This window comes from Pithys albifrons, chromosome 10 (assembly GCF_047495875.1).
Source record: "Pithys albifrons albifrons isolate INPA30051 chromosome 10, PitAlb_v1, whole genome shotgun sequence".
In the NCBI taxonomy this organism is placed as follows: domain Eukaryota; kingdom Metazoa; phylum Chordata; class Aves; order Passeriformes; family Thamnophilidae; genus Pithys; species Pithys albifrons.
The window spans coordinates 24532364-24643276 of record NC_092467.1 but is presented as its reverse complement, the minus strand read 5'-3'; the positions used below and the strand labels follow the sequence as shown (position 1 = coordinate 24643276).

At 46.9% G+C, this 110913-nt stretch overlaps 7 protein-coding genes and 2 long non-coding RNA genes across 13 annotated transcripts; 4 read left to right on the top strand and 5 right to left on the bottom strand.

Moving 5' to 3' along the window:
* Positions 1 to 10865: 10865 nt before the first annotated feature.
* LOC139676309 (uncharacterized) lies at positions 10866 to 15262 on the bottom strand. 2 transcript variants are annotated; one of them, XR_011698636.1, is made up of 3 exons: positions 15114 to 15262; positions 11504 to 13826; positions 10866 to 11388 (listed from the first exon to the last, which is right to left on the bottom strand). It is a non-coding gene; the product is annotated as an uncharacterized lncRNA (long non-coding RNA). The 2 variants fall into 2 exon arrangements; XR_011698635.1 differs by having other exon boundaries at positions 10866 to 12922; positions 13055 to 13826.
* LOC139676308 (fatty-acid amide hydrolase 1-like) lies at positions 14488 to 23201 on the top strand. Its single transcript, XM_071565130.1, has 15 exons — positions 14488 to 14772; positions 15862 to 15975; positions 16691 to 16834; positions 17158 to 17291; positions 18268 to 18474; positions 18849 to 18889; positions 19432 to 19556; positions 19741 to 19866; positions 20130 to 20227; positions 20646 to 20745; positions 21046 to 21086; positions 21592 to 21631; positions 22187 to 22295; positions 22629 to 22774; positions 22862 to 23201. The coding sequence occupies exons 1-15, from the start codon at positions 14602 to 14604 to the stop codon at positions 22988 to 22990; spliced, it is 1725 nt and encodes a 574-aa protein (XP_071421231.1). The 5' UTR covers positions 14488 to 14601; the 3' UTR covers positions 22991 to 23201.
* A 2581-nt stretch (positions 23202 to 25782) lies between these two features.
* LOC139676488 (vitamin D3 hydroxylase-associated protein) lies at positions 25783 to 37278 on the top strand. Of its 2 annotated transcripts, XM_071565512.1 has the most exons (15): positions 25783 to 26133; positions 27120 to 27233; positions 27565 to 27708; positions 28047 to 28180; positions 28495 to 28701; positions 29213 to 29253; positions 29822 to 29946; positions 30180 to 30305; positions 30997 to 31094; positions 31577 to 31676; positions 32208 to 32251; positions 32855 to 32894; positions 35021 to 35129; positions 36011 to 36156; positions 36427 to 37278. In XM_071565512.1, the coding sequence occupies exons 1-15, from the start codon at positions 25924 to 25926 to the stop codon at positions 36553 to 36555; spliced, it is 1767 nt and encodes a 588-aa protein (XP_071421613.1). In that variant the 5' UTR covers positions 25783 to 25923; the 3' UTR covers positions 36556 to 37278. The 2 variants fall into 2 exon arrangements, with proteins under 2 accessions (XP_071421613.1, XP_071421615.1); XM_071565514.1 differs by lacking the exon at positions 28495 to 28701.
* A 1843-nt stretch (positions 37279 to 39121) lies between these two features.
* On the bottom strand, positions 39122 to 43740 carry LOC139676188 (uncharacterized). The gene is made up of 3 exons (XR_011698613.1): positions 43647 to 43740; positions 40868 to 42977; positions 39122 to 40696 (listed from the first exon to the last, which is right to left on the bottom strand). It is a non-coding gene; the product is annotated as an uncharacterized lncRNA (long non-coding RNA).
* On the top strand, positions 42426 to 53409 carry LOC139676186 (vitamin D3 hydroxylase-associated protein-like). The gene is made up of 15 exons (XM_071564901.1): positions 42426 to 42781; positions 44135 to 44248; positions 44585 to 44728; positions 45994 to 46127; positions 46495 to 46701; positions 47152 to 47192; positions 47420 to 47544; positions 48673 to 48798; positions 49592 to 49689; positions 49861 to 49960; positions 50062 to 50105; positions 50579 to 50618; positions 51068 to 51176; positions 51423 to 51568; positions 52240 to 53409. Exons 1-15 carry the CDS (start codon positions 42572 to 42574, stop codon positions 52363 to 52365), a joined length of 1764 nt encoding a protein of 587 aa, XP_071421002.1. The 5' UTR covers positions 42426 to 42571; the 3' UTR covers positions 52366 to 53409.
* On the bottom strand, positions 53322 to 57007 carry NSUN4 (NOP2/Sun RNA methyltransferase 4). The gene is made up of 6 exons (XM_071564902.1): positions 56888 to 57007; positions 55747 to 56174; positions 55443 to 55606; positions 55132 to 55286; positions 54509 to 54633; positions 53322 to 53748 (listed from the first exon to the last, which is right to left on the bottom strand). The coding sequence occupies exons 1-6, from the start codon at positions 57005 to 57007 to the stop codon at positions 53475 to 53477; spliced, it is 1266 nt and encodes a 421-aa protein (XP_071421003.1). The 3' UTR covers positions 53322 to 53474.
* Positions 57008 to 58033: 1026 nt separating this feature from the next.
* Positions 58034 to 59304, bottom strand: UQCRH (ubiquinol-cytochrome c reductase hinge protein). Its single transcript, XM_071565880.1, has 4 exons — positions 59217 to 59304; positions 59113 to 59133; positions 58760 to 58921; positions 58034 to 58288 (listed from the first exon to the last, which is right to left on the bottom strand). Exons 1-4 carry the CDS (start codon positions 59238 to 59240, stop codon positions 58256 to 58258), a joined length of 240 nt encoding a protein of 79 aa, XP_071421981.1. The 5' UTR covers positions 59241 to 59304; the 3' UTR covers positions 58034 to 58255.
* A 22-nt stretch (positions 59305 to 59326) lies between these two features.
* Positions 59327 to 68116, top strand: LRRC41 (leucine rich repeat containing 41). Its single transcript, XM_071565875.1, has 10 exons — positions 59327 to 59678; positions 59758 to 59844; positions 60340 to 60410; positions 61180 to 62299; positions 62693 to 62938; positions 63833 to 63997; positions 64273 to 64371; positions 64859 to 64981; positions 65858 to 65933; positions 67162 to 68116. The coding sequence occupies exons 1-10, from the start codon at positions 59543 to 59545 to the stop codon at positions 67394 to 67396; spliced, it is 2358 nt and encodes a 785-aa protein (XP_071421976.1). The 5' UTR covers positions 59327 to 59542; the 3' UTR covers positions 67397 to 68116.
* On the bottom strand, positions 67610 to 86718 carry RAD54L (RAD54 like). Of its 3 annotated transcripts, XM_071565878.1 has the most exons (18): positions 86594 to 86718; positions 86374 to 86460; positions 85226 to 85345; positions 84445 to 84505; positions 82757 to 82892; positions 81907 to 81976; positions 79547 to 79835; positions 78976 to 79100; positions 77045 to 77195; positions 75279 to 75405; positions 73120 to 73194; positions 72568 to 72698; positions 72350 to 72460; positions 72083 to 72206; positions 71697 to 71775; positions 71412 to 71591; positions 70071 to 70234; positions 67610 to 68998 (listed from the first exon to the last, which is right to left on the bottom strand). In XM_071565878.1, the coding sequence occupies exons 1-18, from the start codon at positions 86594 to 86596 to the stop codon at positions 68797 to 68799; spliced, it is 2235 nt and encodes a 744-aa protein (XP_071421979.1). In that variant the 5' UTR covers positions 86597 to 86718; the 3' UTR covers positions 67610 to 68796. The 3 variants fall into 3 exon arrangements, with proteins under 3 accessions (XP_071421979.1, XP_071421977.1, XP_071421980.1); XM_071565876.1 differs by lacking the exon at positions 86594 to 86718 and having other exon boundaries at positions 86374 to 86551; XM_071565879.1 differs by lacking the exons at positions 81907 to 81976; positions 82757 to 82892; positions 84445 to 84505; ... (1 more) ...; positions 86374 to 86460; positions 86594 to 86718 and adding an exon at positions 80342 to 80991 and having other exon boundaries at positions 67612 to 68998.
* Positions 86719 to 110913: the final 24195 nt, after the last annotated feature.

Below are 110913 nucleotides of genomic sequence, written 5' to 3'. Positions count from 1 at the left end.
GATTAAGAAGGATGAGCTCCTACCAACCCCAAGTTCACATGCTGTCCAGCATGACCAAGGTGACATATGGACCAGACATCCTCCAAAGATCCCTCCAAACCCAAACTACTGCTGTAAACACTGTGATTCAAGAGGAACTGACTTACAACAAGGTAAAGAAAAATTGGGTCATTAAAGGGAGTGCAGAAAATTGAAAGAGCTAAGTTACCACCAGCATTGCAAAAACATCCCCTTATTAATTCTCCTGGGATCACCATCTTTCCTGCTGACCCTAGTTCATAGATATGTTCACACTAATTCCATCGGCACTATTCTTCCCAGCCCTTTTTTTTAGCAGCTGTGAAACTTGAGCAAACACAGCCATGATTAGCTGGACCTGGCTCTGGCAAAAGCCTTGCTCCAGAGAGGAGGTGGGTCCTCACATGCTCTTCAGTTACCTAATGTTTAAAAAGCCTTTTTATTATGAAAACAAGCTGTTGCAAGATGAGCACTCTGAGACTGTGTAGCAGCTTCCAGGAGGTAAAAATCTGATCAGTTAAAAAAGAATAGAGAGACCTAAAAATAGAGCTCTCACCTCCCACTCTAAAGGATTACCTTTCAGTTAATTTTCATTAACTTTCAGGAGAACCTTGACCTTGAGTAAGTCAAAGATGCCTGTCTTGCGGCTGCTGTCTCTGCTGCACTCTTACAAGTGATTTGGAGAAAGAGCTTCATATTCTTGGTTCTGGTTTTTCTCTTTGTCAAAGGAGCCTGATTATCCTTGAATGTTCATTGATGCTCTAGTTTCACAGGTGATTAGATTTACCCCAAATAATACTCTAGGACCCAGCTGGATTAAGAAGGATCATCACCTGTTATCAGGGTATGAGCTATGGTGGAGATCTTTCAGCTCTTTTCTCTTGCAATTGTATGTCAAAACTTGGTTTATTTGATGCAGAAAACCTTTGAACATAGCACACTGATGAAGAGGTTCACACAATAGTTATTTTGCTTTCTTTTAATGCATTTTGTAGTTTTGGCATCTAACCTGTGCAGAAAAAGCAAGGAGGGGGAGGGAGGAGACACATTCCAAATTTCCATCACATTCAAAAAGAAATAAAAGTCACAAAAGAGTTCAATTTTCAACCTACACAACTGCTGCCACAGATTTTTGGTGTAACTGCCTGATTAAAGCCATACAACACCCATGACATACTTTTACAACCATGGACAACCCTGATAGAGGCCATAGGATGCATCTTCTCTCCACTCATCTCTGGTCAAACCTGAGATGGAAAAATGAGTCTAGTTTAGAGAGTCAGTTCAAGAAAAATGTGCATTAGCTGGAGAGAGTACTGAGGAAAACAATGATAATAACTGGAAAACAGCATTCATAGAGAGAAATTAAGACTATTGACATTGTTTAACCTGGAGAAAGAGAGCAAAGGGAGTTACAGATACATGTGTGCTGAAGTGCAGGAACTAGTCCTTTCACTATGTCCTCAAAAGACAGGGCAAGACCCATGCTTAGAAATACAATCTTCGGATTTTGCTGATCAGATTGTATCTAGGGCTTTCTGCCCTTTTAACACTTCCTAGGTCTCATCTCTTTGGGATACTCTCTCACATAGTTTGATATGTTGGAAATAGTTATTTACTTCTCATACTTTGTGTGGCCTGAGGACTCATCTACTGCTAGATTGGTCCCCAAACCTCTGTTTCAGATTCATAAGCTAGTCTGCCACTCTGCACATCACAAGCCAAAAGTCTTTGGTGAATTGACTCCCCCTTGAAACAGGGAATCCATCCTCTGGTCTACAGTCTTCTAACAAGGAAGTACCCCTCAGCCTCACCTTCAGCAAATAATTACTGTGGTTAATTACCCTCACAGCCCATGTTAATCTCACTATGTGATCCTGTCTCATCCTAAGGCTCATACCTCCTTCTTGGGTTGCTTGAGATTTCACCCCTGATTGCTGATGGCATCTATGGTCCTGATGGTTATGAAAAGTTCAGTGAGATCAGTTGCACAGGGAGGCTTAAGTGTTTCCAAGACCATAATGAAAATTCTTTTCTGTAGAAGCTGTGACCCAGACATGTAACCCAACCCTCAGTGGGAGACTTCTGGTTTCATAGGAGACAAAGCCAAGCACACTAAAAAAAATTGTCATTCTTTTGGAGAATGAGAATTTATCATTCAGGTGCAAAGTGCTCCATCAGCCTTCACACATTGGTTTACTTAAGGATATTTTTCTTGGGATTTATTTTAAATCAACAGAATGGGTTTGGGATCACTTTCTGTCTGCCTTTCCTGGACAACAGGACAACCAAAATGTTGAGCAGTTTTCAGCATCCAAGACTCCTTTATTGTATCACCTCAAAAATGTTTATTTGGACTTGAGGACCACCTTGTTGATGATGTGGAAAATGGAATGACTACACACCACTCACCTAGATAATGCTTCTAGCCAGAGAAAACAACGGGGGAAACTCACCCTGTCCACAGAGATGGGGTATCCAGCCACCTCAGCCATTAACTCCATATGCTGTTTGTCTGATGGCAACTGCATTCACCAAAGTCTGCTCTGTATGTCCATGCCTAGCTTGATGTCAGGCTGTATGAGCACCGAACCAAAACTTCCATCACATGGAAAAAAGATATCTGGGTATTCACTATTACTTGATTTCACTCATGACAATGTTAGCTCTGATTCACATTTAAGTAGAAAAATATTCCCACAAAATCTATGCCTAATGGAAAAAGAGTTCACAGAAATCCTCATCTCCATCTCAATGGGTTGCCAGCATTTTAACAGAGAGCAGGAGAAAGAGTAAAGGGGCATGGTGGTGCTGTCCCTATACTGATACCACAGCTTTGTGTTTTAGAGTCCCAATTCACTTATTTCCCTTGAATTTGCCTAGTGACCGCTCTACTTTACCGCTCTTCAAGGTGGGGCAAGCAAGAACATGTCCATATTCAAAGCACTGTAGAAATGCATTACAAATTTGGGCTTTCCCTGTGTCCAGTACACGAGATGTTTTTGCATGTCCAGGCTTAGGACTGATCCTGTGTGTTCATATTCCGTATGTTCAGGCTGAGCACTGCTTCCATGGCCAGATGAGTTCCAGATCCTACCATATTTCTGCTCCCCTTTCCCAGGGAAAACAGTAAAGAGAAGAGTTGTAGGAGCAGGATTTGCAGGCTGCAAAGCACCCACGTGCCACACAATGTGATCACAGCCCCAAGGAAGTCCTCATGCCGAGGAGGCTCTCGCTCTTTCTCCATGCCAGATCATTGCAAAATCCACTTCTGGGAGGATTCTGCTTCTCATTTATTTCTCCTGGGTCTGTCCATGCTTTCCCCCATTAGCTTTGCCAAATTTGAGCTCATTCTGAAAACAGTTCCAATTAAATGGCTTTTCAATCAGATTGATCACAAGTGTTCTTGCCAGAAGTGAGGCACGTCCATGAAATCAGGAATTTCCTGCAGGACAGATACTTTCATTTAAAAAAAAAATTGGATTTTTTCTTGGAAAATGATCAGTTCAAAAACTATTTGGCCTTGTAGCCAACATTTTTCCTTTTATTTCTTCCAGAATTTGAAGTGTATTCTCCCCCTCCCCCTAAAATTTTGTTCTCAACAAAATATTTCATGGATAAAAAGCAAACCAAAAGTACTCTGTCCTGGCTCAGAGTTCAAACAGGCGGGAATTTTCACACAGCCCAGACCTGGGGCTTGGAAATACTTTGGCTTCTTGACAAAACCCGTTTAGTAAAGTAGCTCAGAGTGCCCATGTTTGTCCAAGGCACACCTCCAACTGGTTTAACACTGAGGAGGCAAACACAGTTTGAATAATTTCTAACATAGGTCTTCTGAGGCTTTCCTTTCCAGTAAATATTTATTTTTGTTAGCAGCAACTATGCAAGAGACATACTTTTGGTGTTGGCTCTTTTCCTCTTTCTCAGAACCAAGTCATGATTTTATGTGCATCATGTTTTTTATCCTCGTTCCACACTCACCGGTCCAGAGGATTGCTGTGATTTATTCGAGCAACAAGGGCGCACCCAGTGGTTATTCACCAGACCAGACTGATACAATTGATGCAAGACAGAAGAGCCAGCCTGTGCTTCCCCTGCTCCTGATGCCAAGAGATAAGATGAGGAAGCCTGATAGCCTGGCTCTGGAAGCGAGCAAATGAGCAACCCTAAATACCTTCCTAGAACTAGTGACCATAAGTCCTTGGCGGTGACTGGTCCTTGTGGGATAATGCCAGGAATAGGCATATTAAGCACATGAATGTCAAGTCCTAATTCATCGCTCTAATGTTGTACAGTAGCAGGACTGTACCCCCCTGCTGTGGTGTAATTTCACGCTGAGGAGTCTGATGGGGCTTCCTGCAGACTGATCCTTTATGGATCAGAAAACTCACTTTCTCTTTGTGTTAGAGGGTCTGGAGATTATTTTATTAACCACCTCCTTGCCAGCACAGATTAAACACCATGCTCTGCCTCTTCTGAGAACTCCTTTTGTGCTGTTTTCCCCTTCTGTGGGTTCACATTGCAGAGGTGAAGATCATTAAACACCCAAGCCTCTAACAGTAGGTTTCATACTTGCGTGAGCAGATAGGCTATTTTTCATTTTCTTGGCTCAGTTGTGACTCTGACTTGGCTTGAACCCTAAATCAGTTTAAGGAGCTTGGTGCCACATTAAGGCTCCTCTATCTCCTTTTCAGGTTCTTTTCTCCTCCCCTTTTCCCAGAAGAAGCAATGTTTAAACAACTTTGGAGTCATGCCCTGCAGGTACCACCTGCCTTCAGAGCAGGTAGTTTAACTGCAGGAATGGCTCCGCCTCGAGTGCTACATTCTGTTGGACCTGGACAGCTGGAGGAATGGCTTCTTCTCTTCCACCATCTCAGTCCACCACACTGCCACCCCTGCACTGACTTCACAACATCTCCAGGTCATGCCATGGGGACAGCAAGATGTGACAGTGACCAGTTAGGATGTTCTTGTGGCCTCTAAAGGTGTCAGGCATTGCACACAGGTCAGGAAAGGCTGCAGGAGGGAAGGGAGAACCGCATATATTCTCAGACACTCCTCCAGATGGGGGCTTTTCCAACCTGAGGATACAAAAGCCTTCTACTTTACCAACACTAGACCATAGTTGCCTCCCCGAATGATGCCAGAGGGCCACCCTGTAGCCACATCCCAGTGTGTAACAGGGTATGATAGTTTATAATCTCATTTTCTGGGCTGGCTGCCCTTCTGGTGCCACTTATGCTCCATGTAAATCATCTGGAGTCTGATTTCTTTGGCTCACAGGGCTGTTCTTTCCTTGTTTGCTTCTAACAGGCTCTTGGCTGAGCAGGGACCTTGTCGTTGAAGAAAATACCAGGATAGCCCGACCAAAAAAACCTTTGTTTCAGTCTTGATTGGACATAATGCTGCAGCCAGGGCCAGGTTCCCAGTCCAGCAGATTGGGAGTGTCTCCAGCACCCTCACATCTCCTGTTCAATGCATATCACTTCCCAAAACATCAGTACCATTTATTGAACTAGGGTTATCCTATTCCTTTATTGCTTCACCTGATGCACTTTAAGGCATTCAATACAGCCCTCAGTGGCTTTCAGTTATTTTTAGGATATTGCTCCTATCTGCTTGTGCTGTGTCAAGCTACAGACCTGGTGGCAAGTGTTGCCACCACCAACAGCTGTTTTCAGCTAATGAAAAATAACTTGCTTTTTATCTGCAGAAAATGGCATCGCCTCAGTCTTAACACGGCAAATTACTTAGTGGCTCTCCAAGCATCAAATAGTCCTTCCCTGTCTATAGGACTGTGTAAATCTCTTTTCAGTTGTTACGTTGCTGCATTGCTGAGCACCCCAACTTGAAAAGCAGAGCCACGAATTACAGCCATAGCTGTGTCATCTCCTTCTAGGCAGGGAGCCAGAGTTCCACTTGTTTGCAGAGGAGGGAAAGCCACTGATCTTGTCTGAGCAGCTTGTATGTAGCCACAGCACCTGTAGAATAGCCCAAAGCAGGGTACCAGCCTGCAGCTACCTCACCTTCTGCTATGACCAGTGCCCTGGTGGCATGGTCAGAAAAAAGCAATTTGTCAAAGGGAAATTGCTAAGTCAGGGGCTGGTTTTAAGAACTTGATCATTAATAGAGTGGTTGGGTTTTCTTTTCTAATGCAGGGGAATAGAGAAGGTTTTGTTGTTTTAATTGTAATATACTTCTTGTTCTTATTTTGTTTTCCCATAAAGGAAGAAATAAACCCATCAGCTCTACCCCAGCTTCCCTTTACAACAATAGAAATGGACAGCAGTGAGAAACATCTTCTCAAATTCTTCAGAAGGAACTGAACTCTTCTTTTTATTTGCAAACAACCTACTTAGGAAACACCTTTGCAGAAATGTGTTACTTGAACCCTTTATTTTTGCTTATAACAGAGGAAGGTGTTTGAGGCTATGTGGGTCCTGAGATCCCACTGGGTGGGAAGCAGCTGGCAGTTACAAGGAAGGGTCTCCAGCCACAGTAGCAGAGCTGAACCCATCACTAGCAGTGACTGCTGCAGGTCACAGCTGAAGCAAGGCAGAAGGCAGCCCCCGAAGGACATGTCAGAGTGACCCAGTGTATGCAGAGCTGCTCTCTTGCTGTAGGTCTGGTGCAAAAGCCATGGGAGAGCTTTCGCCTTTGTGCATGGCAGGAGCAGAGCTGCAGATCCCTATGCTGCTACTGCCCACGCAGCTGTGGGCAGAGCTAAGGGGACAAACAGGGATGCAGCATCCCTGTGGCACAGAGCAGGGAGTGCCTTCATCCTGCCAAGGGGAAGATTTTCAGACTGAATAAATGTAAAGCCCTCTATTCTGCCTGGCACAGTGGGTTTCCCTGAGACTCAGTCCATGCCTTACCGAAGAACCTTTTCCAATCCATGAGCCATCAGATTCCAGAGCAGAAGGGAAGACTGTTTGTTTAGACCTATGTGGGTTAGGCAGCTCAGACTTTATTCTTGCACTTTGATAGGTTTCTAAATGAAAATCCAGTAATATTTTAAGCAGAACGAGTTCCCATGAAAGTAATTTCTAAATCGCCTGGCTCATCCTACCTGTCGGCTGGATTCTCCATCCCCGCTGGCCTAAGCCCGGTGTAACATCACTGGTCCCAGTGCTGTTACTCCGGGAGCCGAGTCCGGCCCTGCCACAAAGAGCATCACTGCTGCCTGCCTTTAATGAACATGTAAATAGACGGGAGGCTTCGGAGCAGAGTAACCCTGCAGTCAGGAAGTTCTCCAAAGCAGCTCAGGAGAAATAATACTTTATTCCTGGTGGTGCAAAGAACTGATAGGGACTGGCTAAGAAGGGTTCATGCAAATGCTCCTGAATTAAGCTCCAGCTGAAGTTAGAAAGGAAAGATGATAAACACACCCGGCTTTAAAACTGCAAAATATGCTTTGCAGGCATGAAACTGGAGGAGTAACAAAACTATCTGACATCACATTAAACAGTAAAGCATTTTTTATTCTCAGGGATGCAGTTACCTAAACCAGAGTCCCATTAAAGAGTCCTGACTATTATTTACATTTCTAAATCTTAAAACCATTAACAAAAGCCACTTAATTCAATTACTTTCGCTGAGCACCAATGTTATTACATTATTGTCACGAAGCCGAGTTTTGGCTCTGGGTTTCTCTTTTTTTTCTTTCTTTAAATTCATTCTGCTTTTCTCCACGCTGAGTGCCTTCCCCCACCTCCCTGTCCTCCTCTCCCCTGATGTCATTGTGTAGAACTAATGGGGTAAACTGAAATGGTATCTGTCCTCATTGACAGGTTTATGAGAATTTAATAAAGCGTGGCGCGGATAAAATGAGATATTACAAGGCCACACAAAGCTGATTGACTTCTCCACGTCAGCATTTTCATTTGGTTATTTATTTATTTATTTTCAGCATGGGGGTGATCTCACCAGTCCTTGGGTGGTGCTGGCCCAGGAGATATGAGAGGGGAAGGGAAGATGTGGGCCATGGGAGGGACCAACCTATTGATTGATCTGTCTGCTGTGAGCACAGGCCATGATGCTTTGTGGCTTTCCAATCATTCTAGGAAGTTGACATGACAGGAGTCAGCAAGGACCTCCCTGCCACTGTGTGTGCATGTCCCTGCCCCCTGAACCTCCACAGTACCGGGGTGAACTCGCCAACAACAGCTTGGCACAGCTGGGGATCCCCACTTCTCCATCAGAAGGGCATCAGAACCAGGGACCAGCTGCTGGTTGTACAAGACATTGCAGAGACACTAGGCATGGACAGAGCAGGGGGTGCATCAGTGTTTGGCATTGTGTGTCCCTACAGAGGTGGCATCTGTGGTGATGCTAAAATGGACTCCCATGGATGACCTGAGGACCCATCTCAGACCACAGGGATGTTTACACTGATCAACACAGACCAACTACAATCTGCAATAAGGCCCAGGAGGTCATCAAAAAGGTGCCACCAACCAGATCCCCCAAGGCATGGTCCTGCTCTGTGCCTCAGTTTCCCCTCCTGCCTGATGCCCATCCTGTTTGTGGAAATGTAAATTGCAGGTAACCCAGCAGCCTGAACAGACTAAAGCTTCCCCCTGGGAAAATCAACGTGTATATCTAAAGTGTGTTAGCTTTCATCCCATGAGAAACAGGGAAAGCTGGAAATCTGGGCTATGCAGTAACTGGCTGGCTGTCTCCCTCTCCTGGCCTCTTCAGAAAGCAGGGATCTCAGGGAAACAGGGAAAGGGAAAAGGAGAGAAAGGGATGGGAGGCAAAGGAAGAGAGAGGAGGGAGGGGAAAGGGAAGGAGAAGGGGAAGGGGAAGAGGAAGGGGAAGGGGAAACGCAGTGTTTGTTTACTTTTTTCTTCCAGGGAAGGGAAATCACAATGCCAGTGGCCAAGGAGGTTTGAATTCAGCCAAGTCACACTCAGAGATGCATAAGGGCTCAGGACCCTGCTATGACTCAGGTCCCCATTTAAATCTTGACCCCACTCTATGGAATAACATCACTTCAGGGAAAAACTGTCAGGATTAAACTTGTCCCTGTTGGCCTCAACAAATAATATGAACTGTTTCCCTGCAATGTGCTTTCAGAGAGGGAGGAGATGCCCTTGCTCATTCAATTCATTCCAATGTCAAGAACTGGAAGAAGCTGCCCAGGGAAGCGGGTGAGTCACAAAACCTGGATGTATTTAAAAGATGTGTAGGTGTGGCACTCTGGGACATGGTTTAGTGGTGCACCTGGCAGTGCTGGGTGAAGGCTTGGAATCAGTGACAGAGAGGTGCTTTTCAACCCAAATGATTCCATGATTCTACTCGAAAGCACAGGCAGCCTGCCAGACCTGAGGCAGAGTCCTGGTCATGACAACAAACCCTAGCAGCAGGGAGAGCTGCAGGTCTCTCGAGCACTGACAGTTTGCAGGATCAAGTCCTGCTGGGATGTCTTCCTTACCAAAAACAATCTGGCTCATGTGGACCAACAGCAGAACTCCCAGCACTTTGTAACAGCACTTAAACCCACCTGAAATCAAAGCACTGCTCCCCACAAGAGGTCCTGTTGTCCCATCACTCAAGGGCCTGAAAAGGACCTTCTGCTTTGTGCAACATTCCTTCTAAGTTCAGAGCACACAGCGCAGGTTTTAGGATGTAAAAACCTCCAAGCAGGAGATTCCTGAAAGGATAGCAGCTCAATTCTGCTCTCTGGTGGCTACACCCGAAAGGCCAAACGCACCCAGCAGCACTTGTCTCCTCGGTGCAGCAAGGAATGTTTATCTGGTGTTCCCCCTGGGCTAGAAAGGCTCTTTGCTCTTTCTTTATCGATTTAGCTCAAGGTTCAGCTCAAAGACAAAGGAGATGGAGATCACAGAAGGTTTGAGATTCCCTGCTTGAGCAGAGTGTGGGTCTATCACTGGTCCATCACTTTAGGGACCGATGGGCTTCATGAAGGGGCTGCAAGCAACTACCCTCCCTTTAAAAGTCCCTCCAAATCCTTTGTATTAGGGCAAGCACAGAGTGCTCACAATCCCTGCAACAGCCTTTCCTGCAATGCCCCAGTCTTTAAACAATGCCCCCAGTATCATGGGTCCCTTGAAGGGCCACAAGGTATGGAGCAAGCTGGGTAGAATTTCTTCCACATTTTGTCACCCCATCCCTACCAAGATGTACCCATGCTCGCAGCCCCACTGATGTAGCAGCACAACGAGCTCTCCCAAAGCCCTCAGCATGAGCAGATGTGCCTTAGGGACACCACTTCTACCATTTCCACCACCATCAGTCTCCCAGCACTGGGCACTGACTGCCTGCAACTCCAGGATTGATTTTCTCAGTTCACCACACCCTGGAGCAGCATCCTACAAAGACTGGACTCATCTCTTGATATTCTGAGGGGTGTTTAATCTTCTTCCTACTGGCTTCACCTTGTAAGGTTTTTAAAACAGAGATGGCCCCTGTTCTTGTCTGTGTAATGCACAATGAAGAAAAAGAAGGGGCAAAACTTGTCCCCCTGTTCACAAGCTTTGCTGCCCTGGGTCTGTTTGCCCCCTACCTGAGCACCAGACCTACTTGGTGTGTAAGTGTATGTAAATCTGTGGCAGCACCCACAACAGCCCCCACCTCCTGCTCTCTTCCTCTGAGCAGACAGAGTAATTACAGTGCAGCAGTGCCAGCACGAGGCATTTCTGCTGATGAATGCACTCAATCTAAGCACAGTTTTATGTATCATTAATTCCTTTAGCGCTCAAAAAAATAACTTTTTTGATGGCAGATAATACTGTAATCACTCACAATTGCCAATAAAATTATCTTCATTCAGCTGTGTAAAACAACTACATGAGTAACTTTACTCACTTAAAATTTCTTTTAAATTTATTTATTTATTTTTTAATGTAAAACTCTTTGGATTCAGATTGCATTAACACAGGCACTATGATAAGTAAGTCCGCAGTCCTTCATTTATATAGAAAGGAGGTTTTCAGAGGCTGAAACTAGTCACTTAAGGTGTCCTAAGCAATCTTAGGGATCACCCAAAAAGTCCCTTCCACTCTAGGGACCCCACTGCCACGATATCTTCAGCTTTTTCTTACTCTCCATCAAGCTACCATGCCTCAGCTGTGAGTACATAAGGAGCAAGAGAGCTTGTGCCAATGCAAGCCACATGTACAAGTCATGATCCTCTTCTACGTCAGCTGCTCCTCCACTGTGCTGCTGGAGAAAACACATGAGCATTCCCCAATCTGCTTCCAGACAGAGTCCACAAAGCTGGCACAAACCATGTGTTCAAACTGATTGCGGTAACTCAGACACTCCAGCTTGAAGTAGATTTGGGAGCAACCAGCCCTCCCACTGACAGACCTCTGTAGCACAGGCAATGAGGAGTACAAGCATCTCCTACAGGCAGAAGTGATTGCAAAGTGATCAATGGAAGTGTCACAGAGTGAACAACTTGGTTGAAACATGCATTATTCTTGCAGGGACAAAAGGAATCACTTCCATGTGACAGTACCTCTTGGCCAAGCTGCTGGACAACCTTCTTGCAAGGGTTAAACTCCAGCTCTGAGAGGAGTTGCTTCACCTTTTTGCAAATCCTGTAGACTAATCCCACTTGAGAGTCAGTAACATACAAGGAGAGGAGAAATGAAGCAAGAAGGACTGTGGGCTGTTGTAAATGTAGCCTGGATCTTCTTCCAGAGGGCTAAAACCTGGGAAATGTGAGACTGTCAGCTGGTGGCAGGAGCAGGTTGTTAACCTCTGGGAAACAGTCCAAAACAATAGGGTGAAATGGAAGAACAGAAGAGTAAAATTCCTGGGTGAACTGAACAATTTCTGATTTCCTCTTTGGAAATAAGGGAAGTAAATGAAAATAGCTATGGGAGGCCAATAGGAGATATTGCTTCCCTTTAGCACATGGATAAACTGTGGATGTCCCTGCTGCAGGATGCTGTGAGTGCCAGAATCGTATTGCATCACACAAGAAATATGAGTGAGCACACAGCTATTAGTTAGAGTGACTAATGGCTAACCTCTGGCTTGAGAAGCCACAGCATTCTGAACACCAGGAGCCAGTGCTAAAGAAAACACCACTGTGTTTGCCATGCTCTTGGCACTGCTCTGGTGTCAGGTGAACAGGAACTAGCTGGTCCTTCAGCCTGAGCCGGTCTGTCTGATCATGTGTGATTTGTCACAGATAGAAGAAGATGACACCTTTCTGCCCCTCCTTTGGTAACTGCATGTTTATAGCATCTCTGGGGTGTGGTAGCACCCACCCAGTCACAGCTCTGTGCACACAGGAAAGTGTGTGGGCAATGGGTAAAGAGGCCTTCATCCTTTCATCTTCTCTTAGCCACATCCTCCAGCCCTGCCAGGCAGGGGTAGGATCAATCCTCAATTCCAGCACCCCAAGATTCAAGCCCCTTTTGCAGCAGCATATGGGCAGCCCTATGGACATAACTGCAGAAAAGTCCCACTTGCTTATCTGACACAAGAGTATCTCAAAGGTATATCAGGGTATCACTTTCCCCACAAGTCAGCAGTTGGCCCCAATCCCAGCCCATAGGGAGCAAGATCAGACCCATTTTACCTCTCCTAGACAGTCCCAGGCACATCCTTCTGGACAGGACATTCTCAGCCACCACCTGTGTACACTGGAGCCTCCCATCCTCTGTGTCATCCGTTGGCCCATCTCTGCTGGAAGCTGGGTCACAGCACAGACTTGCTGCATTTTTGGATTTTACATGCTCTCATTTAACCTCCTGGCGCTGGTCAGATCCAGCAGAGACCCAAGCTTTACCACTGTCCTGCCTGATACCTCAACCCCACTTACTCACCCCTACACACTTTCCCAGGAAAGAGGAGAAAGAGAATGTCCAGCAGCAGCTCCTAGCACAACACTCCGGTTTTGTTTTCTTCTCTTTCACAAACTGAACTGCAGAAGTTGAAAATTGTTCGTGCATAAAAGATTTTAAACAGGGTTTAAACAAGGGGGAAGAGGGTTGGAGAACTAATTTTTTCTTCCACAAGAACTAGTTTTAACTTCTGTTTCTCCAAAGTTCCCTACCTTTCTTGTTCTTATGTTAAAAGACCTCAGGTGTCCATGGCTTTACAGCCCTGTCTGGCACTGTGCTGCCACGAGGTGAAGTCAGTGCAGGTGAGGGTGAGATCCGTGCAGGAGCCTGAAGCCTCCAGGGTGTTAAAGAAGGAAACATGAGATAGGGATGACAGACAGCATCTGCTCTCACCAACCTTGAGCTGATTAACATGCTCCTGACACACTGCAAGGGCACCCCTACCAACTCAAACCCCCTCACAGTTTCTTGTGAGCAGTCTGCAAGCATGGGACAGCAGTGCCCTTGGGAGTTTGCATTACTGTGTAATCCTCTGAGTCCCACAGTCTGAAAAAGGGCTGGGGAAGGAAATAAAAAAAAAAAAAACAAAAACAAAAACAAAAAACAAAACCACCTGCAGGGAAAGCGCTGTTCTTGCATGTAACTTCCTTGACCCAGATAACAGGCAGCTGCTTATCCTGAGAACACAAAGCTGAAGGCCACAAGTTCATGGAGGGCAGAGTATTTCTAAGGCTCCCACACTCTTTAGCAAAGAGCCTCAGGACGTGGTGTATATACAGTGCAGCAGTTCTTTCCAAAGGAGTTGGGCACTGGCACAAGTGGCTCAAGTGCTGCCAGAGTAGCCCTGAAATCCTGAACACTGAAGTAAACAAAGCCATTGGCCTGAGCAATAATGCCAGGAAAATCGAGTCTGGGTGCATCTAACTCCATCACATTTTCCAGCTTAGCATCAGCCCAGGGGAGGCTCAGGCACAGCTCATCCTGCTGGAAGAGAAAGTGAGAAAACATCTCAGATCCTTACCAACAAGTTTTTCACAATCCTATGGGCAGTATTAAACTGGATAGCTTGAAATATTTGCTGATGAACTTTTGGGAGTGGTGAAGTTTTTTTAAGGACAGATCGCATGTGGGGCCGGTGACTAAAGCAATTATTTTGGACTTTCCCTCAAAACAAAGTGCAAGACCGCGGAAAGCAGAGATGCCATATTTCTTTGTTGGAAGCCTCGGCACTTAACAAAGCGCAGGCACACTTATGTTCTGCCAGTGACAAGTGAACTCCGACGGGCACCGCCTGGGACATTTATTGTTTTTTTTTCCCACGCAGTTGCTTTGCTCTAAGAAATGCAAAGGAGTCAGGTATCTTTGGGACTCCCCTGGCTGCTGCTTTGATGCTCTAAGCCAAGACTGCCCCCAGAGGAGCTGAAAAATTACGGGGAGATCAAAGCCTCCCTTAGGGAACGGAGAAACAAATAAACCTTATCAGACAGAGACCACCCAGCATAGGGAGGGGCGCGCTGTCTCCCAGGAACTTTTCCTGCTGCCGAACATCCTCTTCCCTGCCCTCGCTGCGCCCGCACAGCGACAAACTGATAAAATCCCTCTCCGGCGCGGAATCCTCCCCAGGTTTTGCCTCGCTCTTCGCCAGCGGCGGGCGGGTGCCCTTGGCCGGGCCGTGCGGGCGGCGCCGTGCGCGGGCGGAGGGGAGCGGTGCGGAGCGGGGTGTCCCCGCCGCGCTGGGCGTCCCCGCCGCAGCCCCGCCATGCGGGTCCCGCTGCCCGCCCTGCTCGGCGGCTCAGCCGCCGCTCTTCTGCTGCTACTGCTGCGATGGCGCCGGCGGCGGGGGCTCTGGAGGAAGGTGGCGGAGGCGCAGCAGCGGCAGGAGCGCAGCCTGGTGCAGATGGAGACGGCTGTGCAGCGCTTTCGGGAGCAGGTGGGTGCCGGGAGCCGCAATCTCACTCCACCCCCGGCGGATGGGCGAGCCGAGCCGCCCCTGCCCGGAGAGGGCTCCTCACCTGCGCGCTTTCCCCATCGCATACCCCGTGCCACCCTCCCTGAGAGGCGCGGCTGCTCCGACAGGGCTGGGCCGGCTGCCAGGCGGTATCCCGGCTCCTAATATGGACCCACAGGGATTTAGGGTTGTTATTTTCCATTTCTAAGTCAATGTGTGCATGTACCCCTCAGCATCGCAGCGATCGCCGCTGTCGTAGGGATAGGGGGTAAACGCCACCTGGGGCAGCGGGTGCAGCGAGGGATAATGGGATAACCGCTCACCGGCTGCGAGGAGAGGAAAATCTGTCTGAAAACCTCCCGGCACCTTCGCCGTGGTGGGAGGTTCAAGTTGGTTGAGGAAACAGCTGGAAAAGGCGAGATGTGTTATCAGCAGCGGCCAAAGTGCGGCTTCAGAGAGAGATGCGATCCTGTTAGGCAGCCCGGCCTTAGGCTGTAGCAGACTCATTTGGGTTCAGAGTCCAGCTTGAGGGGAGAGGTTCGATACGTTTTTCATGGTATTTAGTAGGTGGTGAGGAAATTTCTGTTGACCCAAAAATGATCTGACTGCTGTCAGCCAAAGGAGTTCCTGATTTTTGGCACTTCCCTGTAGAGTATCTTGGTGGTGCCAGGGTCCCCTTTCCTTGCTTGGTGTAAAAATGTCTTTATAACCATGACACCAACTCAAACTGTAATTTAGCAGAGAGATTGCACTAAGCTGTTCCCCTAGGCCTGGGTGTGACCTGTCTGAACAAGGCTGTAGGAAAGGCTTTATTTTAAACAGCACGTGCTTAATGAGACTGCTGTGGCTAGGAAGCAAGCCTGAGAAAGCCTGGACTAGTACTGGCCCTGCGGGTTTCACACGATGCTCGCTGGAGTCAGGTAGAGCAGGATGTGGTCTTGAGACAGATACTACATTTAGGTACTAAATTGCATATATTTTTTGGGTGGGTTACAAAGTGGACCAAGGAGAAAGGAAGAACCCACCAGCTGAAGTAGAAGTGTGACATTGCCTGTTCAACCTTTCCCGTAGAATCCATCCGTGAACGTGGTCTCCATCCTCTCTCTGCCTCTGCCAGAGCTCTCCAAGAAACTTCGTGATGGCTCCCTCCCTCTGGACCATGTCTTCTATGCCTATGTGGGCAAGGTGAGGAGCAAGGGTGGTGGGGCAACATCTCACCCACAGTGGGGCTGGCTTTTTTTCTGGAGAAGCCCAGCACAGTATTCAAACCTGGTTCAAATGCTGTTGAGCCATCACTGCTCACTGGTTAGTGAGCCCTTCTGTGCTCTTCTGTGAATGAGAAGAGAGCGGGCATCTGACTGCCATAGCTCTCAGCTTGGTTTGGAGCAAAAAGGAGCAGCAAACAGCATCTGGAGAGCCCATACCTTCCTAGGTGTGTCCACACCTTCCCTGGGCAGGTATAGCTGTAGGAAGTTGCAGGATGCTGCTGTTATCTCGTCTCCATCTCCAAATGGGTTGACAAATCTGAAAAAGTCAGTGTTTATGTTCATTCTCTACTTTTGCCATAATGTCCTGATCACCTCCTGGGTTCCCTCTTTGGATTATCATTTATGCCATGCCAGAAGCTCAGTCAAGAGAATAGTCCATGGTATTCATCTGGGCTAAGTGCCTCCCTTCATCATGCACCAGCTGGTGCTATGGCCCCACTGTGTCCAGAAATAATTTTGAAGTTTGGCATGAAAAGGTCTTGAGAAGGAGCCGAAAGGGCTGCCCTGATACTGACTGCTCAGATGGGGAGATGGAAAAGGGGAAAGAGGCAGGTGTCCTTTGCAGCACAGGAGGTCATTGTGCAGCACTGCAGGCTGGGTCTCACCTGTGGGCTTTGCCTGCTTTCCCCAAGGCTGTCCAAATCACCATAGAAACCAACTGTATCACAGAGTATCTGCAGGAAAGCGAGACCCAGCTACGGAAAATGAAGCTGACGGGGAAGCAAGGTTTGCTCTATGGGGTGCCAGTCAGCATCAAGGACTCCATTGACTGCCAGGTACTGCCAATGTGATTTTGCATGTATCCTGAGATCCCTGTGGTTTGAAGTGTAGTGGCAAGGGAAGGTTTGACCTCAGCATCTGGCTTGACTTTGTCATAGTGGATGTGGGATAGCCTACCCTGGCAGGTGAGGGGCTTTGCTGCCCATCTCCTCTGTGAGCCAACAGAGAAGGCTGGTCACATTTACTATCCATGCACTAAGCAGTGTGTGATGGCTGGGTTGTTGGAGGTGTGTGTTTGTGCTTAAATATATAGATAAAAATACTGGGGCAGGGGAAATTGCATGCCTCCATTTGGAAACCTTGTTTCCTGTGTTCCCAGGGTCATGATTCCACAATGGGTTTTATAAAATACCTCAATAAACCTGCAGCAGAGGACAGTGTGGTGGTGCAGGTGCTCAGGAGACAGGGGGCAATTCCATTTGTCAAAACCAATGTTCCCCAGTCGCTCATCAGGTAAGTGGGTGCTCCATTCCCTCATACTCACTTCCTCATCTCAAGGGAGAGTTTCTATCAAGTCTCATTCTCATTTTCCTCTTCTTTTTATATAACAGCACCTGGTCCCCATCCTTTGTGTCTGTAACTTTCACTTAAAAAACTAAACATATTTACACTAAGGATCAAAATTAATTCTAGTTCCAAATTAAATAAAGAAGCAAAAGAGGAGAAGGAGAGAAATCATCACCCTTCTTTCCTGTGCCGGGTGTTTTAAATCACTTTTCTTTTTTTCCTTTTTCTTTTTATTATATTAACCTCTAGGAGATGATCCTGTTAACTCTGCAGTACAAACATGTATTCAGGGAAGAGGAAACTAGTTAAGCTAATGACCTCAAATTACTCTGCCCCTAAACCTCCTCCTATGTCTGGCAAGACCAGTCTTGGTGTCGTTGATATGGAGTGAGCTCAGGTGTGCTCTGCTGGACAGTGTCCCTGCATCCTGCCAAGTGCGCTCTGGCAAAGCTCCTCTGTGGGTTACTGTTGCCCAAGTCCTAAGAAGAGCCTTCCTTAAGGTGATGTGGCAATGACTGCCCATGTTTCAAAAAAGCCAAGCAAACAGGTTGCCCCAGTGATTATCAGATTTTGCACCAGTTCCTGGGGAAGTTCAATGTCAAATATTGCAGCAGTTGGCATTTGGCCTGTTCTCAAGCAGGGGCTCAGCTTTGGGTGTCCTGTGGCACTCAGGACTGCCTGAACAAGGAGACTTTGCAGGGGGCTTAATGACTCTGAAATTAACTGTCTGGGTCCTGGGACCACCAGGAAAAGGCTGGTGGTCTTCATGGGAGCTTTAAGAAGCTCCCTCAGATTAAGTGATGTCAATGTAACAACTAGTGAATTACTTAATTGTCTTTTCAAGGTATTTTTGTAGTGACTGGGTTCCGCAGGAGCAGATACCTGCATTCCTCATTTGCAATCTCTCTCTCTCTCTCTCTAGCTATGACTGCAAGAACTTAATCTTTGGTCAGACGTGCAACCCTCTGCTCTACACCAAAACCCCTGGAGGCTCCTCTGGTGGAGAAGGGGCACTTGTAGGAGGTGGTGGGTCCATCTTGGGAATTGGGACAGATGTAGGAGGGAGCCTACGTTTTCCTGCTGCCTTCTGTGGGGTCTGTGCTCTCAAACCCACTGGTAACAGACTCAGGTACTGTGAGAAATGCAGCCATGTCTCTCAGTGGGACCCACCCTACCAACCTCTGTGCTGGGATGATATTACTCCTGCGAGCAAGGGGAGACTTTAGAGGAACTGGGAAGGGCTTGTTTAGCCCTCCTGCCTGGGTATTTTCTGGGTCGGTATGGAGGGAAGGATTGGTTCTCCCAGAATGGAGATGGGGAGACTTCTCCACCCGCATGCTAGAGGGGTGGTTCTTCCTAACTGATAGGACCTAAATCACTTGGGCATTCCTTCTGCCAAGCTTTGCATCTGCAATTTTGCTTAACACTTTATACTGTTCAAAGCCTTTCCCTTCAATGAAAACTACTCAGCTGCTGTATTGTGTGTGTCTCTTTTCTTTGCAGTAAAAGAGGAATAATGTCCGGAGTCGTTGGGCAGAAGGCAGGTAGGACTTGACGACTGTCCCCCAAGGAGAGCAGCAGGGCAGGGGAAAGAAGAACCCTTAGCTGATTATGGGGGACTTTCTCCAACACTTGTAGGGAAAAGCAGGTCCCCTTTTGGGACTGTGTCAGAGAACTACCCTCATACTGTGATTTCTGAGAAACTGAAATATGCATGAGCCAAGAAGAGCAGTTTGTCTAACACATAAACCACAACATAACCCTGTAACCCACAGGGAGGTGGGATTAACAGTCAAAGGGATGCTCAATGTTGTCCTTGTGTCACCATCGACAAAGCTTTTTGTTTATTTGTTTTGGGAATCACGAAATGGAGACCCCAGGGTGCATATTGTTGGATAACAACTTTGGGTCCATAATGATGGACCTGCTGCTGGAAAGATGCTTGCAGGCATCCCCAGCCCAGTTCTTTAAAAGGAAATGTTACCAGCACTAGACTTAGACAAAATTATTCCAAGAGGTCCTGCCTTTTCAGAACATTCCCTTGAAAGACCTCGAGACATGAAGACTCTCTTCTGGTCTGTTCCAGTGGCTGCAGCAGTGGGGCCAATGGCAAAAGACGTGGAGAGCCTGGCGCTGTGCCTGCGGGCGCTCTTGTGTGAAGACATGTTCAGCCTGGACAGCACAGTGCCACCCCTTCCCTTCAATGAAGAGGTACAGGACCTCAGAGGGGCCAGAGGTCTCTGGGAAGAGCTGCCATCATTCAGGCTGAAAATGCCTGACCCATGGGTGGGCACATGGGTGAGACAAGTGCTGCTTTCCAGACTTGCCCTGTGGCATGGATGTACTGCTGGCTCCCCTAGTATCCTTCCAGCTGGCACTCTCCCTTGCTCTGCAGGTGTATTCCAGCACACAGCCGCTCCGCATTGGGTACTATGAAACCGATTTCTTCACCATGCCAAGTCCTGCCATGCGACGTGCCGTGAGGGAGACAAAGCAGCTGTTGGAGGAGGCTGGCCACACGGTAAGAGCCTTGGGGCTGCTTGGACATCAAGGGGCCAAGCCCATCCTGTATCTTTTGATTCATCAGTTGTTGGTCAAAGCATTGTTTCCAGAGAAGGACTGATGAAGTGGGGAGGATGTGGTGACCTCAGATGCTGGAGGCTTCCCTGAGGGTTTGTCAGAAAATCCTCACCCCAGATCAGCCCATTTTAAGCTCTTGGTGGCTTCTCCCATGTAATTTCCTTGTGCCTGTGCTGCTGATACATTCCTCTGTTGTCCTTCCAGCTGGTGCCCTTCGAACTCACAAATGTGGACTACGTGATGTTTAACTTCTGTGTCAGGGGAATGTTTGCAGATGGAGGCACCTCCTTTGTCAAGAACTTGTAAGTATGGCCTGGAGTGGTTTGGTAGGATTGGTGCCCATCTATAAAAATCTTCCGTAGGGTCTGGCTAGCATATGGATACAGGTAGCAGATCTACTGAATGTAGGTAGTGGCCGATAAGCACTGGGATTTACTGGGGAGATTAACATCCAGCAATTCAGCTGAACTTTGGTTCTCTTTGGGATTGTTACCAGCAATTCAGCTGAACCTTGGTTCTCTTTGGAATTGTTACCAGCCTTGACAGATGAAAGGAGACTGAGAGCTGACATCCTGTAAATACTGTGAGAATCAGAGTTGCTCAGTGGAATAGAGCAAATCTCTTTGTCACTTAGATATGCTGAGGGGTTGGTCTTCAGAAGGCTGACCTACTGTGATTGCTTCCTACCACTGCCCAGCTAAACACTCCTTTCCCTTTCAGCAATGGGGAGGTGGAGAAAGTCGGCATGGGGCTGTTCTTCTGGTTGGCAAAGTCACCACACTGGCTGAAAACTCTCCTCTCCTGGATTGCCAAACCTTTCGTAAGGTCCATTTCTTTCTAGTGTAGACAGAATTAAGCAATATGTGGTGAATAACTTGTCTGCCATTGCAGTAAGGCTTTATCATAGTGAAGTCTCTAACATTGCTTCCTGGCTGTGCTCAGACACATCTCCAAACTGGAGTGATGCTATATCTGTTCTTCTCTGCCCACTTTGGGGAAAATCCACAAGTCCTGCCTGAACACTGAGTAAACAGCTTGTATTTGTGACTGAGCTGTCTCAGAGTACAGGGCTGGGATTCACATAAATTATTTTCCTCTTTTTTTACTTCCTTCTTCTCAGGTGCCTCGATTTTCAAGTATCGTAGGAAATCTGAGAGCAAAGTGAGTAAATACGAGCCTGAGCAAATGTGTGAAGATTTGGGTTTCTCTTTTGGGGAGCACTGTTTGCTACATTTGGGATACTGCCCCAGCTGCATGTGTCTGAGAGAGTGAAAGGCAGAAAACACAAAGGTGGGAGCAAACTGAGAGCAGTTCATGTCAATGCCATAACCCTGCTGGATTTGGGAAACTTCTAGTATTGCAATGGGAATGACAGCAGGGGCTCACAGCCTCTTACTTAGGACGTGGGTGAAGCATGTGGGAATGAAATACGGTGTTTGCTTCAGCAGTGGTTAATGCATTTATCATGCCATGAGATAGGGACCCCATGAGGCCGAAAAAAAAGGTGTATGCATAGGGAAGGAAGCTTGCTGTGTAATGTCAGTGTTGGGCAGTTAGTGATAAGAGAGGACTCAAATCATGTTGCAGAGAGGATGTGCCAAAGTCCTTTCTTCCCTTGGCTGCAGCGCCAGGGGCAGAGCTAACCTGTGTCCATTTGCTTTTTCAGCACAGTGGATGAAGTCTGGAGTCTTCATCATGAAATTGAGGTAAATATTTCAATTTGGGATTAGACAGTTTGTATTTGATTTCTCTTTGGGAAGAGGCAGATTCAGCACCTACCAAGGTTAGGAGATGATCAGGTCACTAGTGACGTAAGGTAGGAACATGATCTCACTTGGATATGCAAGTTCTCAGCACATTTAAAGATTTGGAAAACATTTAGACACGTTCATGATCCTGAATTAGACCTGTATTTTTTACCTCGACTCTTTGAAAACATAGCTCATCGGCTGCAGCAGATTGTCTTTGTTTCCATTCTTGTTTCCTCAAGACCCATGACCCTGTCCCAGGCCACCATATGCCCCTGCACTCAGTGTTTTCCCACCTTCAGTTTACCAGGGAGAGGCTGCTAGGTATGCTGGGCAGGCTGTTGGCCAGGCAGCAACAGGTTGCTGCACTTCAGCAGAATCAGGCCTGATGCAGCCTGTTGGCTGATCCCAGGGAAGGGCCAAGAGCCTGGCTGGACACCAAAGGAGAGCCTCACCCAACAGCTGTGGGATGGTACATCCACCCCACTGATCACCAGTGCATTTCCTCCTCAGGACTTTTGCCACCAGTTCATTGCCCAGTGGAAAAAGCTGAATCTGGATGTCATGCTTTGTCCCATGCTGGGCCCAGCTCTGCGCATCGGCTACCCTGGGAAACTCTCAGGTAGGACTGCCCAGGAGGCACCTTTGTCTCCAGCGTGCCCCTGCTGTGGCACTCTGCCAGTAGCCATGAGAAGTATTCTTCCTCTCCTCACATTCCCAAGGGGCTGGGCAGTGTTGGGAAGAGCTCATCTCTTGGGACAGCTGCAGCCCCAGCCCCTGGGGCACACCCAGGACAACCCCTCCCAGTGCATGTGGGAGCCAAGGGGCCAGTTTCCATCCCTCAGCCCATGAGTTCCTGGTGCAAGTGCCCGTTAGCTGGAAGCTTGCATACACAAAGGGGGGTGAAGGCTTTCCCTGGGGCAGGCTGGCACTGTGAGCTCCTTCTCTCCCCCAGTGGCTGTCAGCTATACCATGCTCTACAATGCCTTGGACTTCCCTGCTGGCGTGGTCCCTGTCACAGTGGTGACAGATGAGGATGAGGAGGAGCTGAAGGGCTACAAGGGCTACTATCAGGATTTGTGGGACCGGACCCTGGCAAAGGTGAGTGGTGCCAGGTTCCCCAGGGGCACGGGCACCCCAATCTCTTCCCCTGGACATCTTCATGCCTTCTCCCACTCTGTGTTACAGGCTTTTCATGGCAGTGTGGGGATGCCCGTGGCCGTGCAGTGTGTGGCCTTGCCATGGCAGGAGGAGCTGTGCCTCAGGTTCATGAAGGAGGTGGAGGCACTATCTCTGAAGAAGAACAGGTTCTTCTGAATCCCATCCACTCCCCCAGAGCAAGATCTCAGCTAACATCAGCATGGGTCATCCTTTAGTCTGACCCACAGGACTCATGTTCCCCTCAATGAGGGTACAATGATGACTGGGATTGCTGCTGGCTTTGGGGTGCAAGGGGAAAGTGAGGGAAGCTCTGCAGTGGTGGAGCTGTTCCAGTCATTGTCCTAATACAGTACTTTTTGTTATCTGAGTCTGTTATTTCAGGTCTGTGTTTGTGTGTGGGTTTGAGGTGAATTTTAATAGCCCTCTCAATATCCCCCAGGGAAACACAAGAACATGATCTGATTTTGACAGAGATGCTTAGACTCCTGTTTGGAGTGCTGTAGGAATGGGGATTTTCCCCTCTGTTCTCAGCTCCCTGAAGATGAAATCTGGTGTTTTCCCTAGCACAAAGCAGCAATCTGAAGTGAAAACACAGCCTGCATCCAGACTCTGGCAAGCAGGGAGGGAGCTGACCCACTCCCCACAGCACAGGGCTGCTGCACCCTGCATGCCATGAAATAGAAATCACAGAATGGTTTGGGTTGGAAGGGACCTTGGAGATCATCTTGTTCCACCACCCCTGCCATAAGCAGGGACAACTTCCACTAGACCAGGTTGTTCAGAACCCCATCCAGCCTGTCTTTGAACACTTCCAGGGATGAGGCAACCACAGGTTTGGGCACCCTCTTCCAGTCCCTCACCACCCACAAAGTAAAGAATCTCTTTATATCTTATCTAAATCCACCCCCTTTCAGTTTGAAGCCTTGTTGAGCATTGTGCCAGCTTCAGATGGATGGCAGACAGCCTACCTTGCACACCTTCTCTCACTTGGCCCATGTCAGGTTTTTCACCAGGGTTTTCCAACTGCTGGCAGCAACTGTCACCAGGATTTGGCAGGACCGTCTGCTCCCAGCAGATTTCCAAGACCGTTTCAGAAAGGAATGCCACACTGCAGAAGTGTTTGCCCGATGCCAGAATGTCAAAAGCGAATTGTAACAAAGCTCTGGCAGGATTAATGTTTGGGGTTTGAGTGTATTATTGTTTAAACCAGAGCTGTGCAAAAGCATGGAGTCCTTTTCAAGGGCTGGGAGAGTGTTTATCACAGACAAGGAAAAAGCAGCTCCTAGGACCCCCATTCTTTATCAGCAGGCTTTGAAAACAGCAGGGAGGGAGCTTCAGGCATTCCATGAATGCTATGTAAAGCCAAGCCCCAGAAGAGTCTGGGTGGGGTTTTTCACCAGTTACAGGTGCTTTCTGCCCACACAGAAAATGCTGGATGGGGTTATCTGTATTTTAAAATTCAAGCCTGGTGGAGCTTGTCCCAGGAAAGGCAGTGCCACCATACCCATGCTCCCAAAGAGCCAAGCACTGCATCACTGTTAGTTTAATTGCTGTCTCCCTGGCATGGAGGTGAGCAGGATGCAAGCGTCCAAACCATGGAGCCACCAGTGAAGCTGAACCTATGATTGCTCCTCACTAGAAGCCCTGAGTGAAGACCTCCAGTGAGCCACAACCATGGAACAGTGCAACAGGCAGGGCCAAAGATACTGGGTAGCTGTGGGGATTTAAGGCTGCCAAAAGGGCCAGCTGCATGCTGCTCCTGGCAGTCAGCAAGGAGAGGTTGATGCCATACACACTGAGTTTTAGTTCATTTTTTCTGCCTTCCCTGTCCAAAGAGGGACGATCCTACTCACCTTTCTAGTCAGCAAACAATTCCTCCTCAAGGTCTCACTTCTTGCCCAATCTCCTTCCCTGTGACAGGAATAATCCCACCAGATGTGTTTGTAACAGGCAAGAAGGTAACAGGAGGATAGCAGCACAGTCACTGGCTTCAGTCCCCAAAAAAGACCTCTCCATCAGAGAGCCATGGTTACCCCAGATGCAGTCCCTTCACAAGCTCCGCTATACTGCTGCCAGGAGCGGAGCCAGCAGCTGTCCAGGTATCTCTGGGTTGCCTTGCATCCTGGCAATGAGCTCTTGGAGGCATCCCCTGTTCCTTCCTTGTTGGCTTACAGATACCTGAGGATTGAGAGAAGCTTAATTTTTTTCATTCACTCCTTTCCACGTTAAGCTATGGGACAGTCCTGGTCAGGGAGAGCACCCATGGTGAGGGACAGCTGTGGGGCTGGTAAGACTATGTGGTGCAGCTACTTTGCATTCTGCTGGCTGGAGGATGGCTTGGAAACTGGGGAGCAGATAGGACTCTGGGTCCATCAGAGGGCATTTCCCAAAAGTGCTTGCCCTTCTGATCCAGGTTGCCAAAAGGCTTCTCAAAGGGGCTTGGCTTGAAAATTATATAGAGCAGTCTTACTCATTGAAGGCATCTTTAGATAGCTCTTTCCACACTGCATTTTCCTGAGTTGGTCTGTCCTGCTTGCACCTTCATTCCTTTGGTTCTTCTGAGCTCACACATCTTTCACAGGTGCAGTTTCACTCCCTACAGGGTACAAGCAGAGCTACATTTTTCCAGGCTCGAGGGGCTACAGGTGATGCTGCCTGAAGGATAGGGATGATGACTAAGCACCTCTAGTTAATGGACCTAAGTGTTAATTTACTATTAGATGTGGGTATAGCAGAATAGCCCCGACCTGAGCTTTGCAGGCATTCAGTTTTGTGTGTAGTCAGGTACGGCAGTAGCTTGGGGAGACAGTCTTGGGGTGCACCCTGGCCTTGGGGAAGCCCCCCCAAACTGTGTAAGCTGAGCACACTGCTTTGCAGCCTGACCCACAGCACTGCTCCAGCAGGCAGACCCTTTCAAAGTCCATGGCCTACAAAGTCCATTCCTGGACTTTGTTAAAGCAACTTTGTTTCAGAGCTGATCCTGCACAGCAGACTATCACAGAGTCTGTGTTCATCAGTCCTCTTGAGAGAAGGTGGGAGACCCAGGTGTCTATAGCTGGACCCAAACTGAAAGGACTGGGAGAGAAATCATGACCCAGGAGCGACTGTGGCAGGTCCTAGATCCATCATGGAGGGACCCTCGTGCCCTCTCAGCTCTGCTCTGCAGTTCAGCTGCAGCTGTCATGCTACTGAAATGGCTGGGACGTAGGCAGGTCCAGCAGAAGATGAATGAGGCAAGGAGGTCTCGGAATCTGGCCCTGGAGAGAATGGAGAAGGCAGCTCACAGGTTTAAGCAAGAGGTAAATGTGGGGAAGTGTGTATGGGGGGAAGGAATTACACTTTTAATAACCAAAGAAATGGGGGAGCTCTGATTAATCCTTCTTTGAATGGTGGTTAGGGCAAATGCATGTTTTTCAGCATCACCAATCCAATGTTAAGGGTCGTCACCCTCCATTGTCATGAAAAATGCTCCCATAACAGACAGTGTGAAGGAAGTATTTCTTAATACAGACCTGTTGAGGGAATTCTGAGTATGCAGGATGGATTGGAGCTTGGGACCTTCTCAATCAGATCACCACTGCAGACCTCCTTCTACCCTTTCTCCTCACCCATCCCTACTGCCAAGCCTTTCCTCTCCCATTCTCCTTCCCTCTGCCCCTCCATGGGGACCTGTCTGCCCCATCGTCCTCAAAGTACAAGGGGTTTCACATCCTTCCAATATCTGCACATCAGTAACAAAAAGCCATTTCCTCCTGCCCATGACCAGGTAAAGAGAAGCACCTGGATTTTAGGAGATCAAGTCCTTGGAACTGGGATTTATCCTAAAACCATAACAAATACCTACTGCTTTTCTTTTCTCGGAGAGGAGGTTGTGAACAGTCCACACACTTTTTTTCCCCCATGTTAATGATAAATTTTGTAAAACTTTAGCTGGTTGAAGTGCTATTCAGTGAGTTAGAAAAGGGGTGAAGGCCTGTAGGAGGGTAAATATAGACAGGTCAAACCACTCTTATTCGTTCATGCAACTCACCAGTCAAGGAGCAATTTTCTGCCTGTTTGGTTCTGGTTTTATGAACTAAGACTCAGCAAATTCCCTGTCAGCAAATTCCATGCTCCAGCACATGCAGTGCTCTGTGGGAGGTCTGCATTTCCACAGGGCATGTCTTCTAAAATTTTCTGTTCAAGGTGATTGCTAGGCAGATGTTAGAATTGGGTATTTGCAGCCTCAACACCAGCTATTTCTGTTGTTTTCTTCCCTCTGGACTGGATTTCCTACCCTTTGCAGAACTCAGGCACCCAGACTGCACATATCCTCTCACTGACAATGGTGGAGCTGGCAGAGAAGCTGAAGGAGGAGTCCCTATCCCCAGAAAGTGTCCTCTACTCCTACATGGACAAAGTGAGTGATACCTCCAGCATGGCAGAGATGCTGTGGGACTCTTCTACAGTGGGACTTTCAGACTAAAAATCAGCTCATTTGCTGAAAGAACCAGCAATGCTGGGGATTATAATTTCTCAGTACTGTAATGTCTGAAGCATGGCTTACGGGTAAATAGGACAAACATCAGGGCAGAAAATTATCCCAGAAACAAACGTCTAATTTTTATAGATAAGGTCTGAATAGTAAATGCTAAAGGTTTGAGACTGAATTTTCAGCTTGAAAACTCAGTATAAGTAATGTCTTCTTCCATCCATTCATCTGTCTTGCTGCTCTCCTCTGTTCTGGAGAGGCTTTGGAGGTGAATCGGGAAGTGAACTGTGTGACAGACTTCATTCATGGCTGCGAGGATCAGCTCCAGACTCTGAAGAAGCAGAAGAAGAAGGGACTGCTCTATGGCATTCCCATCAGCATCAAGGACCACATTAACTGCAAGGTATACCCTTAATTCCCCAGCCTCTTGGCTTGGGGCTGGAAACAGGCCAGGATGTCCCACCCTCATCAGGTTTGGCTGAGAGTTCCCTCAGAAAAGAATGTTCTGGATCAAATATTGTGGGACCAGAAAACCTGCCTTCTGATGAAAATCTTGTTTTCTGCAGAAATTTCTAACCTCCTGTGATCTAATTTTCCCTGGGATAGTCAGGTCCTGTTCTGCCTCTGAGAAGACTTAGGTGGGAACTTTGCCAGAGGAGGCATCATGACTTACATCTGTTATTGTCACAGTTATAAACAGCATTTCTTCTGTACTTAAAGAGCTTTGTTTCCCATTTTAAGGGCCATATCTCTTCAGGAGGGATGGTGAAGTTTCTGGGCCAAGTGAAGGAAGAAGACAGCGTCATTGTCCAGGTTCTAAAGCACCAGGGGGCAATCCCCTTTGTGAAAACCAACATCCCACAAACAATGATAAAGTAATTGCGTGTTTGCCTTCATAAAAATACTATAACATATGACTCTTGCTGTCACAGAGTGTGGGCAAGCTCCCACCCTTGTCCAAGCTAATCATGCACATTGAGTTAATTGCCTCCTTGTTTCAATCTGAAATTATTTCTCTTGTATTTGATGCCTCTTCTTAAATTCAGCTGTCCAAACAAATCTACCTCATGCTGATTCTACTTAGGGGAATTAATCCCATGCTTATACCTATACAGATGCTCTATGCCCTGTATTTATGGTTTGCAGAGGTAAAAGTGCCTCACTCACCTGCTGATCTTCTTCTCCCCAGCTATGACTGCAGTAACCTCATCTTTGGCCAGACACTGAACCCTCTAAACCACCTGAAGAGCCCCGGGGGCTCCTCGGGAGGGGAGGGAGCTCTGATTGCAGGGGGAGGCTCCATCCTGGGCATTGGCTCAGATGTAGCTGGCAGCATCCGCCTGCCCTCCAGCTTCTGTGGGCTGTGTGGGCTCAAACCTACAGGCAACAGGATCAGGTACATCCCAATTTCTGTCCTCTTCCTCCACCCACTGTGGAGACTGCAAGGTGTCCCCCACATTGCATAAAACTTCGCAGTAGTGTCCATGGTTTCTTCCAGGCTTAAGTTAGCAACTAACCTGCCCTCTTGCCAGCTAGGGCTAAAGGTTCTATTAATGACACAAGATGACTTCTAGCTGTTAACACAAGAAAGACTTACTCAATTTTTAATAGCCCTGGCCAAGAACAAATACTACAGGGTCACCTTCTTTTCAGATATTTTCCAGCCCCTGCTTTGATTGTAAGTTTTCTGTTTATCAGAGGTGGTTTTTCCATAGAAGAGGAATTAGATGCACCAGGGAAAGGTGATTATTAGGCCCTAGCAGCTTACAGATCCTGGAAGTTTTCCTAGCCTAGTTGCAGGGCCTTTTGCCTTACTAGGTGTTCACTGAGTGCAAATGGGAAGACTGCAGCTCAGTGTGGTGACCTGCCTTACAGCTGCTAATCTGCTTCTCCCATTATGTTCCCAGTAAACAGGGTGTTGTTTCTCCTCTCATAGGAATGCAATCAGGTAAGTCCATTGCAATGACATGTCACTACTGTCAAACCTTTGCTTCTTACATCTCCTGCTACTGAAATGCCAGCAAGGGTGCTCACTCAGCTCTCTCACGGCCAGTCAAGTGAGTGACTTACTGGAACTGCTATGTGTTATTAACTTTTTGCACCATTTGCTCTCTTCTGGATGGTGGCAGGTGTTAGCTGAATCTGAGCAGAAAGGAATCAATACCTGTCCAGGCAATGCAATGTGTAGCAGGAAAGGTGTGAGGTGCATGTCCAAAGGCCTGGGATATTTCACTGAACATGCCCCAGAAGACTCTGCCAGCTTCAGCTGCTGCTGGGCAGCATTGCTGTTGGCAAGGAAACTGCAGTCCTCCCTCCTTGTGCCTGCAGAAGCCTGGCACAAAAAGTCAGCCTGAGTAGGCTGCCTGTGCACTGAGACTGACAGATTATCCTTGCTGGACCTCCTTTCACATTACACTCATTCCCCATTCCTCTTCCCTGGCCTGACTGAAACTCTTCCCTGCTGCACCCTTAGCAGTAACTATGTGCCTGCTGTGACAGCAGATTTGTCCTTGCAGTGACAGCGATGCTGGGGCCGATGGCGAGGGATGTGGACAGCCTGGCCCTGTGCATGAGGGCGCTGCTCTGCGAGGAGATGTTCCAGCTGGACCCCACTGTGCCCCCTATCCCCTTTGATGAGGAGGTAATCCTATGTCTCTGGTTTTCCAGGAACAAAGTAAGGTCTCAGGAGATTCTATGTGGTTTTATGTCCCAAGGACCACTGATGCAGACCTGTGTTCTGGACAACACTGCTTTTCACTGACCTGTTTATTGTTTCTCCAACACAAAAGACCTCAGTTGGTGCCTCCCTGAGCCCTGGGAATGGTCCAGTCCTGCACATGTTATCTGTGTCACTAATGGCTCCTCTTCTGACAGGTTTACACCAGTTCAAAGCCTCTTCGCATTGGGTATTACGAAGGAGATGGTTACTTCCAGCCCTCACCCAGCATGAAACGAGCTGTCCAACAGACAAGAAAGCTCCTCCAGGATGCAGGGCATACGGTGGGTTTCCATGCCTGTGGTTGCTTGGAACTGTTACCTTGCTCCTTACAAAATCTGGATAAATCACTTTCCATTTCCACTTTTCCTTCCCATAAAAGAGGAGGGTAAATGCAACAGTTTGTTTGCCAAACTGAAGAGATCTTGCTTATATTTCTGGCCTAGCAGATATGATAATTTTTAACATATCTCCAAGTCACCCCAAGCACAGTTTTTTCCATCATGTTTGCTGTTCCCATAAATATTAAACTCATGGCAGTTTCCATGATCCCTCAGCTGCTAAACATAGTTTACAGATTTCTTGTGGGTAAGTGGAAAGTGGGGTGGAGCAGGACCCTCCCCCCCCGGGACTTCTTTTAGCCTAAATTATTCTGTAGTTCCACCAGTGGAGATTTCTATCTCATCTAAATTAATTTTAAAAATTTGGTGTTTTGAAGCCTCTAAGAATTCTCTAACATACGGAGGAGTGGAGCCTGTGCCAGGTCACAATAAATGTTTTTGCCTTGGAAAGGACAGCAGGCAGATACTGCTAACCCAGCTTTGAAAATGGGGTCTTGCTGTCCTACAGCAGCAAGAAGTGTCTAAGCTTCCCAGCACTTCCCACACACCTCACTGGTGAGGCAGGGAGGCTCACAGAGGGCTCTGTGAATCATTCATGTTTGCTTCCTCTTGAACAGGTATGGTTTTCTTGCAGCTTGTTCCCTTTGCACCACCCAAGATTGACTACATGGTAGATGAGCTGTTCACCAGAGGGATTTTCTCAGATGGTGCTGCTCACCTGGTGGACTGCTTGTGAGTAAAACCCCTGTTTTGGTATGGGCTGTGAGACTTGGCACTGTATAGTAAAGTCAGTGGCTGCATCCAGAGCGTTTTTATTCTTGTGAGTGCAAACTGAATAATGAACAATTTCTGGAAGGATGAATTTAGCATGAGCAACAGACAGTTCACATTCACAGATAACATGGTAGGTACCCACCCAGCCACCTGCCACTTCAGGGTGAAGCAGGCCCAGGCTTGTACATGGCACCACAACTGCAAAGCTCTCCAGAAGATTTACGGCACTGACGCCATAGGCAGTAAAGTACCAATTTATCTCTCACTTTTGCTGTGGGCATTGACACCTCATATCTATTGTTAAGTGTTTTTCATTGAAACAGGCAGATTTTGTCTTCTAGCAACTCCCTTCCAAGACAAACTCTGCGTTGGAAGCAGCACTGCTGTTGCTATAGTTCTAGCACAGATGACTTTTCCTTTTTCTCTCTCTGCCTTTCCAGCAAAGGAGACATTGTGGATCCCAACCTGCAATCCCAGTTCAATACTTACAGGCTTCCTGCTCTAATGAAAAGGATCTTGGCTGTCATTTTGAAACCCATAGTAAGTGTGTGGACTTGTCTCATCTATGTTATAGGAAATCAGCAAGGTGGGAAGGTATCCATGTGCAGGGAGGTAGGGGAGGTAGGCTGCACCCTCTGGGAGTGCTTTGCTGCTTCATGTTAAGTGTCTGATGGGCTTCCTAGTGAGATATACTTAACTCCTAAACCAGGCTGAACTTATCAAGTTTTGCATGGGGAGGTGGAGATATGATCCTTTCTCAGGAAACCTGTGAGCCCTACAGTTAATCCAGCAATCAACTCCAAGAGAATGGATATCACTATCAAGGATCTAAACAGCATTCTCACATCCAGAAGATGGTCTCTAGGACTAGCAGTGTGGTCTAGAGCATTATTTGTATGGTTTGTCATGATTAAACATATAAATTAATGTGGGAGTACAACCACTTCACTGGAAACCCTACCAGTTCTTCAGAGCCACTTCTACTAGGAGTAGGTGTGTTCCCAAAATGCAATCACATGGTATTCAGCATTGTTCTTGACTTACCACAACTTTTTCTCTTCTTTCCAAAAGTACCCACGAATTGCTCGGGATCTCAATGCTCTCTGTGGAGTGGGGTAAGAAACACCGAAGTAGCTCTAGAGAAAGGTGATGTACTTGGATGTGTCCACCATGCAGATAGATGCCAGCTTGCTGTGCAAAGCCCTGTCACAGGGCTGTGTGGCACAGACTGAGTATGTCCTGCCTCTGCAGCAGCTGGGCTCAGCACTGTGTCATCCAGGGCTATTCAGCCAGAGGTTATTTTAAGAGATTAAGGAGCCTTATTATGACAGAAGCACAGGGAGATATGGGAATCCACCATCAGGTGTATTCTGGTAGCCAGAGCATCATGCGCCGAGTTAATGCAGAGGTCTCTGTGTGCACATTCAGTATGGTGTGAGGCACCTGTGTCTCCAAATGAAGGAGAGATTCACCAAACTATGACCAAATGAATTTAGAAGAATGCCACGATTTTAGTCTACGTGTTCTGCCCTGCTTTAACATAAGGTCTTTTGATATACCTGTAAGCACATGTGAACCCAGCTGAATCAGCTGGATGATGCCATAATGTGTTCACAGAAGAGTCATGCAGTTTCCATAAAAATGGGCTGTCTGTGCATTTTCTTAATTTTTTTCGGTTGCCACAGTGACAAAGCTGATTAATTCTGCCACTTTTTCAGATCTGCCAAAAACCTCTGGGATCAGCATGGAGCAGTGGCGGTAATGTGACTTTTATTTCCTTTTTTCTTACTAAATATTATGAGAGATCTCTAAAGTTTATAAGCAATTGCTTCATGCTCAGTAGTGCATTTGGGGTTGAAAATGAATCATCATCCTTTGCTTTGCATTTTCTAAGCAAAAATAGTGTAAGAACAGCCACTAAAGATGAGAACTTCATTTTTTTCTTCTTTCTATCTCTCCTCTTGGTGCAAATTCTTTATTTTAGACATCAGGTGATACTGTCACAAGCTAAGGCCATGCTTGAGTGATCAAGCAGAGACATTAGAAGTCAAAAATTGTGGTTGTGAGCTCTGTGGCTTAGGTGTCTTTCTTACAATTCAAGGACAGGAAGCTTTACCCTGGACAGCTATGTCCAGTGCTGCCCACAAACCGATCAGGTTCTTCTTTTAAACTGTTTTATTTTTATGCTTGCACTTGATTTTATTGACTGGCTCCTCTCCTCTCTGCTCTGGTGGTTGGAAACCTTTATATTTCCCGTGCTCTTTATTCCCTTCCAGTTTATTTTATTTCTGTCCCTGAGTGTAAATACCACCTCTCCTCTCTGGTATTTTCCGCTGCCTCACTCCTATGTCTATTTATAGAGAGCATTTGTATCCTCTTTCAGCTGGTGTTTTGCAAGGCTGAAGAGGCTGAGCTGTTTTGGTGTCCTCTCTCAGGGCAGAATCTGTGTTTTCTGGGACACCCTCACAGTCCTCCCTGAGCCTGCACCACACAACCTCTATCAGTGCCAGTCTCTCTATGCATGAGCACACTGGTATAACAAATTAGAGGGCAGAGGGAAAAACTCCTACAAAGCTGCCTGGTCACTGAGCTGGTGGGAGTGTTTGAAAGGAAATGGGTTTGGGCGTTTTTTATGGTGAAACAGATTCCTCTCCCACACCCCAAAAAACTCACAGAAAACCAAACCCAACAAATACACATAAATCCCCCAAACAAACAAACCAACAACAAAAAAAATCCCTGCACCAAACAAAAAAAACAAACCTCCTCCACCAAAAAACACCCTCCCCCCCCAAAAAAAAAAAAAAACCAAAAGAAAACTCTTCAGAGGGTTTGATGGCTTGAAAGGTATTTTCTTTTATTTCAGTTCAGTGAAACAATATTCACATGTTTTCATCTACTGCAAACAAGAGCTGATTCAAAACTTTTGGCTAGTGACCAACTTTTCTCTCAGGAAAAAAAAAATCCAGGGTGCCTACACTAACAGTGTTTCCTGGAAACCCATCTCATTTATTGAACTTTAAACAGGAAGGATCTCAGACTGCAGGTGGAAATTGAGGTCAGATTGAAAAATAGCCCCAAGGCCAGGGCTTTTATGAGAGATGTGGAAGATTCTTGTACAGAAACCTTGGAGTGAGGCAGTTGTGCACAATAGGGACTGGACCATGGGACAGATGTCTGTATATAAACAGATTATGGCTGCAGAAACAACCATACTGTGGTCCCTCCATGTCTATTTGCTAAGACAAAGTGGAACAGCTCTTTGAGGATGGGTTCATTCATTGCATGGTATTCAGCAAAGCTGTAGTAAAGCAGACTACAAACCTAGATCTCTCTTGGATCTGCAGTACAATCCTGAAGCTGTGCTTCTTGCATTGTGGGGGGACATCCTGGGGCTTGCTAGCTCTCTCTTGCTGCTTCTTTTCTTTACCTGTGTCCTCATGCAGAATGAAAGAAGTTTTTGTGAAAATATTTTGGATTCATGTCTTCTAGATTCTTCTACCAAAACAACCAAAGCTTTTAGGAAATGTGACTTTTTAGTCAGCTAGATATAATTCTTCAAGCTGCTGTTGATCTCCATTCAATACAATTCAAAATCAAAAGTCTTCATGGGAAGGATTGGATTAATGCTTGAAGAAATCAAGTCTGAAATGCACACCTAGCATTAATGTCTAGATCTGGGCAGCACATGATATTCTGACAGGAAACCTAAAGGAGGAACAACAAAGTCCCTTGGCCCTTTCAAAGCACAGCACAGATTTTATTTTATTTTTTTTAGTTGTATCCAGGAAGGTTTTTTTCCCCTCCTTTTGCCATGTGTCAGCACTGATCTGCCACTGCTGTGCAACAGACAGTTTTGTCATCTGCTCTGTCTTTCCTTCCAGGTCTACCGCACTGAATTCATTGCCAAATGGAGGGAGCTAAGGCTGGATGTGATCCTTTGTCCTGCACTGGGACCAGCCTTTAACCATGGCTATGCTGGGAAGCTGTTTGGTAAATCTCCATCGAAGTATCTCTGGATACATCCCCAGTGGTGTTTGTGGGCAGAGCTGAAGCAAGATAGTTTGGTGTCTTGGACATTACCCAAACCACGTACAGTCTTTCCTCTGTGGAAGAAAGCAAAGGAGAGGTCTCTTCTGCATGGGTCTTCTCATACCCCCACCTCATCTGAGCTGCAGGTGTTTGGATTATTATGGGGCAGCAGTTAGTGGCACATCTGTCCCAATTATTCATCAGTGAGTTTCCCCTGCATTGTCTGTCCTGTAGAAAGCCCAAGAGATACTCTTGGAGCAGAGAGTGGTGGTAAGGAGTAGCTGTCAGAGTGTGGTAGACTTTGGTACAGGGCCAGACTCTTCGGAAGGCAGCTGTCCCACATTTCCCAAGACTTCACAAATAGCTGAAAGGCTCACTGTGAGTAACTTGTAGAAAAAGGCATTTTTTAATAGCTTCCAGCAAACAGTCAGTGTTCTCTATCTCTCTAGCAATGACCCTTTGGGATCCAAAATCCCCCAGATTTTGTTAACATAACCGGACATCAGGTATATCTTGAAAAAACAGCAGGAACTTTTCCCCAGAAAATGGGAGATATAGATGTATACTCTGAATCAGATCAAATACTCGTGTCTGTCCCTCCCAGAGCAGATCTGATCTCCACATGACTGACAGGTCAGGTGCAGATCTCTCTGATCTCAGCAGCCATGTGGCCCTCAAACCTCTCCATCAAAAGTTCCTTTGAGGCAGCATGTTTTCAGGGTCACTTCAGATCCAATACCTCCAGATTATAATTCCTGCAACCCAGATTATCATCTGAAAGTCATTGCTGGCCCAGCACACAAAATTTTGCCATTTTGCATGCTCTCTGTGATTTTTTCCAGCTGCGACCTCCTACACCAATTTATACAATGTGTTGAACTTCCCTGCTGGGGTGGTGCCGGTCAGCACGGTCACGAGAGCCGACGAAGAGGAACTGAAGCATTACCAAGGGCACTATAGAGACCCTTGGGATAAGAGGCTGAAAGAGGTAAGGGGAAGAAAAGCTTAAATCATAGCAGAAGGCTATAACTGGCACGGTGACCCCTCTGGGACATCTCCTGATTGAGAGTGGGAGCTTGTTCAGTAATGCAGTTTGCATTCACCACGTTACTACCCTGTGTGTGGTGCAGCAAGGCTGGTGTACATCAGCCTGACAGCTGTCCCCTTGCTTGTCTTCCTCTGCCTCCTCTTTCTATAAGGTCTTGTGCCTCCCCAGGTGCTCTGGTGCTCTGACTCAGCACTGTCCTTAACTTTGCAGGCTGTGGAAGGAGCTGTAGGGCTGCCAGTGGCTGTTCAGTGTGTGGCTCTGCCGTGGCAGGAGGAGCTGTGCCTTCGCTTCATGAAGGAGGTGGAGACCCTTTCCCGCAGCAGGAAGAGAAACATGTGATTTCTGGGAACCAGCCTTTACTGTGATGACTTTTCATTCCCTGCCCTCCACTCCAGCCACCTTCTATCTGATATAAATAGAGAGCGAACCTAAGGCTCTGAGCTAACGTTTCAATAAACTGGCACTAAATACTGTTTAAAAATAATTAGCAAAAATCTCACTCTTGTCTAAATTGTCCTTAATTGTTAAACTGAGTCAAGAAACAAAAGAAAGGAATGAGTGTTAATGCTGGATCAAAGGAATCCCATAACAATAGTAAAACAATATCTATTGTATTATGTGAGATCAAAGAGCTGCTTATTGCAATTTTTTACTGCCAACAGTGGGCAGAAGCAGATGTTTGTGGAAGAGTATAACCTAGTAAGTGCAGGATTCCCTCTCTGGCTGTGCCATTGTTTGGCTAAGAGACTTTTTGGCAAAGACTTGCAGTCAGTCCATTGGTTTAAATAGCTGCCAAAAGAGTTCTCCTTCCCAAACTTGTTGGTCCCCTTCCTGAACTCATTTATTCTCTTGATCTCCACATCGTCCAGCAGTTTAATTGTTCTGTGAGTAGTGGAAAGCTTAATATTCTTTGAAAAATCGTAACTGGTCTGTCTTCACTCCTGTTCCTCAACATTTCTTCCAGTTAAGCAATGGGGAAAGATGTGGATTTATTGCTTATAAACACTTCAGGAAAAACTGAGAAAGCATTTCTGTGGCTACACTTAGGCCATTCACACTGTTTGATGCTTCCAATAACACTGTGACAATTGTGTACTGTTTCTTGGCCCATCTTTCACTGTCAAGGTGGATGAAGAGGCTGGAGGGGAAGGTGGGAGTGATGCTGGAGATGCTTTGAATAAGCAAGTGCATGTTGAAACAAGGCATGTTCATTAGCGATGATCATTAGCAATGATTCCTTCTCCAAACCTTCTCCAAATACTGGAGGCAGTATTTTCCCAACAGGAGCAGAGAGCCTAGGGATGACACTGCCCTTGTTATTCATCTGCCTCCCTGGGGCAGTGCAGGGATGCTGCAGTCACCCAGCCACCTCCCAGAGCCACAAGGTCTGAGTCACACAGTGAGCATGACACAGTCACACAGCCTGACTCACCATCCTCTGATCCACATATGGAACTTCCATGGCCCAGCCCTGCTCCAAGGAGATGCCCTGACTCTGCAGAACTGCTGCTGGGACGAGCACCAGCCACAGAGCTCCTGCCAAATGACCATCATTGTCTCAGGCCAGGAGCAAAGGGGTTTGAGCAGTCCTCTCATAAGGAAGATGGGAGCTCAGCATTATACTGGTAACCTGCCCAGGTACTATCCCTGGATAGATCTGAGCCTGTACAGACCTTGTTTTTCAAGGAAAGCATAGTGTCCTTTGTTTGTCTCTTTCTCTGTATCTTTGCAAGGCTGAAAAAGTCCTATTTCTAAAAGGAATTTCCCTATGCATACTTGCACTCTGCATTCCAGCTGCTCCTTGTGGATGTCTCTAAAAGGGATTTACTGTTCCTCCCACTCTCCTGTCTCCTGCGTCTAGCCAGTCACTAGATCTCAGGATCCCCCAGCACTAGCTCTGGGGACCCAGCACACAAAGGGAAGTTCTCATTATGATCCAGCAGATAACTGAAGGAGAGTGCATGGATGCTCTCAGCCCTGGTCTCAGTTCTGCTAAAGCTCTCCTGGCACTGAAGTGGATGAGGTGGAGAAGACACATCCAGAAGAAGATGGACTAGTGTGGGGGAATCAAGATACAGACCTGATTTAGGAATCTGTTCAGGAATTTAAAGAGCAGGTAAATGCCTCAGAGAGCAGAGCACTTTCCTGAGTAAAACTCAGGGCCCTTCTCAAGGCAGGTGATCCATGATGTCAGTTGTCCTTGCTGCATAAATGTGGAGGGAAAATGGACAGTGTGATGCTGAGAGCAGTCTGGTGAGATCAGGCATTGAAACATAAGGAGAGGAAGGCCTGTAATAGGACATAACTTTAGGTTTTCAGGAGGGTTTTTCCTCCAGACCCCCTCCATCCTGGAGAAGGAATGTCAGCCCCTTCCCACACCCACCAGTGCAGTGTTGCTGTGTTTCCAACCCTTCTGCAGCTCCTTCATTGTGAGCTGCTGGCTCAGACTGTGCAGACCTTGCAGAACTACAGTGTGTGTTTGCAGAGTGCTTGTTCAGCTGCCTGGCACTGACCAAAGTCCAGACTTTGGTCTGTCTCAGAGAATTATGTACAAATGCTCTTGGGCCAAAAGGGCTTTGTTTTCACTAGTTTCTTTCATCTCCAGCACAATAGCCTGGCTGTGGTTATTGCTTCAATCATTTTTCCTCCCCCATTTTGATAAAAATTTGATTCTGCCCTCCTCAGCCCACATTTTATTCTATGGCCAGATAAATAACCAAGCAAGGTTGAGATTTTGAATCATCAATCAATCCAGCTTTTTAAAATTTGGTTTTACTTTATTTTGCAGGATTTTTTCTTTAGTTTGCATGTCACATTGTTGTATAGTCACATCAGGAGCAAATAAGACTCTAGAAAACTGATACCAGCAGAGTATAAGTTGTTAGCATGGGTCAGTTGTCCCCTTACAGTATCCAAAGAACACAGAACTCTTGGATGTAGCAGACAGTGACAGATGACATTAGGGACAGAAGGATCCCAGACATCACTTCAAATGAGTTTCAAGGTGGTAGTTGAAGTAGCAAAAAGCAAATGTTTGAAAAGGAGAAATTAAACACCTGGAAATAGCAAGGTTTACCCTTGAAACACAAAAAAATAACCCAAACCCCAAGAATTAGGATTAGTACATCTTTCACTCTGAAACAGCTGTTTGCTGCACAAATCCTTATCTTGCCAAGCACAGTCTCAATCTGGTTTCGGAGGGGTTTTTTTTTGTTCCTGGTACTGTTCTTCCCTTTTCACTCAAATCACTCAGCTTTCCCTCTGTCCTGCTTGATCATGTGAAAAGCCCAACTTCCTGCTGCAAGTTTTGCGCCCAAAACCTGGATCAGCTGGGAACATCCCAGTCCCTCACCATCAGGGTGCTGAAGTCTTTGCTTTCACTCAGTGAGCCAAGACACCAAACATGATGGTGGAAGAAACAGGAATGATCCTGGTCTTCTGGTGAAGAACTAAAGCTCTCTACAGCATCTTTGCTGATCATGTCTCTACCTTGCTGGAGAAATGGCAAGTGCAACCCACTTGGCTGTGGAAAGGCTCAAGGAAAATAGTACAATACCCACAAAAGTGGGGAAAATGTGGGACGGTTAGGTGAGAGAGCAGCCCCTGCTGTCAGAGGTGTGAGGGTTGGTACGGGAAGTCTCTCTTCCATCCTATTACAGTTTATTCAGGGAAAGCCAACAGGGGCCTGGCTGAGCAACATGGAAAAGCATTGATAGAGACAAACCCTTACCCTCACCTGATGTTCTTGGTTGTTGGAAAGGTGGATTAGGTAGTGGCAAGTTTCTTACCAGCTGTTATGTTCTGAGCGTCAGTAGAGTTGGACTGGACTTGAGGAAAGTCTTATGCTCCAAATAGATATTCCAGGCTGAAATGAGTCAGAAACTGGAAAGTTCTCAGAAAACATCTATTCAGCCCTTTGAGCCAACTGCAACAAGTTCTCCAGAGGGGACCGGCCCATTTCACTATGATTTCAGTATTTTGTGAAATGTCTAAAGTTCTTTCAGAGCAACATACTGAACATGCCTCATTTGTAAATCATTTTGAAAAAGAGCATCAGAGTGTTCAGTTACAAATATGTGAACACAAGATGCAGCTGTCAGGATTTATTCTTTGTAATTTTAATAAAAATGGAGTCAAAGCTGACTTAAAAATATTTATTACCAATTTAGAGGAAAGACAGTTTAGTTATAAAAAATTTCTGTCAAAACGCAGCCTGCTTAAGACCTGAAGATGTTGATGGACAGTGATGACAGTAAGTCAGTGCAGTTTTGCTCTTGCAAGCAAAGATAGTGCAGCTCTTGCTGGACACAGGAATGGACTGCCTGACTTTGTCTAACTGCCTTTTTTCTGGGATAGTCCAAAGTGAAAGAGATGTCGTGGGTGCCAAATGGAATCCCATCTCAGCTGCTACAGGGTGACTCTCCTTGTGCAAAGGGTTATGGCTTTCTTCTGAACTCCACTGGTGGGTTTGACCTAGAACCTGAATAAATTGAGTTTTCAGAAACAATATGAAGAAGGGAATGTTGACCTGCAAGTCAGGTATGTCTGTCTCCTCTTCTACAGACATGAGATTTGACTTGGGACATCCCATTTCTTCCTCGCTTTGTGTTCCCTTGGGTGTGTGGCCTTGTGGAGGCAGGAGGAGGCATACCTCTGGTTCACACAGGATGTGGAGATGCTCACACATTGATAGGAAAAGGGGTTTCCTCAGCAGCTTCCGGCCATCTGGTAATGTTGTGGCTGCTGCAAATCTGCCCTTTGAAATGCCAAGTCAGTCTGGACACAGCTGTCCCTGTCTCTGTTAAACATTTGCTAAGTGTCTAAAGGGCAGGATCAGAGGAGCACAGTTACCAATGCGCAAGTGGATGTGGGAGGCCAATGCCCTGACACTTCCCAGCTTGGGTGGAAAAACCCTCCCACATCTACTCAGCCCATCATAGAGGTTATGACGCTGTCCCATCGGCAAAGAGCCCAACTCTGTCTCAGGAAGCGCTTGCACAGATTTCTGGAGGCTGGAGAGGGCTGAGTATTGCCACATGGAGACCCTATTCACATGCACCTTCTGGAGGCACCTGCTGCAGCCAGCACCATGGAGCAGGAGCTGGAGGAGCTGCAGGCATGTCTCCATGCCGCAGCCCTCATAAAACCAGCAGTGCTATAGCTGTGGAGGCATTCTCCAAGGAAGATGCCACTGGAAGGGACATAAAAAAGGCCAGCTTAATTTGTTACCAACTGCTGTCAGCTCCCAACAGTTTCTTTGATGATGTCAAAACTGATTTTATTCAAAGTCCAGAAATTTCCCAAGAACTAGGATAAGAACATTCCTTACTGACATGAATTGAGACAGAAAACAACAGGGAACTCTTATAACTGCTAAAATGGACATGACAATGAAAAACTGAGCACTAGGGGACTATCTAGCCCTGAAGGGAGAGGCCTCTTTAGCTTCTTTTCCATATCCAGTTCCACACTTTGCTGGAACCTTGCAAAGTTTTGTAATGCACAATCCAGAGCTGCCCAAACACTTTTCCAAGGGGCAACCCGTAGGGAGGACCCACCATCCAAAACCAACAGAGAAGACTGCAGACAGAACATAGCTGATGTTGGCTGGGTTGTTGCCTTCAGTGTGGTTCTTGATGCTTGTAGTGACAGGCATCTGTACTGGAAAGATGTCAAACACCAGCTAATCCAATGTCTGGTGGAAATAGTTTGCTTCTGGTGTGCAAGCCTATGGGATTTTCTACTCCTAAAGCAATACCAGTGTGTTTTGTCATGGAGCAGAACAGCCTCTTCTCCTGGTGCATGCAGACATCACGGCAATACTGAGCACAGACCTCCTGCAGCAGCCTCTGGACACCATGGTAGCAGCATAAGGGATCTGGTGAGCTGAGGATACCCCACAGCTATGCATCCCCTCAGCATACCATTCCCTATTCCTGTGCAGGAAAGTCTTGTGAGTTAAAGCTGTTTTTCCCCCCCTCCCATTGTCCTCTCAGGCTACACAGGAAATAGGAGAGCGGCTGCTATTTCCTTGCTTCTTTTGTTCAGTTGATCCTACAGCCCTTCCTTCCCAGTGGAGAACTTCCCACAGTCCAGAAAACCCCTATAAACCCAACACCCCAAGGTTCACTGACTGAATGTCACCTTTTCCATTTCCTCGTTAATCATTCTCCACTGCACGCTCCACAGACAGCAGCTTTGCAGGGGTCAGCTTCAGACTGAACTATTTGAACTATCTGCTGACCCAAGGCAGTGGTGCTGGGAGGAGGGACAGGTCTGGGGAAGCAGGAAAGGTCTTCTGCTCCTGCCTTGCTTTTCTTTCTCACTCCATCCCTGGAGACCAGAAGGCCACATTATGATCCAGCAGCAGCTGAGACAGCTGCTGCCAGAGAGGAAAGTGGATACTTCTGCTGCCCTCACACTGCTTGGAGGGTCAGTGGCAGCTGTGGTGGTCTGGAAATGGCTGGGCAAGAAGATGATCCAGAAGAAAATGGAAGAGGCTCGAAGAACCCGAGATGAGGGTCTGAAGAAAATGGCAAAGGCTGTCCAACAATTCAGGGAGCAGGTAACCCATCCCTCTGCATGGTCTGAGTCCCATCAGGGTGTCTGCTGATGTTGTCCTTCAGCTCCTCCTTCCAGCTCATGTCCCCATAGCTTTTATAACAAGGAGATGTACCAGCAACCCTCAATAAGAGGAAAATCTGCCTTGGGAGAACGGGAGGTCACTGCTTTCCTCAGTCTGGATGAGATGTGGTGGGAGTCTACAGCCAGAGGGATGCAAATTACTCACTGGGAAGAGGTTTGGAACAACACAGATGATAAAGCACTGGACTTTCATTGATTCAAAACCCAGCTCTTTCAAAGTCTGGAAATGTCTCTTGCCGTGGTTAGAAGCAGCAGAGCTTTTGGCTCTTCTTAACTCTAAGTTTACATATGTGTCCATGCTCCTATATCTTTGTCCCTAAAATCTGGCTTCTGGATGGCTCTTGAAGAGTCTCCAAAAGAGCTTTCACCAGCATTCCTAGCAACTGGGACCTCCCAACCCATGAAGCTGCCCAGATAATGCCTGGTCTAACCTAACACTAATGAAGCATGGGGCACTTAGTGTCCCCTAGGAGCAACCAGGACATGACATGGGGATCAATGAGGCAGGCATCCAACCAGCATGGAAGTGGCCCTGAATTCCTGCTGCAACATTCATTTCTAAGCACCTTTCCCTTCTGCTCCATTCGCTTCTGAGTATGTACTGGATAAACCAACTCATGTTTACACAGGTAACATACCTGGAGATAAAGCATACCAACTACAAGTGATACATACCTCCACAAACTCTTTCCTTTAAAAAAATGGATATATGATTAAAAAAACATTTTAAAAGATGGTGGCACTGAGAACCGCCAGTCTTCTTTACCTGAGTAGACCTTACTCACCTGTGAATCCCTGATGACTTCTTTGATGTTTGCTGGGCTTGAGCTATTAGATGTTTGTCCTTAGCCTAGGCTGTCCTGCACTGCCTGTATCCATTCTGAGAGTTGAAGGGACAGCCTGAGACTTGTGTGCAAGGACTTTGGTACCTTCTGCCTCAGGTGGTGTTTGCTTAGCTAAGGTTACATCTTGGTCAGTAGGTAAGTCCCACAGTGCCAGGAGGAAGGCATTGCCATGTTCTTTGTTGTAGAGGACAGACGAAACTCTTCTACACCTTGAGAGAAAGCTGGGCTCCTGTGTTTGCATCCTGTTTGTGACATTCCAAACTATGGATGAAACATGTGGCAGCTCAAGGTCTGAATCTCCACATGCAGGATCTGCTTTTCCAGCAAGCTCTGTTGATAATGTTGGCAAAATTGAAGAGACACATCCCCTCTGAGCCAAAGGATAACAGGAGCTGCTGCCCTGGATACCGTTCATCTTTCCCTTGCAGGTCCCCAGTGTCCAGACAGATGCCATCCTTTCCCTGCCTCTGCTGGGACTCACTGAAAGACTTCGGGAAGGGTCTCTGTCCCCCAAGAATGTCCTCTACACCTACTTAGAGAAGGTAAGTGTCTGTTCACAGTGAGATGGACCAACCAAATCACTTACATTCTTCATGCCATGATGTGTGGGCTAGTGTCTGAGAAGATTTATTGGAGCTGGTGATGCTGGCAAGTCTTTAATATAACAGATGTAAAGAGAAAGTCATTCCCTGTCTCCTGGGTCAGATCCATCACTGGCCAGACCTTCAAGATGGCTTGAGCTGGGATGCTCTGGGGAGGGGTTTATCATTCATGCCAAGCCACTAGCCCTTGTTTTGTAGATTGAGGTAGCTACTGAATGCAGCTGTGTAACAATACTGTTCTTAATTAACACCTATTTCTCTGTGTGTCTAACAAAGGCTCTGGAAGTGAACCAACAGACAAATTGCTTGCGACATTTTATCACAGAGTGTGAGGAGCAGCTCCAGAAGATACAACAGCAAAAGGAGAAAGGGCTGCTGTATGGCATCCCCATCAGCATCAAGGATCACATCGGCCACAAGGTTTTTCCCTTTGTGCCTCTAAAGTGTCCCATCATTAGCTGGGCTGGGTGGTGAAGCGGTTGGGACATAGAGAATGGGAAAGGGGCCCAATCCCTCCCTGCTTGCACCAGAGGAAACCTGGCTACATCTGAGGCTGCGGTCCCACATCTCATTGCAGCTGCAACCATGGCAGTCAGAAACCTTGCTGTGGCTTAACCTCAGCAGGCACTCACTTGCTCGCCCTTCTCCCCAGATGGGATAGGGGAGAGAGAATAGTAAGGGTAAAAGTGAGAAAACTTGTGGATTGAGATGAAGACAGTTTGATAGGTAAAGCTGTGGATGCAAGCAAAGCAAAACAAGCAATGCATTCATTAGGTCCCATGTTCAGACTGGTGTTCAGCCATCCCCAGGAGTGCAGGGCTCCTTCACGCATTATGGTGACTGGGCAAGATCAATGCCATCACTCCAAACATCGCCCCTTCCTTCTTCTTCCACCAGATTTATATGCTGAGCCTGATGCCATATGATATGGAGTGTCCTTCTGGTTAGCTGGGGTCAGCTGACCGGGCTATGTCCCCTCCCACCTTCTTGTGAACCCCCAGCCCCCTCACTGGTGAGGCAGTACAAGAAGCAGAAAAGGCCTTGGCTCCATATAAGCACCAGCAATAGCTGCAACATCTCTGTGTTACCAACATTGTTTACAGAACAAACTCCAAAACACAACCCAGTACTGGCTACTGTGAAGAAAACAAACTGCCCCAGCCAAAACCAGCACAAACTTCCACCAGCAGAAAAAAACCCCAGGGGCGAATATACGTAAATGATTTATCCTCTGATACATGACACAGTACAGGCTGTGCTAAGGTTAAGGGCTCTAAGCCCAAAGCAAGCACCAAATACCAAGGCTAACTGAAAATGGCGCACAGTGCGTTTATCTGAGATGAACATTCCCTCCCAAATGGCCTCCACTGGTGGTTTTACTTGAACAGCAGAACACTGGGTTTGATCCTGATCTAGTGGACCCATGGAGCTGCATTTGGTTCAGGGCAGAGAAGGAGCATGGAAAAAAGCAAGGAGAGCTTCAGCGGAAGCTTTAACCCTATGAATGCTTGACACCCCTCTGCTAAGGTTGAAAGAAGAGGGAGTCCTTGGCCCTTCATACAAGGACTCGCAAGGGAGTGGGTTAGTATTAAACACACAACCCCTGAAGGGAACACCAGATCATCTTTCCCAAAGAGCAAAGGAACTCTGCTGACTATGTCTCTTGTCACTTCTCCTCTGTGCAGGGACACCTGTCAACCTGTGGGCTTGTGCAATACCTGGATACTGTGATGAAGGAGGACAGTGTCCTGGTCAAGGTTCTGAAGAGGCAAGGAGCCATCCCATTTGCAATGACCAATGTGCCACAATCCCTCTTCAGGTGACATACCTTTCCTCTGATTGTGCTTCTAGAGGTAAAACCCAGTCTGTAGGTCCAAGGACAGGCTCCTCTCTCCCGAGATGTTGCCTGGAGAGTCCCTCTTCCATTAGCTGACAACAATCTCAACTGAAATAGCAGTCAGGTAACATTAAGAGGCAAAAAACTTACCATGAGTTAGGAGAAATCAAGTGCACTTGTGCATGGGAAGGAGAGCAGAGGTTCATAGGAATGAGCTGTGTCCTGAGGGATTTGCGGGTTGAAAGGCTAGGACTGGTTATGCCACACAAGCTCACTACAAAGGAAAGCAAACAAAGTCAAGGCATTTGGCTATTCCTGACAGCCTGCTTGCTCGTTTTCTTCTCCACAGCTATGACTGCAGCAACCCCATTTTTGGCCAGACCTTGAACCCCTTCAACCACCAGAAGAGCCCCGGGGGCTCCTCAGGTGGGGAGGGAGCTCTGATTGCAGCAGGTGGCTCCATCTTGGGCATTGGCTCGGACGTGGGGGGCAGCATCCGGCTGCCCTCCAGCTTCTGTGGGCTGTGTGGGCTGAAACCCACAGCTGAAAGGCTCAGGTGGGTTCTGGGGTCTGCCCTTCCAACTCTGCTAATTGTCAGACTCAACTGAAGGGGGAAGGTACTCAGCAAGTACCTCTAAGAAATAGAGAGGATAGTTCTTAAAGGGTCACTTGCTTTGCTCAAAACCTCTCCCAGGAGACAGCATAGTTAGATTTTGTGGGAAATGGCAATGTTTTCACTGTAAATCTAGCCTGGAGTTAAAAGGGGATTAAAGTGGTTAAATAATGCCAAAATGGGGCATTTTTGGTTAAACCAAAACTAAGATTAGTTGGGGTTTAGGTTTGGGATTTTTTTATTTTGGTCAAAATTTCCTGTTTCACATAATTCAATCAAATATTTGAAATAATTCCCCCTTAGTTCTGATCCTGAAGGCCTCACTGTGTTATTCAAGTGTATTAGGAATATCTCCCAATTACTGAAAGACAATGTACTTTTTTTTTCCAAAAGCCTGTCTGGAGTGACTGGCCCTGTCAATGGAATCCTGGCAGGTACAAGAATTTTTAATTGCTTTTCTCTATATCCTCTGTAAAGCCCTATGTCCTCCTCTAGGCCAGAGGAAAACCTGAGACAACCAAGACCTATCTGGAGTCCATCTGAAACATTCCACCTCATTGTCTGCCCACCCCCTGCAGCCAACGTGGCTGTGCAGAAGGGTGGACCATTGTTTGGCACATCCTGCTGCATCATGTGTGTATTTGGCCTTGTCCCACTCCAGTTCCTTGTGCGATGGGGCCGATGGCAAGGGATGTGGACAGCCTGGCCCTGTGCATGAGGGCACTGCTCTGTGAGGAGATGTTCCAGCTGGATCCCACCGTGCCCCCCATCCCCTTCAATGGGGAGGTGAGTCCTCAAGTCAGCAAGCCCTGGTTCTTTCTGAGGTGCTGCACATCTTGAAGGGTTCAGTTGTTTTTACAGTACCAGTTTTTAGTAGCATGACTTTCTTTGAGGGCATGATTCATTATTATTAGGGCAAAAAGAAGCTGATCAGTAGTTATCCTGTCTGCCTTCTCAGCTGGCATGTAGATTCTCAGATTGAGAGAACCAAGAAAAGAGTGGGGAAGAAGGCAACACCAGGAGCAAACAGCTGGAGATTTCTAGGGGAAGATGAGACAGGATTAGAAACTGCAGCAGCAAATAACTCAGGCCATTTCCCTTCCCTCTGCAACAGACCAGCTTTAGGAGGTTTTTTCACCTCTATCCTTTGTAGCAGTGATTGAATCTACAGCTCTAGAGTGGCTGTGCTTTCTCTGAAGGACACGATGATGGAGGCTAGAGAGAAAAGCAGGGGTAGACATTTGGAAAGGGGAAACTAAGCAACAAACCAAAAAACTAGTTCATCCCTAACATCTGAAGCTTTCACCCCCTTCTGCAGTGGGTTTCAGCATGTGGGCAGATCTTCCCCCAGCAGGGTGGGTGTCACAAATGAGTAGTTTGTCACTTAAAGAATCACTGTCAAAGGCATTGGAAGAAGCATGTTTTAATACAAATGTGCAAAAGGCTGACAGAGTTCGATGGAAGGGTTCACTCTGTTACTTATACAGATGAAGCATACAAAGGAAAATCAGCTTAGAGTCACTTTGGAATCATCTGCATGGAGACTGGGGATGCAAAGGACAAGGGTGCAAAGGGTAGGAAAAACCTCTCATTGAGTCACGAGGTTCAGAGAGGACCCCCTTGCTTTCTAAAGTCCTGACAGTGTCTAGGTACAGCTGAGTTCAATCCTAGTCCCAGACTGGTCAAGAGTTTCTATCTAAGGATTTAATAGGGAAATACAAGGAATGGGGGAGACTCTCCCATTGAGTCACAAGGTTCAGAGAGAACCCCCTTGCCTTCTAAACTCTTGATAGAGTCAGCGTGTGGCTAGATTCAATCTTAGTCCCAGACTTGGTCAATGGTTTATGTTTAAAGGATTTTCTCAGCAATTCCATTGGGAATAGGAATGCTAGACTGGTGTCCTCTTTACTCCAGGTGTACTGCAGCTCCACTCCTCTGCGGGTTGGGTACTATGACACCGACGGCTACTTCCCGCTGCCCCCCTGCATGCGGCGGGCGGTGAAGGAAACCAGGAGTGCTCTGCAGGCAGCTGGGCATCAGGTAAGCATGACCACTCCCTATTCTTCTCCCCAGGGTGTGCCCAGCTTCACTCCTCACCAAGGAAATTACCCTTCAGAAACCAGACATAGCTCTCAAGCCTGGCTGTGGGATAAATGACCTATCAGAGGTATGAGATTAGGTTACTACAGCCACAGCCATGCCTGCCCAAGGGGGAAGCAGCACTAGCAATTAGTAAACCTGTGCCTATGAGGATGTAACAAATCTGTCTCTGCTCTCCTGGTGATCAGCACCAGAAAGCATCATCCATAAAATGCTGCACTTGACCCTGGAAGGTTGCCTGGGCATTTCCTAGGTTTGTCCTTCCCCAGCAAGGCTCTGAGAGGTGTTTTTCTCCATCCTCCTCAATGCCCATGGAGATCTCTGTCCTGGATCACTGAGGGAAAAAGGCCATGGGGCATGGGATGGGAAATATCTTTCCTTCCATCTAAACCTACCTGTGGAAATATGCTAGTGGTGTTCTTTACAGCAAAGGGAGTGCATGTCTGAGAGATGTCACTTCTGTCAGGACAGGCAGGAAACTCCTGCAGTTTCTGGTTCAGTGACTGCTTGGATGGAGGAGAAAACAGCTCTGAAGAGAGCTCAGAGCTGAGCATGGTCATCAAGGAGGAATAGTCCCATGGGGAGATGCCTGGGCTGCAGAAGGATTGAACTGGGACTTCTGTTGGCACACGGAGCCCAGGAAGGTGCTGCTGTGCCTTGGATGTATATTCAGTCAGGCTTTGGAAACCATTCACATCCCCTGGCGGCCACATAATGTTGTGTTTTGGTGCAGTTGGTGCCTTTTTCTCCACCTCGGATCCCCCATGTCATGACTGAACTGTTTATGAAGACGTTTTATGCTGATGGAGGCCGTGCTTGGTTGGATGTGTTGTAAGTAAGAGCCCTCTGGCAGCAGTGCTGCAAATGCTTCCATCCCCACACCATGAGCATGACACAGGCAAAACAAGCCCATCTCTCCCACCCCAAAAAGGCAACACTCAGGTCTCTGAGAAAGGGCAAACAGCTTCTTTGGCATGATCTCCTCTTCTTGTCATCTCTCAGCACAGGAAATATCGTAGATCCAAGCTTGAAAGCACAAGTGAATACCTGCAAGATCCCAAGGGTGGTGAAGAAGCTTCTGGCTCTGCTTCTTAAACCTCTGGTGAGATCCTGTCCCACAGGATGGGACTGGGGTGTTTCCCAGGGTGTCATAAGTTACTGCAACCCCATATTGTGTCCCTAAGGAACCTCTTGCCTTTCCAGTTTCCTCGCCTGGCTGACTATCTGAGTTCCCTTAGTGGAATGAGGTAAGATGGCATTGTCCTCAGGGATGTGCATGGAAAAGGGGCAGTACCTTCTCCACTAAGCATTCATGGCTGGTGGGGACACGATTCACAACAGACTCTGACTCTTCTACAAGGGTTGTCCTGTCATCCTGGACATGGCTTCCGCTTTTAGGAACCAACTCTACAGTGCTGCACTGACCCTAGTGATATCCTGACAGGACTGAGGGACTTGGATGGATAAGGTCATACAGGAAGCCTGTGGAAAAGATGAGTACTAAATCCAGGCTCATCAGGGAAACCTTCTCTCCAGTATTTCCAGACATTTGCTGCTTAATTGCTTGGCCAGATGCCAAAGGAAACTTTAGAAAGATTGTAAAAGCTGTGTTGTTTTAAGTAACTCCTAAAATCACCAGGGTTTATCAACCCAGAGGCCTATTTAAGTAATTCCTCCTCCTCTTAAAGCTTAAAGATGTTATTGTGATTTACACTTGCAGCTCAGTGAAGGAGATGTGGAATCACCACCATCAAATACAGGTATGTTTGAAGGACTTTCATCTCAGGCATCATGCTACAAGTTGAGGCTTTATGGCAAGCACCAGGTTGGAGAGTCATTGAATTGGAGTAGGGTTGTGCAGCAGAGGGGGTGCTGGGGATGAGACAGGACACGGTAAGGCACAAAAGAGAGACAGGAATGGGGTAGATGGGCTTTTGGGTCAGCCCAGGCAGGACTTTTAGCAGTTGCCCAAACACCTATGGTTTGACTGTCCCAGCTGTCTAGGTTGTGGGGAGGGCTAAAGAGGGACCTTTCCAGTTCCTGGCCACATGCTGTGGAGGCAAACATGCATTCCTCTGCCTCTTCCCTCGAGCACTGCTGACTCCTGGTGCCTCCTCAGTTGTGCCAGAGCCTGGAGCATACACTGAAAAAGCTGAGTTGCTCCAGGCATGGGCATGGCCTCCATGTCATCTTCCCTCTCCCCCCCAAGGCATACCGCTCTGAGTTCATCACCCGGTGGAAGGAACTCCATCTGGATGTTGTGCTGTGCCCTATCCTGGGGCCTGCCTTCACCGCAGGATACCCTGGGAAACTCCTCAGTAAGTGAGTCTGGGACCTTTCCAGGAGGTCAAAGGACCACAGGGGTTGAGACTGGAAAGAAAGACCCAGTACCATGGACTAGGCATTTTATGGGAATTAGGAAGGAAAAGTAACTACCATGGAGCTAACTGAGCAGCTGGAGACAGACACATAGTTCTCAGAGGCTTCAGTGAACATGGAATGTATAAGTTTGAAATAAGACAGGAGGCTGTGACTGGCTGAATTCTCTCTTCTGCTGCTCTCAGCTGCCATCTCCTCCACAATGCTGTACAATGTCTTGAACTTCCCTGCTGGGGTTGTACCTGTCAGCACAGTGACAGAAGCTGACGAGGAAGAGCTAAAGCTTTACCAAGGATGCTGTGATGACCCCTGGGACCGAACACTGAAACAGGTATGCAAAGTGGTGAAGCAGACTGCTGATGCTGTTCAAGTAATAATTTAACTCTTATTAGGGGCTCTCAAATATCTTCATCTATATGAGCACAGTGCAAAAATACTCACCTCTTCTTTATATACTCCCCCAAATGCATCTTGCATATACTCCTTGCTTTTCTCCTACGCTCCCAAAAAATCTAACTCACTAAGCTTTGGGGGAGAGTACAGGAGCACTCCCAGGCTGGGTTACAGGATGAAGCCAGAAAGCCATACAGCAAGGTTTCTGTGAGTCTGTCCTTGTGACAACCACAGCCCACAGCATTGCACTTCACATTCCTCCTGCTCTGTGGCACCTTCACCAGGCCCAGGTTGTCAGTGCAGCATGGAGCAGGAATGAGGATGCTGAAGGAAAAGGGATCTGGCTATAAGATCACTCAAAACAGAGCTGGCTGGGGTGCATGTGGGAAGTATCTCAAATGTGTTACCCATGATTTGGCAACCATTTCTATGAAGAGAACAGGAAGAGCCTTCCCTCTGCCCCAGCACACAACAGTGATTCAATGGCAGGGTTCAGACTCCAACTTTTCCACTCTCCGGGATAAGCTATGTGCCTAAAACAGGTTTCCAAAAGTTGCTGGAGGTTTGAGCCTCCTAGGTAACCCCCCACTGCTTGTGTCCCCACCACAGGCTGTGTCAGGCGCCGTGGGGATGCCGGTGGCTGTGCAGTGTGTGGCCTTGCCATGGCAGGAGGAGTTGTGCCTGCGGTTCATGAAGGAGGTGGAGACCCTCAGCCGTAAGAAGAGGGTGGCATAGCCCCCACTGTCCCCTGAGGCCAAAGAGACAGCGCTGCATGACTGCCATTAGCAGTAGAGAGACTACAGCGAGGAGGGAAGAAAGAAGGAAATGCTGTTTCCTGACCCCTCTCCTTGCCAGTAAGCACAGATCCTGTAAGGAGCCAGGATGTCATGCACAGTAGGACTGGCTTCAGATGGGTTCAGCTGATGATAAATCTATGCACTGCACCTTCCTGCAAGGATAGACATGGATGGGGGTTCATCCCTTCACCCTCAATTCCATCAACACTGCCTCTTGCAGAAACAGGGCAGTGCTCAGAGAAAAGGGTTACAAAAGCTCAGTAGTTTTTCCTGCTGGCCCTGGATGGAACTATCGGATGCCTTGTGAGGAATACAGCCATATCCACCCTCCCCATTATTGTATTTTGCTCACAAAAATAAAAATGTAGCTATTAAGCAACTCTTATCATAACTCCAGTAATCTTTCACTGAAGGCTATGATTCTATACAGTTCCTACTCAAAATAATACAAACACCTACTTGTGGGACATTAAATGACATCTTGCATAGAAGCATTCACACCTTCCTGTAACTTTCTGTCCATGAGGGACAGCAGCAGTCACTGGCCTTTCCACAGCACAAACACAATTCCAACCTCACAGGAGGGGCATTCTCAGGAATTCTGATTTCAGGACCTCAGGCTCCTCTTTCTGAAGGCAGGTGATAAGCACAGACATAGGCAACTCTATGCAGATGGTGAGACCTGGGACAGAAAGACTGAGTGAGATCCCCAGATGGTGCTTGTTAACCCAAACCTGCTCATGTGGGATCAAAGCAGTCAGACAGGAGGGAGAGAGCAGTATCCACACAGGGCCTGCCCCACACAGATGGATAAATTGCTCTCTCTGATAAGACCTCTCTCTTTCCTAGATTAAACATCTCAGTCTCAAACAGATAAAATATTCAGACTTCACAGCAGGTATTTCTCATTTATTTTCTATGTCTGCGGTAAAAACGCAGACTTCCTTTGGGACATTTTAAAAATAAAAATAAATATAAAGCAGTTGTACTTTCCCTGGAAATTTGGGGTATTTCCTGACAGCAAGCAGATACAGTCTGTTGCCCCTTCTACATCCGACGTAATTTGCAGAAATACATAGGTCCAAAGTTGGCTGTGAGGTGAGGCAGAACAAGCTCCCCCAGCCGGCAATCTGAGAAGAAGGAAAACGTGTCCTGGAAGAGTGTCCGAAAGTGGCTCAAGTCCACAACATGGATATTGATGTTAAACTCGGTTTCTGCAATTTCTACTGCTCTCTCAATCACACATTCATTCTGCAGTGGGGAGAGGGAGCACGTGGAATACACCACCTCTCCTCCTGGCTTGGTAGAGCGGATCCCAGCCCTGCAAGGAAGATGAACACACATCATCACAGCAAGAAGAGAACTGTGTGGCACACAGGTATTCCCACACATCAAAACTGGGAAGCCAACAGGTAACTCATAGGAAGTGACGCACAAATCTTCTTGTACTCCACAAACTCAGCAGTGTGTGTCACTGCAACACGAGGACTGCTTTGGGTCAGGGAAATGCATCAAATTGATGCTTAGATTGATAACGAATTTAACATGAGAGATGCTACTGGAGAGCAGCTGGAAGGAATAATCCTGCAGTCATGTCAAAGGAATGGGCTAAGAGTATGTAGAAGGAAAGAGACTCTTTAAGTTCAGGCGCTGCCATGGGACACTCTAATCTGTTTCCTTATTGCCACAGTACACAGTGAGCCCATCCAGCCTTCCAAGCAAAACAAGGTGACAAAGCATCCCATGTGCTGGGAGATGTGGGCACTTGGGAATCCTCTTGGGCTGACAACTGGGACCCAGGCAATCATCACTCAGAAAGAACAACATCCATCCTGTTCCTTAGGCCCTTCTCCTACTGCTTGGAACAGGTAGGACCTGTGATCTGACCATGAATATTTGCACCTTCTTACACTTACAATATGCTTCGATGTGTTCCAACTATTGCCTTTCCAGAAAACTACACGTGGTTTCCACATTTCCCAGTTCAGGGCAGGCAAAGTAAGAAGAGGTTTCAGTGCTGGCCACTGAGAGGTGCTACTGTAACACAAGCAGCACCAGGACACAGCACTGAACTCACTCACATCAGCAGTTGCAGCTGCAGCATGGGCAGCATCTGACGCTCCTTGGTTCGCCTCTTGTGGAAGATGTTGTTGTCCTCCTCCATGGCAGAGTGCCTGTCTGTCGTGCAGGGCACATCCACCAGCACCTGCAGCAGCAGAGGTGTCTGTCAGTCCCATGCTCAGGCCAAGTTCAGCAAATTCCCTTGTGCAGCTGTGTCCACCTCCTCCACCCACAGTCATTTAACATTCCTACTACTCCTTGTGTCTCCCTGAAGATGTTACTGCAGTATACACAGTCTGTGCTCCTACAGCGACGCCTCCTGGACTGCCAAACCCAGCCCCTGGGGCTGGACATGACTGAAAAAACAGAATTATCTAAACTTCACATTTAACCCCTTCCAGGTGATGGACAAGAACAGGATTTCTATGTGATATTACACAGGCAGATAAGGTACAACTCTGGATGCACATAGGCACCAGATCCTGCAGGAAGGGATACCAGGAGGAAATATTAGTACCTATTAGTATCTTAGTCCCCTCTCTTTCTCTGCATTTAAGATTACGGAAAACTACATAGTTACTATAGGATAAGCTGCTGTGTTCCTGAAAAAGAGGTTTATCTTCACCAGTTCCCAATAACCTACCTTATGGAAAGTGCCACCTTCTATGTCCTTCCAGTCCCTTCCGTCGTAGGATGTGACACTCACAGTTTCCCTGACTTCTTTGGGAACATAGTTATGGAGAATCTGGTGCAGCCTCTTTGTCCGGGAAATGGAGACGTCATTGGCTGCCAGATGCCCTGCAGGGACAGAAAAGGAACCCTGGGAATGTCGCTCTTGCAAAAACACACCTGATTTCCAACTCTGATACCCAGAAATGATTAACAGTCAGACATTAATGGGCACAGCACAACCTTCCAGATCTGTTTAAGGAAGGGCAACAAGGGAACACTCACCTCCACTTACACAAAGCCCAGTCTGCAGCAGAGCCAGAGTCTTGCCACCTGGAGCCGCACAGAGGTCAAGGACAAGGTCATCCTGCTGCACATCAAGCGCCAGGACAGGCAGGAGAGATGCTGCATCCATGAGATAATAACCAAGCAGCCCCAGAGTGTCTGGCCTGGAAATCATCAGTTTGCATAACAAAAACAGAAGTGCAAGAGGAAAAGAAAAGAGCAGTTGGAAGTGAGGGCTGGGATGCATGGAAGCAGTCCCCAAGGCTGGCAAGGGCAGCGGGCTGTCTGTGCAGGGATGTCTCACCGTGCAGGGCAAAAGCGTGTGATGTCTCCCCTGGGGAAGGTGTAACACTTGATTTTGGGGTTGATGGAGGCACAAAATGGTAACAGTGGTGATGTCTCTGCCTCTGTCATTGTCTCTGTCTGCATCACAGTCCCGCCCTCAACAGAGCCCTCCCAGGAGCCTCTCATTGCTTCCCTTGCAGCTGCACCCCGCTGTGATTGCTGTGCCTTTCGGAGGGCTTCAGAAATGAAATCAGTGGCATTCAGCAGCTCCAGCTCTTGGATGACATGGCTGGGAGCAGAGAAGTTGTTGAGGAGGGCACCGTACTTCTGCTCGCAGAGCAGGCCAGCACGGACAGAGGGCCACAGCTCCCGCAGGTGCAGGCTGTAGGTCGTGTCGAAGTGGTGCAGGGCCAGCCGTGTGGACGGGATGCGGGGGGCTGTGGTAGCCTTGGGGGGGCAAAATACCAGAGACATTAAAAGATAAAATAGCTTGACATCCCAGTGCCCCCACCCAGTCTCCATGTTTTTCTGGGAGAATCCAGCACTGGGTTCTGGGCTGCCGGAAGTCCACAGGGCCTTTCTGCTGCCCCTGAAAGTGGGAGGGACAGGTGAGCCTCGACACGCGTGGGCAGGTGGTGCCCTGGGGAGGCTTCAGGAGTGCAAATGTGATGGGGCTCGAGGAAAAGGTGTGAAACGGAGTCAAGAGAGGTCTAGGTTAGATACCAGGAGAAGGCTTTTCACCCAAAGGGTTACTGAGCACTGGAGCAGGCTCCCCAGGGAAGTGGCCAAGTCTGACAGAGCTCAAGAAGTACTTGGACAACGCGCTCAGGCACATGGTATGATTCTTGGGGAGTCCTGCGCAGGGCCAGGAGTTGGACTCGATGATCCCGATAGCTCCCTTCCGACACGGTGTATTCTACGATTCCATGGGTGGCCGAACGGGGCTGGGGGCACGGCGTGGGCATACGGGGAGGGAACGGCTGCGCAGAGAGCAGCACAACAGGGCTGCAGAGAGAGGCGCAGCGGGGTGGGACGGGGAGGGCAGAGGCGGGGAATGGGGTGCAGAAGGGTCAGCGGGGAGAGAGGCGCGGTGCGGGTGCGCGACAGCCCCGCAACGGGGACGGGCGGCCGCGGGCAGGGACCCCCCCGGCCCCGCTCACCCACTTCTCCTTGTGCTGGTGCCGGTGCCGGCGCGGCCCCGCTCCCAGCACCGCTGCCGGCCCCGGGCCCCGCCGCAGCAGCGCGGCCGCCGCCCGCCCCTGCCCGCCCAGCGCCGCCATCGCTGCAGAGCGGCGTCTTCCGGGGCGGGACGCGGGAAGTGCTAATGGCAAGGATGGATGGGGCTCCGGGTAGCCGGGTCCAGCTGGAGGTGTCCCTGCCCATGAAAGGGGGCCTAAAACAAATTAGCTTTAATTCCCCTTCCACCCCAACCGTTCTGTGGTTACTCAGCTGGGTTTGGGCATCAGCTGCTGAGAAGGATGCAGCAACAAACGGGCTTTGCTGCAGGAGAAACACACGTGTACATTTGGACCCGGCGCAACAAAACTCCTGAAATTAACATGTTACATTTACCCTAATAAAAGCCTGTTTCAGTCTAGTAGGGATTACACTTGAAATCCACTAGCAAAGAGACTATGGACCACTACATGGATAAAGAGTAGCCAAGTTGAAAAGGTGGTAGCTTAAATGCCACTTTGAAGAACAGCTGAGAATTTTTCTGCTTTGTGAAATGTCCTAGTTTTCCTGCTACTAAACATCCTACTTGCAGAAGGAGGAAGCAGAGCAGACAGGACAGTCCCAGGTGAGCAGAAGGGGTTCATGACTCACAGACAAAGGCTTTAGTTTCTCCAGGTGACCCTGGTTAGGGTTTGAGCTGGTGAAAGAATACCCTGTGCTTCCACAGCCATGTGGTTTGGTTTCCTGGGCAAGAAGGCAAAGCTGGCTGCAGCCAGGAGGCTCTTCCAGCTGCTGACAGCAGTAGGGCACACTGAGGGACAGGTGACAGCTTTCCTGCAAGGGGCAGGAGTGGTAACTTTTCTCTCCTAGAAAAGGGTCACTCATTCAGTTTAATTTAGTCAGAAACACTGTGGGAACAACACTGGTCTTGGAAATAATCTTTGAGGCTCCAACGAGCAAATTCTTCCCTGAGGGACTCGACTGCAGCTGCTGTGTATCATAGCTGCAGAAAAAGGACATTCCCACAAGTGAGGATGACTCTCCCCTCTAAACTGGGCTCTGACACCCAGATTTCATCTTAACCCAGGACAAATCAGAAGCACAAGAAGCTGAAAATAAACACAGACTACTTCCACAGAAACTCTGAACGTTTAATATGGAAAATTACAGATCATCATCATGGCTTTTTTTTTTCACAGCTACACATCTTCCAGGAGCACAGAGGCAGTGACATGTTGCCAGGAAGCCGTTCTGTTGATGCTCAGCACAGAGGATGGACTGCAGGAAGCAGAACTGTGATCCAGGAACCACTGACACCAAATGTGGAAGCAGATAGACAATCACATCCACCTTCACTTCAGTTTATTAAAAAGTTTGTGAGCAACCTGAAAAGAGAGAGAGTCCTCAGCAACTTGTGGTTTAGGGATGAAAATCAGCAGTGTTACCACCTGCTTCTTGGTTTTCTGGACCACCAATGCACATGGCCCCACAGCCCCCATTCCTCTCACTGTTCTGCAACAAGTCATTCAAAAAAACTAACAAGATGTCTTACAAAGCTTCAGCTCAGATTAAAAAGGTGTAAGATGGCAAATACAAGACTGAAACGGCCAAGTACCATCTGCAGGGCACAAACAGTGGGGTTTGACTTATTTAACTGTTTAACAACCTACCAAATCTCAGATAGATCTTTTGGAACAAGAAGAAACCATACATTTAACAAGAAAAAAGCATCAAGGCTCAGTTCCTCAGAGCTCCCTCTGACTGAACAGCTAACACAATACACACTGAACCTGTCAGCCCTGCCAGCAGAACTGAAGGCAGCTCTGCCCCCGTCCCAGCAGGGACGCTGCACTTACACAGTGGTCCCTGGCGTGCAGGAAGTCGAAGAGCTCCTCCGTGCACTGCTCCTCCGTCTGGGACCGGGAGGTCACCCGCGCATCACACAGCTCCAGCCGCTCCCGCGCCTTCACGCATTTCTCCGTCTGCTCGCAGTGCTCCCGCACCGTGGTTAAGGGATCCTGCGGACACGGGGCCGCGCTCAGCACAGGGACACCCCCACACGCCGTGTCCCCCCGAGCCGCACCGCTTCAGGAGGGAGCCACACGGCGGCCCGGCCTCAAGCAACCTCCCCACGCGGTGCTGCACCGCCGGCACTACCCGGCCCGAGCGCCCCGAGCCGGAGCGTCTCCGCCGCGGCTCCCCGTCTTACCACCAGCTCTTCCTCTTCCTCCTGGGGAAAGAAAAGAGAGCACAGCGTTACGGCCGCCCGCAGGCCGCGCTGCCCCGTGCCGGGGCCCGGCCCGCCCCACTCACCTCGGGCTCTCCGTGCCGCCCCATCGCGCTGCTGCCGCGCAGAAGGACTCGCCAGGGTCACCCGCCGGAAGCGCCGCCAGCGGAAGTGCCCTCTCGGCAGGGTGGGGCTTCCCCCGCGGGGTGGCCCTTCCCAGCATGGCCGCCGCCGGAGGCCGCGCCCGTGACCGCGCCAGCACGGCCATTTCTGCGCTCCCGAACTCCTTCATCTCTCCTTTCTGGGGCTCGCTGCCTCGGAGCCGCCTTGACTTGGCCGCCGCCGCCCCGGCCGGCTCCGCCGCCCCATACGACCTTCCCAACATGGCCGCGCTCTCCCGCCGCCCCCCAAAATGGCGGCGCCCGCGCGGGCGGGGCGGGCCGCGGGGGCCGGGGCGGTGATGGCGGCGGAACGGCCGCGGAGCCTGTTCGCGCTGAGCGCGGCCGCCGTGAGCCGCAGCATGGGCGCACTGGAGCGGGACGTCTGGGGTAAGGCGCGGGCGGCACGGGGCGGCGGGACGCGGGGCCCGGGCCTGCCCGCACCCTGCCGCCCTCTCCCTCTCCGTAGCGCTGCCCGGGCACCTCCTGCGGGGCCTTCTGCCTCTTCTCACCATATTCCGCCTCGAGCGGGCCGAGGACGCCGCGCGGAGAGCAGGTGACACCGCTCGGGACGGCGACGGACCCCGGGGAGGGGACCCCGTCCGGGAGGGATGGGCCCCCCAAAGTGATGGGCTGAGAGGCTGCGGAAATGCCTCCACGCCAGAGGGACCCTCAGCTGGACAGAGGAATCTCCCCACGCTGGAAATGGGAGCCCCCAGCTAGAGGAGTGACCCCTGTATGGAGGGAGGATACCCCAGAGCGCAGTCCCAGCACAGGGGCTGGGACACTCCCTTGCATCCAAACCCTCGTGCCCCATCCCGCACCCAGAGAGGGTTCCCACGCTGCGGGCCCTGCTGTAACTTAGCTCCTTTTGAGGTCCAACAAACCTGCCACTTTAAACTCGTGCCCTTTCAAAAGCAGTGGTTTTCCCCCTGCCTGTGCTTGTGCCACAGGGTCTGGGTCTGTGGTCCCAGCACCTTGGTGAGCCCCAGGGTAGAGCACTGGGACGGGGAAAGGGTGAATGCACCCCTTTGATGATTTTTCCTTCCAGGCCTCTCGACACAGCCCATCTGGCGCCAGCTGTGGGATGATGTGATGAAAACCAGGCCACCCAACTCAGAGGTGAGAAATGCTGAGGTGGGAGCAGTGGCACAACAGGTGCCCCATTTCTGCCATTTTTTTGTGAGGCTTGTTTCTGGACACCTTGGAATGATTGCTGGCGCTTTTTTCTAAGTGTTCATGGAGCTCTGGACCCTGGTAGCCCAAACATTGGGGAAACAGGGGTCATAGAAGGCAGTGTAGTGTGCAGCCACACCCTTCATCTCTCAACAGCAAGTTTGCCAAAATAATAAATTCTGTCTTCAGAGATTCTCAGTGAAACAGAAGATAAAACCAGTACCTTACATCATGCTTACACCTAGGCTGGCAAAAACATGTGCTGATGTCTTAGAAAGCATCAGGAAAATACAGAAGACGGTGAGTTTGCAGAACACTTTTATGTAGGAAAACTGAAGCAGCTTCACTGATTGATCATCATAAAAGAATTGTTAACAAACAGATTAATGACAGCCTGTAAGTAGATGCTCAGGAAGAAAATTGCTGATGACACATGGACAAATTGCTAATGGGCAAAATCATAGCTCAGCTTCAAATCACTGAATATATTTAAATTGGGTCAGAAGCAGAATGAAGAGAGCAGTGAGAGTAAACTCAGGTTTTCAAGGATACAGTGAGGAAGGATGCTGAGAACTAGAAAGGTGGTCTCAGTGGAGGTAGCAGGAGGGTTTTTTGGGCACCACATTTACCAGGTTAGTAGACAGCAATAATTTAACTTAAAAAGAACAAGAAAAATGCTGACTTTCTGTTCATATGCTCTGTTGCTCAATTGCAGAATATAACCTGTTGGAGGAAGAAGTTTCTTGAAACGTTCTTCTCCAATGTCCTTCATGGTGTCTTGGACGTTTCCTCTGACTGGCGCCTCAACGACCATCATTTTTCGCCTCTGCTCCACAGCTCCCCGCATGTTTCCCAGCTCACCCTCTGCAACATGCTGCAGGGTGCTGTGGAGCTCACTGCTGAACACAACCACAAAGTGCTGGAAAACTTGGCTGTCTCCCTGCGCATCCTGAAGTTCCAGCACCTCCTCTCCTCCGACCAGTCCATCAGGCGTTCACTGGTTTTGCTCCTCCACCGGCTGATTCACCATGGCTCTGTCAGCCAGGTGTCCATGTATTCCTGGCCTATCCCTGACACGGTTCTTCTTGTTCTCATTTTGAGTATGAGTGCTGGGTTTTGGCGCTCAGGAAATGCCCTTGCGTATCATGGCAGCCCATGTGGCCTTTGCAGAGAGCAGGACAAAGCCCCAATCCAGGAGTCAGCACAGGAGCAAGCAGAGAGGGGCTGTGACACTGAGAGGGAGGGGAATGATGGTGAGAACCAGAATGGATTCCCTGAGGCTCCAGAGGAGGCTGATGCTCACTTGAACTCTGTCCTCTCCAGCCTGAGAAGTTCTCCCCAAGCAAGCAGCAAGGAGCCCTGTGACCACACCAGTAATCAGGGGGGATCTTCCCCTTGCTGTGGCTCAGGACAGCTGTCTCATCACCCTGTTCTTCGAAAGACACACAGATGGCTGAAACCTGCAGTGGGGAGGAAACGTCGCTGCCTCAGACGGAGCAGGGGACCCTGTCCTGACTCAGAAGACCTGTATGATTTTGTTTTTACTGTTGCTAGAGAGGGTAATTCAGAGCTACTTGACAAAACCAGCACCACAGAGGGAGAAAACACGGAGAACTGGACTAGTTCCTCCCTTGGATCTCCATGCACTGGCCATGCTGGCTGTAAGAAAAGAGGAGGACACACTGGGATCTTTTCTCCAAAAGCTGCTCACCGCTTCCGAAGTGTGTCCACCCTGGAATTGTTCTCCATTCCTTTGACTGGGGAGACATGTTGGACTCTGAGTAACCTGCTGAGCTCCTGGGTGACTTTAGAAAGCTTGGTTCTGTCATATAATGGTCAGTGCTGTGAACAGGGTGCTTCCTTCCAGCCCTGCTCTAATGGTCTTACTGCTTGGATTTACCCTGGTTTTGTTTTTACTGGGAGGGGCATCGTAAGAGTATTGGTGGCTCATCTTGAGAAGGGCATCGGGAGAGTTGTTTAATGAGTGTGAGGACTTGTTTGAGGGAGAGAATGGGACCTTTCTGCTCCAGAACTCCCCCTGGCTTTTTTCTTAAATGCCCTTCAGAGAGGGTGAAGGGAAGAGCTAGATCTCCATCTCTCACATACAGTGTAGCTTAAGGACGTGTGGATAAAGCAGTCTGTGAGTTTAGCCTTTGACTTGGGTTGTGTGGCCATTGTGTCCAGCATGGACACAGCTAACACACCATTCTGTACCAATGCTGTTCCAGGCCTGGATGCCAACATCTGCTGCATCCTCTCTGGGCTCCGGGCCCTCTCCCGCCACCCTGACTGCCACCTCCGTGTGCTGCGCGTGAGTGACGTCTTCTCCCACATGCCTTGCATGGAGCTCGTTTGCAGCATCCTGAGCGCCTTTCCACGGCTCCACACGCTCTCGGTCAGCTTTGACCTCAAAAACCAACTGGAGGGGAAGAGGCAAGAGGGGGATCCAAGTTGCAGTGACGTAGAAATCCCAGGTAGGAATCATCATTCTAAGCGATGACCAGGACTTGGCTGGCAGATAGGGCTGTAAAAGCTTGGCACATGCTTCATTCTACACTATTACAGTGCTGTGTTATTAGCCAATTACAACCTCACCTTTCTCATTTAGATGTTGCAGTTTGTCACTTCCAGTCTGTGAGATGCTCTGTGGAGCCTGAGTCTTGGAGAGTACATTTTATTGCTGTATGCCAGCCTGCTGCAACATCAGCTGTGTACAGGGCCAGTTATAACCTGCTAGCTCTGACTGTCCATGGGGAGCATATCCCACCAGATCTGTAAATTGATTGGGAGCTTCCATTTTGTCCATGCCATTGACTGTGAGGCTCCAAGCCTTGGACAGACCCTTAAGCAGAAAGAAGGTAACCCTTGATCTTAACGGTACCAAAGGTGATGGCAAAACACTGCTGAAGCCTTTGGATTATAGCCTGGGAGCTATAGCAGTGTGTGCTCAGCTCACAGGTCTCCCATCACCCTTATCAGTTAGCCCTTGAATGGCCAGAAAAGCAGTGAGCAAAGCCTGAGCGGTCTGCAGTGGGGTCAGCAAAGAGCTGTGCTCTGGGGAGACACTCACTGGTTTGTGCATAAAGGGTGACTTTTTCTCAAGCTTTGTTTCACTGCCAGAGCCCAGTAGAAGTTGGTTGCCCTGTGGTGTGGCAGGAGTCCTGGAATCAGCCTGTGATTAGTGAGTGACATTACCATAGGTCTGAGTTGCCACAGAGCTCTGTGGGGCAGGACATGTTGTATAGGCAATTTCTACCAACCTAAAAGTGTTAGGCATACACGCTTCCTGCTTGTTGTAGGACCAGCTACATTGAAGATGGGCAGTCCAGGCCGAACTCTTTTATTGTTCCTTGTTTTTTTTCCGTTAGAAAGCTCCCTGGAGCAGCTGGAGATCCGATTCCCCAGGGAACCACTGCACACCACATTCCTGCTGCCAGTGCTCAAGGCATCCAAGTCCCTCCAGCAGTTGTCTCTCGACAGTGCCACACTGCCATGCTCTCAGGAGCTCGGGCTCCTTTTGGAGGCGCTCAGAGGTACTCTGCTAACCCTTGGGAAGCATCTCTGGGGCACACAAAGCATAGCTTCCTTCAGTTGGACAGTCTTGAAGTCTCCTGAGAAAAGGGAATGAGTGTCAGCCATCTGCATTCTGTGCTGAGTATGTGGATGAGCCTGCACAGCAGGATGGTTCCTTTTTACTTACCCACAATCCAGCACAAATTACCTTCAGTCCAACTCAGTTTCTGGGTGTTAGCTGGTAGCTGGGTCGGGAGTGTACAGTGCTTTACCCAAGAACTTGTTTTCCTTTTAGAGTGTACCCCAAATTTGAAGAAACTGAGTTTTCATGATGTGAACCTGGCTGAGCACCGGACAGAAGTTCTGCTTTTGCTTCAGGATCCTGTCCTGCAAGGTACAGCAAACTCCTGGGTGCTGTTGCTTGAAAAGATGCTGCTGGTGGCTGCTTTCAGCTGGCTGACATTTAAGAGGTGATCTTTGGATGTGTAAGGTTTAGCCAGATGTCACAGTCCCTGGAGCAGATCTGTAGCTGTTGGCAGAGTGGGAACATGCCTGGTTCTTTGTGCCAGCAGGGCAGAGAGGAGGAACTGCAAAGCTGACGTATATTGCAGAGAAGAGTCTGTAGTCTTGGCTATAAAACAAAGATTTTTAACCCGCAGAGCACATCAGCCTTTAACTGGGTCAGCTGGCAAAGCCACTTCCCTGAGTGTGATCTCAGCGCTCTTCCTGACAGTGCAGAAGTGCTGTTATATGCAATCCACTGCTGGGGGAGCTTTGTTACTCCATATGGATTAGGAACTGGAGCTGTCTGCAGAATATAATCGTGGACTAACAAGGCACAGAGAGTACTCACATGTACTGTCAATCCATTTCTTCCACAGAAATCACATTTTCCTTCTGCCGGCTGTTCGAAAACTCTACTGCTGAGTTTTTGTCAGAAATAATCAATACAGTGAAAAGGAATTCATCCCTGAAGAGCCTCAAACTGCCTGGGAATCGCCTTGGTGCGTACTGTGGGGCCTTAGACCGGCTCTCTTGGAGGTAACTTCAGGGCTGGAGTCAGGCCCATTGACAGCTGGGGACTGCAGTGCTGAAATTACCACATGGAGGAACAGCGTGGATTTAGTTCACAAGATAAGGAGCATGAAGTCCATTTTTTAAAGGCACAATTTCAGTTGTGTTCAGCAATGTACCAAGGGCCCAAGTGCTGTGTGGGCATTATGGTTGCTTTCTCTGCAGCAAAAGCAAGTATCAGCAGGTCTCCAGATCTGACTTATCACTGATCTTCTTCAGGCTCTTTAACAGGAACAGATCCAGCAGCATCTGTTCTGCCTCATTCAGAGGTGCAGATTTTGCCCAAGTTTGGGCATTTTGTGTCTTGACAGCTGTTGGCAGCTACTGGAGGGATGGGAACAAGAAAGGGAGAAGTTTGTGTCTAAGTAGAACTGAATTTCCAGAAATTATAGGCCTTTTAGATCACAGTCCAAGTAGAAATGTTTGAGAAATTAATTTCAGGTGAATCCAGAATACTGCTTTTTTTTCTTCTAATGAAATAAAACAGGGAAGCTTGACATAATCTGCATTGCATACACTTATTTTCTAAAACAAAGCTGCATATGGACTTCTCAAACAAAACTAAGATTTTTCCAGTGAAACAAACTGCCTTATCAGCAAATGGTTTTGTTGCCTTGAATGCTCTGTGCTCAGAGGGGTTAAACTCACTTCAGGCCACTTAAGGGGACACATAGGGTGCAGACATGGGCCCTTTGTGCTGCCTGCACATGCTTACAGCCTCCTTTCTGCACTGCCCCATGGCTGTTTAAAATTTAAAGACAGTTCCCAGTTGGCATCTAACGGTGACATTTCTCCCCTTTTATTAGGGAATCACAGGCTGGTTGCCCTTGCAGACATTTTCTCTGAAGATTCCTCCTCTTCTCTTTGCCAGCTGGATGTCAGGTATTCTGCTGCGCTAAGCACTGAATTTCTTACTTGAGAAGAGACAGCTGAACTGGGTTCTGACATCAGGAAAAGCTAGGCATAGTTTTGTTCCTTTCTTGAGGGAATGTGTGCCCAAGAAAAGCTTAGTGCTGCAATGGGCACATACAACCTCAGAGACCTCTGTCATCTCTGAGGCATCTCATTGTTCCCTTTATAAATGAGTCAGCCTCCACCTTAAAGCCACTTTGGTTTGTTGCTACCTTGGGAGGCTGCTGCAGGCCCTCCCCAAGCTGTAGGTTAGCTTTAACATCCCTACATGTGCCTATTCTTAGACATCAGTGTGAACAGCTCTGTTCCCACTGCCCCTGGGGGTGGAGAGAATGCTGTCACTGTCCCTGTCAGATCCTTTCAATCTCTCTGCATTCCTTTCCTCATCTTTGGTCTTCTGTCTGAGCTGCTGCTCTCTTCTTGAGCCAGAATGCCCATAAAGATAGGCAGTAACCTTCATGAAGTACGTGGTGGGTGGCATTTCTGCAGTACTAACAACTGTTTCGCTTGAGTGTGCCCCCACCCCTTCTTTACATCCTAATGGCTCAGGTTGCAGAGACACAGGCTTGACAATTTATTTAACCATGGCTACTCCTTCAGCAGTCTTGAACCCTGATTGTGACTGTGCCTCTGACAAGATTTAAATCCAGCATGCAACTTTATACTTATTTACACATCTGTGCAAGGGAATTGACCTTTTAATCTGCTAGAAACACCAGGACCTGACACACGCTCTTCAGAGTTTCTCAGAAGGAAGAGAGAATTCATCACTTACTGCTGAGGCTTGTGCTGGGACCTGTAGGTTGGGGCAGCCCCCTTGGTCCAGACAGTTGACAGCTGCTATGAGAGTGAAGTACTCCTGGCACTGTGTAGCCAGCAGCTTGGGTCTAGGAACATTTTAAGGCCACATCTAGGTCTGCTTAAGTCAGTAGTAAGGAGGTCAGGATAATGAGTTTTGTTTGTCAGTGCTTACCACCTTAGTTTTAAAAAGTTTCCAGCCCTTCATATTGCTATGCATCAATTTTGTTTTTCATGAAAAACTAAGACCAGTCATGCTTTGTACTGCTGAAGGTACACTTTGCCTTGAAACATCCTCAGGTACCTGCACTGGCAGTTACCAGAAGGAACGGTCATTTAAACTGCTCAAAGTATAGCCTAGACTCCTAATGATTTTTCTTTTCTTTCTTTCCCTGGAAAGCTCAAATTGCATCAAACCTGATGGGCTCCTGGAGTTCACAAAGAAGCTGGAAGGCCACATTCAGCAGAGAAGGGGACAGATTCAATTCACACACCTCCGCCTCTTCCAAAATTGGCTGGACCAGGATGCAGAAACAGCTCAAGAAGCACTTCGACGTCTCAAAGCTGTGTGCAATGTGGTCAATGACTCATGGGACTCCTCCCAGGCTTTTGCTGACTACATCAGTGTCATGTGATGGACACAGGAGTAGGAGAAAACCCAATCAGCTTGAACTAAAGCAGTTCTGTCCTTGGCCAGGAAGACTGATTTCACAGCACAGGTAGGGGTTTCTTCCCCTAAAGCTGTACAGAGTTGTTCTGGTCACTTTGCTTTTAATTTGAAGGGGTATGACAGTGAAATGACACACGAGACCATGTGGGTCAACAGCTGTATTTCCAGGTGATTTAACTACCATCTTCTTTGAGTATTTTAAGTGAGACATATATCAAAGGGGCTTCTGTGACTTCCTTCAGATTTCTGCAGTTATTTATTTCACAGGGTGTTGTGACACATTTCATGTTGTCTTATCAATAACCATCTGTCATGGGAGAGACTCAAGAGACACTGGGTTGTGGTCCTTGGCAACCAGCTCTAGATGACCTTGCTTTTGAGGAGGGCTGTTGGACAGTATCACCTGAGGTCCCTTCTAACTTCAGCCATTCTGTGAAATAAGAACTCCTTCCTCCACTTAAAGGGAGTAGAAAATAAACTTGACAAAGTCCCCAGGCTTGACCTTTTCCATTTGGAAAATTTTGCTTTATACCAAAATAAAATACTTTATGTACCAAGTAGCTTGCTGTTTATTTGCCATCCTGTTGCTCTTTTCCATTTTACACAGGTTTTGAATAGTTTGGTATTTTGTAACATTTTTACAATAAAAATATATTTAAGACCCATAATGTACCAAAGTGTGAATTTTATTACTGGCTGGTAAAGTGATCTCAATTAAAACACTCTGCTAGATCAAGGGATTCTGCCCATAATAAAGCAAATTCATTTAGAAATGGAGTTACCATATTAGAGCCTGATTTTCTACTGCCTGCTGCGTGACCTTTCCAGGCAGATGTTCAACATACAAACCAAAATTTTTTTCCATTGTGCAAATCCTCTTGTTTCCAAGTAATCAACAAGGGTCACATTTCACAGCAGAAACGGATCTTGCAAGTTTTGATCAGCAGCTGTAAGCCATAGCTGTCAAGTGAAAAAAAAACCAAAACCAAACACACCTGCACATCAAGCACTATAAAAATCCAGGCTTAAACCTGGCTGAGTAAAAGGCACAGACACCAACAGCAGGAGAACCAGTGCTAAATCAGATCAAGCATGCAAGGTCCTGTTATTCTGAGTTCCCAAGGAGCTGTTTTTCACGCACACAATACAACAGCAGAGAAAAAGCCACAGACTCCTTGCTGTTGCAGTAGATTGAACACTGCCAAAGGTCTTCCAGTTCCTTGGAAGCCACACTGTTGTGCTATACCACAGGCACACAACAGTCCAGCAGGCACAGTTACCCACTGCCCCTTTCCTTGAAAGGGACTGAAGTGGGGCAGGCTGCCACAGCAGTCTATCCTTGCCCCCACAGGGGACAGTAATCTGTTAGGGAATCCCTCGCTGCTCCTCATGGGAGTGATGATGGAAAGTGAAGGTCACAGCAGCATCCCAGGCAGCCTTCAGCACGGAGTCCTGCAGACCCCGCTTATCAGCACAGTGGTTCCACTGGGAGAGGTCTGAGGTGCAGTCAGACCCTTCGGGAGGGGGCCGTACCTGGTGGCCATTCACACAACGACGGCACTTGATCCTGGAACAGAGTCATTGCAAGATCAGTGCAAGGCTCCTCTGCTGCTTCAGCATACGGGTTGTTTAAAAATGCAGACCAGGAACATTTGGATTAATGCCCCATCTGCAGCACCAGCACTCCCTCTTCCCGTTTAACCACATGGGAATAGTCCTGCAGGACCCAAAGGAAGTTCAAGGGGGTTTCCCCTGAAAGGTGTGGGATGTTGCTTAGAGCAGCTCTTGGGTGACTGCTGCTAATACCTTCTTAGTATCGTATCAGGATTCCTGAATTCCAAAGAGCGCACCATGCTCCAAAATGCTCCGTCCTGGCTCCCACCCCAGCCACCAGCTTGTGCTCGAGCTGTTTTGGAGGTGCCCTACCTACTAAGCTGTCACATAAGGAGACAAAGAGCAGCAGCAGCCCTGCCAGCAAGGGCTATTGCCATGCAGATTGGATACCGACACTGAGCTAAGCGCTTTGAGGCAGCTTAAAACTAATCCTCTTCACTTCTTGGCAGATCTAGGAATCTTAATTTTCACAGTGAAGCATTTTTCCTGCATTCCCTGTCCTCTTTTCAGTGGCTATAATACCACAGGTCTCAGGGGTGGGGGAGAAGGGCAGACAACAGAGAAGAAGGTTCTTTTAGTCCCCAGGAAAGCGCTTGGGTTTGACTTAATGAATTCTTAGCAGAGAATCCCTGACAGTGGAAGCAGTTCAGCACTTCGAGCTCACAGACCACCTGGAAGAGAGTGGCAAGGAAGGACCAACTTGGGCTCTACCAATTTGAATAGCTCTGATCAGTTTCTCTCTTTTCATTAGTTGCAGTATTTCAGTCTCCAAACACAGGCAGCAACAAAGTAAGTTTGCTCACTTGTCCAGCCAGCTCAGCTTTTCTAAGAAAACAGAAAGAGAGGACAGCAAGAAGTGCTCATCTCCAGGTAGTTAACAGCTTAGAAGCAGAGACACTTGAGGCCCTCTCTCCCCTCTCTCTCTCTGAGGTTCCTTCTGCTCCCTGAGGAACCCCTGAATCACAAGACCAAATTGTGGTGTGGTTCTTCTGCTATCCCAGCCATTCACCATTCAGAGTACTCACTTGTCATGGGTGTCACTGGTGGTGGTCTCGTTCAGTGTGAAGAGCTCCTTCAGCTCTCCAAGAGAAAAGTGCCTTTCTACATCCTGCTCTTCATCCACCACACAGCTGCTGAGGGCCTTCTTGTGGGTCTGGCGCTGGAATATCTTCTCCTCTATGGTCCCTGTCTACAGATGAAGCACAGTTGCGACACCAGTGCTCAAGGAGCACTACACTGGGGAAGTGTCAAATGGCACTAAGCTGTCAGGACCATTCAGTGGGTTTGTCAGCTGCTCCCTGACAAAAAAATCCCAAACACAACCTCCTCAAAAAACAGCAACAGCGCTGAGTGGCAGGAGCATCAGAAGTATTTGCTGGCTCATTCACGCACAGGTCAATCACACCCTGTCTGGAGGGAGATGACTGCTTCTAAAAGAGATGTGTAGAAAGCCCAGCGTGTTACATTTTGAAGGCAAAAATCTAAGAGCAAAATGTCTGTTTTGCAAGGAGGGAGGTGATTAGTCATGCTTTGCAGACTGGTTTCCTAGTTCTAAAAGCAAAGAAGCTCCCTGCTTCTAAGTGCAGCCAAGTCAGAGGAGTATAATTCCATAAGTATGAGATGAGCAAAAAGCATCTGTTTGTTAAAGTAAAACTAATAATAGATGATGGAACCCAAGCATACACACACAAAAAAACCCCCCACAAAACCTCAAAACCCACATAAATAACCCCAAACCCAAAACAACAAACCCACCAAAACAAACAAAAAAACCCACAGTCCAAACTAATGAGAAGTGAATGTGAATAAGAACAGAGAGGGGACATTTCTGAGCAGTGATCATTACTGGCACTGCTGAACAAAGTGTTACAGCACCCTGAAAAGACTACTCTCCTTGATGGTTTTCCACTACAGAGCAGCTACCCCACCTGCTAACTGACAGCCCCATCCCAACCACTGCTATAATTCCAGGCATGTACTTGCTGTTTCTTAAGTACACGTACACCCAACTAAAACAGGCTGCAGCCTGAAAAACAGCAACTTCAGCATCAGACATCCCACTAAATTAAAGAAGTCAGATGCCTAAATGACTTCAAAAGAGCATCTTATCTGCAAAGCCACAGTTGTTTCTGTTTCTCAGAAGCCAGACACTGTGATAGAAACCAAGGGCTGCAGTAATGACCCTCCAGCTAGAACCTTCATGGTTTTCCATGGCAACACATCTAAGGGTAGGAAGCAGTTAAGTTCCAATCAATTCTGGTTACCAACACATAGAGTTCTTTCCCTCCTGGCCCAAATCGCAGCAGCTGCAGTCTGGACTGGCACCCAGAAGTCCATGTTGAGGAGATGAGAGGAGTTTGACTCACCGAAAGCAGTCGATAGATGTAGCACATCTTCTTCTGGCCATCCCGCCACACGCGAGCCATGGCCTGCTCATCATTGGCTGGATTCCAGTCAGGGTCAAACATAACCAGCCTGTTGGCCCCGATCAGGTTCAAACCACAGCCACCTGCTTTGCTGCTTAACATGAAGATGAACTCAGGGCTCTGGAAAAATGCAGGCTTGGATTAGGGCCCAGAGGCAGCCATGTTTTCACTCACAACACTCAGAGAGGGCAGGGGAGCTGCTCACACATCACAGGTTCTACTCACCGAGGGGTTGTTGAATCGTTCCACAATCTTTGCTCTCTTTTTAATGGACATGGTGCCATCCAGTCGAACATATAAATACCTAGAACAGCATTTACTACAATCAGACTAGTGCCATCTTGAGAGCATCCTACTTATAAAAGAAAAACCTTTCAAAACCAGCCTTGTTAACAAGGGAATGAGCTTTAGGAACTTTTGCAGAGGGCCAGAGATTTTCTGCTGAGTGACCCCAGCAGACAAAGCACAACTCACATTAGTTCTAATTCAGGAACACCTGAAGTAAAAGACAGATCACAAGTGATCACTGATAGGAAGTGTAGAAATAGCCAGTTCTTTGACAGCATAGGCTGCAAGTACAGCCTCACAGGATTAATGAAGTGAAGACAAACCTTCTGCTCCTGCAGAGCTTTTCAAATAGATCCAGCGTCTGTGTGTAGTTAGACACTAAAACCACCTTGTCATTACTGGTGCTTTTGGTGACAGCAAGGATGTAATCCAAAACCAGCATCTTTCCTGGACAAAAATGAAAGAAAGAAAAAGCTAGAGCAGAAGTTTCCAAACTCCAGACCTTGGAGGGGCACTTGATAAGATGATAAATACAGTCTCAGAGTTGCCTGTGTTAGTCAGCATACACGTACTGTTGAGTTGCACAGTACCTGAAAGCTGGGGCTCCACAGATTTGGTGCTGTAGCCAGCAGGGAACAAGTCCAGGGCTCCCATGAATCCTTCTTCCTCTTCTACACACTTATCATGGATAAGAGCAGGGTCTGGAGAATAAACAGAGCTCAGAGACTATGGAGTACACAAGGGAGACACAAAAAAATCCCACCAACAGTGCAAAACCCAAAAACACAACCTGTGTGGAGCAACTCACGATTACATAGCTTCTTCAAGGAGGTGATGGAAGAGAGAGATGACACACTGATTTTGCCCTCTTTCAGCTCCTCCACTGGCTTGGCTTGCTTCAAGAAGTTTTTGTACAGCTCAGCCTGCAGAGGTGTCAGTCTGAAACAGAACAAGACCTTCACAGTCTCAGCCTGCACCCAAACCAAAGCCCATTCTGCTCCATCTACTTCTGTTCCTTTCAGCTCAATTTTTTTAGCTACAGCATTGATAGCCTAAAACAGCCTTCAAAGTTGTAGAGCATCGCTATCTCAGCCCAGAGTTGGAAGAAAAGCTTGTAGATGCTCTGCATGGCCCAGACCTCTGCTGTACATATGACCAGAGCACAACAGCTGGCTGGTAGAACCACCAATTGTGGGTTGTCCATCCAGGTTTCAGGAGGAAAACCAACAGATTGTCAATGGCTAGCTACAGCATCATTCCTAGATGGAAACAGTCACAAGAATTGAAGGGCTTTTTGCAACTTTTTAGTCCTTCCTGTTGCTCCTCCATTTTCCCAGGCACAGGATATGCTTTTTGGTACCTGCAGCAGACCACCTGCTCAATCTTCACAGGCAGGTATTTGGACAGGATATCTGAAGTTCTTCGAATTAAACATCTGCAGGGAGGGAAATTAACATCAGATGCTTGCATGACATCAAAACCCTTCTTTATCACTATTTTTCCTCATGTGGTTAAAACACAGTCCCTTTGATATCTTATCTCTGAAGGTCTGTGACAGTCCAACACACGCCAAAGGCCAGACATCCACCATGCATATAAAGCCATGTTACAAAGCTCAATATAACCCACTGTCTTTGCAAGGCTTCCAAATGCAGCTCATGAGATTTAGGGGGATTAGGCATGATTCCACCTAACAGAGCTCAGTCACTTACAAAAGAAATTCTGCTTCCTCAACATACCAACAGCATTCACAATTTGAGCTACAACAGATCAGTAGCATGGACAGCAAACAAGGACAGGAATTAACCACCACACAGTGTGGGTATAACCCAAAGTACACACAGGCAGCTCCTCACTCAGTAGCCGTCCTCAGGCAAGATGGACTCATTGCCTGGACCAGTATTTCGGCAAAGAGCAAAATCCTTTAGGGCTCTGGAAATGCCCCATGGAGCACTTCTGCCACACTTTAAAAAAAGGTGGGATGAATTAGAAAAAGGGCTAAACTGAGCAACCAGAATAAGAGGCGCAGAAACCCAGTTCTGCCAGGAAACATCAAAAATATGTTACAAAACCTACACAAGAAAGACAGCAGAGATGTATGACAGCCCCCAGATCTGTCAAAGGCTGGTAAATAAAGGAATAATCTGGTCTCCAAACCCATAAGCAGTAGGATGAAAAATAATAGGCTTAAACTCCAGTAAGAAAGATTTATGTTACACATTAAGAGCATTTTCTAACTGCAAAGACAGTGATGTCCTGGAAAAAGTGTCCTAGGGAATTGCAAGGTCTTCAGTGCTGGGTGGGGGTTAAGTAAGAGATGGTTTAGGCCTAACACCTTCTGCCTTAGGACAGCAACACAGACTAAGATGCCTTCTCCAGGCCCTTCTAGCCTTACACCTACGATTCCACATGTCTTTGCATCACTGTCCCATTTGCAATTCCTACCAAATTCATCAGATTCTTCTGCTACTACTTACGTGCTTCATCTTCCCTCTTAGTCTTTACCATGACTGTTGCACAATGAAGGAAGGGACAAACAGAACCAGTCACAAGCATTCCTGAACACTCTTCTACACACCCTTTCCCTCAACTACATAAAGCAATAAATGCACCTCAAGAAGGAATAAGCTCTCTCCTTCCAACCTTTTCTTTTCCTTAAGGCTTCTGCAACCTGATCTTAGTGAAGGTCAGGACTGTCTCTATAGAGACTGCACTTAGTATGTAATTCAATTTATCTTGACTATGAACTGCAGGATTGTATTTGTGATGGTTGCAAAAGATCAGATTAAAACCAAACCAAACTAAACAAAACACAAAAAAGACAACAGAAAAAGAACTGAAGACATCAGCAATGCTGAAAATTCAGAAGAGTTTTTTCCAGAGAGAGTTCTTAGAGCCAAGCAACTCCCAGCAGATGTGAAAAAAATGATTGTATTCATAAAGAGAAAACAGGATTAAACAAATGCCAAAAATCAACCAAAGATAAGTAAGACAGCATTGTACATCACAGAGGTGTTTCTTGGGGATCAGAAGTCCCATCTCTGACACTAGTCTGTCCTATTAGCCCAAGGGAGCCAACACAAGTATGAAAGTGTGAGCTGGACTCTTTTGTGACTTGGGCAATCAGGAGCACAACTGAGTGACATTCCTTATACTCCACCTGCTACTCAAGATCTGGGCTGGATAGATCTCAAGCCTGCCCAGCTTACACTTGTAGTTATGTTAACACAAATAAGTGGATGCTGCCTGATTATTCAGATCCCAGAAGAAAACAGAAATCTAAGAGCCAAATAATGAGGGTCAAATAATGGGGGTGACTGCAGCTGACTGTACCATGTCAGTACTGTTTTTCAGACTAAAGCTACATGTTACTTAGATTTCTTAGGCAATAAATACTTGCACAATCACTTGCTGCATAGATGTAACAGGCAAGAGAATTCATTACAGCTACAACTGTAATTTGAAAAGATAGCAGGGCTTATGCAAAAGCCCTGCAGAGACAAGAAGGATGAAGTTCACCTGTTCACAATACTGATCAGCTCTTTAAGCCTCTCTTCTCCCTTGTGTCTCTCAGCTTCACTTGCATCCGCATCTCTGCCTTTCAAGATGGGCATTTCAAAATGTCTTTTAAACTCCTGTGCAGTACCTGTACAAAACAGAAGTGAAAAGGTGATGACAACTACTACCAAATAACCTTTGATCAGTATCCCACAGCTCCAGTTATCACACCCCAAGCATCAAGCCCAGCAAATAAAACCAACCCTCATCCCACCCGTATGATTTGCTTTTCTTTCTAGCCAGGAAAGATTCAAACAAGGTAGGCAAATCAGTACAACAGAAACCCATTTTGTACTCCAACAATGCACAGTCAAAGGTCATACAATTTTACTTCAACAGTTAGGCACAGAGTGTTTCTGTTCACATTCCAGCTATACTTTTACTACCAAATTTTGTCCTTGGAAACAACAGCACAGGCATTATATGTGCCTACTCCAAAATTATCTGTAATCAGTTGCTTATTACTAGTCACAAGCTGAAAGTGGGAAAAATGACTAGTGCATGCATGCAGCTTTACTGCAGTAGTTCCACTATTACCCTCATCTCAGAAAGAAAAAAGTGGAAGTACAGGGAGACTTATCTTGCCCAAAGTACAGGTCAAGGGGGATGTGGGTGAAATCACATCGACTCCCTGTAATAACTACCTGAAATTGAAGCATATGCACAAAGCAGATGTAAAACACCTACACCCCATTCCATCCTTTCCCTGAGAACTCCTGGGGGCAGAACAGCTGAACAGAGAAAGATATAGCCCAAATATGCTACTTTTGAGTAATAATCTGATGAACTGTGTTTAACTAGAGTTGTGTATGCACTGGAATTAATGAGAAGCCCCTTAGGCTCGATGCCAAACAACCTGAGACAATCACAGATGATGAGTTACAGCAACAAAGAAATAATTTACAGATTTGTTTATTTTAATTCCTTGGCAGAAAGAAAATGACCTCTTGACAAAGACAAGCAATTCCACACTGGAAAGAAGAAGACTGCTCCCCGTGATGCAGGAGACGATGCAAAGACTATTTTGCTTTTAAAATGTAAACAGAGCTTGCAGACATAAGGAGAGCATAGAAGCCAGAGATAGAAGATTTCAGTCTGCTCCCAGCAACTGCAGAAAATGTTTGATCCTGAAAAATCACACTAATCAGTAACTCTCTTATAGACTCTTTTCTATCTCAGATGAAGTTAGCTCCATTTTCAAGACATCATTTCTGGCTTAAATTTCCGAATTTGCTATAGCCTGGGAGTGGCGTGGGAAGTACCATTATGAGCTGCATCTTCCTGCCCAGCAACTCCTGTGGTATCTCCGAGGACTTACTGTCAGAGAAACTCCTAGCCTATGTGGACATTTTGGCTGACCATTATAACTACTCAAGATCAGTCATGTAGTACTTAGGTTCATATATTCATTTCACTTGAATTGATTGCCCTTCCAAAATACCTGTTAGACTGGTGTACTTTAAATTACAGTCTTCTTGAAACAGAGCTCGGATGATACACAGCCTCTACAACAGCAACCCTGATCTAGACTTTCTGGATACAAACTGAGAGTAAGTCTCATTGAATCAAAGAATGGTTTGAGTTGGAAGGGACCTTACAGATCATCTAGTTCCAAGCTCCCTGCCATGATCTTTCCTCTCACTGTCTTGGTTGTTGTTCTCACTGGCATTGGCAGCTGGGGGAGGCCTGGCCAGCAACTTGCCCTCCCTCACACATCCACCTCTTACCAAGGATGCCCGAATTGACGAAGTGCACCAGGCTGAAATACTCAAGCAGGTCATTCTGAATGGGGGTGCCCGAGATAAGGACCCGTCGAGGCGTGTTTAAGCTGTTGAGAGCCTGGTATGTTTGGTTTTCAGAGTTCTTCAGTCTATGCCCCTTTAAAAAACAGAAAAAAGGATTGAAGCTGATAAAAATCCCATGGCCCTGTTGGGAAGCAGCTTGGAGAGCCTCATCAACACATATATGCTGTATTTCCCACAAGGTATCTCACCACTTTTCCCATTTCTGGTAGTGAAGTAAGCATTGCAACAGACTTCTTTCGAGGGCAAGAATCTGGTGGCAAAACCTGAAGCCATTATGTGAGGAAACAAGCTTCCCAGACCAGGAATATCTGAGTCACACGAAGGCAAAAGGGCATACCATGAAAATAACAAGCACCACAGGGTATAAGAACTGTTTCCTATTCAAAGATGAGGATGTTTTCAGCTATCAACAACAGCAGGCACTGGACCCTGAACCAGTAAAATTGCTTCCCCTAAGGTCAAGATAACAAGTCATTCAATCCACCTATATCCAGGACTGCCAGACCTTTGCACACTAATAAAAAGAGGTTCTGAATCTCTTACAGGGGTAACCTGAATAGAGGCCCCATTTCTTATGCCTGGGAAAAGCAACTTTATTAGCATCTGAGTACTATATAGAACAAAGCACAAGTGATAAGACGCTTGTTACAAGTGCCAGATTACAGTAGAAGTATTTCTTAGAACATACAGAAGACACAAGGCCAAGGACATGCACTCCCAGCCTCCCTATGTGCTGGTCCCATGCCAGGCGCACTAAGAGGTGTGGGCAGTCAGAGACCTGGTACATAAAAGGTGTACGGGAATTACACTCATGAGGACGTTTGTTCTTTATGAGCTCCTCAGCACTGTTCTAGCAAATACAAAGCCACGCCACTGGGTGGCACCGCTATTTAACAAATCCCCTCCATCAGACAGTTGTGCACACCTCAGTAGGCACTGAAGGCCCAGCTTGATCATTTCAAGGAGTCAGAAGACATTTGTTTTAGTTTGTCCTTCAAAGCATCTCTGGCTCTCACTGCCTATAAATAGAGAACGATAAATGAAAAAACAACTCAGTTTCGGACATGTGAAAGCAGAGCTTGACAACACAGGCTTTCCAATGTTTGACCCAGCAGTTGGTGAACTGGGAGTCAAGCCAGCTCTGTTTCTTCTTGAACAAACAGCACAAGGTAACTCCTTACCTAGCTCTCCTACCTCTACCCCAAATATGAGACTACAGAGAAAGAGGGTTCTGCCATGAGAGTGCTCTTCAAACTGCACCACAGGCACAGAATAAGACAGCCAGATAAAATGGCGGATATCAGCCAACACTACACACAAGAGCTGAATCACAGAACTATTTGGGTTGGGAGAGACCTCACGATTCTCCAGTCCAATCTCTTGCTCCATATAGAGCCAAGCTAAAAACTGCATGAGGCCAGGCCAAACAGAAAGTACTTCTCACTTTAATAGAGACAAAACCAAATGAAAACCAGAACAGTGAGCCAGGGCCAGGATCACTTACTACCATCCCAACAGAGTCAGAGAAGCAGTGCACCTCCTTTCTGCTATGCATTTCAGACTGAGAGGGCCCCAGTAGCAGGCCCCACCCTGCCAGGGACCTACAAAGTGACCACAGTTACCATCAACAGGATTTTCTTCATATCTTGGCTCATGAAGACACCCTTTCTTTTTCAGGCTCTCACAGTATGGTTTATCTGGTTATTAAGAGCCTCTCAAGCACCAGAATGGGTGTTGTCCATAGCAAAGCTTTGTTTCCCTCCGCCCACTTCCCTTTTAAGAAAGCAGAACCATTTTGATCCATATCTTGAGAAAATACCAGGAATAAATGCTCATTAAAGATGCCACTGTACCTCATCACATATGACCAGCCCAACACTGCCCTTCTGTAACACCTCCGCATGGAGTCGAAAGGTTTCATAGGAGATGATCAGGATGGGTGAAGGCACTCGCAGGCCACGCTGGTTCATAAAGCCAACTGCAGATGGAACGCAAAAAAAAGAAGGATAAGGAAAACTAACAGAAAATGAGTAATTCAAAACTTTTGCCTTAAAAATCCAGGAAAACCTGCCTGTTTCAACTCTGCAGCAGGCCTTCCAGACATGTACATCCATACTCTTTTCCCCCCATTGTTCCCATTTCCATCCCCCTCCCACCTCCTTTCCTGCCTTCTGGTTGGAGCAAAATAAGAGGCATTGGGACTGCCCTAACTTTACCACAACTGGATTTGGATTATTCTAAAAGATCAAGTATTACTAAGCATGCAAGGGTCTGATCTAAACATGTTAGTGGGAAGACTTGGGAGTAAAGTCTCCAGAGCTCTAGTGACAGCTCTCAGATGTTCTCATCAGCAGCTGTGGGCTTCTTCCAATGAAAGATATGACCTAAACCAGCCAAATGCACAGTTTGCAAACATTTGCATACCTAGTTTCCGGTCAATCTCTTCTTTGGAGCCTCCATCAATGGCCAGTGGTTGGATCCTTCCCCCCAGCCATTTCTCCACTTCGTTGTACCAGTTTCTCACCAGGCTGGAGGGAGACACCACCACAGCTTTCTCAATTTCAGGCTTGCAGTCCGGACTCTGCCGGAGAAGTGTCCACATGAGTGTGATGCACTGCAGAGTTTTGCCCAGCCCCATTTCATCTGCCATGATACAGCCATGACTCCCAGGGATCCGCCGGCTCGTCACACAGTCCCAGAGGAATTTCACTCCCTGCCAAAAAATAATTCTCTCAGAGCAGAACGGGGACATCAGCAGAACAACTTCATTACCACAACGCACAAGACTGATACTGCAACAAACAGCAAATCTGTAAAGCACACACATCCGTGGGGACATGCAGTGCTCTAATGAGACAGAGAGAAATCAGTCGAGACACAACTAAAATTCAGCCACATCTGGTTTGGAACAACATTACTGGTGCCAACATGTACCTCATAACATGCAGGAAATCTACTACATTTTAATTGTACAATTAGAACTAGCTTCCTGACATGAATTCCCAGAAATTTCTAGCCTTGGCTGCATTAGGCACACCCAGGCCATAAACTAACATGCACTGATCATTTCAAAGGGGTTAATCAGCTTAACAACACCCAATTAGGTAATTTTAAAAACATAGAATCATAGAGTGAGCAGAATTGTTTCTGCTGCCTGATTAATTCCCAGAATACTCTCAGCAGCCTTCATCACTTCTGCCTAGAAGCACAATGACTCACCTGGGGGCTCAAGGTCCAAAGCAGATTTAGTTTTAGAGAAGGCACAGGGCTGAGGTTATAACCCACGTCACATGGTGGGAGAAGAGCTCAGCCCTGCATTAGGCTCTGACACATCACTGAGAGAGAGAGATAAAAGGAGGAGAAAAAAAAAAAAGAGACAGACTCTGCAAAATGTTCCTCTACCATGTGATGATAAGAGTCAGAGAAAACCAAGGCATTGTGCTGGGAACATACAAGCTCCTTGCATTGTATCAACAGAGCAGGGAGTGAGGGATACAACCTAAACACACCGGCACAGATTTATCCCTCTGTATTCCACTATTTAGGACTGGAAACGGAACCTGCATTTTCAGGTTCTTTTCTTTCTCACGCCCTTAACAACAGGTTAATGGAAAGTATTTCAGCCAGTTGAGCAATTATGAGATACACAATTAACTACAAGCCTGCACTTGGCTGTGGACCCAGCATCTGGGCAAAAGTCACAACAAAGCTGGAGCAGAACTGTACAACTGTGTAGGAGCATCACCTGCCTTAAGCAGTATAGGAATCTTAGCAGGCAGAGATTTATTAGTCATACTAGAACAAAAACTGTTGCACCAGAGATATGCATCTGCCAAAAAACAGTGTGCCTAAGACACAAGAGTACTGGACAAAAACATGAGCAGGCAGTAGTTTATCCAAAACCAGAGTGCCTCCAGCTATGTAGCCAGAGACAAACATTACACTGGGCCACAGGTTCAGTACCAGCTCTGAGATAAAAGTACAAGCTATGAGCAGCCTTCAGCACTCTCAGAGCCATCTGAAGTTCTGCCATTTAGGGACATATCCAGTTTGACCTGCTCAGTCTGCAAGTTCAGCAATCACAGCTTCCATCTGTGCTGCCCCCAGGCTTAAATGATAATATACTGCATCTGGAATGAACTTCTAACTGTCCAGATACCTACATTAGCTATTTGGAGATTTGTACCCACTGCTGCCATATTGTGATGTTGCACTTATTTATGACATTAAAAAACCTTTTGGCACTCTCCACTGCTGAATTCCAAGTCTGAGTAAGTCAGAGACAGCCTCCAGCAAGGGCCAGCCTCCAAATAAAGCACACTGAAGTAGGAACCTACTCCACACTGTGTTGGTAAATGTACCACAAAGAGCAACTTCAGTGTTTCCTGGCTCAGGAACTGCAGATCCAATCAACTCTGCTGACCAGTAAAACACTAGTGAACAGTCTGCTCTGCTTGACTCAAGATTGGGCTGCAGCATAGTTTATTGCACCTGTATCACTTCATCTTCCACACTGAATTCCACTCAGCAGAGCTCCACCTCCAGGCTTCAAGGTAGGTAAAGGCAGGACTTTCAGCCCTGACTCTTTGCTTCAAAAAGGGGACAGAGAATATGGGCAGCATTCAGGCATCTAAGGAAATTTTCCAATTCACATTTGCAACAGTCTGTTAGACTGAGTCTGTGCGGTCTATGCAGACCTGTTACAATTCCAGCAGAGGAACTGCACCTTTTTGAAATGCACAAAGTCCTACAGCCACACCCTCAGGTCCCAATGGAAAACTTACTTCCCTCTGATGGGGTCGTAAAACACGGCTGAGGACAGGATCCACCACAACATGGACAGGTGCTTTTTCCCTGCAGGAGGAAGAAGGAAGAAGACTGCGATGAAAGAACTCAGCACAGCATATGTTTAGGTTTTGTTAAATCTCACTGCCATACTGAGGACTCCCCTGTGGCACATGGGAAGTAACTGCCAACGGGAAAGTGAAAAATGGATTAATTCAGTTTTGAGAATGAAGTCATAGAGGCCTGATCCACAATCTAAACCACCAGGTGAAACCATGGATGTGGACTGTGGTTAAAATGAGGGCAGAATATGGTTTAGAGACACAGTTAAAAAGTCATTATTACAATTTTTCTTGTTTCAGTAACAATATTGTAACTGCATTAGTGGAGAGAGAAACCCACTCCTCTGCCCATGAAAATCTAGTTGACAGCCCTTTTAAGTTTAACAGCAGCACAAAAGTAACTACTTCAGATTCAAGACCATTAGGCAGCCTAATATTTGACAGCCAGTCATCTTCTTTCATTTGTCCTTAGATGCTGTTGTTTCCTAACTGACAACTAAGCCATAGGATTTGCCAAACAGCTTCTCCATGCGTGCAAGCTCATTCCTTGCAACAGGTTTAACTTTCTGATGCATAGGAAACAAAACAGTCTAACACCAGCAATCTGGCATGGGTACATTCTTTCTTTGATTGTTTCCATACCTGAACCAATTCAGAGGCAGAACACTTGGAATCAAACTACCCTTGATGTTCAGACCCCAGCTCAAAGACATTTGGGAGAAAAGCACATGAACCTAAACCTAGGAGGAGGTCAGAGCTGCAGCATTCCTGCCAGGTAATGACTCACTTGTCTATTTTCAGCTGGTCATGGGCACTCAGCACCGGGGGCTCATATAGAACCAGAGCTCCTTCCTCAAAGGGGTCATGTAGAGGACTCCTCGGTCCTGCCCGTTTGATCCCCAGCGCACGCAAGCCCAGGGGCCCTGAAAGCAAACAAAAGGCACAACTCAAAGAACATCTTCCTGGAAGAAAGCAGAGCCTTGAAGGAGAGCTGGATTATCTTTAGGAACAGTAATTAATTTGGTGTTGGAGCAGAGATGTACGCACAACTGGTGCAGACAGCAAACCTAAGCAGGGCAGCACTCTGCCAGCACACAGTGGGAAGCTCTGCGGCAGGCAAGAACAGAACAAAGGAGCAAAGAGGGAGCCAAGGCACTGCCACTTAGTTATGGTGGTTTTGGTATTTTGAAAGCCATGCAGGGCTCCCGAACACGTGTCTCAGCAGCTCAATACACTCCCACATACAGTAAATATACTAGATCAAATCCTCTATTGGGATCACCTAACCCAGAGTTATATCTCTGATGCAAGGTCAGGAATTGATGTTTCAACAGTGATGAAGTCTACAGTACCATAGTTAGCATCATAGTGCCACTACCTACTCTAGACTATTATTTTCTCTCTGATGAGCAATAGTAGATATTTGACCCTGGAACTAATTTCCGTGAAAAGCAAAAACCAAGCATGAGTCCCTTTTCCTAGTACTGTATTTTGAGGTCACAGCTTTGGAATGGAGATTAACACAAAAAGAACATATATAGAAATTCCTTTTCCCACCAAAACTCAGGCAACTGTGCTCCCAGGATCAATTTTGCTTGAAAAAGATTCAATCAGGGTCTTTTTGTCCACTGCTTGCTAAAAGCTCCTTGCAAAACAGGAGTGTACCAGAAACTGAGGCAGCAGCACACACACCCCAAGTAAAGAGCATATGAAACAAACACGCTTTCCAATAAAGAGAGGAAGATTAACAGCCAGAGAAAGCAGCTTTCAGTTATAGTTCTGTTTCAGCCTTCTGACAAATCCGCTTTTCCACAAGCTAACTCTGCCAAACTCTTTTGGGGCTTGTCATTCCATATTCAGTGTCCGCTTAGAGACATATTTTTATAACTAAAGTTTGAGTGAAACTGGTTGATCTGCATTCGAGTTTTTCAGCTGGAGGGTGAAGGGCAAGCAGGGGACACAAACAGGCCCATTTGTTTCTATGATCTTGTGTTTCACTGATTCAAACCAGCTGAGGCTTTGAACTTCAAAACTATCTTGTTTTGAAGATCACCTTGAGGCTCAACACACCAAGTCATGCAGAAATAAAACTGGCACATACGATCTTTTTCACCTCAGCCTTCTGTCTGTTAGCATCATTATTTAAATGGTAAACCTTTGTGGCTTGGAATTCATCTTGCTTTTGTGTTTGCAATACAGTGTAAAATCTCCTGGCACTACATCAAATGCATAGCAGTAAGACTACAAAATCCAATTCTGAAATGTAGGATTATCCAAACTAAACACTAGTAAGAAATATGAAGACTTTGCTAATATGCCAGTATTTTTCTTTCAAAATTAAGTCAGGATTTCTGGAACACATGCATCAGTGCAAAAAATAACAATAATCCCCGCAGATGTATTTGACAGGTCTAAGCATCATTTGTTTTACCTGAGTCAGCCAACGCAGACAATCCTTAAACCTCCTCATCTTACCTTTATAATTTGGAATGGGGACTTTGAAGGGTTTGGACAAAATGCTGCGGATAAAAGCCTCCTAGGAATTCAGAAAGAAAACACAGTTAAGAAGTCTGAAATCAGAGATTGCTCAAGAAGGCAAGTCTAGGACATTTTTCAAGAACTCAATTTTGCCAAGTGCTCAGAGTTCCTCTATTTAATCTATTCAAGCTTCAACTATTTTCAAGAATATCCAAAAGGATGAAGTAAAAAATCAGCACAATTCCATCCACCAACTCTACCTTTCAAAACTATTTTTCCTTGGGTTTTCTAATGCATGAAATTGAACTCCCATCTTCCTAAATCCATTGGCTTTATTCACTTCTTTAAAAGCTATAGCTTCCCCCTGCCTTGGTAATTCAGTCAGGCAACTCATTTCCTGTGAAAGAGCTGGGCTACCATTGCAGGAACATCTAAGCTGAATCAGCAAGCAACCAGCCAGTGCAGCTTCTGGTCTCCAGCAGTGGAAGCCCAGAGAGAACCAGACAAGCAGAGAGAACTTGACCCATGTGGGTGGAAAGTGTGTCCTTCACCCCGGCCCCACAAAACTCTCTCATTCAGGATTTCCACTACAGGAAGCTTCCCCACCATACCTCCTTCAACATTAAATGGTTGGAGCCGGCACAAGACCTCTTCTAAATACTCTGCATGTGCATGCGTCACTTTCATAACACCTCTGATGAAACAGGGCCATGGAAGCACTTGGACATCCTTGATGGATGAGCACCTGCTGTGGTGTGCCAGCACAACACCCACTTACGTGCTGACTGCTGTCCAGGCAGTGAGGTCTGTTGGTCAGCTGAGCCAAGGGTTTTCGGAAAGGTGACCTGTAACATTCCCCACTCTCTGCCTCACTGACAGCCTTCTGTCTCTTCCGAGTCTGGAAAACAGAATCGTAACAAAAGAACTCAGGGGCATCTGGTGAGACCAGAAGATGCATCGCTGTCACGCTCAGCGAGCGCCAAACCACACAGACCATCACCCAAGCAGCAAAGCAGCTCTGAGCAGACACAACCATTACTCCCCCCCACTGCCAAGTAACAGAGCCAGCAGCACCACCAAGGTCACTGTGCCCTAAAGTTTAATCTACGTGAAGCTTACAATATTCTCCTACCTAAGAAAACAACTACCACTTGCCAACCTGTAAAAGTTTTGTCCTTTTCCGCCACCCCCCCAAAAAGCAGAATTAAGAAAAGGAAGGGTCAATAGCACAGAACATGCAAGTCCCCAGAGGCTCCCATGGCACCTGTTGTTATGCAGCTGAAAGGCCTCACACTGAAACCTACATTTCACTTAGAAAGACAAGAAAATAAGTCATTGATCTGCTTCTCCATTTACACAGTCCTCTTCAGCTTGAGACATAGTTTCAACCACCTGCTAGCATAGAAAAATGGATTTGATAGAAAGAACATGAGGTGAGACTCTTTGACGTGTCTGACATAGAACCCAATTGTAAACTAGGGTTAGGGCTGGGACTAGTGTCTATGTTATAAATGGCTAAACGAGGTCTTAAATGTGTCTTACAGATAATAAGTGAAATTGACCCTCCTTTGTCCTGTTACAAAAGGCATAAAGTTCTGTTTTGTCTTAAACACTGACCTCTTCCCAGTTACCCACTTTTTCACAAAGCACTACGAGGCCCTCCTGGGGATCAGTTTTTCCATAACCACGAACATCATCTGTACACAATGAAACTCTTCTACCAACCACGCGCCCAGGCACAAAGTTTTAGGACAGGAGGCGAAAACAACATAAACGTGGGCCCTCATCCGCAGAAGGGGGAGGATCAGGCACCAGGGCGTGGGTTGGGTGAGCCACCGCCCCGTATCCCCCTGCCCATGGCTGCGGGGCCACACGGGGCCGAGAGAACACACACACCCCCAATCCCCGCCGCGGCCCCTCGCTCACCGTTGGGGGGTGCCAGCCTTCCTCCTCTTCCTCCTCTTCATCACCCGCCTTCCTCTTGGCCAGCTGGCTGGGGGCCAGGCTCCTCCTCTGGAACAGAGGCACAGCACACATACATACAGACACACGGACACACAGACACACGGACACACACAGTGAGGAGCCGGCGGACCCCGCCGCACCGCCCGGCCCGGCGCCCCCTCCCCACACCCCCCACACCCACCATCGCCGCACGGAGCGCGCGCCCGCTCCCGTGGCGGGAAAAGCGCCGGGCCGACTCCGCCCCACGGCAACAGGCATGGCCAAGCGAGCGCCGAGCGGCATCGAACCGCTCGGGAATCCGCGGAGGGAAGGAGAGGGAACAGAGAGGGAGGGAGAGAGGGAAGGAAGGAGAGAGGAGAGGAGAAAAGGAGGAAGGGAAAGGGAAAGGGAAAGGGAAAGGGAAAGGGAAAGGGAAAGGGAAAGGGAAAGGGAAAGGGAAAGGGAAAGGGAAAGGGAAAGGGAAAGGGAAAGGGAAAGGGAAAGGGAAAGGGAAAGGGGAAGGAAAGGAAAGGAAAGACAGAGGAAAAGGAAAGGGAGGAGGCGGGTCCCAGTGGCTCAGGTGCTGTCAGGGAGTTGGGCACCAGGTGTGAGGATGAGCTCGGGCTGTAAAATGAAGCAAGTTGGACCCTGGATCCGCAGGCAGAGCCCCATGGCTGCAGGGACTCCTGGCAACAGGAATTACAGCACTGGGTGTTGTGGCAAGAGCAGGCAGGTGGCCCTTGGCACTGAGGAAAGGGAAGTGGAGAGGATGATGCTGTCCCTTCACAATTGTTTCTCAATTTGGCACAATATTAGGTTATTTTGCAAACTTACCTGTTCTGACAGGGTTGACATTATATGTTGTATATTACATTATATGTTGTATATGACATTATGACTGACCCAAAATCTCTGATGACAGGCCAGCATCGTTTTCTGCACTTACAGAACAAAAAGAAAATTCATTTGGTACACCCTAAAGGGTATTTGTGGGGGTTTGGTGTGGAATGCAAGCTCATGGCAGCAGCAATTCCAGCGTAGATTTGTTTTCCATCAAAGAGAAGGGCAGGCTAGTCCAGAGGAAAGAGCGAGGTTGTTGCTGTTCAGTGGATCTCACCAAGCTCACCAAGCAGTTTAAAGAACAGACATTTTACAGGGTGCAAAACCACAGCCTTTTGAAGACACACAGCTAAATGACCCTTCTGGCTGCACAGGGAAAACCCCAAACTACATGAAATTAGCCAAGTCCTCTGACACACAGAGTTAACCCTTCTGTCATCAGGCACGGAAGGCATCCTCAAGATGAAATTCCCACACAGTTTGTGATACCAAGATGTGCTGCTTAAGGGCCATGGAGCACATCCTCCACAGTCCAGGGAGTGCTGGAGGCCTCAGCAGCTGACAGTGTTAATAGATCTTGGGAAACCTGACAAATCTCCAGGCACTGTTTGTGGAGCACCTGAGGACAGGCAGGGACTGAAAGGTGTCCTTCATTGCAGTCCAGCAGAGCAAACGTAAGTAACGCCCTGCAGCTCTTGAAACAACTCTGTCTTTCCTTCCTCCTCCAAGGAGGAAAAGGAGAAACGAAATGATGGATTTTCCCTTTTGTTGGTTAGGAAATAAATGAAATGCAAAAACTTACTTTGGTCACTTGCAGTTGTACAGCTGACCTTCTTAAGCACCATGAATGCCCCTTTGGTAGTATTCCCACCTCAGTAACATCCTATTTTACTCTTCAGTTTATTAAACCTCTACATTTATGCAGTTATGCACCTTTAAAACACAAAATAGAGTGGATATAAGACAAAACCAAATTCTTGCATCTGTAGGACTTGAGGTGTAAGTGGGCATTGATCCTCTGAAGCAATTTTTACACCCCCTGAATATTTAGTACCTTAACTTTACTTTTTTCCCCTGTCTCTTTCAAGTCCATGCATTTGTAAGCATTTTATTCCCAAAGTGCTTTCAGAGCTCCGTGATGAATGTTAGATCTTGCAATTACTGGCTCACTGGGCAGAGAATGGTTCTATAGGAAGGTAATTGGCTATTTTTTCTGGCATGAATAATATTCACATTAATAGTCTCCCTCACCATGGCTTTGAGAGCAGTTCTGCTGTGTGCTTTTTTCCCTGCAATGGGAACAGACGTTTTCTGGCCCAGGCCAGGCAGGGTCAGCAATAAGAGAGGTAAAATTCCTACTGTGTGTAGAGCAGCAGAAAAGGTCTTAGTCATCTTCCACCTAACACAGAACTGCTGAGGACTCCATCCTGCAACAGCTTTTCTCTTCTAACCATTTGTGTCAAGTTCCATAGGGAAATTTGGGGTGATGCCAATGTCTGAATGTGGCCAACCAGCTCGCAAGTCAACCCCACTACAAGCCTGGGGCAAGGTGGACATGCATGAGGGACATCCCCTTTCTTCCCAAAGAAACTGGCTAAGAGTTAAGAGTTAGAGCAGAAAAATATTTTGTTTTCTCTCAAAAAGGGAAGACCACAGGGCGTGCCCAAAGCTTCAGGAGCAGCCAAGGACCAGGTCAGCTCTTTCCAGTGCTATGAGTCCCAGCATAGATGCTTCTTGGTGTTCTTTTCCACTCTTCTCTTCAAACTAGCATCTTCAGGCAGAGGTTAAGTCCTCCTTCTTCCCCCTCTCTAATTACACAATCTACTCCTTTTCTACTGTAATCAGCTCCCATTTATACAGCCCTAAGAGATCACAGGATAATCACCATGGGGAATAATCCTGTCATTTCCCTTGCTGTCTCTGTAGGATATTGAGTCCCTCCAGTACAAGCAGGGAGATGGGAGGGTGCCAAACATCTTCCCCAGGGGCTCTATAGGATTAGGCAAAAAAACCCAGTCCAAAAATATTTAAAAATCATCAGCAGAGTCTGTCTTCCCATCAGCACCATGGTGTGAGCTCCTGGCACTCCCTTGGTGACAACCACCACCACCACATGTCAGTGGGACCACAGATCCTGGTGGACACAGTGGCTCTCCACTGACTACCCTGAGTTGTAGGATCTCCCTTCTTTTACACCCTCTCTGTTTTTCTATTCCTTTTTGAGGCTCCTTCCTTTTCTGTGGAGCACAGGCCCTTCCCAGTTCCCCATGGAAACTTTGAAGAAACATGTTGGAGGAACTGCAGCCTTTTATTCTACTCTTCACAGGCAAGAATAAGGACAGGTACTGCTCAAGAGAACTTCTGACCCTCAACAGCAGGCAGAAAACAGCATGAGGGAGAGATAATGTAAGAAAATGTCTCCTAATGGAAGGACACCTCAGACCTTGTCTAACAGGTTCAGCCATTCTGTAATGAAAAGTGGAGGTGAAAATCTGTAATTATGATCAGAAAAGCAGAGCTACAGCTTTAACAAAATCTAGCAGTGCCACCTTGATCTTCTCAGGTGAAGCTCTAAAGGGACCAGGACTGCAGGATGAAGATCCCTGTGCAGTAGCATAGCTTGACCATATTCAGCTGAGAAAGTAATTAAATATCCTTCCAGTTAATTCCTTTGTGAACCACGAGAGGGAAACTGAGTATGATCATACCAAGTTCCTGTCAGATGGAGTTGTGCTCCCATTTCATCACCACCAGAGACACCTCATCTGCCCTTCCAACAAAGCCACTTACTGAGAAAGGAAACATTAAGTGCTTTAAAATTATTAACTTCAGGGAGAAAAATCTTTTTTCTTTCTGGAGGTCGGATGCCATTCAACATGCAGGCAGGTTACACGGTGGAAGGAGGCAGAAGTTCAGTAGCAAGGATCCCAGCACCGTTGTTGCATTGGGCATGTTTGCATGATTATCACCTAAAAGAAAACTGAGTCATGAGCCCAGACTGATGCGAGTCAGGCAGCTGAGACACACATTCCACCCCCGGCCGTCTGGCTGCTGAGCTGCCACAGCGCTCGAGCACTTACAGCTGTACCCGCAGATGAAGGGCTGAGGCTGCGGGGCTGCCCCACATCCCACACAGCCATCCCTGCAGGACGCTCCCTTGCAGCCGCCAAGCAGCCAGGGCAGCCTGAACCCCCCTCTGTGGTGAGCACACCCGGAGATGCACGATAGCTCTCAGGTCCCCCAGCAGGGTGTCACAGCTGGGTGACTTCTGCCTGTGTTGGTCTTGGAGCGCTTCACCATCACGCATTGCATACTAGATTTCACAGTTTCTTTTGATTTGTTTATAACTGCTGTCCCTTTGGCTCTAGTGGTACCTAATACTTATTACTGTTGGAAGAAAAAAATAAAACTTTGCTAATCTTGTTTATTTACAAAAAAAAAAAAAGAGCCACAAAATCCTATTTCCTTAAAGCAGCAAAGGCAGAAGAAGCAAGGGAAAAATCTGCACAGCCACTGCTCCAGTGAGCTCTGAGCCCCAGAAATACTGCACACTCGCTTTCTTCCTTGTGGGTTTGGTGCATCCATTTCAAATACATCCTTGCCCCTGTGTTGGAAATCAAGCTGCCCTCCCCTCAAGGGCAGAGACTCCTACACTGTGCTGAGCCACAGGCCATGGCTTGAAAGCCATGAGGTGGAAAAAAACTGGTGGCACAGATATAGGAGTAGAATATAAGAAGAGGAGTGGCCTCCAGGTAATGCAGAAACATCCTCCAGAAACAAAGTCCTGGGCTTTCTGCTTCTACGTTGTTACTCCATCCAGCACTAGTCACAGTCTCTGACACTAACTGGACATTAATCAGCTTGTCAGCCTTGTCAGGCTCATGGCACTGGCTGAAGAGTACCTGTAAATGGAGGCTCACCCACCAACCTGGGTTTGGCATCACTCACCTACAAACTGATTTCCCCCCACTCTGAGAAAAACCTGCCAAAGCAGCTTGAGTGCTTCAGGCATTTCCCACTCCATGGGACTGCCGACTGCTTTCAGGAGCCAGCTCTTCATTTAAGAGGAAGGATGTCCCCACAGGGTATTTTCCCCTGCACCAACTTTTCATCTAATTCAATTTTTCTGCCAAAATGGTTTTTGGACATGCATAAGTCTGGCTCAGTAACCCAAAAGATTTCATTTGATGCAAAGCAACATGCTCTGTTTTGTTTATGAGCTAATTAGCCAGTCCTCCCTCTCTCTCTCTCTCTCTCTCTCTCTCTCTCTCTCTCTCTCTCTCTCTCTCTCTCTCTCTCTCTCTCTCTCTCTCTCTCTCTCTCTCTCTCTCTCTCTCTCTCTCTCTCTCTCTCACACACACACCTTTATAAGCACATGCAAGCCAACAACACAACCTGAAAACATGAAAAAGCCTGGATTTAGGAAATGTCAGAGTCAACCTATATTGGCACTTAAAGAAACACATCCCTCATTTTGTAAGAGGAGGAGTGGAGGTTGAAATTACTTCCCAAATTCAGCTTGATTTTGCAAATAGGTTTAGAGGTGCTGAAGGTTCATTTTTTGCAAGAAATTTACAATCAGTTGCAATTTTCCTTGCCAAGCTCAGACACAGCACTCAGAGAGCTGCAGAACAAATCTGAGGGCAGATCTCAGCCTCATGAATCATGGACAGTCCCTGATCCTGCTGGGTTCTCACCACTCACCCAGCACCACCACCAGAATTCTTTGGGGCTGCATTCAGTGACACGGTCCATGGGTACAAACACGCCTTTATGCAAATCAAGTTGCAGGACCAGGACTGAAATAAATAGCATTGCAACCATCTTCCCATAAGAGGTATCTCCATTACATCACTTTTATGATCTACAGAGACACCCACCATAGTCAGCCTGGGTGTGAAAGCTGAATGTATATGAATACATATATATGAATATATAATACACACACACACACACACCCCACTTACTTTCTAAGCAGTTAACCTACCAAGAACCCTTCACCACATTTAAAAATATTTCCTTATTGTCTTGCACAACCAAGAAAGGACTCTTCTGCAAAAGATTTTTTTTCCATGGCACAAGTAATGACTTCCCTCACTGCTGTCTGTGCTCTGCAGAGACCAAGTGCTGGCTCCCTTGGGAGAACAGCTTCAGCCAGGACCTTCCCACTAGGGCACCCCATGTCCTGTATGGCTCCAGTGAGCTCTACGGCCAGCCTGGGAACTCACACCATGGACCATGCATCTTAAATGCACCCGACCCCATTGGGTGGTCAGGTCATCATATTGCTCAGCAAATAAGGGATGTGTTACCTGTAACAGTGTATGACTGCTCTCCCCCACCCCTTCGCCTTTGCTTGGAGAAGTCCTTCCTCTGGCAGGAGGCAAAATATTATTCTCTCCTCTACTGATTAAATCTCAATAAAAAAAATCTGGCTTCTATAAGTAATGGCTCAGGACAGAGGAAACATCATTTCATTGGGGCAATTAGAGCAGTCTAATTAAACCTAAGTCTTCTGATCAGGCTCTGCTGATTAAGTGGGTTACAGACACTCTGGATAATATTAACAAAATGAATCAGTTAATTACATGACAATCAATAAGAAGCAAAAAGTAGGACAAGCAATTTTCCTTTAAATGACCATCTAAATTCATCAATATGATACATGTTTGTAAGTGTTAAGGGAAGGGGCAGACATGACAGATCTCTCAGGCACTAAGATAATTATTTCTGATAGCTGCAATTCCTGAAAAACAAAGAACTTATGGCATCTCCCTGAAAAAAAATACTTTCTTATAATAACTTGCAAAACAAACAGGGCATCAGTGAACATAGCTACTGGGAAAAGAAAAGACACCTTCAAACTTAGTGCTTTAATAAAACTCTTAGTTTGGAGTTGTGACCTCAAAGGGTCAGCCCTGCTTTGAACAAGAGTTATTGTGGTCTTGAATGATTATCTGACTTAGAGCTCCCATCCAAATTGAAAAACTTGGTGAAGTGGGAGCTGGAAAATGACATTGTTAAAGAGGCAATTTTTGCCCTGAAAAGCTCACAGCCTGAATGGAAAGACTTAAAAAAAATAAAGAGGAAAAACTATTTTGTGAAAAATACAGAACTATCTGTTGTTTTCTTTTTTCTGAGTTCAAAACAGGCAGATTGTGAGGGACTTTCAGCATTTGCAATGAGTGCTTTTAATCGTTTGGGTTTAAAAAAAAAACAACAGCAAGCATTATCAGGGTGGCTATTGAGAACTTCTCTGTGAAAGCAGGCTTTTCAGTCAAGCTAAAAAGCAATAACACTTTCAGGAAAAAAATTCAGTGAGAATGTCATAAAAAATGAAATGTCTGACAAGCACAACAATCTTCCCAGCCTCAAAAAAAGGGATTGGGTATTTTATTTTTGACTCTCTACCTTATGATTTCAGCTGGATGGATAATGCAGAATCAGGAGGGTGACTTTTTCCACACATGGAAACCTCAGGGCCAGAATGATGAGTCTTACCCCAAACCATCCCTGCAATCACAGACTCATTTAGGTGAGGAGGGAACTGTGGGGGTCTCTGGTCCAACTCCAGGTTCTAACTTCCATGGACCAACTTCATAGATTGAATCAGTTTGCTCTTGACTTTTTTTTGGTTGAGCTTTGAAGGTCTCTGAGGCTGGACACTCCAGCACCTTTATCCTAATCACACTGACTGAAGTTTTCAGCCTACCAGTTCAATGCCCTGATAAAAATGTCCTAATGCCCTTCACTGCCCTGGGATTTTCATGGAAGAAATCCCAGGAGGTCTGGAATATGCAGTGGCATCTACAGGCAGAAGGGAAGTAGCCTTAGAAAGAAATACATGTGAATCAGAGCTTTTTAAAACCTTCAGGCTCTGTCCACATCCTTCAGTACGGATGTGAGTAACTGAGTGTGGGTGCTCTGCCAACCAGCCTTATCCAAACCAGCCACACTGTAGATACTGAGCCCCACCACAAGCCAGCCTTCAAGCTGTACTACAAGGCTGTGGTACCTTGTTTGTAATCCTTATTTGTTTTCTCATTCTGTATGAGACTGTTTATGAGTCTGTGCAGCAATAAACCAAAAAGGAAGAACCTCAGTGCCACAACCTGGACTTCCAGGCAAGGAATTGGCTTGCCATTAGTGAGCAATCATTTGTCATCTTGCACAGGAAGTGGATCAAGCTACTGAGGGACTTTCAGCTCCAAAGAAACCCAGTATAAAAAGCCTGAAACTGCCAGGAAGTGGAGGAAAGCAGATTGCAGTGAAATGGCTCGGCTGTCCCAGCAGCAGGTTTTATTGATGCTAAGAGCTCCAGGCTCCTGGAATTGCTTTCCCAAAGTCTCTCCAGCTGGCTTCTCAGTCAGAGCCTACAGAGAGTCAAGGCAAATACCTTTCATCTTTTTTAAACTTTATTTTTGAAGGAAGCAGAATTACACTGCTGTTCTTTTTTTTTTTTCCTAATAACTTTTAAATCCTTTGGCTGCTTGCACCAAATTTTTCACAGGAAGACCAGATATGCAGTTCTGACAGGTCTGGAGAAAACAGGCAGCTGGGGAGAGAAGAGAGAAACTCTGCTAGTGCAAAATGCCTCTCACTGACAGCCGCTTCAGAGCATGAAACGTCTCATTTACAGAACAATGCACAGTCCAAGCAGAACTCGGCCTCCAGGAATAACTCCATGGGAAATGAGCTGTGCTTAGTTCAGCCCATCTGTCTCCCAAGTAAGTTGTCCTGCTTTACAGCAGGGTTTTGCAGTTTGCTCTGAGGAATCCTTGTGTACAAGCAGCAATAAAGAGTTGATTTCTAGTATGGAGGGAGGTTGTGCTCAGTGCTTCTGTAGTCCTAAGCTGCTGGAGCCAAAACATGTGCAGCTGTTAAGGAGTTCTGCTACATCCTGGAATGTTTCATCTGGCATGAGCCAGAAGATGCAACACAGCATCCTTTATCTCAACACTGATGCAATATCATGCCCAGTTTTGGGTACCCGGTCTCAGTGTGCCAGGAGGTGAGGAGAGTGACCAATATTATCAGAGCCCTTGAAAATAGGAAGGGCAGAAGGACACTGAAAAGGCTGCAATTGCTTTAGTCTCAGAAAAGGGAAACACGAAAACAATCTTCAAATTTACAAGAAGTTCTTGTGAAGTAGGAAATCTGCTCTGTGATGACAACAAGTAGGAAAGGAAGTGGTAGTCTTCAGTTGCAGCTCAAGAGGATATGGGTTAGAAAATAAGGAAAACCTTATGTGGATAGGGATGGCATTCTACCTTTGCAGTGTTTAAGAGCACGCAATACACCCTTCAGGTGGGTTTATGCTTTGAGTGGACGTGACCCCTAGACCTCCCTTCTGACTTAATTTCTAGTTTTCCATAAGAAAACCATCATCACTGAGGAGAACACAAGCAACTTAATGCTCTACCTGAAATAGATGGGCAGGATACAAACCTTAGAAGAGAGGATGCCAATTTTTCAGGTGTGCTTGGTGGTGCACAAAGCCCAAGGACAACTCCTGCCCCATTGCTCTGGGAAGTAAGGATGTCACAAATTTCAGATTATCATTCATGCCTAATGTCCTACCTGTATTCAGGAAAACATTGGGGCTTTCCTTGTCACAACTAAGCTACAGTGAACTATCATTTTAAAAGCTCTGCTGAATGTAATATTATGTAAGAACAATGGGATTGTTGCTGATTTAAATTCAGTCAAACCACTATCCCACTAAATAGTGAAGAATTTTGGTCTGGATCTGGACTTTGCCATTTCTATCCAGGACATTTGACTGTCTGGAGTAAATCAACCCTTGCAGGCTGAGTTGCCAAACCTCATTGACATAGGAAGAACCTATAACACAGATCCAAAATCTCCTTGCTTGCCAGAGCAAAGAGGCCACTGCACGTGCCCAGAATATACATGCAGGGCATATGGATGCTCATGCTGGACACTACTGATGCCTCTCTGAACATTAAGAAAAAGGCTTTTCCCCTTCAAAGGCAACCTATTAACTTCTTTCTGGAGGGTCTCTTCTGAAGGCATAAGGACTCTAAATCAGCTGATTGTACCACACACAGTCTAATCAGCAAACCTGGCACGTCTGTGTGCAGAAAAGGGAAAAAACCACCTTGATCACTACTTGCCATTTACCTTAACCAAGCCTGCCTTGATCTCACAAAACCCAGGGTGCTTGGAGTACAGAGGCACAAGTTCAAAGAGACAGTAAGAAGCTAATCTGAAAGCAAAAGGTGCTCTTCAGGCAGGTGGGAAGAAGTAATTAGAAAGCGCAGCTATTCCAAAGCTTCAATAAATGACATTAAGGCAGCCATTATACACTCACTAAAGCACAAGGGTCCTCCACTCTTGTCAATCAAGGAAAAACCCCCACAAAACAGTAGACATATGGACCAGACTGCAAAGACAGGAAATACAGAGCTCCACATCACCTTGCTCAAGAAGGCGAAGGCAGAGACTCTGCAGGTGAGGCAGGAAACAAGAGGCCCACACCTGTCAATGCTTTTTTTTCTGTTGTGCTTCTCCTACCTCCTCCACCATCAACATTTACTGTGCTCCATGAGCTCTATGGAGCTTCATTAGCTTCACCTTTCCATGGGCAATGTCCCATTTTGGTGTTATCCATCCAAAATGTTCTGACTTTTTAATTCAGCGTTTTAGTTATTATTTCATTCCTCTTCAGAAGATGTAGCCTGTTCCGGTCCGGTCCTGTGAGGCCAAGTGGCAAATCAAAGGGCAGTTATGCTTTGGAGTCTCCCAGCCCCAGGCAAATGTAGCCCTGGATTCAAGATCCTGTTGCTTCAAAACTGCAAATGCAGAAGGTGATTTCCTTCTGCATAATTCTTCCATCTCTAGCTTCTTGTCTGTAAAACACAGCTCACATTGTGCAGGTTTGGTCCATGTGGGCTGTGAGCTCTTAGGGGCTATCCAAGGACACTGTGCATGAGGAGCCCCTCCATCAGACAACAGAAGATGACCTGCATGAGCTGAATGCAGGCAAAGTTGGCAGTGAGAGATTGCATCTTTTATCAGGAATATTGATTCACAAAAACCAAGAGGAGCAGTTTTCTCTCTGCAAGCAAGATCAATACACTTATATGGACCCGAGCTAGTGTTTTTCTCACAGCATTTCACCACCCACTTTCAACCATCCCTCTCTATCCCGGTCCTGCAGCACTGTGACATTCACATAACTGCTTCCCGACTCAGGCTTTTCACACCCCACAGTTAAACCTGAATCCCACATGGCAGCAATGCAAATCCAAACCCTCTCTTCTAGACCAAATGTGTGCCAGCTGAGCAGCACGAGCTGCGATCCTCTGTTCAGCTGCCTCTGGCTGAAGGAGCAGGCACAGGGTGTGGCACCCAGCTGCTGCCAAGGGGCAGGAAGGGAAGGGGTGCCACTGGGCATCATGGCACAGTCCCTTCTGCAGAGCAGCAGCTCCTCCCTCTTTCTCCCCCAAGCCCAGGAGGTTCCAGCCACAATATACAGCGTGATTCTGCTTGTGATCCTCGAGGACTCAGAGAATAGCCTGGACACCTGCTGGAGTTTGGAAGGTGTCCGTGTGAGTGTGATCCCTGCTGCCACCCTCTGCTGTCAGCTCTGCTCACAGGCAGATCACTATAAGACTCTCAAGCCACTGTGGAGCTGGGATTTCCAGCAACACTAGGAGCCCTTTGCCTTGCTGTAAGCACTGATTCCTCCTAAAACCTGAAGCGATCGTCTTAATCAGTTTGCTTCGAAGTAGGCCATGCAAAATGTGTTTGAGCCTGGGTGATAAAATGAGGAGAGGAAGAAGTGCAAGGAGATTAGAAAGGAATCGTGCTTAATTTGGGAACATCTCTGAAGATTTATTCCAAAGCATGAAAACCATGGAGAACGCTCCCGCCCAGAGATTAAAGACGCTGTGACTCACATCTCTGAGGCCTGACAATAGCTTATTCAGGAGAGCTGCCTGTAGCCACCAGATAGAAGATATAGTTTTCCCAAAGCATTTCAATTTTCAAGAGAGAAAAAAAGATTAGACTTCATTAATTTCACCAAATAACATGAGGTGCCTTCGTCCTGGTCTCTCCTAAACTGGCTATAGATCTCTGAGCTTTTGTCGGCCTGAGAAAAAACCATAGCCAGCAGTTGGGGTCAACTTCTGAATCACTGCCTTCTGGCATTTCCACTTGCATTTAACCTCCAAACAAAAGAAGAGAGAAGAAGCCAGTCAAAAACCCTTTCCAATCAGAGGGGAATGCAGCAACAATCACCTCTTGCTTGCTGTGCCCCTGCATGTCTCTTTCTTCCACAGAAGTGAAATCCAGGGGCTAAAGGTGTTCAGCTGTTCTATCCTGTTCTACCCTCAACTCAGGGAGGCCAGTGATCTGTGGTCCCACTGACATGTGGTGGTGGTTGTCACTGGGGGAGTGCCATGAGCTCATACCATGGTGCTGACTGGAAGACAGACTTTGCACATCCAATTGTGTGAGCATCACACAACCCCTGAGCAGGTGTCTCCATTCTGTGATCCCATGAGTGGCCCACTGAACACTTGGTGAGTGGATGGTGCCAGGACTTCAGCATCTCTTTCCCCACAAGTTCACAATAGTCCCACTGTCCATGCCAACTCCAGGTGAGCCTCCAAAGGAAAGAAGGTGAGGGTGCAAGAGGGTGCATGTAGGAATTGGTCCTGCATTTTCTGCTTTGCTTCTTTCATCAGGCACAGAAGGGAAGGGGATTGTGATTTTGGAAGAGATGGGATGGCAGATATAGATGGCAGAACAGTGGGATAGCCGCCAACAGACTGCCTATACTGGAAATCCCATGGGGATTCCTGTTGTAATTGAGCCTTGGGGATGAGCAGCAGGACACCTGCAGGACATCAGGAAGAAGGAATCAGATTGAATGTTTGGCTGATGCAGGCACATTTTTACAATGAATGAAAACACAGCCTTGTGTTTTTACTGGCAAGGACCTCTTCTTAGCTAACCTGGTGAAGCATTTGTGGCTGATAACTGTTGACACTGAGGTTGAGGCTGACATGGGGTGCAGCATTTGGGAGTTGTCAGCTCTCCTCTAGAGAGGTAAGGCTGCTGCTGCAAAGAGTGCTGCCAGCTGGGGCCCTCCATAGGACCCTCTATGGGACAGCACACCAGCAGCTTGGGGGCAGGGGGCTCAGAGGACAGGAGAGCAGCCATGGTGCTGTGCTGCCAATGCATGAGAAGTTCCCCTGCATCACCATGCAGCAGACCATCTTTGACACAACACTGGAGATGGTGCTTTCTGAGTAACTACCACTGCTGTTCCTTGTTCTGTTCTCCAAGATAGCTGGATCAGAGGCAAGCTCAACACTATATAAGGCTCTGCAGAACTTGTTTTGATCATCCTGCTGATGGGGAAGGACAGCCAGAGCCTGCCGAACCTAAAAAGACTGTGTATCAGCTCTAGGCATCCAGATAATTGTACTCACGTCCCATCCATCATCCCAGAAATGTCAGCTCTGTTGCCAGACCTAACGCCCTTTATGCCATTTCTTTCATGGAACCAGCTTGAAGTTGATTTTGAAACAGAAGCAAGAGGCTGTATCAGTTTTTCCCTTGGAGGTGTGACAGTGTTTGCTTTCTGCCAGGTTACATTATGTCTGTTCTCTGCTGTATGTGTGTGTGTTCCTGTGGCTCTGTTCACTGAGACATGTAGAAAGGATCCCATTTTTCTGAAGTTGGGCCAGTGGGAAGAGAAGATTACTGATAACATGATGTAGCAGAATGACAGCCACCCTCACAGTTCACACGGTGTCCATCATCTGCATTTTGTTTGCCAGGGGAAGGGTTCAAGGAAGAGATCTGAGACACATCCATTCTCTACAGTTCAGTCAGCCCTTTCCAAATAACGAAATCCATCTGCCAAGCTGTGGAAGAAAACTGAGTTTAAAGACTAGCACACAAGGTTTCCTCACCTTTGGCAAGAGGACTCCATCAAAACCTGAGATTAGCTCAGTTGGTAAAAACTTGGTTGTAATAATGCCAAGGTCATGGGTTCAATCCCCTGTGTGGGCCATTGACTTGAGAGTTGGACTTGATGATCCTTGTGGGTCCCTTCCAACTCAGAATAGTCTGTGATTCTGTGAAACAAAAAGCATCTCCAGATTTCGAAGCAGTGCAAGGTCATAGGATTGCTGTTTGATGTCTTTTTTTGAGATTCCTGCTTTAGCATTTGTCTATCTAACTAGAACCTGTAGCATTAAGAACATGCAAAGAAGTGACAGCCATGCCCACAGGTCTTTTTGTTTTTCTGTAGCTGTGCAGAAAGATTTCAATCTTCTGACTGGAGATGAAGTTGCAAAGGAAACCCAATATCAGGAGTGTGATTTTTTTCGCCCAGATTGCTTTAAGTTTAAATATTAGCAAAGCAATCAAGACTTTCCCCATTCTTAAGCAGCAATCTTTTAGCACCAGCACAGTGTCATTCAGCAAACACAGCTGCCAGATCTGGTCCAGCTGCAGTCTGAGGCACTGGTGTAAAGACAGTCCTCTCAGCTCCAGCCAAGATCCAGGCAGGACTGGAGGAGCCTTCACAAGGTTATTCCATCCTCTTAAAAGAGTCTGAAGATACATTTGTTGAACCCTCTCTTTAAACCCTCCACGGAATCACAGAATGTTTGAGGTTGACAGGGACCTCTGAAGGTCATCTGGTCTGGGTGACTCAAGCAGGGCCACCTAGAGCCACCTAGAACTGGTTGCCCATGACTGTGTCCAGTCATCTTTTGAATATTTCCAAGGATGGAGACTCTGCAACCTCTTTGGTCAACCTGTTCCCATGCTTGGTCACCACAGTGATGGTACCTGGGGTAGTTCCTCAGGTGCAGGACCTTTCACTTGCTGAACATCCCGAGATTCCTGTCAGCCCATTCCTCCAGCACATCAAGATCCCTCTGGATGGCAGCATGACCCTCTGGTGTATCACCCACTCCCCTTGGTTTTGTATAATCAGCAGACTTGCTGAGGGTACATTCTTGCCCCATCATCCAGGTCATTAATAAAGATGTTGAACAAGACTGGACCCAATATTGACCCCTGGGGAACACTGTTAGCTGATGAACTCCAACTAGACCTCATGGTGCTAATCACCACCCTCTGGGCATCACCCTTCAGACAGTTTTCAATGCACCTCGCTGTCTGTTCAACAGTCTTGCTTTTTTCTGCAAATCTGTTGTCATATCCTCCCTCCTGGTTTGTTTTTTTCTTTCCTTCTTCACTGCCTTTTGAAGCTGACTTTCAAAGAGTCCCTTCTTGCACCTGGCTAAACCTTGGTACCACATACAGAGGCAAGTGGGGAGAGATGCTGCTTTTCACAATGTGCGCTGTCACTGAAGGGAATAGCCCTGGTTTGTAGCACAGGCTCGTTCAGCAGTGTTTCATGTCTGTGCATCTGAGCCTCTTGTTTTCAGATTACTCCAGGGCTGGTTTTATTATTGGTTGATTGAGTGGTCTCAGCATGGCTCTTGTGGAATACCCACATCTTCCGCTCACCATGGAGCAGATGGAAATGTTCTCAGTGAGACACTCATGCATGTGCAATATCTGCAGAGGAAAGATCCACATCTCAGTTCTTACTGCTGCTGCCAACAATGCCGCCTGTCAGCTTCTGGGGGAACTTGTCTGATATTTATTTGGGCAGTATCAGAATGGAACACTGGCAGAAAATTCCCCAAGTCATGTAAAAATGCCATTGATGCTTCTGGTAGAAAATCTTCAAATGCTGTAAATACCCTATTGAAATCGCTTTTTTTTTTGTCATTGAGTATTGAAATCTTGACAAAATGCCTGAAAAAAATTTCTTTTGAATGTTATGACCACCTTTTCAAAAAGAGTGTGATTAATAAATACAATGGGCTTTTTTCCACTTGAGCAGCCCTTTATACCTGCTGGAATTTTCTGTGTGAATGAGATTAAGGTATGAAAAACTTCAGGAAGCAAAACCACCAACAGATTTGGAAAGGATAGGGAATAAAGAAGAGTGCCAGACATCCACAGTTAGGGATAGTCTGGAACTGATGTTAAGCCACTTTTGTGCTGCCCAGGGGTTATAGGGCTAAATAAGGACATACAAAGCAGTCCTCTGATTGGATTTGTAATTTTAGCATCCTCATGTTAGGAGGAACAACAGAGCAAGGAAAGAAGTGGAACTGCACTCTCAGCAGCTGGAAATGAATGCTGAGGTTGATGCACCTGCACAGCATAAACACATATAGATTTATATGTCATCACCATCATCATCATGGCTAGGCTTCACGAACAAAGATTTGGGAAGGGCTCTACTCACATGGGTGCGTCCTTCGAGCCTGCGCAGTGGATTTTTTAGGTGAGGCACAGCGTGTGCAAAACTGGCCTCACCCTTTAACTCCTAAGGTTCATCTGCCACGGCTGAGTGAGCTTGGATGGTGACAGCGAAGTCTTCGGGACTGGAAGCTACAGCTCCCGGTATTCCCAGGAGGTCTCCCATCCAAGTACTAACCAGGGCTGATGCTGCTTATCTTCCAAGATCTGATGGGATTGGGCATCAGGGTGGCATTTAACTATCTGACTGAGTGAATTATGACTCTGCATATTCCTGTTTGCATGTAATACAATAGAACAGCTCTTCTCTGCTACCTACCATTTTTAATTATTGTTAGTTTGGAGCAGGGGGGGAAGGTTAATATTAAAAGAAGTCATGTTTTCCATCAGTCATGTCCACTTTCTAACAGCCATCCTGGATACAGCCTGTCCCTCCACTGACCACAAATATCCTACAGTCAAAACTCGGTGTTCTCAAAAGACATAAATGTTTCATATTAGTAGAAACAGAGTTTTTCTTGATCCTTCACATGTACACACAAGTTTCTGTAAATCCTGTTCTGAAGCCTGTGAAATGCTGAGTGGCCAAACAGTGAGACACCAGGCTCAGGCAGTGCTTGCACTGATTACCTGAGCTCCAACTGCTGTGTGGATGCTTTATGCTTTGTTCGCTAATGTACTTCCAGCAGCAATAATAAAATTTCCTTTGAACAAGCAGGAACAGGTGATCACACAATTATGTGTCTTGTCTGTCTGGATGATTCAGCCTTGTGTTGTTGTCATAGCAGCATGTCCCCATCGTGGGCTCACAGGTTGAGGTAGGGCTGGTTTGCAATTTCCAAATAATAAACAAAACCTGGTACCTTGATTTGAGAGAAGAGAATTTGTTGTGTGTTCAAATTGTAACTGTGGGAGGAAAAATGGACCTGATTGTCAACACCCTTAGGACATCCCTATAAGGAGTTCAAAGCATGCAAATGCAGCCTAGATTTGACTTTGAGTTCAGAAGTCAAAGAATAGAGCCATTAAATTTGTTTTTATATGCCCTGGAGTGAAAGTCAGGTTCCCACCCCTTCCAATGGAAGCATATACTTTGGCAGTGCTGTGTCACTGTGTCACACACTGACACATTGTTGTGTGTCCCAAGGAGCAGGACTTTCATTATTTAACCAGTCCTGGCATATGGTTCTCTCCAGCTCCTGAGCCTCAAGTTCCACACCTTACTTTGAGTTCATGCTGACCACCAGTTATCTTGGCACTGTGCACTGGGACCACTAGCTGGATCCTAAGAGGGATACAAGGCTGTGGAGTGTCATGTCATGTCATTCAATGTCATGAACTGTGAATTGTACAGGCATGAAGAAAGCCCACATCTGGTTGCCACAGCTGTGACCCTTGCAGACCTGACCACTCAGTATCCATTAGAAAGGTCCCACAGTGACAGAAGTGTTGTGCCAGCCCCAGCTAGGACATGGCACCAGGCTGTGACAGCGAATGTGAAGGACTTAAGTGAGTATCACACACACATGCTGAGAGCCAGCAGATCCTTGGGGCACACAGAGAGAGGACCACTGCAAGGCAAGTCTTCTGTTAATACTTTTGAAGAGGCAGCTCTCCTTGAAGCTGGTGATCCCTGCAAGTTCAAAGTGACAGCCATAGAGGCAGATTCCCAGTCGGAGTGGATCACCATCTGACTAATTCAACTTGTTCCATACAGAGAGGGCCTGAGCAGCTGCAAGTCCATTTGAGGTTGAATTCAACCAGTTGGTTTTTGGGGCAATGTGTTAAAACAACACGGAAAGCCAATGCACATGCACACAATGGGAAAGAACGAGGAGAACAGAGATTCTGAAAGAACCCTACATGTAGGACCAATCTGAATGCCATTAGTTTTCCTTCTTTTTTTTTTCTCTGGCAGACAGAGCCCAGCATGATTCAAGTGTCTAAGGAAATTTTCAATCATATTGAAAGAGAGAGAGAAAACTAGAAAATGGGATGGGATTGCACTGCGATGCTGTGACCTGTATGTGCCCAGAGCTCTGCCTTAAATTGGAAGAAAAGTGCCAATTAATCTGACACTGAGGAAGGCATGGGCAACAAAACCATTTCATGTCTGCTCATTTCCCTGCATGACATGTAGTCCTCTCCACCTGGCTAATTGGAGAAAGCTTGCTAACAGCTCTCTGATGTGGGTTTAATTAAATAGCTTTTGAATGCCTCTGAGCGGTGGGAGATCTGGTGGAGTCATTCCAAGCCTGACAAACTCAGGAAGGGCTTCAAATCTGGGGCTTCTTGCTTCATTGACAAAAGAATACAGAGGCTGTGGGAGCAATAGAGGATCTCTAATAAAAACAGAGGTAGAAACTAAAGGCTGACAACATCTGGCTGTGAAAGGGAGGATCTTCCACATCCTGCAGTTCTTACAATACTGTAAAGGAGATGCTTGGTCATCCTGCGGCAGAGGAATGGCTCTGAGGGAGGGAGACACCTCTGCAGGGGACATATGCAGCACAAGGATGTTGTGTTCCAAGAAGGGCTGCAGGCCCATAAAGGGTGTGAAGCAGTGAAGGGTGGAGGAGACAAGAGGAGGAAGATGTGACCTGGAGGGGACAGCCAAAGAATAGTGGAGCAGCAAGCACCAGATGTGTTGGGGCGCAGCTCTGTCCCAAGGCCACAGGAGACCCCTCTGTGGGTCACTTCTGTTTGGTGTGTGTTCAGGGCTCCAAGTACATTGCCTGAAGAAGAAGATTACTGCCTGGGGATCAGGGCTGCCATGTGCTGAGACCATCTGTATCCTAAATAGGAGGGGAAAACATGACTGATTTTATGAAGGGTGAGTTTTGGCACATGCAGATAAAGGGGGAGAATGCCATGGGTGCCAGGCAGGCTGGAGATGCAATAAAGCCAGACCCTAAGCCAAAGCTTCAGCTATGCCACAACTTTTTCCATTTCTTTAAAACACCCATTTGCCCCCACTCCATCCCAGGGAATGCAGCATACAGGCTGAGTGCTGCAGGACAGAGCTTGCAAATAATCTGAGAGCAACAGAAAAAATTCAACAAGACCTTGAAAGAGTCTATTTAGCTTATCAGAAAGGAGGTCAAGAGGTGATTTGATTACAGTGCATAAGTGCCGACAGCAAAAGAAAACACCAGTTTCTAAAGAGCTTTTTAATCTATCAGAGAAAGCTGGAACAAGAGCCAATGGCTGGGAGATGAAGGCAGACAAATGCAAATAAAACACAGGGAACATATCTTTAGCAGAGGGGAGATAAATGGGAAGAGCAAACTCAAGGAGACTGGCCTTGGTATCTCAGGGTGCCTTCACATGAGAGCTGGATAATGTGCTTAAGCCAGAAAGGAGCTGTGTTAGTTCCAAGGTGGCATTTAGGAGCCGGCAGCACATGGGTATATGTATAAAGTGGTCTGGCACTTCTTTGTCTCCTAATAGTAAGAAAATCCAAGTTCCTTGGTATTGTGGGGACAGAAAAAACTTTCAGCACAGGCCTTAGGCAAAACCTGGTTCAGTGACCAGGAAGAATTCAGCTCAGTGTGTATGGTTTCTAAGTTAATACTGAATCCTGGGGGCCTGGGCTTCCAAAGGCCTGGTGGTCTGAGCCTGTTTGGTGTTCCTCCTGGCAATGGACTGGTCACATGGTGGTGAGAAATTCCAGCCTAGTGGAAGGAAAAGCTGTCATGGGTAAGAATTAAGGCATTGCCAATGAAGAGCATAAAACAAAAAAGATTTACCAGAAGTTCATCTCATCCTGCACCTGTGTTTGGCATTGGTAGGGAATTCTAGCAAGGGGTTTTCTAAAATAAAAATAAACAAGTCTGGAGTGATCCTTCCTTGAAATTTCTTCCTTGTTTCTAGCAATTTGTAGCTGATGGACTCCTGAAGTAGAAGTTGACATACAGCTGTTAACAGCTGATGCTTCTCCCACAAAATTTTCAGGCTACTTTTAGGTCTATTACACTTTTTCTGGAGCAATAATATTCATCATTTAATAAAAAAATGTGGGGAAAAGTACAGCTTTTTGCTTGTTTCAAATCCTCTGATCCTCTCATTGGTACCCCTTTTTTTTGTTTGTTTGAGAAGCACAAGATACTTACTAATTGCCATTTCTTTGTGCTATTCAAGATTGTTGAGGCTTCTCTCCTACTATTTTGCATATACAACTAGAATACAAGAAAATACAGCTTATCTTGAGTTGGCCAAGAAACTTCTTACCTTTTAATTTTAGTTTGACCTATTTCTAACTCAAACATCCCTGTGCATCTCTGGAGAATGGACACTAAGCTCAAGTGAAAGAACTTCTAAGCACTAATTTCTATGTTTCTCATCTGAATCCCTCCTGTTTGGTGATAAGAGAAGGTTTCTAAGTCTGCATCCTCCTGGGATTTCTGGGCAGCTACATCTTTAGTATTGCTGGTTTTTCTCCTTTTTTCCTCTATACAGATGTGTTCAATAAAGGAAAACTTCTAGCAAATAAACCAAGCAAGCCCTTTTTGGCCCAGAGGCTATTTGCTGGTGAAACCAGTATTTAAATATTTACCACTTGAATGTGTAGGAATTTCCTGGGTTTTGCTGTCTGGCAAATAAGGCAGCTTATTCAGCATACAGTTAAAGTTGTGGTTAAGTGTAGGAAATAATTCCCTATCAGTAATGAATGTTTAGTAGCAAGTAGGTGAATCATACCATGACTGCACCCATCCTCATTCTCCTTAACTCCATGAGCTGTTGTAATGAGCGTTCATCTGCAGGTGAGAAAAGTGGATCACCCTGTCAAATGTTTGCCTAAGCCTGATGAAGGCAGCTATTTATTCTGAAACATGAAAACAAAACAACAAAAACAACAACAAAACTCCCTAACCCCCCCAACAAACCAAACCAAATCAAACCAGACCAAACAAAAGCAAGCAAACAAAAAACCCCAAACAACCGACCCCTGGCCAAAAAAACCCCTTTGATTCAGTCCACACTCTTTTTTTTCCATATGGCTATAAAAATTTTAAAAATTCCAGTTTCAGACATCAGCTTTTTCTAATTATTAATATTTTCAATTTAATTTAATAAATAAGATTTATAAAATAAAAGTTCAAATAAAGTTTAACTAGCTTAAAAGAAAATAAAACATACCATGGTATCTAAAAGAAACATACTACCTGACCCATGCTGAGGGTTAAGCAGTTTGGTTGTGCAACAAAAGTCAACATTGAGCTTTCCAATCCAGCCCATGCTTAGAAAGTTTTTTCAACTCTTGAGAGGTATGTCAGTTGTGACAGCTGTTTCCTCTGTTTGTTTGGGTGGGAAACCTGGGTGATTAATCCTGCCTATTCAAGTCATTAGGGACATGTTGGAATTTACTTTACCATTTGTTACAAAACAGCATGTGCCGAGTTTTCATCTGAAAATTAGACCACCAATTCCCAGCTGGATAAGCTAGGAAGTAGTCTTGACATGGAAGAGTTTGCAGTGTAAATACACAGACCACAGATTGTTAGTTGTGTTTTACCAAGTCCATAATAAAGCCCAGAGCCTTAAAAACTGGAATTTGATTATTCCAGTAAGGGCTAGAGAGTCTGCACAAAACTTTGCTTTGAATTTCTGAATCTGTTTCTTTCTTTGAGTAGATCATCCTTCCCCCAAGAGGGAAAAACTTGCCCAAAACATCCCTTAACATGAACTTTTTCCTCAAGCACCTACTTAAGGATGAGGGAAACACACTGTTAAACGTAACTTTTCCACAGTTGTGTTTAATCACTCTTGTTCCTTGGAAGCCATGTGAGGATATAAGCATGTTATAGCAGCCATCTGGAGACGATTCTGGTCCATCCAAGTGTGTGGCAGGGATGGCATGGGGTCCTGAGCACAGGTTGGAGTCATTCCTGTTGGGATGCACATGGGGGTTGTTTGCTCAGCACCACCAGTACTGCTTTTCTGGAAAGCAGGAGTGACAAAGCCTGGCTTGTATGCATTCATGTCATCCCATCTCCACAGCACTCACACCATGAAGACCATCTCTGTGGGCAGTGGCAGGATGATATAAACTTTATGTGGTGTTAAAGGCCCCCAGATACAGGCCTGTCCTGCTATGGGTAAAGGAATGACTAGTCTTGAGTTTCCCCCTTTCCTTACTCCAAACAGTGAATTTCAAGGGTTCAAAAAGCAGATGCCTGGCATTAAAAGATATTAATCCACTTTGCTTCAATGTTTTTTAACTCCAAGCCTTTTGAGGCCATCCAACCATATTTCCTGGGTTGAGACTTAATCCCATCACTGTGGAGCTCTAAAAACCAAAGTAGAAAGGAAAGGTGGGATCCTCAGTTCACCTCATGGTTCCTCAAGGCTTTACCCCAGGCACTGGTTCTCGTGAGGCTCATGCTACAGCTCTCAAGGAAGACAGTGCCAGCAGCCAGGACATGACAACATCCAAATGCCATTTATCAAGCCAGTGTGGTTTGCTTTCAGCTGCTTTTAATCTTTTCCAGTCTCTCTGAGGGAACAGCTTGGATCCTCCTGTGAATTGGAGAGTTCAGTCTCCCTCAGCTGACCGCAGATGTGGGCACTTAACAGCAACAGGCTTTTCAGCAGCCACAAAATAAAGAGCTGGATTTTTTTTTTATTTTATTTTTAAATGGATGCTATTAGTGTTCTGGGAAGAGCCTGGACTCCTGCTCATTAAGTCTGCACTTTCCAAAGTATTCTAGAGAGGAAAAGAGCATAACTGGTTGAAAATCTTATTGTGGTTGTAAATGATCAATTCACTTATTCACAGGACTATAGTGGTTGTGATTAATTCATAGCCAGAAAATATAGTCGAGCACCTGCGATGGTACTACCTTATCTTTGCCTCACTGGATGACTTCAGGTACAAGTGAAAACAACCCTTGGTTAAAAATCTGTCAGCTGCCAAGGGAACAAATGGAATGATACGGGCACCTCTGCTGCAACACTTTAAAGCTCCCAGAGATAATTGAATGGAAAGAAATGCACTTCAAAGCCCTCCAAGAGCCATCACTGACAGGAAATTCCTGGATGTGCCCTGAGGAAACATCAGTGACCTGGGAATGGCCAGCTGCAGGGATGACCTGCACTGGGAGCAAACTTCCCATAGCAGTAAGGTTGGGTTATTCCTACTGTGCTTTCAGGAGGAACTTCACCATCCCATTCAGATATCTCTCACTGTTTTACAATCATTGGTGCTTTTCTTAGAGAGAAGTTGATGCCTTCAGGCACTCCTGCCATGTCTGTCCTGTGGCAGGAGCACCACTGTTTGGAGGCATTTGTCTCTGTAACCCTGCCTGGTACTGTGCAACAACCTGCTCCCTCTCCAGACAAGAAAGCATGGGGTGTTGCCACAGCCCAGGCAGCAAAGCTTAAGGGCAGCCAGCCAGCACTCATCACCTCTCTTCTACTGGCTAGGGAAAGCTTCATCCAGTCAAGCCTTTAAGGACTGTGATTCCCCACCTGCCCATGCCCCTGTCTGACCATCCTAAGAGTAAATCTCTTTCCTAACATCCAACTGGAATTTCACTGGCCACAACTTGCATCCATTGCCCTCTTCCTTTCACTTGGCATCTGCAAGAAGAGACTGGCTCTATCTTCTCAGGACCTTTCCACCCCAATTGGTGGCCCTGTCTCAAAAGGGCATTCTCTTAAGAGTCCAGGTTTTCAGGGCTGTGTGACTATGGAGGAGAAGTTCAGATGCCCTTGACAGGAGCAAGCAGCAGGGCTTGTTCCTGCTGCAGTAGGACACTGCTGCAGGATGGATGTGACTGCTTCTGAGCCACTCTCTTTAAGGACACAGGCAAATAAAAATGCAGGAGAAAATCAGTCACTTTACATGGTGATGCTTTTAATTGCCTTGGCTAAATGGGAAATTAAACGCTGGAAACTTCAAGTCCTGTTTGATGTTTAGCATCCGTGCTCCAAAAGAACGGGTTCTCTGGGCATGGTTTTGGTACACCCAGGAAGCGTGAAATCTCTCTCAAATTGCTCAACATGTAAGGTAATTGGCCTCTGTTGCCTGAAACACTCTTGCTGCAGACTCGAGGAGTAGACATCTCCCAAGTGGAAAAACTCAGAGATACCTCGGAGGCTATGTACGTGGCAACCCTGTGCCTGGTATTGAGAGCTCTTGTCCAGCTTGTGCAGAGACCATCTACTGCTTCTCTAGAGGAGCTCAGTGCCTGGCAAGCTTGGGGAAATAAGTCACCAGAGACAGAGCAAGAGAGAGATGTGCTATCATCAGCCCTGCCCTATGCATTTTCCATTTTCTCCTTGTTATGCTCAATCAAGGCACAGTTGATTTCATATTAGGAGCATCCAGAAAGAAAAAGAATCCGA

Excerpts from the sequence above, each read along its gene's own strand:
- LOC139676308 (XM_071565130.1), top strand. The coding sequence starts at position 14,602 with ATGCGGGTCCCGCTGCCCGCCCTGCTCGGCGGCTCAGCCGCCGCTCTT. Across the intron at positions 15,976-16,690 it reads TCTATGCCTATGTGGGCAAG|GCTGTCCAAATCACCATAGA; the intron begins GTGAGGAGCAAG and ends GCTTTCCCCAAG. Across the intron at positions 18,890-19,431 it reads AGTCGTTGGGCAGAAGGCAG|TGGCTGCAGCAGTGGGGCCA; the intron begins GTAGGACTTGAC and ends GGTCTGTTCCAG.
- LOC139676488 (XM_071565512.1), top strand. The coding sequence starts at position 25,924 with ATGACCCAGGAGCGACTGTGGCAGGTCCTAGATCCATCATGGAGGGAC. Across the intron at positions 27,709-28,046 it reads AGGACCACATTAACTGCAAG|GGCCATATCTCTTCAGGAGG; the intron begins GTATACCCTTAA and ends TCCCATTTTAAG. Across the intron at positions 35,130-36,010 it reads CTATGCTGGGAAGCTGTTTG|CTGCGACCTCCTACACCAAT; the intron begins GTAAATCTCCAT and ends GATTTTTTCCAG.
- LOC139676186 (XM_071564901.1), top strand. The coding sequence starts at position 42,572 with ATGATCCAGCAGCAGCTGAGACAGCTGCTGCCAGAGAGGAAAGTGGAT. Across the intron at positions 46,128-46,494 it reads GTGCCACAATCCCTCTTCAG|CTATGACTGCAGCAACCCCA; the intron begins GTGACATACCTT and ends TCTTCTCCACAG. Across the intron at positions 47,545-48,672 it reads CCATCCCCTTCAATGGGGAG|GTGTACTGCAGCTCCACTCC; the intron begins GTGAGTCCTCAA and ends TCTTTACTCCAG.
- NSUN4 (XM_071564902.1), bottom strand. The coding sequence starts at position 57,007 with ATGGCGGCGCTGGGCGGGCAGGGGCGGGCGGCGGCCGCGCTGCTGCGG. Across the intron at positions 55,607-55,746 it reads ACACGCTTTTGCCCTGCACG|GCCAGACACTCTGGGGCTGC; the intron begins GTGAGACATCCC and ends GATGATTTCCAG. Across the intron at positions 54,634-55,131 it reads AAGGTGGCACTTTCCATAAG|GTGCTGGTGGATGTGCCCTG; the intron begins GTAGGTTATTGG and ends CTGCTGCTGCAG.
- UQCRH (XM_071565880.1), bottom strand. The coding sequence starts at position 59,240 with ATGGGGCGGCACGGAGAGCCCGAG. Across the intron at positions 58,922-59,112 it reads AGGAAGAGGAAGAGCTGGTG|GATCCCTTAACCACGGTGCG; the intron begins GTAAGACGGGGA and ends CCGTGTCCGCAG. Across the intron at positions 58,289-58,759 it reads TGCACGCCAGGGACCACTGT|GTTGCTCACAAACTTTTTAA; the intron begins GTAAGTGCAGCG and ends CTCTCTTTTCAG.
- LRRC41 (XM_071565875.1), top strand. The coding sequence starts at position 59,543 with ATGGCGGCGCCCGCGCGGGCGGGGCGGGCCGCGGGGGCCGGGGCGGTG. Across the intron at positions 59,679-59,757 it reads ACTGGAGCGGGACGTCTGGG|CGCTGCCCGGGCACCTCCTG; the intron begins GTAAGGCGCGGG and ends CCCTCTCCGTAG. Across the intron at positions 59,845-60,339 it reads GGACGCCGCGCGGAGAGCAG|GCCTCTCGACACAGCCCATC; the intron begins GTGACACCGCTC and ends TTTTCCTTCCAG.
- RAD54L (XM_071565876.1), bottom strand. The coding sequence starts at position 86,484 with ATGTGTGCTGTGCCTCTGTTCCAGAGGAGGAGCCTGGCCCCCAGCCAG. Across the intron at positions 82,893-84,444 it reads CCCCATTCCAAATTATAAAG|GGCCCCTGGGCTTGCGTGCG; the intron begins GTAAGATGAGGA and ends GTTTGCTTTCAG. Across the intron at positions 72,207-72,349 it reads TGTGGAGCCCCAGCTTTCAG|GAAAGATGCTGGTTTTGGAT; the intron begins GTACTGTGCAAC and ends ATTTTTGTCCAG.